Consider the following 144179-nt stretch of genomic DNA (forward strand, 5'->3'; position numbering starts at 1 on the left):
CGAGGCCGCCTTCGCTATAACTTCATACTGCTCAAAGCATGAAAACCCCAAGTCGTATTAATTTATTTTGTTTATTTTTTAACAGTGTCGACAAACATAACATAACCTAATTCTTTTTAATTTAAATTTTGAAATAAAACAACATTATAATTCTTTATTTTTTAAACGAGATCTTGAAATTAATAAATCTTTAGCTATAAAACAATTCTCACACTTGCAAGCAAATATTATCGATAGAACACATAATCATCAACTGCCCCAAATATAGAGAAGCACGAAAGAAACTCAACAATCCTCTCACACTTCACCAAGCATTCAAAGAAGAAAACACCACTGAAATCATCAAATTTTTTCACAATGTAAATATAAGCCATAAACTATAAATATCATGTTATTCTAATTCCTAAATTTATTGTACATTAACTTCTAGGCTAATAATCCTGTAATTGAAGCCTTTACCATTAATAAAAAAAAAAAAAACAATTCTCAGGCAGTTAAAAAAATGTTTCGTTTTTTATTTAGCAAGATGCCCTACACAAAATGATTTCACTTGACACATTGAAATGTCTTATTTATACAGTTAACTTTTTACTATATATAATTTTGTCTAAACTCAAATTTATATATTAAATGTATGAGGTATGTCGAGTTAAACCTTAATAGATGATTAAATTAACTAAAATTATAAACTCAGAATTAAATTTATAATATTAATCGGTAAGGAAAAGTATTATTCAGTAAAAATAGTAGTAGTTTCATCCGGACTGAGTCTTTTGTCATTTATACTTGTTTATTTGAAATAATTATCAAGCAGAAATAGTGCGATTATCATCAAAACTGCAAAAAGGGAGTTTGTAATTGTGATACATAGCAGTTCCCTTGGAATATCATTTACATATTATAATACCAATAAACGATGACGAACCATAATAACACCGAAAAGCCTGCAAGGGGTGAAATCTTTTTCGCTTTTTTAGATGTAGTATAGGGCTTTAACATGTATAGTTTCTCAAAAATCTTTTACATTTTATATTGGTATGGTCGGGTTGATTTCGTCGGAACAATTCCAACACTGCGCCGGCTATGAACGTCGGGTTGATCTATGCTGAGAGCTAGTTATTTTTAGGGTTACACTATAAAATGGAAACTTTACAGTATAGTCGTATATCAGCGCGATTTTGGGTTGCGTGACCTTTTTTTAATTACTCAGGGTCATGGGCTCAGGTGCAATAAACCGTCGGTTTATATGTGGACCGTTCGCAATGATAATATATCATTGCGGGACAACGCGAAACGAAACGGGAAAGCCAACGCTGTTTAATAGCTTGTTAAATGACTTTGCGAAATGCTAGGGTTGTCTTGAAAACAAGACCTACATGTACCTACATAATGATAATAATGTAACCTACGGCCAGCAGTGTGTGTGTACACTAAGGGAAGTGACATGGGTGGATGTTGTTGTGGTCGGTTAAACAAGTCGGAAACTTGGAAATTAACCGACCGTCCATTACATTGATATTGACTTCCAAAGTGAAACCTCTCAATTTATTTGTTGAAAACGATAATACACTTAAACGTGGATATGTTATTGGGCTGGATACAAGAAATTTCATGTCGCCATTTCCGCGATACACTTTCCCTTTCAGGTGATAAGAGGTAAGAAATACGAGTTGCCACTGAATTGTTTGATAAAAAATGACTATTGACCATAGTAGGGCCCTTCAACTATGCATTCTGCCGTTTAAACATTGACCCTCCTAGGTCTTCTTTCATTGTAAAAAAAAAATAAAAACCTTTTTTATTTATGGTACTAAAGAATAGGTCGTCACACTAAGTGCTGGTAAAAACCAAAAAAACATATTTTCAAATAGCTATAGCGTGACGTCACTTTATTGTGTACATTTTTGTTTAATTAAAGTACGATTTCTGATCTATAGGCTGTCCTATGAGCTTGATGACTTAGGTCTTAAGAGATATTGTTGGCGAAGTACCTAACCTAACATTTCTTTTTTTAATCGCATAATAATTGTTTTTTCTGACAAAACAAACATTGTGCTTAAGCAGTTGATAATATTTAAAAAATTAAAATATCGAAATGTGTTTGAAAGGCGTAGAAGATTATTATTTATTTATATTTTTGTTTAACGACCAAAATTGCGGTAGTATTGCTTTTTTGGATATATCAAAATATATTATTCCGTTTAACCGTATGTCAACGCGGAAAGACTACATAATACTATTTTTCTGCAAGTAGACAATTTAATAAATTAATTTTTCGTTTCCTTTTTTTTTGTAAATTGTATTTGTTTGTTTAAACGGTACTTATCCGGAGGACACAGTACGAATGTTGGTTTGCACTAACATTGATTACGGACAAACATTTACTTTGTAAAACGACTTTTTATGGTTTTTTTTTGTCCACCAGAAACCTCCATTGCATTTGAAAGTTTTTTTACAAGCTCTATAAATTGTTTTTTTTTTGTCAAACGGCGTAGTACCTAAAACTGATTTTCAGTTTATATATATATATATATATATATTTATATTATATTTTAAAAACCCTCGAGGAAAGTTCACGTTTGTTTACTAATAGTTATTATTCTGGACTTGAATAGATAGAGCGCAGAACAGAAAAAAAAAATTATAATTTATTGTTTTGATAGATCGACACAGCGTATTGTATTCTAAAGTATAAAATGCAAACGAATTTAGATATATTAAAGAAAAGTCATTATCATAAGTGACTCAATTGCTACTTAATGTTTTGGATTTGTTGTGTCATTTTGAAAATACTTTTACTGTTTTCATGTGTAATAATCCCAACGTTTTGAATAAAAAATATTCCTAAAATTTTCACAATTTATAAAATTTTTCTCACTATTACACTCTAAACTTAGAACAGCTACCGAAAATTACACCTGAAATCCAAGATAGTTGCACCATTTTTTTGTCGAAGGGGTGAACATATTTTCTTAATTTCACAGATTAGGAAGTAATGTTTGCAGTTGAAATTGTATTAATTTATTTAATTTAACAACAGATAAAACTGTTGTTCTGATACACTTAAAATGTGTATATGGTTTAGTTATGTTAAACATATGTAGTCAAACTGTTATTATACAAAGAAAATTCCCACCCCTCCCCTAAAAAAAATTATATGAACACAATATTGCCTTTGTAAATGGATATTATCCTAGAAACCTTATTTAGCATATTTGTTAGACACACACTCTATTTCAGAAAATGCTTCAGTAAATTGGATATCACGTTAAAATGGTTTAAAATTTGGTGAATTTTGGTTAATTTTTTTTAAAAAAAATTTTCTGACATCTTTTGAAAGTCAATCCAATCACACAATACAACTAGGAAATTTAATACGGTCTAAGTGTAACTTTTCATCATCAGTACTAAATCTGAAAAATATTCCATTTGAATTAGGAACTAACTTGACTACTATTAAAATAACCATAATCTTAAGTAGACAATTTTGTACATTTTTCGGGTTTTTTTTCAGATTTAAAAGGGAAAGGTGTGAACTTTTAAAATTTTGTTGTAATAAATTTATCTTTTATATAATATTTCTGAGCTATAGACTTGCTTCTGAAATATTTAATAAAAAAAACGGTTAATGAGTATTGGTTCATCTCGCAGTACATCATTCTGATTATATTAAGCAGTACAACTATGCACGTTGATGTTTGTCTTTAGAAAGTTTCAACTGAACACTACCCTTTGAAATAATATTTTTCTAACTTGAAATGTTGAACCCGTTTTGTCAACATTTTGTCAGGATTTTCGGTCTAAAACGTCACAAACCGACCGCTTTCGATACCTTTGAACCCTGCCCTTTTACCATGTCTAACGTTCAACAGAAGCGACGAACCACTCGATTCTTGGACCAAGGTCCGACCGCATTGTTGACCCAGGACTGAGCTGTGCTACCATAAGGTTTTAGGGCCTTTTTTTTCAAAAACACACAAAGCAAATCAAACCAACGGTGGTTTTCTGTTAATTTTAAATCAGCAAAAAAAATAAAACCCAAACCGATCAGAGTCCTTTGAACAGCTACTCACGTTATTCGTAAGCGTGCAGCACGTGGTAGAGCGCACTATATTCCCTTTTGAATTCCAATTACGGTTATTTGGAAACCCCTCGCCACGACCCTCGTCAAACGCCATTACATTACCCGTCGTTCTGTTGCATGCATTTTGCATGCAAATCACAAGTTGTCAACGAGGTTATTTCACCAAGGCGTCACAACAAACTCCTTGGACAATGGCAGTGACGTTTTTGTGTAATTGACACGAGACAGAACCTATTTAAAATATCACATATAATATTACCGTCATACTCTGGCGATTCGTCTTGACAAAAACGTTATTGACAGGGCGATTTGATTCGACGTGGGACACTCGGTGAACCTCTTAAAAATAATTGCAATTTTGTATTAGTTTGTTTTTTCGAATCGTTGGAACGCTCAGTGGGACAGGATTCAATGGTGGTCAGCAAAAACTATCACTGCTGTGCTCAATTGGACTGAACAAGATGTCTCTGGCCAATCATGTACATACATGATTGTTATATTATAAATACATTTATTATTTTTGTTTTTGGCTGAAAACTGTTGTTTGTTTTCGCAACATCATTATTTTTTTCTGTTCCTTTTACTTCATACATTTAATTTTCGTTTAATAAAAATGTATATTTTTTGTGTTATCATACTTCTGATACGTAACACGTGTATACTAATAATACCAAAAGGTAATTACGTTTAAAATATAAACCGATGTACGACATTCAGCCACACATTTCTTCGCTCTTAGGTGAGTATCATAGTAGCATTCTATGTGGCGCCAAAACCAAAAAAGCTACAAAAGGGTTCACTTTCTTTTATATAATTTTTCGCCGTCATTTATTGCATGCATCATAGTTTTGTACATAACTGGCAAAAATATGAGTTATATAGATTTAGGAAGGAATATAATATTTTCACTAGTAGAACAATTACTACAACACTTGGAAAATCAAAAGTTTATTTCGGTATGGCGAATATTTTTAATGGATTTCATGAATCAAATCTCTTTTATAAACAATCGAAGAAACAGTTTGTCTTAACAGCCCCGTCCACTGGGTTGAAGAACAAAACCCAATTTTTCATTGTTGATTTTTGCACCTTTTCACCTCAAGTATGGCTCTGGCGCCACCGGTCCATCAATACTCTAACCGGTTTATACACATGAATTGAAAAATCTCATAGTGGCTTCATGTTCGGTTACGGTCGGTATGTGTTTCGGATGGTCGAGCAGTAGTGTAAGCGTGGGACACACCGATTTCTTTATGAACGTTATGTACTTTGGCATGATCATCAGCATCCGTTCGGTCATAAAGTACGCCCCTCGGAAGGGCCTTAGAGAATTGTTGATCATAGCCGTAGGGTGCATTATCGTCGGTTCTTCAATAATAGCCTGCACGACTGAGTGTCTGGGTACTATCATCATAGGCCGCGTATTTCATGGATTTGGTGCCGGAGCTATTTTCATAATCGTTCCAAATTACACACTGGAAATCTCTAAGTTGTACATACGCAGTAAGTCACGTAACGTTTACCTTTATTAACCTTTCAATGTATAAGTACCGTGTAATTGTAGTCAACACTTAGTAGCCTAACACATTATAACCCGCCTGGTTCACCATTAGTCCATCTTGCAGTTGCTTATGGACTTAGAGAAAACTTGTGGCAGCGTTTATAAGTGTGAGTGTGTATGAGGGATTCAAGTATCAAATTTGAGTGGACACAGTATAGAATCTAAAGCTTTCGGCGGTATAACGGCACTAAGAAAATGTGATACATTATCACCTTTGCAGTTTAATATGCCTTTTGAGAAGACTGTATGAGCTATACAAGATAAATCCGGAGAAACAACCGCAACTCAACGTAGCATAAGAATATTAGGCTTTGTAGATAAACTTAATATCTTAGGGGTTTCCTTAGAACTTACAACGAGAGCAACCACGGAACTAGAACAAATAGCAAGACCAAATTAATGGAGCTATTGAACAATGGATCATCGTTTAAGGATACGGAAGCGTTAGTCTAGGAGAAACTTGAAGAGTTCGAGTACCTTGGTGTGCTACTGATAATGAGTACAAATAATGACTGGTGGTCAAGTGAAGAATAACAAAAGTGGAAAGGGCGTTCTTTACATTATCAAAGTTAAGAACAAAGATAATAAGGTCCATTCTTACGATTGGTTGTGAGACCACATGGACAAACTTAAGTGTCACACAAAATGAGATTGGGGACTTTAAAGCAGAGTTTACATGTAAAAAACCTATTAATGATTCAATGGTTTAACTAGGTCTGGCAGGTTTTTTCTGTTGGTTTTATACTTGCGGATATAAATCCTACTCGTTAAATAAGTAAAATTATTTGTAAATCTTATTTTTTTTCATATTTTTAGTATTATAAGTTATTGAAATGTATACTGCAAAAAAAAAGTCAGTAAAATGTCTGTATTTATCGATTTACTCTCCCTAATAAAAAATTGAAAACAAAATGATCGTCCGTCTTAAAATTAAAATCCCGTGCATCCATAATTAGCCTAAAATGAATGTATGGCTTACTTTAAAAAAATGGAATATAATAAACAGTGAAACAATAAAACACTAGTATATTATGTATACACAGAACAGATAGACTAAACCCCGTATCCTTAGTTGAAATGTTTTTGTACTTTTATTATAAAGGTAAACAACATATTAATATAATATTGTGACATACGTCCTGATAAATAGAATATTAACTATTATTTCAACAACTTATGTATTTTTCAACGTTATCGTTTTCAGACACACTCACATGTCTCCATTACATAGCTGTTATGACCGGTGTACTATTTTCCAATCTACTGATCTTTTTCGGTATCCCGTTGTACCTCAATACCCTTATAATGGTATCAGCTGTTCTCAACGTGGTCGCTATGGTGTTCATAGAAGATCCTGTTTATTATCAGCTGAAGTGCGATAAGTGTCTCGGAAGTGTACCGAAATTATTGTATGAAACTTCCAATGACATGCGTACTAATCGTGGCTCACAATTTAGCAGCCACGTGACTAGTCACTATTTAGCACTACAAGTGAGTGGTTAAAGCAGTTACTTTGAAAGAGTCTAATTTATCGCAGAGTTAGAAATAAAACTACAACGAAAAGAATAACTAATAAAATTGATGCCTACACATAAACCTCAACAAAGTGAAAAAGATAATTGAAAATTCCGCTGCAGAACAAAAAAAAATTCCCAGTAAGAGTAGTGTATCCTTCTTATTGGCGTTTTTAGGCCCTCATTTTTTTTCCGTGCTGATAAGTAAGTAACCTCAGGAAAGATGCACATTAGTGTCAATTTTGTGAGTATATATAAAGTGATAGATAGAGGCGTTAGGGATAAGATTGAGCCGCTCTAAAACAGAAGACATAAGAGAATTTGAGTTTACTGACAATGATATGTTCAAAGCAGTTAAATGCTTGACAGTTAGTGGTGAAGAATAAAAAAACTAAAGTTAAAAGTTATAGGAAATGTTGTAGAAGTTGAATAGAATAATGTGTGATTGGACCATTTGGAAAGGGGTGTTAAAGGTTGTGTGTCATACAAATGTTGAGTAAAAAGAAAATAGTATAAAACTAAAAAAAGGAATGCGGAATTGGCGGAAATGAGAGTCAATGGATGTTTCCAGTTGGTGAGGTTAAAATAATTAGGAAAAGGCACAGCAGGAAAAATTGACGATTAATTGAGATGTGGTTTAGGCCTAGCTTTTTTTTATTATTAATTTATAAAATATCATAATAACGTAATTTATGTCTAATACTATTTTGCGTTCTGACCATTAAGGAGTTCATCTTTGAAGGTCATAACAGTACACCGTTGTTGTCGGATTTCTGCACTAGAAAAAAGTTCAAAGACCCGATATTAGTTTTGATCGGTTTGGTGTGCTTACACAAGTTCAGCGGCATTTACTACCAAAGAATCCAATTACAAATTATAGGCAACATGTATGATTGGGACCCAAGCGCTACAGTAGGATTCATCAATATGGTCGAGGTGACTTATCCAGTAATCGTTATTTATTTGATTTCCACTCTCGAAACCTTTTCGGGGTATACGATATAACATTGTATCAAACGAATGAGCTGTAAGAGCGAAAGCACTCTAATTAGTACCATTCGTTTGCTAGATTTCGATGGCTATCGTTTGTACGTGTTTGGTCAACTACATGGAAAAGAAATACTTGTTGGTAATCTCAGGATTTGGAATGGCAGTAATGTTAGCCCTGATGAACATCACCTACATCACCTACGGATTACTACCTACCGAGAACACGTTGTTGCCTACTTTCACGTTCATTTATATAATATTTTATTCAATAGGTTATGGCCCCTTGTTGTGGGTGATAATGCCGGAGATATGTCCGAGACAAGTGAGTCAAATGGGGTTTTTTCACCTAACCTGGGAACAACCTAATGAAAACAATATATTTAACATATTTTACTTTTGTTTCGCTGCAGACAAGGCTGTGGACGTCGGGCTTCACGGTGAGCCTGTACGCATTACTGTCGCTCATTATCGATCAACCCTTCTACAACTTTATCATTGTAATGTACTACGATGTGAACTTTGTGCTCTTATATTTCACAATTGTGTGCACTACAGGAGCTGTGCTCACACATATTTATATGCCTGAAACAAAAGACTATAAATATTAACGTAATATATATTTTATACTGAATTACGTATAAAAAACTATCGTTTTATTCGTTGGTTGTGTGGCAAGACAACAGCGTTGTCAAACGGATGACCAAAACAAATCCGTTCCTTCTACTCATTTGGAGCATTGAATATAAATTACAAAAATATGTATGTATTTATATTTGTTCTGGACCTAATGTCATTCTGCCAACTTCTTTAAACGATTTAATCGGCCAGACTTGAATAATATTCTACAAAAACATAAATACAATATCTGCAAACTAAGTTCTACATAGATTTTCATTTAGATCTAATTAAATATATAAAGTGAATAGAGTATTATACCATCCTTTAATTAACTTAGAATATAACTTTTCACAAAAATGACATAGTAAATAATATTGATGTGTAATTATTAGAACGATTTAAAAAAACTTTAATCTTAAGACACAAAAATTAGAATTTTATTAATTTATCAAAACCTTGTAAGCATAAAAGTATAAATGCAAAGGGATATTTTTATGAAATATTTCAAAGTGACTTTAAAAGTTATTTGTGTACAGGCGATATTTTTTGATAGCTCACAACCAAACCACATTTTGTACATATTATAAAAAATGTTGAGACGAGGATTGAAGACTTCAAACCATTCCAAATTGGTTGGCTACTTAAAGTTAGGTACAATATGAAAAGCGGGAAAAGGTCAGTGCAAAACCGCTTCATGAAATATTCCTTCTATTGGTCGTCATATGTACTGCATTAAACCAGCAGACGTGCGTTGCATTAATAAAATGTGTCGATTGCGCAATATTAATTTAACACAGATCCGTTTGAGCCCATAACATTAATGAACAACACGAGTTCAACCTTACCTTACCTGCACCTAACTCATAATGTTTACAGGGTGATCCATTTAATGTAAAAAACTCGTTTTTTTCAAGTGCAAATTGTAGTTTTAACATGTGCAGCGGTTGATAGATAAGTGCGGGTAAAAATAATCTTACACTTCACTCTTCAACCAGTACTAAATTACAAACTAAAATACTTTAAAAAAATAATTATTCCAAAACTGGTCATTGACGAGTCGACATTTCCGACAAATCACTCTTAATTTGAAATATTTATAAAACACATATATTATGATATAAGATTCAAAAGTTTTTATTGTTCTAGGATTTACTCATAAAAAGGTAAAAATTAAAATATTGTAAATTACCATAAACTAAAACGTCTCGCATCAAATGGATCATTCTGTATAATACGAGCTGTCTAAAAAAAACCCCGACTCTTTCTATAGCAAAAAAAAATAAAAAATAATGTCCAATTAGAGCCGACAGGAGACACTTAATAAAAACAATTCAACGACGACATTTCTTGAAATGTAAGTGATGACGTCAGCGTTTGACTTTAATTATAATATATTCTTGTTGTGCAGTGACAGCACTTGACATAATCCAAAATAGGTATCTGTCGACTGCAGTTGACATGATCATAAATTATTTCAGAATTTTAATTGTTTTTTTTTTTTATTGAAGAACGCCCGTCAAGGCGAGTGGACGACACAACGGAAATGACTTTGTTTATAATTTATTTCCAGATAAAATGTAATTTGTAGCTGTTTTCAATAACAATTTTTGTTTTTTAAATACACTACCCTAAACAATAGTCGACCAGTCAAAAATAGTAAAACTATTTTCAGATTGTATACATTTGTTTTATGTTTAAAAATTAAACAAGTTTGGCACAAAAATAAAATTGAGCCGCATTGGGACAAATAAATCTAATTTAATACTGTACAATTTGAATAACAAAAGTTTAAATAAATAATAACCACAGCAACATTAATAGGTACAATAATAATAATTTAAAAAAAAAACTGGTTTTTTTTACACAAAAATAAGAACATGTAGAATAACATAATATTAATTTAATAATTTGTATCGGAGTTCTGCCCATAACAAAATAAAATCAAATATAGCTCGTGAAACTAATAGTTTAAAAATGTATTAACACAGTTATATTAACAAAATACTACTAGTTAAGTTACAAGTTAAAGTTGAATTGTTATACAATTATAAAAACATTTAATTTATCAAATGTATTTTCTAAATATTTTTAGTTTAATGTTCGGAGAAAGAAATGTCAAGTGCAATATTTGTTCAATATATTTGAAGAAAAAAATGTTTGTGTAATCATCATGATTACAATATTTAGGAAATATTGTAGGAAACGTTATGTGTGATATTAAAATAAATACAAAAAATAAAAATATCGTGAAAATAATTTTAATTTAATTTTTGTACCGTTTGAATACATTTTTTACTATACTATTAAAAATTAACTTTTTTTATGCTCTATGTGATTCTCTTTAAAAAAAATTATTTAAAATTATTTTTCAAATTATTATTAAATATCCTAATAAAATATTTAAAAATTATAATATTATTCTGTTTAGGTTTAAATTTATTTAAAAAAAAAAAAACGTTTTATTAATTACTCCAATTTTTTTAGTTTTATAATAATTAATAATTATTCTTACTTATTGTTCATTTAATATAGATTTTCAGAAGATAAATTTAGTCAAATAAATCATTAGTTATTATAAAAAACAAAATAAAAGTTACTAGGCTGAACAATTAAATTATACTTAACCTAAACTAAATTTTAACCATTTAACAAGGAATATGGTGAATTTGTTGCGAATTGAGATTCAAATAGACATATTAAATATTTCCTATCTCTGTGGATCGTTTTGAGGAGGACCAAGTTTATGTATTTACATTTTTTGTTTTTAACTAGCATAAAGCTGTGTATTGAGCTGTGCAACTCTACTGCTATAATATTATAAACACAAAGACTTCTCAGTAAACAGCGACTGGTGCCTCGAGTGGGAAAAGGGACATCAAGTAAGTATAATACAGAAATCAGTATTTATACAAGAAATGCCAATGGACGTTCTCCGAGGCTTTTGATATAGACCCTCTTTATTAGAGCGACGGTACTACACGATGTTATTGAGAGGAAAGGTCAAGGGAAAGGTATTAATAAATTATATTTTGTAAGTGGCCTCGGGTGAGTTTAGGTTTAATGGAAATGGAGCCTACACAAGTGGCAAGAGTTTGTCAAAGTAAACGTAGAATATATTTTAGCGACGGGCAAGCTCGACTTGAATTGCATAGTACTGACATTGCTCTCTCTTCCTTTTATTTTAATATAAACTCAATGAATTTCTAAATATAAACTACCTGCGTGGTAACAACGTAAGAGCGGTATTATTATTTGCATTTACTATTTCCTTGTATTATTTGTATCAAGTTACTCAACCGCACTCATCTCCTGCCCCAAGTTTTAAACTCTAGTAATTTAAAAAATAATTATTCAAAACTGGTAAACGACCAGTAAAAATGTGCAGCAAAGTATTCTTATTTTAAAAAGTCAATTAAATACATAATACGTTACCATTTAAGTTACAAAAGTTGATAGCACTCTGGAAAATACTAAGACAAGGTAAAATTTTAAACAATTTTATAACTTCTTAAAACAACATACATAAAAATTAAAAAAAAAAAAAACAAAATTAAAAAAAAAACTAGTCTTGCGTTATTTGGATCACCATTAAATGGATATCTCTAAAATTGTTAGATCTTTAGCTTAACTCTTGTATTTAATTATTAAAATGAACAATTGTAATTTTTAATTTAAAAATTCTATCTTGTAAACTAATCAACATTTTTCCAATTTTAAAATAGGCTGAAAAGTGACACTTCTTGACTCCTTCATAACAATTTAACGATTCATTTTTATCAAATTACAGCCCATCAAAATGTATTATGTCATTGATTTCATTCTCAGTTTCAACGGGAAAATAAAAAAATATGTTACCATGGAATATCAAGAGATTTTAACCTTTATTTTTTTTTTAATTTAAATAATTTTTATTATTTTTCATGTTAAAATTGTTTAAACGAAATTTTAAACATCCCATGGTAGTCAAGTGCTATAAATAGAAATCAAGTGGAAGTACTTAAAGTTAAGATAGGGTTATGAAATTTTAGATAAATTTTTTTTATTTGAATTTGGTGATTTCTTATTAGGTTACTGTTGATTGAAATGGAAACCGTAAATGTCTAGTATTTATACAAATTAATAAAATTATTATATTATTTAATAAGTTAAAGGCGAGGTCGATTACACCGGGTTATTCATTAAAGACAAGACAAGATAATTTTTTCTTAAAATAATTGCAATTTTGTAGTTAAAAATTTTCGTTTATGTTATTTTACAATACTATAAAATTACAGTTAATAAAAACTTTATCAACTTCTATTACGTAACGTGCATATTTAATTGATTTTTTTAATTTAAGATTAATTTATGCTGACAATGTTGGCTGGTCGATAACCAATTTTGGTTGTTTAAGTTTAAAATTTGGTATCTTTAAAAGTAATCTCCCAAAAGTAGTCCAAACAGTGACCAGCTAAAATATTGTCAGCAAATTATTTTTTCACTTAAAAATTGTATAAAATATATATTATAATATTATGTTAGAGATGGTTGTTTTACTTAGCCACTTATGTCAACGGGGACGGTGCACACGATTATCACTGTAGACTTGGCCGATGGTGTTGGTCAATGGTGGTTGTCGTCCAGGCCGCCACAATAGCCGCTGTCACACGCACAAGAGTTTCGTCAAGACTTTTTTTTTTAAACACAAGTCGTTTTATCAATCTTGAGCAGTGTCCAGCAGCTATGTTAGCGGCCCTTGCTCGGATGCCGTCTTGTACACGTCTTGCATTTTCACACGGTGGCCCTTTTGTGAACCGAAGAAAGTCTGAAAAAGGGGAAAACAAAATCGCCTTCCCCCACTCGCCCCCCAAGCGGACTTACAATAACATACCGAAAAAATATACACACAAAATACATATGTTTGAAATAAATTGAAAATATACTTAGCTTTTCAATGTTCCACGTCCCTCTTTCAGGTCGTGTTCGAGTTGTTGCACTGAACGATTTCCACACAAACCATAGCTTTTATTTATATACATATGTGTGTGTGTGTATTGGAGAGGTCGGTGAAACTCTAAAAGCGTCCTACCTTAGAGACTTAAACCCGTACCGCGTGGCCGAGGGATGAATGCAAAAGGGTGTAAATAATATCGTACTTAGCGCGGCCATCCGACACGGACGGGATGGGAAAAAAATGTAACATTTACGAGGACATTACAGGGTGATCCGTTAAGGCGAGACACTCTATGAATAATGTAAAATAATAAAATAAATCTGTAGTGGAAAATTGTATATTATGTTAAAAACCTAAAAAACAATTTAAATCTGAATTTAAAAGCCAATCGTTAACATTGAATTTAGGATTTGACCATTTTTATACTGTATAGGAAATAAATTCCAAACATATGTCAAATTCAAAATCAGTGACTCCAAACACAATAACATATGATTTGGAGGATTTCATATTAAATTTTAGAAAAATTCACTTTTAAAAATGTGTGATAAAGTTTAAATTCTACAATGGTGTGTTTTTTTATTCAACTTCAGCCAACTACGGAAACACCATACAACTTTTACAAGCTAAAACTACGGATTAAGTCAACATTTTTATAGAATATTAATTCAAAAATCGCCTCAAACTCAAATTTTGACACAATTTTCTGATTTAAGCGCATAAAATTAGTACAAACGTAGGTCATATATATGTATATTATATATATTTTTAAAAAATCTGATCGACCAACTCCAATCGTTTCGAAAAACAAAATTTCAAGTACATTTTTGATATTTCCGCTTTACCACAAGCTTTTTTTTTTTAAATTGAATTTTATTACAATACAATAAGACTTGACTCAACTTGAGACTAAAAAGTGAAAAAAAATGTATATGTTTAACAAAATATATTAAAGAGAAAACGTGTATACATAAAACATTATAAAATTCCTTTTAAAAAATGCCCATTAACAAAAAAAGGTTTTCTTACAACACCATAAAATAACCATAATAATGTATGTTTAAAAAAAAATTCCAGATTTTTATCAGCTTAAAGACACTCAAACGGTAACGCACATCTTTAGTAATTAACTTTTGAAATTAAGAATAATTTGCTGAAAATTTGGACTGTTCGACAACCACTTTTGAATAATGGCCTATTAAATTATAAAATTTAGTACAAGAGGTCATATAATTAGGATATAATTTCTCCTTAATTATCACGACGAATTACAACATACAAAGGTCTTTAGATATAATAATAATATTATTTAATTATTCCACCATCATAATAATTACAGATAAAAATATTACAAAATGTAGGTAGACTTTATATTATGACGAATCTCCTCGAAAGCCAATGGCTGTGCAAGAGGAGAGAGAAACTGTTCTACAACTTTTAAATAAAAACAAAACAATTAAAAAGTAATACTAAAACTAAATAAATTACATAAGCCTTTTGATACAAATCATTATCAATAAATTATTATATCAGGATTGATTCAGGCAATAATTAAAAAAAAACTCATCAATATATTTTTGTGTATATTTTTATTATTTTTGTTTTGCTTATTACTATTGTTTAAATTAGGTTATTTCAATGAAGTTTTAATTGATATTCGTTATGTTAGTATAAGTTATGCCCAACTCTGATTGCTCGTGATAAAAACAGCGTTTCAATTAAAAACAAATCTTTACCGTTGGGAAAAAAAAATGTTTTGGATGAACCATGCATTTGTATTTTATTTTGACAAATTTCATCTGATTGTAAATTTGTTGTTATTTTAAATTTCCAAAAAGGACACCGTACCTATTGAAATGTATTTAATTCTGGCTAGTCAAGGAGCACTTGACATCAGCTAACCCTTTTTCTTTTGCATTCTGCTCACCCTGTGTACTCGAACCGTTTAATCTAATTACACACATACACACACACACATTATGTAACGTACCGCAGGCCGGGATTGTGCTTACCAAACGGGAATACTTACAAGTTTACCGAACGGGTACTTGACACGCCGACCCGGTGTGTAACAAATCCGGATACCAAAATAGTTTCACCCTGTAGACCTGTGCCCCCATGTACACTTGGCCGGTAGGGGTGGCTTGGCGTAACCGGATATTTTGAAACGCACTTGACGGTGTTCGACTTAACCGCCGAGGCAATCACCTGTGCGTACATTATACGATATGATATGATATACTTATGTCTACTTACGCCTGCCGTTTTGAATGAGAGGGAGGGGAGACCAGCTAACACTCTAAACACGACCGTTTTTGTTACATAAGTACTGCCGGTAAAGGGATTACCACCGACAAGGCCGTTGCAAATTGCATAAAAAATATATACTTATAAATACATCAATACTAACACCTTTTTTTTTTTTAATTATAATTATTAGTGTAAGAAAATCTTAAACATGTATCTGAACGATTAAAACAAAAAATAAAATACTTTTAACGTTGAATATTGTAAACATATTTTTAAATCATATTTCGGCTGGAATAGTTGGAATATATAAATTTGAAATACATAAACATGTGTATTTCCTCGACATTATAAAACGATTAGTTAGATTAATTACTATCCAAACATTTGTGTCGTTGATATATTTTGTATATGATTCCCTGTTAAAAGTGTGGTTTTAAAATACATGGCCGTATCCAGCACTCATTTTGGAGGGTGGGGTTTATTTTAAGATAAAACTAGTAAATAATAATTAGGATTTTAATTAAATAGTACCATATCAGTTTTTTAGGTATATATATATATATAAACGAATGTACAACAATTTATTTAGACTTTATTGTTAAAGTAAATAAAATACAGCATACATTTGTATTTATATTTATCAATATTAAAAAAAATGAATACACCAACTTACTGAATTTACTTACTGTATAAATTATATTTTTATAAAATAAAATAAATCTAATTTACAATGGTTTAACCCTAGTGACAGGTGTTTCTGAGTTTGATTTTAAAACAACATCATTTTAAAAATAATAATAGGTACCATTTTCAATGGTATACTTGGATTTTTGTTATGACTATTTTAGCAGGTTGAAATAACAGATCTTTCCACTAAACAATTACGGTGTCCTGTCGTTGTCGTCGACGCTGATAATGACTATTATTTTTGTGTATATATATATATATAATATTTCATTATTCTGGGTACAAATCCAAAAATGTAATACAGTTTGAGTACACTATAAATTTGATTTGTATGTATATATATATAATATTTGTATTATCGACAAGACTCGTGCTTTTATTCATACACAGGGTTATATATATATGAATGTAAACCTTATTAACCAGTCATTATTGACGTCTTCCAATCAGGTACATCAACGAAATTCGAAAAAACTAAAGTTCATTGGCGTGTCCATAAGCCTAATCAGGCGATAATGATAATATCACGTATTTATAATTACTAATTCTATTTTAGGCTTTAAAAATAAAAAAAAACTTGAATTTTCTCAAAAATATTATTTATTAATGAAAACAAAAATTTAAAAAAGGGGAAATTAACTACACTTTGAATATGTTTCTGAAACATATTTTCATTATACTATTAGACGACCGACCCTTATTGTATACAACTCCTCACGTGCATTTTTACAGTATAAAAACATGAGTTGGCTTTCTTGGTACAGTTTTTCCGAAAATTGTATTACAGGATAGTTACTTATGTCATTTGAAATTTAAGAACTTTATCTGTGTAGCCTCGACGAGTTTTTTTTTATAACGCAATTAGTTTTTTATTGAACTTAAGTTATTTATTTTTAGTAGACTCATTTTGGTTTTAATTATCAAGTTGTTTTAAAAATCTTACCATGGTGTCACAGACAAAGTTTTCAGCTTTCAGACGATATAGGTAACTCTCCTGTCAGACAATTTTTGGAAGATCTATATCAAGAAAGCCGAGATAGTTTTTTATCAATTTTTTTTTTAATCTCTTTATTCATGGATTAATCATTTTCAATTATAATAATTTCTGTGACCTTTCTCTCCCCAACACGATCCGTTCTCACTATGCCCCAATTCCACTTTACAGGCTTTTTTTAATTTAATTTTGTACATTTTTATTATAAACACTTTAAACAGTATAATGTTATATAATATCGCCAGTGTCCCCAAATAATATTAAAATATATTACTATATATTTTTTAATTTCGCCAAAAGTCTAATAACTCAAAAAATGTTTTTATTCAAAACTAGTTAGCGATTAGTCGACATTTTCAGGAAATTATTTATTCGTTTACTTTTTAATTTAAAAAATTAATATAACGCATATGTAATTTATATACGTTATCGTTTAAGTTTCAAACGTCTATGGAACACTACAAGGGGTAAATATTGGGAAGTGTTATAATATTATACAGTAACATAAATAAAAAGCCAGTACAGGTTTGGGACAAAGTAGCGACGGATTGAAAGGGGGGGGGGGAGTTGTCACATATGAATAGGAATTTTTAAATCTGAAATTTATAAATGCCATTCAAATTTTAACGCAACAATGTGTTGTTTTTGTTTTCCACAAAGTTGCAGCACTTGGCAAAAATGTTTATTAAACATAGTAGTGTAAAAAAAAAAAAATTAAAGTGATATTATTCCCTGTAACGTTTTTGTGTGTAAAAAAATATGTAAATGGAAAAAGACTGTATTTCAGTGTTTATTTAAAAAATAACATCTCGGACAACAAATGGCTGGTGACAACAGTTGTTACAACCTCATTCGGTCCTAATAATGGATTGCAGACATTTTGGAAGCACCTTATTTGTGGCTGATTGGCAGTCTCAAAAAAAAAAAAAAGCTTCAACAGATCTCAACGATTGTACGAATCGAGTTGAGCCGATTGACGTTTGTAAGTATGGCTACTGTCCATGATGGACTCTGTACCCTAAACGTTGCCTGGCCAAATACACCGTTTTCATTGGCGTTCAATCAGAATCGTCATTGCTGCTGCTCCAGTCGCCGTCGTGAATGCACAACTTGGACCCTAACCAGGCACAGATGGCGCCGGGCCAGTTGTCCGCGATCAACACGAGCACCGTCCAGAAGACCAAGATAGACATCAGTACGGCGGCCATGAACAGGTTGGCATTGGCATTGGCCACAAGCTTTTCGTCACACCGCGGCGGCCATCGCTGCCCGTCCGGCTCGTTGCCGCGCAACCGCTTGTTCAGCGATTCGGCCACGTGCGACGCGGCCCACAGTGCCGGGTACCACTGGACCGGGTCGCGCAGCAGCGGCACCACTTCGGCGTTCAGCCAACTCCGCAACTCGGACTCGTACTCCAGCTGCCCGTCCGTGCCGTTCCACCGGGACTCGATGCACCGCGTCGTCGTGAGGTAGTACTCGTAGAACTGGTCGTACCGCTCGCCGTCCTGCAGATTCACCATGGGATGTTTGCCGTACGGCATGATTAGCGTTTTCGGTTTGACTGGTTTCTCGAAAAACGGCACCCGCACCATGGGATTGCCGTCCGCGTCGGTTTTGAGCGCGGCGCAAGGGTCGCCGTCGGCCGGAAAAGGCTCGGCGCCGTGGCGCATCACCGGGGTGGCCTGGCCGCAGCTGCTCACGGTGGCCTCGACGGGTGTCATCCATCCTCGACCGTCCGTGCGCAACGTGTATCTAAAATCACAAACGACGGGGGAGCTTTCAGTTTTCTGTCAGAAAAAAAAACACCTCGTTAGCCAGTTGAAGACAATGACAATGAATATGTCTTATGAGCAACACTGGTCTTTAATTTTCATTGCTTAACACTTGACCAGTTACTTAACGGAGCGTAAAACAGACTTGGCCTTGGCAAAGATACTGATGTTTTATGCCTCATCAAAAAACTGGACAAGTGTTAGCAGCAATAAAATACAAAAAAAGAAGTGTCGCTCATGAAAGTAAGAGGGGAAGTGAGTTTATGGACTAAAGAAAGAGTAGACTCGACCACAATGAGATTTAAAACTACCTTTTCTAAAATGGCACTGATTTTGAAAAAATTTCAAATTTCAGATTTTCCCTTTATTTACACTATAAGACCTAACTTTGTGCCAAATATCACGTTTCTACCTATGCGGGAAGTGCCTTATAATTTTGATGATAGTGAATGAGGCAGTAGCATAACTGCAAACCTTGAAAAGGCTTAATATTAATGGCCCCATTTTTTACAGTGTTCTAAGCTACTTAAGCTTAATCTATGATTCCAATTCTAAAAGCCCGTCTTATGAGAAAGCAGATATATGAGAGTTAGAAAAACCGGGTGAATTGGTTCATGTAATGATACACCAGCGTTGCTGGAACTTGGCCGGTGTACTGTCATGCGATCAGATGGTGCATAATCCTGCATACATAGAAACAAGACCGGTACAGGTAGGATAAGTACGTTGAATACGTCCTACTTTATCTTGTCCAAGAACTGGTGCAACTTTTTGGCCGTCGAATATGTCATCTGTCCCTCGTAGTACAGTTTCCTGGCGTTGGGTAATAGCACCCCGTGCATGTACCCTCCAATGGCGTCGGACATTACGACCAAAATGCGTTTTCTCTTGGCCAAGTTCAATGTGTTGGCGCTTTTCTTGATCACCGCCAAATATTTCAAGAAAGCCTCGCCGTCGGTGGGCACTCGGGCGGGTATCAGTAGATCGGCCAACATCCTGTACTGCAAATCCAACCGTTCGCGGTCCGTCCAGTCCGTCCTGTTGCCGGCAGACCGCGCGTAAAGAACCGTACCGACGTTCGGAGGTTGGTAGCACTGGCTGACCAAACAGTCCAGGCACAACGCGAAAAGAAAAACGAAACGAATCATGTCACGTGCACTTAACAGCTGCGTTCGAGTGTACAAAGCAAAAGAACGAACGGAACGACAACGAAAAAAATTTGCCAGATACGTTGTTTACAAACAGTTGCTTGGTTATGGTTTACAAAAAAAAAAAAACCAAATTTTTATTATCATCGCAGATTAATTGAGGCGCTCAGATGCCAAACCGATTAACTCCAATTTTTTCAAATTGCCAATAATAACACGGTTGGATTAAAAAAGTGTATAATTTTCAGTGGCCAATATAAATAACTCCACAGTTGATTTTTTCACCACTAGAGTGCGCTAAGAAAATTGTCAATTGTACTTACATAAATTGTTTCAAATAACTTTAACTGGCTGTCCTGAAAATGTTCATTTTATGGAGTCAATCGGTTTGGCATCTGAGCGCCTCAATTATCAATAATATCCAAATAGTGTACTTTGCGGTGAAAATATAGCATTTATACAACGGTTTTCGATTCGACGCTTACTACTAAATGATGATGACAAAAATATTCTCTACATTCTCTACAATAATAAAGTAAAAAAAAACTGATAAGAAATACAGATAACAACATGAATATAAGTTTTTTTGGTTGTGTTGAATTTTATACATTACTCGTGAAAAAATTATAATATATTATGTTTATAAGCTAAAAACAAGCAAAAATCGAATCATTGTCTAATTTAATATATTCTCAGCTCATCGTCAAAACTAGATTTGTTAACTGAATATTACGATAACGAGACTGCATACTTGAAAATAATTGCTAATTTGTATTTATATAAATTGCATCATTAAATAACTCTGTTCCTGCTTGGCTATAATAATATGGAGTATACTAAGTGAAGGGCATTGTGACAAACGGTATTATATTTTATAATAATAAAATCCAATAAGGAGAACAACCTTGTGTTTTCTTAACAATGTATAATTGGTTTTCAAGTGTACCTACTTGAGACAGCAAAATATTATGATTTATCAAAAAAACAAAAATGCATTAAGGGTAGCACCGACCTACTTCGTTTTGCCGTCCCTTCAGTTTAAGCACTTGTTGTCACAACGTTTATTATTATTGTTGTTGTTTTTTTACTATAAAATGTCGTATTGTATATTTAGATACAATACTTATATCCATACGTTGGCTTTGCGGTGAAGTAATTATTATTAGTAGGTATAATAGTTGTTCTTAGTAATAATAGAAATGTATTTTATTATTTTTTTTATTCATTATTAATATATTTTTCAATATTTATAACACCGTACAAAATATATTAATGGTGTTTAAAAATCAAAGCAGTGTGCCGGAAAATAACTCAGTGGCCGTAAGGAATTCAAGAGTCGTTGAACTCTCTATCTTTCTTATTTTTACAGTAAGAATATTCGAGGAAACGTTTTAAATTAAAATGTTCATAAAATATTAATAATTATGTACAGAAAAAAAATATGTATATATATATATTCATATATATTATAATTTATTATAAAACCACAGCCGGATAAATAATAGTATTATAAACGCAAAAGGAAGTTATTGTGATTCCATGTAAGTGCTCATTCGGAAAAATCACGGTTCTATTAGAAGTATAATTAAATAAGGTATTTGTTTTTAAGATAAAATCATAATTAACGTAATGTATATAAAATTATAAATATTGAACCGAATAATATTGTCATGTTGTGGTAAAAAATACAATTGATTATTTTCACTTAAAAAACATAATTAAAATTTCGCATTTAAAATAAATTATTACTATGGAATTTATTAGCAAAAAACAAAAAAAGGAAAAAATTATTAGCCTAACTAAAAGTTGATTTGAAAAAATTAACATTGATTGAGAAAAAGATCGTTTAATTAGTAGTTTCAAAATTTAATTTTGAGATCTGTTGAGTCAGAGATCAATTAACCTTCAAGTCATATTTTGTTCCTTTCTTTTTATGCTGATAAATTATATGTGAATTCTTTTTTTTTGTATAAATAGTACTTTAGATAACACCCGAAAAATAATTCAATCTCAACAAATTCTTTTGAAATTTGAAAATATTGATAAAATTAATAAAAAAAAATATATATACACTTAAAAGAAGAATAAAACCAGATTTTTTAAAAACTTGTTTTAATGCAACCCAGTCAACCACCATTTAAAAGCAAAAAAACTTGTTGTGACCCTAAAGGCAGTTCTCACCAGCTTAACTTCAAATGTATGTACATAGTTTAACAATACTAAAATAATTTAAAAGAAAAGTTTGACCACTCCATTATAGCTATATTTTCTTAAAACATAATTCCAAGCCTTATACCTCAAAAAGAAATATAAATAACTCTAATAAAATTTTTTAAGGTAATGCAGCCGTTATGTTATACTCAAACTAAATTGTTAGATTAGAAATATATTAACTTTTATAAGAAATACAAATATTTAAAAATAGGTATTTTCAGGATCGCATATAAACCGAAAAGTATTTTTCATAGACATAGTTCTAGCTGGCAGTGTCCTCTGTAATATTTTCTATTATATAACAGTAGTTTAATTGTTAGCTTAAGGATTAAAAGTGTAAGGAGAATATATCATCGAATCGCTGACCTGAGCACTCCTTATCATTCGCGAATTCACGATTTGGTGTTATCTGGCCATTCATTCTCAATCCCACAACCTTGTACAAAACTACCACCAAACAAATGTTGATTTAACCCTTTTTCACGTCGCAAATAATAAACAAATGGTTTTATAATCATAAACTACGAGTATATTACAAAATGTTTTTTTTTTCGGGACTGCCACATATTTAGAATACAACAAAAGTTGTATAACTTCGGATCACAGGAAGTGTGTACATTTTTTTTTAGTAAGTAAGAGGCACACCGCCTGTCACCGAGTCTTCGATTTCGCACTCGTTGGTGCCTCTTCGGATCTTGAACGTTCCCCAGTCACCCCAGTGGTAATTCCACGAGTTAACCATTAACCAGTAAGGAACTCCTCGTTCGACTCCCCAACCGATCAATTTCACGGAATGTCCTGCTCCCATGTAAGTAGCGTTTTCCGTCTTCACGTAGACGCCTACGGCAAGTAAAAAAATGTTTGGGTAAAGCCATTTTCCGCAAGAAAGGTTAGTAGAACTATATTATGTATCTTACCAGATTTGTAGTTAATGAAGTCGTCGTACACTTTGAATGACGCTTCGACTGGGCCGTAAGCCAACACGTCCTTTTGAATCATGGCAGGTGTAAGGTGGTACGCGTCTCGGGCTGTAACAATAAGAAAAAACCAATTAAATTTTTCGAGTTCATCGGAATAATGGTCAAAATTGGTCAGTGGTAATACTCATATTGGAATATGTTCTTACTATAGAAAATATTGTCTTTGTAACTGATGCTGGTGTCTCCGTCACACTCATGCTTGCAACTGTGTTTTTCCTCTGGTTCCTATAGTGTAAAGGACCGTTCAGTCAATATTGTCATTGAAGATTTAGGGTTTAGGTTAGATCTTGTTAATGATGTTTATGGTATTCTAATAATAACCTCAAATATATCATTTCATAGTATAAAAAAAGCAACCACGATGGTTTGGACAAGACGGTAAAATATACCTCAGCCACCATAAAAGGCTTGGATTCATTTTATTAAATTGGGGCTTTTGCTGTTGAGGAAATAACAGGAAAAAACTCCTAAGGACATTGGTTGAGTTTGATAAGGTTAGCGATTGGAGAGAAACAAACAAACGAAATTCACGTGAAATGTGCAAGTTGAATTTTTTTTAAATTTATTACTTGAGTATAAATTATCTTAGTCATTTCTAGCTCATGGATTTTTACCTGTTCTGTCGTTGTGGACAATTCTGGTGACTCCGTAACTGTGGCTGGATCAATTAGGTCCGGTTGTGTACTGACCATGATGCTTGTTCTTTTGTAATCATTAGACGGCGGTACTCTGTATGGTTTGCAACCCTATAGTGCAAAAGATCGGCCAGTCAGTACTGCCAGTGAGACTTAGGGTCTAAATTAGTTTATTTTTTTGTTTTCGATATTTGGGGTTATTATATTACTGATAACATTGTTAGGCTTAAAAAGCGAGAAACAAAAAGTATCTTAGCCATCTCTAGGTCAGGAATATGTACATGATTTTAACACTACTCCAAATGTATCGTTGCCGAACTGATTGAATCAATATCAAAGTGTAGAATACTCACCTCGTGGGTTCCGTAGTCTCCTCCGGTGACAATGCCGTGATGTTTAAAGTACCTCCAGGCTTGGATTGGCCACCCGCCTAAACATTGAAAACCGCAATAATAACAACAGAAGGTCAATTGATCAACCGAAAGCAATTGGTTGAATTTTCCGTCGGTGGCTATGCATAAGCGATCGGAAAAAGCGCTGGTGGTCGAATGTGCCTGTGTACGGTAATTGCAATTAAGATTAAAATCACAAATATATACTGCTATGTATTGCACTTGAGGTCGACAATGATGAAGTGAAACAATATTACTATATTATCAAATAAATAATTACCCAACAGCTGCCGCACTGTCCTTGATCCCGGATGTGACCGACCGTTTGACAGTTCTTCCACTTTTTTCTCGCGTCAAACGTTCGAGGAATGTACTGGATATTTTCATAATTCGGATCTGCGGTCTTTACCGGACCGTTCGACGATGATCCAACGCCTTTGGATCCCAACATGCTTTTAAAGTACTCGACGGGAGTGTCCGAATGGAAATTTTTACCGGCCTAAAATGAATTCGACACCAAATTACAGTTTCTTCCGCACAACTTGACATTCTTTGATTATTAGACATTAAGAACTTAAGTCTACACACTATTAAAATATAATCTTTATACTTTATCATGTAATACACGGTTGAAAATTTAACTTAAATATTTTGAAAATTATTTATTATGACATGATAATTTTACATTTAACAATAAAAACCAATTTTGATAATTTGATTAAATTAACATTAAATTTAAAACTTATATTTAATAATGCTCGTTTTTATTATATAGTTATGCAAGTAAAGTAGATGCATTTTTAATTACACGTTTTAAATATACTTACTTAACGTTAAAAATGTAGTGTACATAAAACAATAAAAGTTTTGATTGACAAAATAATTGTGGCTAATAGTTCAATTCTTGGGGTAAAAATTTAATTTTATCACAGGTTAATAAATTAATTAATAATAGAATTAAATAAAATTGTACTCAAATCATTTTTAACTCTAATGATCGGACGAGAAAATTGGAAATAGGAAATATGATCTTCGCTGCCTTTTTTAAAATCTTAAACACAATGCCGTAAATCATTTACAAGGTGATCACTTTTTTCATAATGTTTTCAAACAATATTTTCTCAATTTTTCATACTACTTTTTTTGTTTTTATCCCCCCCCCCTTGTTTTATTGATAGCAACTTTTTTAACTTAAATAGAATCACACGTATTTCAATAACTTTTTTTACTGAAAATGACTTACTAAAAATATTGACTGGTCGATAACCAGTATTGGATAACTATTTTAAAGTTATTAAAGTTTCAAGTTAAGGGCAGGATAAAAATATAATGCTCATTATTCTCAATTTGAAAGCTAATAAAACATATATCATTTAATAATTTAATATTTCTGTCCTAAGACTAAGATAAATATGGGTTAAAAACAACTTAAATTTTGAAAAACTGAGATCACATTGTATAAAAACATTATGAAAAATATTGTCTTATTTAACTCTATGAGAAATTGAGTGCTTTACAAATAAAATGACCACTCTGTAGACATTTGATTAAATAAAATTGAGGGTCATTTCACTAAAATGTCATGATTTAAAAAAAAAAAAAAAATCCTTCCAAAATGAATTTAGTAATCTACTCACCAATTATTAGGTACTTTACTAAGACTAAAAAGTAAAATATTAAATTAATTGATTAAAATTTTTTTTTTTAAAAAACAAGCTTTTCAAAAAAAGTGAACGTAAAAGTAAAACATAATTTTACTACAAGAACGATTTACCAATCAATTGTAGAACGTTTTATTTAAAATGTCAATTTTTTTAAAAACAACCGAAAATTAACTACAGCTTAAAATTATGTTAAACATCTTACATTTTTTAATAAAAATAAAACCATAGGCCTTTTTTAAATAAATCCCTAATAAATTAATAACATTAGATGAAATGTTTTTTGATAAATTTATTAAGGACTTTGTTGAATAGGGCCCACGCCTTTCTTTTTAGTCAAAAATTAAAGATATTTAACATTATTTGAAATTGTAGTTCATAATCGGTTGTTTTTTAAGTTATTGACATTTTAAATAAAATGTGATACAATTTATTGGTAAATTGTCTTTGTAGTAAAATTATTTTTTACTTTTTAGTTTTACTGTTTTTTAAAAAAGCTTATTTTTAAAAAAAGTTTTTTTTTATATTTTATACTTTAAAACCTTAAGCACAATGCCGTCAATCATATATACAAAACATTGGATGGAAGTTGTAACCAAATTAACGAGTCATTATAACTATAAGCTATGGATTAATGTACACATTAATTAATATAAAATATTATAATAACTTACCTTCCATGTTGTTGCTTCGTTATTGATTTGATTAATGTAATCGTCGGTGAGAAAATGTGCTTGTTCAGTTTGATAAATACTGACCAAAACGATGGACAGCAAAATAAAAACTCTCGACATGGTTAAGATGAATAATTGTATTTAAATAATAACAACTACACAACTTTTGTTCTTATTGATCAGAAGGCATGTGAATAGTTTTAAATTAAAATAATAGGCTTATATATCCATCATGGACTACTTCAAGATTAAGTAATAAAGATTGTTCCAAGAACAAGCTCTCGAGCTGATTGTAAAATGAATTTGGATTTATTTGTCATCTTTACCTTTTCAAATTAATATCTAAGTAATATTTGTATGATAATGATTGGGAACAAAAAATTAGATAAAAAGTTTTTGACATTTACTTTGATTGTCAACGTAGGTTTGTATCATATTGCGTAAAAAATTACCCATACACAAATTTTGGTTCCAAGGACAAACTCTCGAGCACATAATACAATTTATTTTATTATTTTATCTATACCTTTTTAATTAATTTCTAAGTACTGTGATTATCATTGCGATAGGGAATAGAAGATAACTTTTAAACGTGTGACCCATGTGTTTCATTAAAAGCTTGGTGTTACGATTTTTCATTTTGTATTTTTTATATATTATGTTATATTATTTTGCTGCATAAAATTTAATTCACACAATTTAATGAAATAGCCCTACCATATAATATGGTTGACAAATATAAAAAGTTTTAAAAATATATTTATATCATATTGTGGTTTTAACAAGTATAGGTACCTAAAATGTACTACAGTTAACCTTTAATTGATAATACATGAATCTAATTTTTTTTTTTTACTTTTTAATTCAACATTTGATTTTTATGTTAGTATTCATTGAACTCTGCATTTAGTATTATGGACTTTTCTACCAATCTAGTCTATGGATTGTTTGTTTTAAATTATCATAAAAAAATATTAGAAACCTACATTATTGAAAAAATTATACATATTATAGTGAGCTGTGGTTCACCCCGTGACCTCAAACCCTGATTTTGAGTTGGGTTTTTTTATATTTATTTTGTTTTCCAACGTAGAGAAGAACTCATACTTAAATTTTTAACTAATTTGACTAAAACGTGAAGTCGCTGTTTGAAGTGTCTACCGAATCGATTTCAAAATGTTTTATTACATTGAGGTCACCACTTTAGTGTTTTAGTTATAAAAAAATGTAGTTATATCACTGAATTAAAAAGAATCGGAAATAAAATATAATAACACTTAAATGACATTTTTTAGCAAATATTATTCATTATTCTGAGAAAAAAAAACTTTAAACGTTTTATAATAAAAAAAACTTAACTTCAGTTAATATTTTTAACTTTAAAACTAGTTGGCATATTTAAAACGGTTACTAGATCTTTATCTGTCAAATATTGCTTATACTTTTCATTTTGAGGGAGTCATCCTTGATTAAATACAAGTTTGAGTACAGATTTCTAAGAAAATTGCAGAAAATTTTCTTTGGATAAAATGTTGTCGATGTACTTTGAAAAATAAAAAAACATTTTATTTTAGTTATTCAACTTTTTGTGTTATGTTTACTCCCGGTTTCCCAAAGTTTATTGTATTAGTATTTATAATCAATAAATAGGAAATAAATTAATAAATATTAATACGAAACCGCGAAGATCTTTGCATGTTATTCGATATAACAAATATAAACGTCGACTTTGTTATTACAAGTGAAGAGAAATATATCACATTTTTACTCACTTACAACTAACAATCAACTCTACCTTTTAATTACACATACTTATTTTTTTATTCAAATTCACATTAAAATATCTTATACATATTATAAATATGTAGATAGGTATGTAGTATAATAAAATATGATTTATATTGTCCAATGGTGTTAGTCAATATTTTAGAATATAACTTAATAAATTTGATATTATAACTTTTTAATTAGAATAAAATAAAAATATGACTATATGACATAACACATAAAAATATATATATATATTCTTAACGTCTTATCAAGTCGATATTGAGTAAATTGTGGATGGATAAAAAAAAACTCTTTAAGCATAATAGTGTAATATTTAATACAGAGTGTCCAACAAAAATAAGACAAATGAAATAACTTTTGTTTTAGTGAATATTTTTAACAATGATATATTTTAACATATTTTTTTTTCTGTAATATTACTCCTATAAATTACATATAGTTAATAATGTTACAAATGTATTAGAAACAACGTTCTAAAATTCTATATTGTTGACATTAAACTGTACATATTTTATTTTTATTAAGAGAAATATTGAACCTACAAAAAAATACTATTAGTTAATTCTTAATGTATACAAAAAAGAATCAAATTCTACATTTTAAGAAATCCATTTTTTTTTACAATTTATTGTCTTTAATACGATTTAAAAAGTACAAGTTAAGCTTGTACACACTATTTTTCCCGTTTTAACTAAAAAGATTATAGTGTAACGGCACCAGTGACTGGCACTATAATCCAGCCTTTGACTATGCAATGTTTTTTATAACAGTTAGTTGAATTTCAAGTTCACCTACTTGAGACCGAAAACCTTATGATTTACCAAAAAAAAAATTAAATAAAGGTAGCTTCGACCATTTTTGTTTTATGTACTTTTCAGTTTAAGCACTTGTAGCCACAACATTTATTATTATTGTTGTTTCGTTTTTACTATAAAATGGCATAGTATATATTATTTAGAGACATTAATTATATCCATACGTTGGCTATCAATATATTGTTAGGTATAATTATTGTTCTTAGTAATAATAGAAATATATATATATATTTTATACATTATTAATATATTTTTTAAACATTTATAACCACCGGACAAAATATTTAAATTGGGTTTAAAAATCAAAGTTTTGTGCCGGAAAATAACTCAGTGGCCGTAAGGAATTCACGAGTCTTTGAACTCTGTTTCTTTCTTCTTTCTTAAAAAATTAATATTAGAGGAAACGCTTTATATTAAAATGTTCACAAAATATTAATAATAATCTACCAAAAAAAAATAATATTATAAAACAACAGCCGGATAAATAGTAATATTATAAACGTAAAATGAAGTTTTTGTGATTTAATGTAAGAGCTTATTAGGGAAAACCGCGGTTTTATTATAATTATAATTAAAAAATGTATTTTTTTTTTTAATACAAAATCATAATATATATAAATATTGACCCGAATAATATTGTGGAGAAAAATACAATGGTTTTTTCCACTTGAAAAATCTAATTCAAATTTGGTATTTAAAATATATTATGACTATAGAATTTACTATCATAGAAAAAAAAGAAACAAAATATGATCTTAACGAAAAGTTGATTTGAAAAAATTAAAGTTATTATAGAAAAGGGTAGTTAAATTAGGATTTTCGAAAATTTCTTTTTTGAGACCTGTACCTCCGTCAATATTTATTTTTATGATTCAAGTCATACTTTGTTACTTTCATTTTGTAGCTTAACGATTGAGAGAGTTAGGTGAATAATTTTTCGACTCGCTGACATGAACATTCTTTATCCTTTGCGAATTCATGGCTTATCTGCTGCTTTAGCCTTTTTCACGAGGCAAATAATAAACTAGAGTTATATTATTATAAACTATATTACAATAACGTTTTTTTTTCGAGATTGCCACATATTTAGAATAAAACAAAAGTTGTTTTTTTTTACTAAGTAAGAGGCACACCGCCTGTCACCGAATCTTCGATTCTGCACTCGTTCGTGCCTCTTCGGATCTTAAACGTTCCCCAATCACCCCACTCGTAATTCCATGAGTTGACCATCAACCAATAAGGTACTCCTTGTTCGACTCCCCAACCGATCAATTTCACGGAATGTCCTCCCATGTAGGTAGCGTTCTCCGTCCTCGCGTAGACGCCTGTGGGTAGTTAAATCATGATTGGGTAAAGCTGCATTCAGGTAGAAAGGCTAGTTAAACTACTTTTTGTACCTTACCATATTTGTAGTTCATGAAGTCTTCGTACACGTCAAAAGACGCTTCGACTGGGCCGTAAACCATCACGTCCTTTTGAATCATGGCATCTGTAAGGTGGTACGCGTCTCGGGCTGTAATAATAAGGAAAAAGCCATTTAAATGTTTCCAGTTAGTCGGAATAATGATCGAGATCAGTGGTAATCTTTCAATTTAAATAATATGTTCTTACTATAGAAAAGATCGTCGGTGTAACTGAGGCTGGTGTCTCCATCACATTCTCGCTTGCAGCTGTGTTTATCCTGTGGTTCCTATAGTGCAAAAAACCGGTCGGTCAATATTGTCATTAAAGATTTAAGGTCTAGGTTGTATCATGTTAAGTTAATGATGTATAGGATATTCTAAAATCAACAGCAATCATATAATTGTGTAGTGTAAAAAAGTAACCACGTTGGTTTGGACAGATCGGTAAAATGTACCTTCACCACCAAAAAAGGCATATATTATTAAATTGTGGCGTTTGTTTTGCTGAGGAAACAACAGGAAAATACTCCTAAGGACATGATGATTGGTTGAGTATGATAAAGTTAACGATTGGAAAAGAACGAACAAATAAAACTCACGTGGAACGGCAAGTTCAAGTTTTTTTTAAAGATGTTTGCTTTTTAGCACTGATAGAGGTTATTTGGCTTAAGACATTCGAGGATCATAAAGTATCTCAGTAATTTCTAGTAGTTCATGGATTTTTACCTGTTCTAACGTTGTGGACAATTCTGGTGACTCCGTAACTGTGGTTGTTCCATTTAGATCCGATTGTGCACGGCCCATGATGTTTGCTCTATTGTCATCTTCAGACGGTGGCACTCTGTATGGTTTGCAACCCTATAGTGCAATTGATCGGCCATTTAGTACTGCCAGTGAGACTTTAGGGTCTAAATTAGGTATTTATGTGTTTTCGATGTTTGGGGGTTTTCTATTACTGATAGCATTGTTAGGCTTAAAAAAGCGAGGAACACAAAGTATCTTAGCCAGCTCTAGGCCAGGGATATGTACATGATTTTAACACTACTTCAAATGTATCGTTGCCGAACTGATTGAATCAATATCAAAGTGTAGAATACTCACCTCGTTAGTTCCGTAGTCTCCTCCGGTGACAATGCCGTGATGTTTAAAGTATCTCCAGGCTTGGATTGGCCACCCGCCTAAACATTGAAAACCGCAATAATAACAACAGAAGGTCAATTGTTCAGCCGAAAGCGATAGGTTGAATTTTCCATCGGTTGCTATGCATAAGCGGTCGGAAAAAGCGCTCGTAGTCGACATTGCCTATACACGGTAAATGCAACAAAATTATAAACTCATCCTCCTACGTACGGTACTCGAGATCGACAATGTGGAAGTGCAATTTCGCACATAGGTGAACACAACTGTATCTTTTTTATCAAATAAATTATTACCCAACAGCTGCCGCACTGTCCTTGATCTCGGACGTGACCGACCGGACAGTTCTTCCACTTTTTCCTCGCGTCGAACGTTCGGGGGATGTAACGGATATTGCCATAATTAGGATCTACGGTTTTGACCGGACCGTTCGACGATGATCCAACGCCTTTGGATCCCAACATGCTTTTAAAGTACTCGACAGGAGTGTCCAAAGGGAAATTTTTACCGGCCTAAAATCAATTCGACAACAAATTACAGTTTCTACAGCTATGTTATTTTATACCAAACCCTCTATTCTTTCGCACAACGTCACATCCTTTGATTCTTAGTCATTAAGAACTAAAAACTACATATTATTAAATAATCTGTGTCATTATTAAGGCAATTCACGATTGAAAATGTAACCTTTATTTATTGTAAACTCACTAGTTTCACAAATGTCTACTAATACTTTGCCATAGAACCCACCCCGCAGACTAAAGTGAAAGTGGAATAGAGATATATTAACCGACTAGAGGTGTGGTCAACGGATCGCTCCCTCATCAAGACATTCAAGTATACGTCTTTATTATACTAACCATATTGTATAGATTGTAAATATTATCTAAATAAATAAAAAATTAAAAATGAATGCTTCAATTCTTGGTGTATAAATGTAATTTAATCACGGATTAATAAATTAATATATAATGGGATTTCCGGTAAACATTTTATTTTAAAATTTAATTAAATAGAATTGTACTTAAATCATTTTTTACTTTAATCCTCAGTGGACGAAAAAATAGTAAACAGCAAATATGCTGCCTTTTTTAAAATCTTACACACAATGCCGTCAATCATTTACAATGTGATCACTTTTTTCATACATTATGTTCTTAACTTTTATCCCCTCCCCAACATAGTTATTTTGATAACAACTTTTAAAACTTAAATAGAAAGCCACGAATTTCATTAACTTTTTAAATAGAAAATAATGTTCTAAAAATGTTGACTGGTCAATAACCAGTATTGGACAACTATTTTTAAAGTTATTGAAGTTTAGGGCAGGATAAAAAGTGGAATGTACATTATTCTCAATTTAAAAAGCTAATGGAACGCTACCATTTAATAATTACAAATTAAAAATCGCTATCAAAAAACTAAGTTGGATGTGGGTTAAAAACAAATAAAATTGTGAAAAATTAAGATCACGAGACCATGAGATATTGAGTGGTTCACAGTAAAATGATCACCTTGTAGACATTTGATTAAATAAATTTGGGGGTCTTATCACTAAAATTTCATGTGTTTTCAAATCTTTCAAAATTAATTTAGTAATATATTCACCAATTATTAAGTACCTTTAATAGGACTCAAAAGTAAAAAATAAAAACCAACTATTTAAAAAACAGAGTTTTCTAAAAAATAACTAAAAAGTAAAAAAAAAACAATAATTTTACTATAAGTACAATTTATCAATCAATTATTGTAGCACATTTTATTTAAAATGTCAATTATTTTAAAAACAACCGAAAATTAACAATAGTTTTAAATAATGTTAAACATCTTTAATTTTGACAAAAAAAAAGCGTGGGCCCTAGCAAAGAACAAATTTATTGAGTTAAGTGTTATTAAATGTATGTGTGCCACACTAAAAATTTCAAATTAAAATTATAGGCTTATATATCCGTTATGGACCACTTCACAGGAGAACAATCTCTCGAGCTGATTGTAAAACTACTTTGAATTTGTTTGTCCTCTTTACCGTTTCAAATTAATTTCTAAGTAATATTTGTATTATAGTGATAGGGAACGAAAAATTAGATATAAAGTTTTTGACATTTATTTTGTTTGTCAACGTAGGTAAATAATACACAAATTTTGGTTCCAAGTACAAGCTCTCGAGTAGATAGTAAAATTAAATTTATTTCGTTATCTTTACCTTTTCAAATTTATTTCTAAGTACTGTGATTATCATTGTGATTAGAAATAGAAGATAATTTTTAAACGTGCGACCCATGTGTTTCATTAAAAGCGTATCAACAAAAGTCCCTAATAAGTGTATGAAATAACATTTCAGATAATGTTTTAATTGTAAGTTTTTTTTAAATTTAAATTTGGTTCAATTTAAGTGTGTGACACATACACTTAATAAATACTTAACTCAATAAATTTGTTGAATAGAGCCCACGCTTTTCTTTTTTGTCAAAATCCCTACTTAGCCAATAACTCACACCTCTCTCAAGGTTTTCTTGTTGGTCCAACGAGTTAGACATTTATTCAAGGTGTGCTAGATGCCTCGGACTACATCCTAGCGTACTTAGTCAATTTTAACCAAAATTCGACTTACACACTTATTCACAGTTGTTACGTTATATTCAGAATTGACCACTTGAAGATTGAGTAATAACGATGGTTCCAAGGACGAGCTCTCGAGCGAATAGTAGACAATATTTAATATTATAATTTATTTTGTTATCTTTACCTTTTCAAATTAACTTTTAAGTACTATGAATATCATAGTGATAGGTAATAGAAGATAATGCGACCTATGTGATTCATGAAAAGCGTGGTGTAAGAAAATCATAAAGGAGTTTTGATATTTATTTGGTTTATCAACGGTTTTTGATAATACTTTACATAATTAACCCATTCATACATTTCTAACTAATTTGACTAGAACATAAAATTACTTTTTGAAGTGTTTACCAAACTGATTTCAAAATGCTTTATCACGTATAGGTTACCACATTAGTGTTTTAGATATTAAATAATTTAGTTAAAACATTTAATTAATACCCAACGAAAATGAAATTTTAACACTTAAACGACATTTTTTTCAAATATTAGTCATTATTCGGAGAAAAAAAACTTAAAACGTTATAAATATAGAAACTTAATATTTTTTACTTTGAAATAAGTTGGCATATTTAAAATAATTGCTAGATTTTTTTCGGCCAAATATTGCTTTTCCTCTAGATAAATAGCGCATTAAATGTTTTTCAGATTACTTTTTATTACAGCTTTAGTATAAGGGTTGTTTATAGCTGTCGAGTGGACACATTACTTATACAGCTAAGGGGTATGTACCACGTTAAAGTTACATATTAATGTGTCTTATATATGATGTGTTCTTAAATAATAAGGGTATTTTATACATGACTGAATTAGTTCTAAGCTTATAATAAATATTACACGATTTAAATCCAACAATCAATAACTGTGGTACAAGTAGGTCAAAAACAGCTGCCATTATGTTAATGCATAGTCTTTAATCTAGTTAGTTAATTTTTTCTATATTCTACTAACGTAAGAACACAGTACAGATAAAATGCTGTAAGTTTCATGGTTAAATCACTATTAGTTTTTTAGTTATGTTCAATTTATTCAAATAATGTTGCTCTGTGCTTAAATAATTGTTTTAAATAATTTACACTAAATAAAAAAATGTTGATTAATTTTTTTCGCGCAGATTAAGAAATACAATTGAAGCATATTACTCACAAATTATACAAATTATTAGTTTATGTGTGAAACCATGTCGTTTTGGCCAGAAACTATGAATAAATATGATCAGCTGTCAACCGTCCATACGTACACGTAGCGCGTAGATACATCTATTGGAATAAACTTTCACTCAATATTTAAATTTTCCAATTTTCCGGGAACCTTTTCTAATTTTTCCTATCTAACCTGTCTTATCTCTAAAGTTGCACCAAATTACACAAAGTGTAAAACATTTAATCAAGGTCAGTTAAGTGGTTTCGGAGTTTATCGCTACCAAACATCGTGACTTGAGATTTATATATATATATAACGATATAAACAATTTTATAAATAAAATCATGTAATAAAGCGGACTGCTCAAATGATTGAGTGGCCTAAAGACTTAACATATTTTTAAACTGTCAATTTTCCTCGTAAATTTGAATACAAATTTAAAAAAATAATATACTAAAAAAAAAAAATACTATTTGTAATATTTCAAATGATTAAAATAATTTTAAACTTTGAATATTTATTATTTTTATTCAAATAAATTTTTGATCGTTGTTATTATAGAGTATGGCTTTAGATATTCAGAAAAATTTCATATATTATTGTATGGAATTTTATTAATACAAATAAGAGTTTTGTTAATGTTACTGTTAAAAAAAATCAAGTGCAACCATTTTTTTCATATTATAAGATTTGATGATACAAATGTGTACCTCAACGTATAAGAAAACTATTTTATTTTAATATTTATATCTTCCAAGAATATGAGTGTCTTACTAAAAATGAGTCATTCGGTATATGTAAATATTTTTTCAAACACTTTTTTCTTTGTTATAGAATACTGTACATTCCGTCGCGCGCTCGAGGTGCCCGGCTGGCCAATCCAGCGGGCAGTAAATATTTTGTTACAGTAAAGAATAGAGATAAGACAATGTCGAATTTGTTTCAGTTAGCCAGGCGTTGGAAAATTGGAAAAGGGGGGAGGGTTATCGTTGCAGTAACCGTCATCAACAGTTATCGACATTGTTTCATCAGATTTGGGAAACTAAACTATGTATCGTGGTTTGTTTCATAATAATCAAAGGTTTGTTTAATTCTGTTATGTTATTTATTTATTTAAAAGACCTTTCAAGTTCTTACCATAATTAAATTAAATAAAAGAATAAATAATGTAATAGTGTAATTGAACAGTAGTAAAAGCGCTAGCTTAACGATTAAGAGGGTATAGAGGATATTTTTTCGACTAGCGGACCTGAGCACTCTGTGCTCTCAAGTTCATGCTTCGGGCTTATCTGGCCATGCACAATATGAATTCCCTAAGTACATACTTCCTGGTAAATTTGATCCCCTCTCTTGTTCTCGCTCTTCAATTTAAACAAATCCACTCCCATACCAGTCCTTGTAATTCTTTCTCAATGCTACGACCTCGCTTCAATCGCCACCATAAAACTCCGAGGTTATACGCCTATTTCGCGTCGCACACAATACACCAATAGTTGTATAATAATTATAAACTATATTACTATAGTGTTTATATTTTGGTATTATCACATATTTAGACTACAATGCAATTAACTTTTGATGAGAATAACATAAGATTTCGGAATACATGATGTGTATATATATATATATATATATATATATTTATTTATTTTAAATGTGTTTAGTATAAAACGGGCACACCGGCTGTTATGGAGTTCTCGATTCCGCACTCGTTGGTGTCTTTTTTGATCTTGAAAGTTCCCTCATCACCCCATGTGGAGTTCCACGAGTTCACCATCAACCAGTATGGTACTTCTTCTTCGACTCCCCAACCGATCAATTTCACGGAGTGTCTCCCCAAGTAAGTAGCGGTTTCCGTCTTCATGTAGACACCTGGGGATGGTTAAATAATGTTCGGGTAAAGCCGCACTACCCCAAATTTGGCTAGTATGATCACATTTTGTATCTTACCAGATTTGTAGTGTATGAAGTCGTCGTATACGTCGAATGACGCTTCGACTGGGCCGTAAGCCACCACGTCATTTTCAATATATTCCGGCATAAGATAGTAAGCGTCTTTGGCTGTAATTATAACAAAAAGTCATAACATTTCTCGGGTTAGTTGGAAAAATGGTCGAGATCAGGAAAATCCTATAAACAATTTTTTTTACTGTATGTGTTGAAGAAAGAGCCCTTGACATGTCCGTAACAATTTCGGTTGCAAGAGTGTCTTTTCACGATCGGGTTTCCGGTACATGAGCTATTTCCTCTTTCGTCAAATGTACAGGGCGGTACTCTGTATGGTTGGCAACCCTATAGTGCGAAATACCGGTCAATCAGTATTGTCAGAGAGCCATAAGGGTCTAGTTTAATCCTAGGTTTCGTTTAATAGTTATTGATGTATTCTACCGCAAACGTATAGAGTAATGTTAATCAGCAACCACGATGGTTTGGACAGAGTGGTATGCTCTACCTTTACCTCCAAAAAAGGCATACATTCAATTATGTCCCAATTGAGTAGTTATAACGATAAAGCATATGCATCTATACCACTCCTATATGAAGTTATCGATTGTATTTGGATTTTTGTTACAGTGGCATCAACGGTATAAGACTCCCGAGGACATGAGACTTGGTTGGGTTCGATTAAGTTAACGGTTGGAGTGGTACGATCAAACGAAATTCGTTGAAGGATTTAGTATAGATCACTACTCCAAAAGTCACATTGCCGCACCGATTGATTCAGTGTCCAAAACGTCGATTACTTACCTCATTTGTGCCGTAGTCTCCTCCGGTGACAATGCTCTTATCATTGAAGTATAACCAGGCCTTAATTGGTCGCCCACCATTACATCCATCGCCACATGAACGACAACAGAATGTCACATGTTCGGCTGAAAGACTTTCGTTGAATTTCCCATTGGTGGCTATGCATAAGCGGTCGGATAAAGCGCTTGAGGTAGACAATGCCTATGTACAGTATACGCAACAAATATATCCTTATGAGTACTGTACTACAAAAATGTACACCAATATAGTTTTTATCAACTAAATTATTACCCAACTGCTGTCGCAGTATCCTTGATCGCGGACGTGACCGATTGTTTGACATTGATTCCAATGGTTTCTCGCGTCGAACGATTGATAAACGTCAGGAAAGTTGTTATAATTCGGATCTTTCCTTTTGTACGGACCGTCCGACCATTTTCCATTGTTTTTGGATCCCAAAATACTCTTAAAGTACTCTGCGGGAGTGTTTGAAGGGAAATTTTTACCAGCCTAAAATTAATACGATACAAATTACGACCATGTATTACACAAGTGTTAAAATATCCTAACCCACTCCTATCCTCGTTCACATAACTTGACATCCTTGGATTAAAAAAAATTGACGTGTAATGGTTTTTGTTAATATGTAACAAAGTACATTTTTGTTTATAAATATTTTAACTTTTATTTTATAATAAAATTATACACGATAGAAAATGATAAAACTTTTATTTATTTAAAAATAGTTTTTATGACGTGTTCATTTTAGACACAACAGTAAAATTTAATTTTGAAAATAGTATTCTAATTTGAAATGTATTTTTTAAAAATATAAACTAATTATTAGTCACAAATTTTAAACGTACCTACTTAAAGGAGACGGAAGAAGCTATTTCTGAATAGTTGGCAAAAATTGATCTGGTAGCCATTTTTAATATAACGACTAATCTTAAGGTTAAAAAATATTATGTTTTTCTAGTTATAAAACTTTTAAAGTTATTTTTATTTGAGTTATGATGAAAGTGTGATAAAAAATTACTTTCGTAGAAGTCATTTTCTGGCGTGTCTGTTGGAAGGATTTCAATCTTTTGTTTTTTTTATGTGAAGCCTATCTTTTTTATAGAGGCTTAAAGACCGATTTTTGATTTAGCAATTAAAAAATTACTTAAGAGTTATTAGAAAAAACTACGATAAAGAAAAAATATGAATATGTATAATATTTGTTGAAAACAAAAATAACTAATCACTAATCAGCTTCTTAGCCCCCATAGGGAAGATGTTAAACTATATAACAAAAACAAACTGTTGAGATCAATAATATTTAGTAGTGTATTTATTAAATAATTTACTAGTATACTACAAATCTTCAGAAAATGACTTCTCGTATTAGTCTTTATTAGTAAAACATTTGACGTTTTTTGTTCCCCTTTAGGAGATTACACGTGGTTGGTTTTTTTTACATTTTAGACCAAAAGACCAGTCAGAGTTTTGACAACTTCGGATGGTCCGATTTCAATTCAGTATAGATATACTAGTGCTTTGGCAATTTTACTAGGTTATGTAGGAAACAGATTTTTGATTTTTTCCTTTTTTTTATTAAAAAAATTGAATTTAAATAATTAAAAAAAATTTAAATGTTTAAAAGAAAATAGGCTTTCTGGAGAACATAGTAAAGAAGCCGAAAATTTTCAAATCTCATTAAGAAATTGAAATTGGACCACCGAAATTTTGTCTGGCTTTTTGGTCTAAAATAAACTAAAATGGCTTAGACAAAATAAACCGGTAAATTAATTGACATGTTTAAAATTTATTAAAACTACTTTTTCCTTAAATATTGCTTATATAAAGCTCATTAAAAACAGACCGCATGTAATCCCCTTAACGATAAGAATTATGTATACATAAAAAAAAGTAGATTAATTTATGCTTGACAAAATAAATATGGTCAATGGTTCAATTCATGATTAAGAAATGTAATTTAATCACGGTTAAATGAATAAATATTGTAATTTCGGTTCACGATAAAATTATCACTTTATATAAAATACATTGGACAAAAGCCTTAACCGAATTAACGATTCAACGAAACTAAAAGCTATGGAACAATGTACAGATAAATTTATATAGAACAATATACTAACTTACATTCCATGTTGTTGCTTGATTGTTTACTTGATCAATGTAATCGTCGGTGAGAAAATGTGCTTGCTCAGTTTGATAAATACTGAGAAAAACGACGGACAGCAAAATGAAAACTCTGGACATCGCGAAGATAAAAAAATGTATTAATATATTAATAACAACACAACCTTTGCTCTTATGGATCAAAAGGCATATGAATAATTTCAGATTAAAATTATATGTTTATATAGCCATCATGGACCACTTAAAAATGGAATGTTAAGGATGGGTCGAAGAACGAGCTCTCGAGCCAATAGTAAAATGTAATTTATTTCGTTATCTTTACCTTTTAAAATTCCTTTCTAATGACTGCGAGTACTATAGTGATTGGAAATAGAATATATTATTCACAATGGTTAACTCTAATTGGAATAATATTCATGTACGATATTTGTACTTGAAGCATATTATTTTGCTTCTCAAAAAGATAAGATTTTATCACGCAGAGGACACCACTTTAACGTTTTGAGTATTCATATCAAACGCTTAATTAAAATTATGCGAATATCGAACATAATATAAACATTTCTAAATTAAAATTGTTTACATTCCACAAAATTCGCCAAAACGCGGAGTAAAATAAATTTAAAAGTTGTAATACAACAAAATGTTTTCTTTTTGAACACAAAATGTTTACTCTTTAAAATTAGTCTGCATATTTAAAATGGTTACTAGATAAATTTTTGTCAAATAATGCCTAACCTTTGTTCCTTGATAAATAGCGCGTTTAATACGGGTTGAACAGATTCGTACAGATTGTAGTTTGTTGTGTGGTTCATCCTTGATGAAACACAAGTTTATGTATAGATTTTTAAGAAAATTGTACATGGCCACACTTTAGATCTTCTTTCAGCCTTCTTCGTCGAAAAAAAAATTAATTAAATAACTAGAACCTGTATTTTTTTTTTTAGAAATAATAGCGTTTATTTGGAAAATTTACAATCTATACAAAAATAATGTACAATAAGTAATTATGATGATGGAATAATATATAAGGCGTGAACAAAGATCGTTTCAAGCGTCGAGGTGGGTTGTTTGGTAGGGTCCGAGTGCCGAGCTGGGTGATAAGATTATTTGGATTGTTGGCTAGTTTACTGTGGTACCTGGAGTAGTATAAAGAGGCAACTTCTTTAACAGTTTATTGGTGACAAACCAAGACGCCTTAGTAACAATGTTCAGGCATGTCAACTGAAATGCCTGTATTGTTCCCGGGTGAGATGGCTTAGCTGTACTCCAGAAGAGAACTCCGTAAGACCATATGGGTTGGAGTAGACTTTTATAAAGAGTTAGAAGTGTTGAGTTGAGTAATATACCTTAAAATATTTGGAAATGTTGTTTTCGAATAGCAATTGTTAAATTTCTCTTAATTTAATCACTTAACAAAAGAACAACTTTTTATAGGGGATTTTATGAATAAAACCATTAATACTATAAATATACTTACCTACTGTATATAAAATTGTATACTTGATTTATGAACTATTATTATCTATGTATATAATATCTTATATGTGCTAATTAGCATTTTTTTTTTGTACATATACTTTTGCTTTTTATTTTTATGACCCTTTAAATAACTAGTCAATACAGGGTGATTATTTTAGCGTGAACCACTCAATATATTTAAGGGTTTAATAGGAAAATTAATTTTTTTTTAATAATGTGTTTATAAAATATGATTTAAATTTTTCACCATTTTTTTTTTGTTTTTACCTGACTGCCAACTTAGTATTTTTGATAGCGACTTTTACAAACATGGTAACGCATACAATTCATTCATTTTTTAAATTGAGAATAATTAATAAAAACTTTAGACTGGCCTATAACCAGTTTTGGATGATTATTTTTTAAAGTAATTGAAGTTTAGATGCAGGAGGAAAGAAGAAGTGTAGTATTATTTTTATCTGCGCACACTAATTAATAGTTACCCTAATAAAACAGTGTGGCCAACTTAATTTAGCCAACAAATGAGGGAGTACGAGGTGTGCATTTTGAGTGACGATATAGATTATAAAAAAAAGTAAAAAAATTGTGGACTGATAATATTAGGATTAATATGACAATTGCTAAACAAATCTTGGTACTCTTTTATAAAAAAAAAAATCTAGACCCACTCCTGCCAATCCTGACATGATCAAGAGTATATTTATTGTGAGCAGTACAGTAGTCAGGTAGGTCGCTAGAGTCGTGTAACCTCCCCCCCTCCGTTCTCGATATACTTAATTTGTTTTAAAATTGTTTTATGTATATTGTGTATTGTCAATAGGAAGGTAATTCTCAAAGCTATTTATAAATTATTATATTTTAATCAAATTAACACATCGCCGCCTCAGTAGAACAACGACACAACTGCAAAATTTGGTAAAATGGACTAAATGCTTCAATGTGTTTAGATATAGCGAACGCATAAGATAGAAAACGACGTAACTGTAGTTGTAATATTTTCTAAGCATTCCTATTTCATTAAAATTACATCACATAACATTTTAGTGAAAATAATTTGGTTTTTTGGTTCTCCTGTAAAATTTCAGTTATTGCAGTTGTGTAATACAACATGTGTACATGTACATGACATGCAATTTATAAGTATGGAAAATACTAAATACTATAATTATTAGAAAGAACTGACATTTTCTGATTTTTCTACAGTTTTTCTGTTTTCTCCCTTTTCTTTTCTCTTCTTTTCACCTAAAACCAAAAAAATTGGTTTTTAGATATTAAACGTTACGTACAATTATGATAGTACAACCCAATTTGTGTATTAGATTAGTTTAGGTAATGTTGAGTTTAAATTTAAACAAAGTCTTACCCCAGACTTGATTTTGAATGAAGACACCGGCAAATAAAGATCCAGCGAAGACGAACTGAAAACATAGAATTATGGCTATTGCTACTGGTAAGCTGAACTTTTCCAAGAGCGGGTACAACCAACGGTCATTTTTCAAGTAGGTTACCAGAAGACTACATATTTAAAAAAAACACACTTTAAAAATGTTCGGTAGTAAACTATTAAAAACAATGCTCTTACATGGTTGAGTAAAAAAACATGAAGGAATTAAAGATCGTTATTAGAACTTTCACGGGTAAGAATCTGTGTTTGGTAGTCATTAGTTCAGCGAAAACCAGCGGTAAGATCACAGTGTGCATTCCATGGTTATGCCAAATTGGTATGTAGTTGTCTAATATTTTTGGATAAACGACCTCTCGGTCAATGCCGTAAAAGATCCAAAACGTCACCGATACTAACTGAAATTATATAATATTATTTATAATTTATAAATTTTACAAATATTTAGTTGGACAATTACGAAACATTTGATTTATTTGTTAAGACAAGCTTGTTCTACGGGAAAAAATACTTAGTAAAATAGTAAAACTAATTTAGTTTTGAATAATTATTTTTCTAATTAAAAGCATTTAAAGAAATATACATTAGAAGTATAATATGTCTCAATCTATCTAAATATTTGTTGGTTTTAAATTGGATATTGGGATCGTCTCCGCGATACTGCGAACCTAACCTTCAACGCCTACAATACTTATTTAAGGAAACATAAAAAACAGAATTGAATATTCGTAGAATATATCTCATGAATATATTCATAGAATTAGAAGCATATGATATATATGAAGTTTACGTACAAATGTACAATGAATACTAGATTTGTATTTTGCATAGAAAATATTAAAAAAGTAATATATTATACTTACTATTCCAGTAGGTAGTATAAGAGAGGCAAAGCTAGCAGATAGTAAATTTTGAAATTTGGTTCCCAAGTTAAGCCAATTCGGCCCATTGAGAATTTTCATGATATCGTGAAGTAAACAGCCGCTGAAGTATAACGTTTGCATAATCTAAAGTTTTAAAAAAAATTAATATATTTAAGCAGAACTTTCTTAGTTCCATAAACTTGTATACTGCTGCTATACAAGATCAATTTTTTTCACGATTAATTTAAAAAGTGTTTTTATTTACACGTTTAGGAGTCTAACTCATAATACTTCCAATAATTGATATTGGTCATTTTAGACCTAAGGTACAAACAATATAACAAATAATTTAAATCGGGATGATTTGTTAAAATAATATTTTCAAAAGTGCTTATGCATACCAAATTCCAGTTTGTGAAGAATCTAAATCTGAATTCAACTAAATTTTGGTACATGGGATGCCATTCTCCTTTGTCTTTTGTAGTTGTCAAAAATGAATCTAGTATTTGATTCCAAAAAAATACATACCATCCACATGCTACTGTATGCAGCAAAATCGGGTACACTGACATTTTAATACCTTATAAGCAAATGCAAATAATTATTTGAGGCTGAATTCATCAAATATAAATATTACAAATTCTCTATTATACTACTTTACTATTCCTCAATTATTAACAATAATTTCTATATTTTTATTTTCCGTGTATTTTTGCTAATTCTCATAAACTAATTTTAGTACAATTATTGTACAAATAATTTTGAAATTATAACGTGTTACTTCAAAAATATAGTTTTCATTCGGATCTAAAATAATATTTGTGTTATTAAAATTTATTACCTATTATTTCTAAATTCGAGTAAAGTTTTTGAAATCCTAAAACAATTATGTCTACTAGGAATGGTTCGATTTATTTTCTAGGTTATTGTAAGAACCAATATTTTAGTTATTGTATTTAAAATTTTTTTTAAATCCGATTTAAATTGCTCAAACTTCCCAAATGTTTAGTGTTCATTTTTTTTAAGTAAATGGGTTGTTCGAAAATCGACAGAAACAATAGTTTTTCCAGGGTGGCCGTGAATTTTGTGAAAAACTATACGAGTAATGTAAAAAAGAAAAAATGAAAGGGTGGACAATTATTGTATGAATGAATCAATAATTGCTGAAATTCAATGAATTACAGCAAATAGACAGTATAATGTACAATGTACAAACAAAATAGACACCATAACTTACGATACCGAGTACTTAGATTTTGCGATGAGATTGGAATGTGTTGACACTATGAAGGTAAACGGACTAATGCCATAGGCGATGTTGGTAACAAAAAGTTTATAGTAGGCTCAGTATAGTAGTATAGTATTTGTGAATATGCAAGACAAATGATTTGAAATAAATATGTGAAAATTATTTATATTTTACATAACATAAACAATAGTTTTTTTCCATTTCATTTTTTGCGGAGAGGAGTCTTGATGAAACACAAGTTTGGGTGCAGATTTTTATGATAATTACACATGGTATGGCCCTCTATTTCTCTAGAACGGTATAATTTAAACTCTATTTCCGGTATAATTTAAAGATCTGAAGCCTTAAAACTTCACCTAAAATAAATTCACATATTATCATTGAAAAACCAATAGTCTAACTGTTCCGCACGTACGGTTAATTAAGGTTTTTTTTTATGTTAAACAGGTAAAATAGCGTTGGTAAATATTTTTTTCATATTTATTATGCGATACAGTTGTATGAACATTGTGTTTTTAGTTTAAAATTTAAATGTATTGCGCGGCCGACATTTTAACTACGTCCATAAAATGCAAAAGCACGTCGTATCCGAACGGAAAGCAGACGCCTTTTAGTTCCAACAAATAGTCTTCGTATTTCTGCACGATCCTCATTAGATAATCGTCGGTGGACAGTTGGGCTTCGTCAACGTTGAAACTGAACCGATCGATTGTGTTCGCTCTAACGCCGTTCAAGTCGTTTAGGATCTCGTTGGCCTTGGTCTTGACCCTGGCCGACATGTCTTTAATGTCGTCGATTTCGCGTATGTCCACATAATTGAACTCCGACACAATGGCCACGAGAAATTCGTCTTTGAACGCCGTCAACTCCAACGTGTAATGCATAACGGTGTATATAAAATCTCTGATGTCTGTCAGCGTCTGTTCGTCGATTAGGGCTAATTGTATTCCGTAAATATGCAGCACGACCGAAATGTAGCAATAAAATCTGGCATCTAGAATTTTCACCAACAAGTGTTGGTGGTCCAGGCGACCGTACGGTTCGTGCATCCAAGTGCGACTGTCCAGGAATTCTCTGGTCTTGGCCACCTCGACCTGGTGTCGTTGTTTCGGCCGGCTCCAGTCGACGTTGACTTCGGTTATTTGCCCGAACAACACTTGATATTCGTCGTGCCAAAATCGTTTTAGATACAAAAATTCTACAGTGACCATGGGTGCACGTCTGCTCAACACACGAGTGTTTATAAATGTTCTGGAATTGCGTAGAACGCAAAACATGTCGTTGTACACATTGGGCTTTTTCGAGACCAAATCGTATTCCTTTGCAGCGATGGGAAGGTATTTGTCTTCAATACAACCGTCGATGAATTTCGAAACGTCCGTCTGCAGTTGAACGTCTCCGAACGGGTTTTCCCGGATAAAAGTGTCCATGTCGTCGTATCGGCCGATGGCCAAGATTTTCAAGTAATAACTCCAAAGCCATTTGCCCGTTTCTAAATTTGCCAACAGTAACAAGTGAAGTACGAGTTCGGCTTCCTCTTTAAGATCCGTTAAAGGTTCCTCGTCGTTAACAAAAGGCTCTTGACTTTTCAACTTTTCAACCAAGTGCAATATATTTGATTTTGCAATCACACAAAAACTGCATTTGATGTCTTTAGCTTTTTTCTCTAATTTATCGCGGCTTTTTAATTTTAACTTGTAATCTTCATAAGTTTCCCAAGCGGCTGTTGACAGAATGGTTTGTTCAGCGGGTTTCATACTTATTGGATTTTTGCTGAACGTTATCAAGCTATTTACGGTACGTACATAGTCTGCATTAGACGTTTGAGCGAAAAATCGTACAGGAACAGTCTAAAGAAAGAAAAAAAATTATGTTATTATAAAAAAGTGACTAAAAAAATAATCCAAGTTGGATTTTTCGTTTAGTAACTGATAATAATAATAATTATAAAACTATTGAAAAAAAATGTAGCCTCGAAAAAAATCTATGCATTATCTAATGATTAATTTGTTTTAAAATATCAGAAACTTAATTTTGGTATGATGCAGCTGATAAATATAGTTTATTTTGATTATGCTGTCTGGAAATATATTATTCTAACTTCATATTAGTAGAAACATTTCATTTGTACATATAAACACTCTAAATCGTATGTGTTTTTTCAAAAAAAAAAAACAACATAGTATGTGTATATTATTTATGTATTATGAGGAAGCTTTTCATAATTGCAAAACATTTTAACGTAAAACATAGTTTGTATTTTATCAGTAATTGTATAACCGCTATCTACTGCAATACATAAAATCAGAAAATTCAAACGGAAAAAATATAGTTAAGTATAAATGTGTACCTTGCAACCTCCTGCTGATTCTATTGTTTTTATATTTGACGTTATAGCAAAACAACATGACAAAAAGGCACAAATGTTGCTTATCATTGTTATTTTTTTATATAAGGCTATAATAAGTATTTTGTATAATAATAAGGTATAGTTAATACTAACCTATTATAATCACAAGACGGTAAACGGTAGTTAAAGGTTTTCATAAAAATAGTAAAATAGCAAAAGTAAATAATTTCTATTTTTAACTTTATTCGACAACACTTGTTCATACAAATTTCAATGGTATTCGATATTATATTTTACTATTATTACACTACTTGATTTATGAACTTTGTGTTATTAATTTATAATTGAAATAGCAACGGACGATATAGTGTATTCTTAAAAACTCTAAAATCATATTTTTAGTATATATGTATTCTAATAGTGTATGTTTTCAAAATTATGCACAGCACTTTAAATCTATTGATTGGTGCGAAAAGTCACGAAGGTCCGCTTCAAGACAAATATTTTGAAACTAAGATCTTTTTTACTGTTTTATGAAATATAAAATGTGTATAATTGTGCAGTTGTAACATTTGTATCTTTATAAGATATTTCAAGTAATTATTATTATTTATAATATATGTATTATTATTAAGTATAATCACTATTCAATAGTAGTATAAAATATATAATGAAAATTAATTGCGAAGGAATTGATTTGTTATCCTGGTATTTTATTTTACTTATTTGTTTATAATTTTTTGTATATTAATATTGTATAAATGGTTAATATAAAAGCATTAACCATCTGTTCAATATAAATAGAATACATTAGTTCTTGATATTATTCTGGTTGGTCAACGTGATTTCTTATTTTATATATATTTTCTTAATACATTTGTAGTAATTAGGAACACTCAAGTTTAAAAAGTAACAAATTAGTTGGCTTTACACTTTTATAAATATCGACCTTTTCACTTACATAAAACTCATCATATATTATTTAATATAATAGTTTGGCCAGAAAAGGTAAACCAGAAAAAGTAACTATAGTTTTATAATATTTAAATGTGAATAAAACGCAGTGTAATATGTTATCGTACATATTAATTAAAATATAGCAAATCAAATTATTTTAAAATAGAATTAGATAATTAGAAAGACTGGTGGTAGTATAATACAGAATTTAAAGATTGTAGGTTAGGTGCGGAACAGCTATGCTATTGGTTTTACAATGATGTGAGCTATTTTGTGTTCACTGTAACTTTTTAAATACTGGACCAATCCTTCCGAGTAGCAACTCTATACGTCACAAATATTTTCTCTTTGATATTCTGGGGTAAAGGAGGGAGAGGTAAAAGTTAAAAAAGATCACAGTGATCATTGAAAAACTATAAATAAATGGCTCAATAAAATTGTTTTTAATTATCAATACTCAATAATATATATATAATATATATATATGTGTGTGTAAATTATGGAAAACATATATAGTACAATTTTGGGAAATATTTCCTACATTTAATACTTCTTTATTTAGTGCAATGGAACTTTATTTAAAAATTTTTAGCTGCGTTAAATCTATTCGAATTATCTAAAAAGATATTTTTTATTGAATACAATATTAAAAGAAATGTAATTAACTCAAAATACACAACACAGTTTGTACAAAATATATCACAATTTATATTCATTGTGATGAATATTTTTACACTAAGTTATTAGGTTGATGCCTAATAGACGTATAGTGTTTTTAATTTTATAGCTATAATACTTATTTTAATAGTAAAACACAGACACAGTATATAAATGTATTAAAACAAATGTTTGATACATTTTTACTAGCCCTCATAAAAAAGTCAAGTAAGCGTTTGTTAAGGGTAAACTGTAGGGCATTTCATGAATTTATTAAAACTCTTTGAAATATTGATTTAGAAAACCAATTTAATATATTTTGACTAATTTTAAAATGAAAACATTTCCTAGTTTTAGAACTTATAAATTTATTTTACTCCGCGTTATGGCAAATGTGAAATATTGTATTAATTATTAAGTGTTAATATATTCCATTTTCGTATCGTTTCAATTAATTGTTTTAGCTATACTACTTAATAATTAAACAAAGTGGTGACCTCGATTATATAGTCTTATTTTTTTTAAGTAGCAAACTAATATACTTGAAATACAAACTACAAAATCGTACAAGAATGTAATTACGACTAAAGTTAAGGGTTAACTGTAGTGCATTTCAAGTATTTTGGTCATACTTTTGAAAAATATCTTCTATTACCTATTACTGTGATACTCACAGTCATTAGAAAGGAATTTAAAAAGGTAAAGATAACTAACAATCTTTAATTTTACTCTCAGCTCGAGAGCTCGCCCTTCGACCCATCCTTAACGTTCCATTTTTAAGTGGTCTATGATGGATATATAAGCCTATAATTTAATTTGAAATTATTCATATAGCCTTTTAATCCATAAGAGCAAAGGTTGAGTTGTTATTATTATTTTAATACATTTTTTCATCTTAACTATGTCGAGAGTTTTCATTTTGCTGTCCGTCGTTTGGTTCAGTATTTATCAAACTGAGCAAGCAAATTTTCTGACCGACGATTACATTGATCAAATTAACAATCAAGCAACAACATGGAAGGTAAGTTAGTATATTATTCTAAATTAATTAATCTGTATATTATTCTGTAGCCTTTAGTTTCATTGATTCGGTTAAAACTTTAACTTCGGTTTTAAAAAAAAAACAGCTCAGATCGCATTGGCTGTTCCCTCTTTTTACGTCGGCAGAGTTAAGAATTATTTTTTATTTAAATAAATTAATGATTAAACATTTACTGGACATTTCATTGCTTATTCATTCATTTAACCGTGATTCAATTACATTTTGACATTTAAATTAATTTCTTAACCATGAATTGAGCTATGGTTGGGATTATAATCATAATTATATTGACATCATGCCTGAATCTATTATTTTCTAAGGTATACATAATTCGTATCGTATAATAGGTACAACGTGTGGCACAAATTAATTTATCGTCATTGCATAACTGTACAATACAAATGAGCCATATACATATGTTTCAAATTTAATATTCATTTAGTAAAATAATTCTGATTTTAAGGAGTTTTGTATAGGAAATTTTTTAAATAAAAGTAGTTTTAATAAATTAGGACCATTGAAATGAATTTACCGGTTAATTTGTATAAGCTTCAAAGTATTGTTTTAAATTTATTAACATTTTTTTATGAGTAAAAGTAATTCTGGTTTTTTTAGACCAAAAAGCACAACAAATTTTCGACTACAAGGGTCTCAACATAGAGATTTTGGCTTCTTTACTATGTTATGTGGGAAGCCGATTTTCATTTAAAAATGTTTTTTTAAATAATTGAATTCAATTTGCAATTTTATCACTATTAAGAGCTACCCAGGCCATTTCTAAGGAGTAAAATATAGGCAATTTTTCGAAAAGTCTTAAATTAGAGATTCAAATATAATGTATACTTATTAATACAGTAATGAGGATACTTTGTTGATTGTCATTATTTTTGTCAGACTATCATAAATTGACATTTTTTCCCATCAAAACTGCTTTGCGCGGGAAAAGTATGTGTGGCCAGTATTAACTGTAAATTTACCAAATTGTAGAAAAGAACATTATCCATGGGGTAGTGTTTTAATTTTTTCGTTATCTATACTTAATAATTTTTTATAAGCAAATTAAAAAAAAGAAAAAATATGAATGTTTATTTTTGAATAATTTTGACTGTGCTTAGTTATCAAAAAGCTAAAAACGCTACCCTGTAGATGAAGTTCTTTTCTATCCATTGTGAAAATTGTAGACAGCTATTCTAAGTACCGCCCTCACATTCTTGTCCCCTGTTAAACCATTTTTCGTGGATTTTTGTAGAAATTGGTTGTATTTTGTTGTCAAATTAATTTTAGGCCGGTAAAAATTTGCCTTCGGACACTCCCGCAGAGTACTTTAAGAGCATTTTGGGATTCAGAAACAATGGAAAATGGTCGGACGGTCCATCTAAAGGGAAAGATCCGATTTATGTCAACTTTCCTTATGTTTATCGAGAGTTCGACGCGAGAAACCATTGAAATCAATGTAAAACCATCGGTGAAGTCCGAGACCAAGGACACTGTGACAGCAGTTGGGTAATAATTTGGTTGATAAAAACGACGTAGTAAATATTACCTATTTGTCAAGTTATACTTCAATAGTGTCGTATAATACTTAGTAGGATATATTTGTGATTTTTAACTTTTGTTGAATTTACCGTATATAGGCATTGTCGACAACTAGCTCTTTTTCCGACCGCTTATGCATAGCCACCGATGAGTATTTCAACCAAAGTCTTTCGGCCGAAAAATTGACTTTCTGTTGTAGTTCATGTGGTGATGGATTTAAAGGGGGGGAGCCAATTGAGGCCTGGTTAAGCTTCTATGAAAAGGGCGTTGTCACCGGAGGAGACTACGGCACAAACGAAGTGAGTATTGGACGCTTTTACACTAAATATTGATTTAGTGACACAACTTGACCTTTGAAGTAGAGTTGATGTGTTTGAAATTTTCAAAAAATACTCAAACACCTCCAACGAATTTCGTTTATCGTTCCACTCCAACCGTTAACTAAATTGAACCCAGCAAAAATCTTAATACAATGGAAAACTTTTTTGAAAAAAGTGATAAGATAATAGATGCATAAACTTCGTTTGTTGTTAACAAACTTGTGGGGCACAATTTTTTGAAACATTAATTCGAATTTTTGTAGGTATAGGTAGATTTTACCGCTCTATCCAAACTACTTTGGTTGCTGTTTTACTTCACTCTACAATCATTAGGTTTAGAATACCCCAAAAAATCAATAACTTATAAAAGAAACTTAGACTTTAACTAGACCCTTAAGCTTCTATGACAATACTGACTGATCGGTATTTTCCACTATAGGGTTGCCAACCGTACAGAGTACCACCGTGTACATTTGACGAGAGAGGAAACAACTCGTGCAGCTCACAACGGGTCGAAAAAAATCACTTTTGCTCTCGACAATGTTATGGAGACACCAAGATCAATTACTTCAGGGACTTCGTCCACAGTAATAAAATAATTTAATTGAATTTGTCTGACCTCGACCATTTTTCCAGCTAATCTGAGATATTTTATGACTTTTTCTTAAATTTACAGCCAGAGACTGGTACTACGTAAGGCCCAAATACATTGAAAAAGACGTGGTGGCTTATGGCCCAGTAGAAGCGTCATTCAACGTGTACGACGACTTCATAAACTACAAATCTGGTAAGATATAAAAAGTGATTCTACTAGCCAGTTTGGCGTAGTGCGGCTTTACTTACTTGGGGAGACACTCCGTGAAATTGATCGGTTGGGGAGTCGAAGAAGTATGGTACTTCACCATACTGGTTGATGGTGAACTCGTGAAATTCCACATGGGGTGATAAGGGAATTTTCAAGATCAAAAAAGACACCAACGAGTGCGGAATCGAGAACTCCATGACAGCCGGTGTGCCCGATATTTACTAAACAAATTAAAAATATATATATACATCATTTAATTTAAATACTTTAGTTGAAATATGCGACAATCCTAAAATAAAAACATTATAGTATAATAGTTTATAATTAAAATACTATTGGTGAATTATTTGCGACGCGGTAAAGATGTAAATCAGCAGAGTTTTTTAGTGGTGATTTTAACAAGGTTAGGTCTGACTGGTATGATACTTTTAAATTCAAGTGCGAGAACAAGACAGAGAATGCATATCACCAGGTATGAGGTATATAGAAAAATTTTAGCGTACATGACCAAATAATAGCAAAAGCATAAAACCTAACCTAACCTAACAGAGTGATCATGTCCGTGAGTCGAAGAAATGTTCTCTAAACTTTCTCAAACGATCACTAACAAATATAATGAAACGTCTACAAATTAGTAAGTGTTGAAGTAGTCTAAAAACAGGGATTTGTTTGTGGATAATGCATACTTATAATTAGAATTAGAATTCTAATTGGAATTATGATTCCGATGGTTGAAATAATCAGAATTAAGAAGTGTTCACTAATGATTTTTTTTTATACAGTACGTTATACATCTGTCAATTTTGTTCACCTGTAAAATTGCATAAAAATCTATAATCTAATAAAACTTGTGTATTGAAAGTACCATAACATTTAGGAGATTCGTGGCGGTATTTCTTTTTGATTTCGTCATAATAGTCTTATCGATGTTGGTGTATTATAAAGATTTAATGTCCAATTTATATTCAGAGGCATTTAAACACAATTTAGTTGCCTGTTATTGGTCCATTAAAATTTAATAAACCTTAATGGTTTATCACTTTAATAGTGATTAACTTTTTATGCAACTTAGCATCCTACTTTTAAATTGTAAAACATATAAATAATTGCTCTGTAATTATTAGTAAAAGGATTCTCAAGAACTCTTGAGTAACCATATGGTGTATAGCGTTTACCAATTGGCAGCTCCTTTTTCATACATAATACAATAATGAGGTAATTGTTACTATACTTAAGATACAACATCTCTGTAGCTATGACAGGTGAAAATTTAATATTTGGTTCTGATTCAGAATCTTATAAAATTATTATTATTGTCTCTTTTTTATGAATTTATTTTATACACATTGATAAAGTAAACTGTTATAATTTTACTCTTGTTGGTTTTTTAAATTCTGATATAAACATTCAATTAATATTCAAAAAACGTTAAGCGACTTATGGCTGTATATATATTATATACACATTTTATTAACATTTTTTAGTTTTTATCATTTAGTAGGATGAATTTTTGGTTAGCCATCTAAAAAAATTATCAATATATGGATTTATACCTTTCATGGTTTAGTGGTTAACCTAGATTAACTCTAGACATTTCATTCATGTTTTGGACTCTTGAGTTCCTAAATAACCGTCACAGGGCACACAAACCTATTTTTCTTCCACACTTTTAAACTTCCAATAACCAACAGACGTCAGAACTTAAGTATCAAACAAGTATCAAAGTAACTTTAATGCTCCATACCGCGTATACCTCTGATGGTTAAATTCTAAACGTAGAGTACGTCATTACCGAATACTGCCATAGACGGTGATTTCTGAATAAATAAGAATTTTAATTCAACCAATATCTAGACATATAATAATCATTTATACTACTTTTAAACGAATTTTATTTCACATAGGTACACTATAACAGACATTTAGTTTTAATATATATTATTTACATGTTTTAACTGCATTCTACAAAACTTGATGTACTATGCACAAAAAATTCAATATTCAAACAAATTATTATTATAAATTTAGCATGTAATACACTTTTAAACTTTTTGATATGCTAAATGTTTTAAGTACACTCAGCAACTAAATGGCTTCTCGCCAGTGTGTTTACGTTTGTGCATTTTAAGAGTTCCAGATTGTGTAAAGGTCACCAAGCAATCTTCGCATTGAAAAGGCCTTTCACCAGGGTGGGTTCTTTTGTGTTTTTTAAGATTACCAAGAAGAGCAAATGTTTTTAGTCACATTTCGCACTGAAAAGGCTTCTCTCCAGTGTGTGTCCTTTTGTGTGTTTAAGACTTCCAGATTCTGAAAAAGTCACCAAGCATACTTCACACTGAAAAGGCTTCTCATCAGTACGGGTCCTTTTGTGCCTTATAAGACTATAAGATTCTGAAAATGTTTTCAAGCATTCTTCGCATTGAAAAGTCCTTTCATCAGTGTGTGTCCTTTTGTGTGTTTTGAGATTACCAGATTGTGCAAATACCTTAAAGCGCATATCACACTGAAAAGGTTTATTTCAAATATGTACAGCAAACATTTTTTTACTATAAACGTTTACAAAACAAAAATACACATTCTATACAAGTACAGAACACAGTTATTAGTCGTCTTGGATAGTTTGTCCAGTTTATAGTTTATACTAGATATAAGTTAAACCCGTTTTATTTTGCTATTTAAAAGCCAGTTATTACTTATTTTCGATATTCACAAAACCATTAAATTAGTTTTTGTTTTCAAATAAAAACTATTTTGATTGAAGTTTGATAAGGATAAAAATCTTTTATTTGATAATATCACTGTTGTAGTACTTGGTTATTTTATTTATTGGGTAGATCGATTACAGTATTCTTCTAGCAATTTAAGATTTTTATAGTGGACGTCTATGTATCGCGATAACGCATAATACTCAATATTAGGTAATATCGTCATCAATTATTTTAGAGGGAAATATAACCTCATATTATGAAAAGTTAAAAAAAAAATAATAACCACTAATTAGTTAACACTGAGACAACAACTAAAATACACCAATGATAATATATAGTTTTTATTATATTTTTGTTAAATATTATGGCTATGGCATTAGCCTCTAATACAATATCACCATGCAAAGTGTTAATGCAGTGTAACATCATTTACTAAGAGTACACACCGACTGATCCGTTTAACGTGAGACAACTAATATCTCTTATAATACTTAAATGCTCCTATTTATATATATATATATATATAATATATAAATATATATATATTAATATATTTATTTATTAATTGCTGTACATATTAAAATGACTTGTTTAGCAAAGTGTCCAAGTGGTATTATAAGTAGTAGTAGGAATTTCATTTACTGTCAATTCTAGCAATAGCCGGCACAGCATCCATATAATACACGTGACGTGGCCATAATTAGGTAAGCTATTAAAGTACATCATGTCTCAAACTTCAATTATTTCCGGGCATGTCAAGTTGAGTCATAATTAAACCTACAATTGAGAATTTAATTAAAAACCAAAAGTTGTATACTTGTCTGGTATAATGACAAAGATGTGTTTTTGACTAGCCCGCAATACGACTGAATGTCAAGAAAGAAGTTGATCATTAAATATAATTTGGATATATTGTCTTGAAAAACTTCATCAACTCTTAAAACTCGAAATAATAAAAATTTAAACTGTTTACGGCCATGTTATAAGTTATTATTAAATTTAAATTTGAGCATAAAAGCTCGAATATTTTTGGCTTTTATGCTCAAATTTAGATTTCTTTACTTAAACATTTTTTTCAGAAATTAAAATTCTATCTAAAAAATAGCTATCTATAATTTAACTAAAATGCGAACATTATGTTGTTATCAAACTAAGTTGCCACAGCCATAAAATTCCCACATTCGCAAATATTAAACCAACAGTTTTCTAATATTAAAATATATTACTATAAGGTTTTTATTTCGAGGTTGTCATATATTAGGAATACAAAACAAATTATGTGAATACAGAGTTCTGGCAACATGATTAAAATTTTTTTTTTTTTTAATGAGTAAGGGGCACACCGCCTGTCACCGAGTCTTCGATTCCACACTCGTTGGTGCCTCTTCGGATCTTGAACGTCCCCTTATCACCCCAGTGGGAATTCCACGAGTTGACCATCAACCAATAAGGTACTCCTCCTTCTTCTCCCCAACCGATCAATTTAACGGAATGGCCTCCTCCCATGTAAATAGCGTGTTCCGTCTTCACGTAGACGCCTACGGGTAGTAAATAAGATGTTTGGGTAAAGCCGTTTTCCGCCAGAAAGGCGAGTAGATCTACATTATGTATTTTACCTGATTTGTAGTTCAAAAAGTCATCGTATACCAAAAATGATGCTTCGACTGGACCGTAAGCCAACACGTCCTTTTGAATCATTTCAGCTGTAAGGTGGTACGCGTTTCGGGCTGTAATAATAAGAAAAAGCCAAATAATAGTTAGATGGAAAAAGAGTAGAGATCAGGCAAGTCCTCCAATTAAAATGTTTTATTACTGTAGACGTGGTCGTTGCGGTAATCAATGGTGGTGTTCCCGTAACACTGTCGTTTGCAGCTGTGTCGTTTTTCAATCTGGCGTCCTCTGCAAGAGTTGTGTCCTTCGTCGTCTACTACACATGGCTCTACTCTGTATGGTTGGCAACCCTATTATACAAAAGACCGTTCATTTAGTATTGTCAGTGAGGTTTTAGGGTCTAGGTTCCGTTTACAAGCGTAGTGAAAGATTCCCAAGTTCATGCGCGGATTGGTTGCGTTCGATTAGGCTCAAAACAAGTTGATTGATTAATGCAATGTCGAAACAACGAATACTTACTTCGTTGCTGTCGTAGTCCCCTCCGGTGACAATGCCAAAATATTTGAAGTATCTCCAGGCCATGATTGGATACCCGCCATAACATCCGAAACCGCACAAGTAACAACAGAAAGTCAATTTTTCCGCGGAAATCAGTTGGTTGAATTTCCCATCGGTGGCTATGCATAGGCGGTCGGAAAAAGCGCTGGTGGTCGACAATGCCTATAAATTGTAATTGCAATAAAGATTGATTCCACAAATATATACTGCTATGTACTGTACTTGAGATAGGCTATGTTGAAGTGAGCTTGGTACATAAAACGATATTATTGCATTATAAAATAAATTATTACCCAACAGCTGCCGCACATTCCTTGGTCTCGGACGTGACCGATCGTTTTACATTGACTCCACTTATTTCTCGCGTCGAACGTTTCAGGAATGGTGAAGTTGTTATAATTCGGATCTTCGGTTTTCAACGGACCATTTGACGATTTTTCTACTCCTTTGGATCCCAACATGCTCTTAAAGTACTCGACGGAAATGTTTGAAGGAAAATTTTTACCGGCCTAAAATTAAAACGATACTAATGACGATCATGTACTACACAAGTGTTCAAATATTCTAGTTCCAAGTTTCCACAGAAGTGTTATATTATTACAAACTTTAACTGAACTGGAAATTTTTTTAATTAAATTCTAAATCGGTAAAACTTAAATTACATATCAGTTTCCCAAAAGTTTGAGTTCAATTTGATTTTCGCTAATTTGATGGATATTAATTATTATTAAATCATAAACTCTATCAATTCTAGTGAACGCAAAAATACGCAAAGATCCTACATTAGTCGATGCAAATAAATGTCGGCATACTCATTAAAAAACTGCCTGCCCATCAAAATATTTTTAAAAAAAACCATTTCCTACATAAAAGAGTTTTTTTAAAACCTCAAACACGTTGCCGTCCATCATTTATAAAATACATTAGAGGAAAGTTTTAACCGAATTACGAATCAACGAAACTAAAAGCTACGGAATAATTTACAGATTAAATAATTTAGAATATTATAATAACTTACCTTCCATGTCGTTGCTTCATTATTTATTTGATTGATGTAATCGTCGGTCAGAAAATATGCTTGTTCAGTTTGATAAATACTGACCAAAACGATGGACAGCAAAATAAAAACTCTGGACATGGTTAAGATGAATAAATGTGTTAAAATAATAATAACAATACTACCTTTGCTCTTATTGATCAGAAGGCATATGGATAATTTAAAATTATATGCTTATATACCCATCATGGACCACTTGAAAATTAAGTGCTTACGATTTTTCGAAGAACGAGCTTGACAGCTGATAGTGAAATTATTTTGAATTTATTTGTCATCTTTACCTTTTCAAATTTATTTCTAAGTAGAGTATGTATCATATTGATAGGAATAGAAGATTAGGTAATAGGTTTTGATATTTTTATTATTTGTCAACTTAGATATTAATAACACATTGTATAAAGAAAATCTCGTACTTAAATTTCAAGTTAATTTGATTAAAATGTAACGTCACTTTCTGAAGTGTCTATCAAACCTATTACAATATGCTTTATCACGTCGAAGTCACCAATTTAGAATTTTGGATATTCAAAAAATACGGTTATTTAAAACAATACAAAAAAGCCATTTTGGTGACAAAAAAACACTTTCTATGTGACAATTATAGGAAAGTATAGGTAATTTGGCTGATTCGATTTCAACTACATGTATTAATTTTTCATATTTTTGCTTTTTTAATGTAAAATATCTGTGTTTTATTATTGCCAAAAATTTAGACTAGTTCTATTTTAATCCAAACACTGAATTGTTTATGTGAAAATCGGTTCCCAAAAAATAGAATCCAATAATTTCTTACTTTTTTTATAGAATTGAAATCGGACCAGCCAAATTCTTTAACTTTGTCACAGCGAAAGCGTTTTTTGGTCACCAAAATTACTTTAACTGATCGAAAAAAGTTAAAAGTAATCACTGAAAATAATGAAAATTAACCTGAAATTAAACTGACATGGTCGAAGTTTATCAAAACCACTTTTTTCTTTGATATTGCTTATGTAGAGCATAATATACATTTTTCTCAAAAAAAAAAAATAAATAAATTGACAAGTCTAAAGGTCAAAAACACATCCTCGTCATAATGTCAAACAAGTATACACCTTTTTAATTAAATTTACTTTACAGAAGTAAAACGAGCAAATCCAATGGCAATAATTGCCAGTTAAATGTGACGCCGTTATTTCATCTACAAAATATAAACTTACCAAAATTATTTATTTGTTTCATTTAATTTAAGTGTTTTAACTATATTTTTTAGTATCCAAAATACTAAAGTGGTGACCTAGAAGTGAGAATGCCTTTTGAAATCGCTTCAGGAGACACTTCAGAATGTGACTTCACGTTTCAATCAAATTAGGTCAAAGTTTATGGGTTATTCTTTACACATAGTATTATCAATATACATTGACAAACAATATAAATATCAAAAACCTTTTACCCCTCAAGGGGTGGAAACTTTTTCTTAATTTCTCTTATTCGAGCAGGGTTTGAGGTAACTGTAGTGCATTTCAGGTATGTTTGTTAAAACAATAATATGATGTATCGAAAAAAAAGTTGTATTTGTATTACTATTTTATTAAATTTCAATTTCGTGTATTTAATTTTATGTAGCAAAAGAATACATATATTATAATTAAAGACATAATTTCAACAAGCTTTTTATGAAACACATAGGTCGCAAGTTTAAAAATGATATTCTATTCCCTATCACTATGACACATACATTACTTAGAAATTAATTTGAAAAGGTAAAGATGACAAATAAATTCAAAATAATTTTATTATCAGCGGTCGACCTCGTTCTTCGTAAAAACGTTAACACTCAATTTTTGAGTGGTTTACGATGGATATATAAACCTATAGTTTTAATTTGAAATTATTCATATGCCTTCTGATCAATGAGAGCAAAGGTTGAGTTGTTATTATTATCTTAATATATTATTCAATCTTAACCATGTCGAGAGTTTTTATTTTGCTGTCCGTCGTTTTGTTCAGTATTTATCAAACTGAACAAGCACATTTTCTGACCGACGATTACATTAATCAAATCAACAATGAAGCAACAACATGGAAGGTAAGTAATTAAAATATTCTATATTAATTAATCTGTACATTATTCTGTACCTTCTAGTTTCATTCACTCGGTGAAAACTTTCCTCCAATGTATTTTATATATGATAGACGGCAATGTGTTTGAGGTTTTGAAAAAGCAGCTCAGATCGTATTGGCTGTTTTCTTTTTTCACGTCGATTAGGCAGCAGAGTTAAAAACTATTCGAATACAGTTTAATAAAATTAAATTCATGAATAAAATGTTTACTGGAAATTTCATTATTTGTTCGTTCATTTAACCATAATTAAATTACATTTTTTAATCATAAATTGAAACCATTAATCATAATTATTTTGTCAATCATCAATAAATCTATTATTTGTATTAAGTGTGAATAATTTTTTTCGTTAAGGGGAATTCATGCGGTCTGTTTTTAAAGAGCTCTCTATAGTTTATTTTTTTATAGATTTTTCTGAAACTTTAACAAATTTTTTATTGCTAAAAAGTGAGTATGAGGAATATTTATGCAGTATATTTTTAAAAAGTTTTGATAGGCAATATTTAAGAAAAAAGAGGTTTTAATAAATTAAGTAAATTTACCACATGCAATACCCTTAATGAACAACTAAATTAGTTTTTACTGTCAATATAAAATTATCACGTCATAATAACTAGTATTTAATAAATATGTTACATTTTAAATCGTAAATAATTTTAGCTAAAATAAATGCTACAATATATTTTATCAAAAATGTATTTATTTTAGGCCGGTAAAAATTTCCCTTCGGATACTTCCGTCGAGTACTTAAAAAGCATGTTGGGATCCAAAGCAGTAGAAAAATCGTCAAACGGTCCGTTAAAAACCGAAGATCCGAATTATGACAATTTGCACATTCCTGAAACGTTCGATGCGAGAAAAAGGTGGAGACGCTGTCAAACGATCGGCCACGTCCGAGATCAAGGAATGTGCGGCAGCTGTTGGGTAATAATTTGTTTTATAAAAACCATATGGGAACATTGTTTTATGTATCAAGTGGCACTTCAACATTGTCGAGCTCAAGTGCAATACATAGCAGCATATATTTGTGATTTTAATGTTTATTGCAATTACCGTACATAGGCACACTCGACCACCAGCGCTTTTTCCGATCGCCTATGCATAGCCACCGATGGGAAATTCAACCAACTGATTTCCGCTGAAAAATTGACTTTCTGTTGTTACTTGTGCGGTTTTGGATGTTTTGGCGGGTGGCCAATCATGGCCTGGAGATACTTCAAATATTTTGGCATTGTCACCGGAGGAGACTACGGCAGCAACGAAGTAAGTATTCGACGTTTCGGCATTGAATCAATCAATGAGGCAACGAGACCTTTGGAGTAGGGTCTTAATCAGATATAGTTACTAAATACTAAATGTCCCTCACTTATTTTGAATCTAACAGCCGCCATTAATATTAAAAAGCACAAGGTCAAAGGTGTGTGATAAGTCCTTAAAAAATAACTTGAACTCCTTCAACGTATTTCATGTGAGATTCGTTTCGCTCCTCTCCGATCATTAACCTTATCAAATCTAACCTATCCACCTGTCCTTGGGAATCTTTCACTATTCTTGCTAATACTTATAAACGAAACCTAGACCCTACAGCCTCACTGACAATACTGTCTGACCGGTCTTTTTCACTATAGGGCTGCCAACCATACGGTGTACAGCCATGTATAGTTGACGAGACAGGAAACAACACGTGCAGTGAACGACCGTTTGAAAAACGACACAAATGCAAACGAGAGTGTTACGGAAATACCACCATTGATTACCACAAAGACCACGTCTACAGTAATAAAATTTTTTAATTTGAAGATTTTCCTCATCTCTAATCTTTTTCCATTTAACCCGAGAAATTGTTTGGTTTTTTTTTAATATAATTACAGCCCAAAACGCGTACCACCTTAAAGCTGATATTATTCAAAAGGACGTGTTGGTTTACGGCCCAATCGAAACGTCTTTTTTGGTGTTCGACGACTTCATGAACTACAAATCTGGTAAGATACATAATGTAATTCTACTAACCTTTCTGGCGGAAAACGGCTTTACCTAACATTTTTTAACTACCCGCAGGCGTCTACGTGGTGACAGAAAACGCTACTTACTTGGGAGCAGGACATTCCGTGAAATTGATCGGTTGGGGAGAAGAAGGAGGAGTACCTTATTGGTTGATGGTCAACTCGTGGAATACTAACTGGGGTGATATGGGAACGTTCAAGATCCGGAGAGGCACCAACGAGTGCGGAATCGAAGATCATGCGACAGCCGGTGTGCCCTTTATTAAATAAAAAAAAAATTATAAATTATGTAGTCCGAAATCTGTAGTTACCTATATAACTTTATTGTATTCTTCTTATTGTATTACTGTGACAATCTCGAAATAAACACATTGTAGTAATATAGTTTAAAATTAGAAAGCTATTGGTTTATTTATTGCGACGCAAAAAAGGTGTTAATCAGCTCATTTATTGTTTTGTATTTTTATTAAAATACCAAACTTCCACTCAAACAACTTTTATACTATATTAGTGTACACTGTACAGTATTACAACAGATTCTTGTTCATACAAATTGCAATGGGTTTCGATATTTTATTTTACTATTATTATAGTACAACTTTATTTATGAACTTTGTGTTATTAATTACAAATTGAAATAGCAGCGGACGATGTAGCCTATTTTTTAGAACTCTGAAATCATATTATGTTTAGTATGTATATATATAAATACTCTAAAAGTTGTTTTCAAAATTATTCGCAGCATTTTAAAAGTTATTAAATGGTGCGATAAGTCAGGAAAATCCGCTTTAAGGCAACTATTTAATAATATATTTGTGTAAGACAGATATTATTTTTAAACTAAGTTCTTTTTTAATTCAGATATTAAATTGACTGGTAAAATATACAATATAATTAATTAGATACAAGCTGTCTCGACCTACCTGGGATTTAGTTTGCCAGGGCTGAGTAAAATAATTACAAATAAGATAAATAAAAGTCAGTTCTCCAGGCTGTATATTGTAAAGCTTTAGCATACCCCGTCTCGGCTTTTTTTTGGATTTACATATGTACTGCCCTCCTAAGCAAAAATGCCGTAATTCAAAAACATTTTTTTTGCCTGTTCCTTTAATCATCACCTACCGTTCTCTCGAGTCCAGTGGTTACCATGGTTACAAACCAAGTGTTTATTTTGGGTTAGCAATGGACATTTTTTCGTATTTAAAGTACAAAATTCGTGTTTGAGGGCACCCTTAGGGGTAGAATTTTCGAAAAGTACTATGCTTAATACCTTTGAGGGAGTGTACTCAACAACTTCCTAAAGTTTCATGGCGATCGGATGAATGGTGTAGTAATGCATAAAGGACAGACAAACAGACAGACATACATTTTTATATATGTAGATTTAAAAAAATTATTATTATTTACTATATAAGTAATATTATTAAGTATAACCTATATTCAATGGTAAAATAAAATATTTAATGAAAATTCATTGTGTTGCTATTGATATGTTATCCTGGTATTTTGTTTTTTTTTATTTGTATATGATTTCTTATATTTGAATTGAACAAATGGTTAATATATAAGCATTAAACATCTGGTCAATATACCTAATTAGAACATATTGGATTTTTAAATTTTTCTGGCTTGACAACGTGATCTCTTATTTTATTTATTTTGCCTTAATACGCTGGTAGTAATTAGCAACACTTCTATAAATTAACGAATTATTTTAGTATACGCTTTTATCGATTTCGACCATTTTACTAATTTTAACATACATACATTTCATCATATACAAAATAGTCAAATGACCAGAATAGACAAACCAGAAAAAGTAAATTTAGTTGTATAATATTTTAAAACCATCGCCATCACCAGACGGTAATGATATAGTAATGCTTGACTGGCAACCTTCGACATACAATGATGATGACGAACCGATGGACTGGGAGCCATTGCCAGTCGGTGATGATGTAGTAATGATTGACTGGCAACCTTCGACGTACAATGATGATGACGAACCGATGGACTGGCAGCCATTGTCAGTCGATAATGATGTAGTAATGATTGACTGGCAACCTTCGACGTACAATGATGATGACGAACCGATGGACTGGGAGCCATTGTCAGTCTGTAATGATATAGTAATAATTGACTGGCTACCTTCCCGTCGCCACCGGAAGCGACTTTATCACTCTCTCTGCTCATCACCAGCAACAATGGGGCGCGTATGCTAGTTGTAGGCTGCGCATGGGACCGTGATCTGATCGTCAAAGCTTTGCTACCACGTTGGATAAATATTGTTTTCTATCGAATTGCTATGTTACCAGAATAGATAATAATTTATACTCAAATAAAAAAAATTATTTTTCGATACATTAGTGCAGTGATGAATAAAAAAAAATATATATACATGTATATATATTTAGATTAAATAAGAGAACATTATAAAATGCTAATATGCTCAGTTAAACAATTAAGGATCATACAGTAACAGAAGTATGAAATTAAATAAATTAAGATAGCATTTCCCGCTGAACTACACCTATAAAATCCAAAAACATATTGAAGTCGAACGTTGTGATGCCTTTAAATTCGTATAGTCTTCAAAATCCTTTAATGATTCTTGTTATCAAAACGTTGGTACACAGTGAACGTTATCTTTTTAACTGAGCCAATCGATTCCGCTTTTACTAGCACCGTTCAAATCGTGGCACCCTCTTAAGCAGGGCAATATGAAAGGAGATCAAATACAAAGAACCTTTAATGGACCAAATACCTAAAAAAGTCATGTCTCAAAAAGACTAGAACAGGCCGGGCATATATATATCAAGATAAAGATAGTTTAATAAGATAAGTACTATTTTCTAAGCTAAATAAAACATGCCCCCGAAGAAGACCACATCAGGGATGGCTAGATCTAGTAAAGAGAGATTGAACTCAGTTAGGAGAAACGGAAACAATTGAGGATGCAGTTAACAGGGAGATGAGGAGGAATTTGGTAGAAGCAGCAAAAGACCATAATGACCTGCAAAAACTTGTAAAAAAAGCTGGTGGACGTAAATAATTAACACATTGAGGTTATATTCAGTTCCCTCTCCCTCTCACATTTTTTTATATTAATTTATGTGAATACTTGTATAGTATCGTAATGTACAAGTTGTATTATTATTTTCATCGATTATCAGATTTAGTTTCTAGTCACGGACTAATAGAATTCTCAAAACACCACCAAATACCTCTGCATTTTTAGTCTTTTTTCAGTTCGCAAATAACAAGTTTACTAATTAAAAATTATTTTACTATATTTTACTTCGGGATTGTCGCGTGTTAAGAATACAATACAGGTTATATAACTAAAGATTTATAGACAGCACGATTTTTAATTTTTGTTTTTATTAAGTAAACGGCACACCACCTGTCACCGAGTCTTCGATTCTGCACTCGTTGGTATTCCTTCGGATCTTGAAAATTCCCTTATCACCCCAGTCAAGATTCCACGAGTTCACCATCAACCAGTAAGGTACATCCCAATCGTAACCCCAACCGATCAATTTCACGGAGTGTCCTCCCAAATAAGTAGCGTTTTCCGTCTTCACGTAGACGCCTGCGGGTAGTTAATGATGTATGGGTAGAGTCGCAATTCTACAAATTGGTTAGTTGAATCACATTTTATAGCTTACCAGATTCGTAGCTCATGAAGTCGTCGTACACGTCGATAGACGCTACGACTGGGCCGTAAGCCATCACGTCCTTTTGAATCATCGCAGCCGTAAGGTGGTACGCGTCTCTGGCTGTAATAATAAAACAAAAATATAAAATTGTTTGGTTTAGCTGAAAAAAGATTAGAGATGAGGCAAATTCTCCAATTAAAATATTTTATTACTGTAGAAGTGGTCGTTGTGGTAATCAATGGTGGTGTTACCGTAACATTTTCGTCTGCACCTGTGTGGTTTTTCAATATGTGCAGCACTGCACGTGTTATTTCCAGTCTCGTCAACTGAACATGGCTGTACTTTGTATGGTTGGCAACCCTAGTGCAAAATACCGGTCTGTCAGTATTATCAGTAATGGTTCCGTTTATAAGAACTAGCAAAATTAGTGAAATATTCCTAAGGACATGCGGTTTGGTTGGGTTCGATTAGGTGAATGATTGGAAATGAACGACCAAACGAATCTCACATGAAATACGTTAAAGGAGTTTAAGTTATTTTTTAAGGACTTATCACACACCTTTGACGTTGTGCTTTTTAATACTAATGGCGGCTGTTAGATTCAAAATAAGTGAGGAACATTATTTAGTATTTAGTAACTATATCTGATTAAGACCCTACTCCAAAGGTCTCGTTGCCTCATTGATTGATTCAATGCCGAAACGTCGAATACTTACTTCGTTGCTGCCGTAGTCTCCTCCGGTGACAATGCCAAAATATTTGAAGTATCTCCAGGCCATGATTGGCCACCCGCCAAAACATCCAAAACCGCAAAAATAACAACAAAAAGTCAATTTTTCAGCAGAAATCAGTTGGTTGAATTTCCTGTCGGTGGCTATGCATAGGCGGTCGGAAAAAGCGCTCGTGGTCGCTATTGCCTATGTACGATAAATACAATAAAGATTAAAATCACAAATATATGTTGCCATATGTACTGCAATTGAAATCGACAATGTTGAAGTGCAACTTGGTACATAAAACAATATTACTTTATAGTTTTTATAAAATCAAATATTACCCAACTACTGCCGCACATTCCTTGATCTCGGACGTGGCCGATCGTTTGACAGTGCCTCCAGTATTTTCTTGCGTCGAATTCATAAACGGAACCGAAGTTTATATAATTCGAATCTTCAGTTTTTAACGGACCATTTGACAACTTTCCCACGCCTTTGGATCCCAACATGCTCTTAATGTACTCGACGGGAGTGTCCGAAGGGAAATTTTTACCGGCCTAAAATTAATACGATAACAAATTACGAACAGTTTCTATAGAATTATTTTAATACTACTATATTATTCCCTTCTCTTCCAAAGAACTGGACATTTTTTTACTTAAACTCAAAGATGTAAGGGCTAAAAATAACATAAATTACATATTACATTTTTATAAGTATAATTATAAAAATGTTAGATAACAAACTCATTTAATATTCTAGGAAACAGAAAATGCGATCACAGCTGTCTTATTTTTAAACCTCAAAAACAACGCCGTCAATCATATATAAAATACATTGGAGGAATGTTATAACAGAATTAACGAGTCAACGAAACTAAAAGCTACTACAGAATAATGTACAGATTAATTATTATCAAAATAAACAGCATCATAATAACTTACCTTCCATGTTGTTGCTTCATTGTTTATTTGATCAATGTAATCGTCAGCTAGAAAATGTGTTTGGTCACTTTGACGAGTAGTAAATAAAATGACAGAGAGCAAAATAAAAACTTTCGACATGGTTAAGATTAAACAAGTATATTAAAATATTAACAACAACACAACATTTGCTCTTATGCATCTAAAGGCATATGAATAATTTCAAATTAAAATTATAGGTTTATATATCCATCATGGACCACTTTAGAATGGAGTGTTAAGGATGGGTTGAAGAACTTCTGTACGCTTTTATAGTTTGTTTTCAGGTATATGTTATTATTTTGCTACTTAAATAGATAATAATTTATCACGTTGTGGTCACAACTATATTGTTATAAATATTTAATAATATAACACTTAATGACACTTTATTAAAACGATAGGAAAATTGAATATAATAACACTTATTAAACAACATTTTTACATTTGCCTATAATTCCAAGTAAATTCAATTAAAAAGTTTAATAACAACAAAATGTTTTTTTATTAAAATTAGTCGGCATATAAAAATTGTGCTGTAAAATATTCAAAGAATCAATTTGTGACAAATATTGCCTATTCTTTGCGCCTTGATAAATAGCACATTAAATATTTTTGAAAATCCTGTTTACTACATTTACAGTTACACCTGGGCTAAACCTACATCTAAATTTTAAATTCTAAAATAAAATGCGCATATCATTGTAATACCAATAGTCTTTCAGTAACGCATCAAACCTAAAACATTTGTCGAAATTCTTGTGTAAAAGACCCTTAAAGTTGGTCAAACTATAATATGTTTTTTGGTTTGTTGATTTTGAAGTTCATATCAGTTGAAAATAATGAATTAAAAACTAAAGACGGTTTTTCTCGTAATTAAGTAATAAAAACTTACTACTGTAAGATCTTTACTGTAGGATCATTCTCAATAGGTTTCCATAAAAACATTGACATAACTTGATATTTTTTTTTGGAAATTTTAATGTGTTCATGGGAAAATATACAAACACTGGAAAACACAGTATTTAGGCAATTAAAAAAAAAATACTGTAGTCCCCGATATTTTTCCCTGTTCAATCTATTATTATAAATACATAAGAGACCAACCTCCTGACAAATTTTCAACTAAAATTACAGCTAAAAAACACAAACAACAAAACAAAAACTTGTACTTGCTTTGTTTGTTTAAAATTTCACAATATTGATCATACATAATAATGGTGAAGTAAAAAAATGTATTTTTTGACTGTCAAAAAAAATAAAAATACTTTTATATTTAACAACAATTACTACTAATTTTTAAACGATATATATTATATATTTTTTCCAACTAGTCTGCGATGATTAAAATACATAGATCCATACAAAATGAGCCTGTGACATTCCCCTATCCTGTGAAGCCCTATCTCTAGAGACATAAGTTTAAATATATTTTATTTTTTAAATAAACTAAATACTTAATAATACATTTTGCATTAACATTTCGTTCAAAACGCTTGTACACTAACGACAAAAAAAACAACAGTACTACTTTACTGACGTTTAAATCGAATTTATTTTTAGATACTATGAATGTATTAAAGAATGTTCTATTTAGCTTCGATGCGGAGCTGAGAAGGTATTGTTTTTATTTAAAATTTTTATTTTTGTGTCTTGACCCACGATATTTTGTAAACCGCTGAACCGTGTAGCAACTCTATAGATCAGAAATCATACCTGGAAGGTACTTTATTAGGCCAAAAATTAAATCTGTAGACCTGTGACCTCTCCGTCCCCACTATGCCCCGACCGCACTATATTTTTTTTTTAAGTATTTATTTATTTAAATAATATATCAAACACTAGTAATACAATATCTGGTACATTTTTTTATATTTACACTTGCAGAAAGCCATTTTTTTTACAATAGGAACTTGCACGTAAATTGTACAATAAATTAAGTTATCAAACTATGCCATCATTATGTCATTTCTTTACAATTATACGCAAAATATTCACATGCATAGAATAATTTAATCAACTTCTTCTACAGTTGGCCCTCGAGACTGAGATCCTGGGAAACCACCTGCTTCTGGCATATGAGCTCCGCCTGCTTGTCCGCCGTGCATTTTCATCATTAACGCGGAACACTTTCCTTGCAGTTCCTTCAGTTTGTACTCATACTCCTTTTTATCAGCCAACTGATTGTTGTCCAGCCACTGTATCACGGAGTCACATTCCTGCCGGACAGTGTTCTTTTCAGACTCACCGAGTTTATCTCCGGCGTCATCCAAAGCTTGTTTAACGCCAAAAACGTAGCTTTCCAATTGGCTCTTAGCGGCGATCTTCACCCTTTGTCTTTCATCTTCTTCTTTGTACCGCTCGGCCTCATTGAGCATACGATCGATTTCCGCTCGAGACAACCGGCCCTTGTCATTCTTGATGACGATGTTCTTCGAACGTCCGGAGCTATTGTCTTTGGCCGAAACGTTCAGAATACCATTAGCGTCCAAATCGAAAGCCACATCGATTTTTGGCACCCCTCTGGGCGCCGGTGGTATCCCGGTCAGGTCGAACGTTCCTAATAGGTTGTTGTCTCTGGTCATTGCTCTCTCGCCTTCAAACACTTGAATGGTCACTGCCGGTTGGTTGTCCGCGTAAGTAGTGAACGTCTGAGTCTGCTTACACGGAATGGTACTGTTCCTCTCCACGAGTTTGGTCATAACGCCACCAGCCGTTTCAATTCCTAACGACAGCGGAGTGACGTCGACCAGCAAAACGCCTTGGATCGCAGAGCTGGTGTCCCCACTGAGAATGGCGGCCTGGACGGCGGCGCCGTACGCTACTGCTTCGTCGGGATTGATGGACAGGTTAAGGGACTTACCGCAGAAGTAGTTTTGTAACAGGTTCTGGATCTTGGGTATTCTGGTGGATCCACCGACCAACACCACGTCGTGTATGGCTCCCTTGTCTAGTTTAGCGTCGGCCAACGCTTTCTCGACGGGCTGAAGAGTAGACCTGAACAGATCCGCACACAGTTCTTCGAACCTGGCCCGAGACACTCTCGTGTAGAAATCGATGCCCTCCACGAGGGCGTCGATTTCGATTGTCGCTTCCGAACTGGTCGACAGAGTACGCTTGGCTCTTTCGGCAGCTGTTCTCAGGCGCCGCAGTGCTCTCGGATTACTCTTGACGTCCTTCTTGAATTTTCTCTTGAACTCTTCGGCCAAATTCGAAACCAATCTGTTGTCAAAATCTTCGCCTCCCAGATGAGTGTCCCCGGCGGTGGATTTCACTTCGAATATCGAGCCCTCGTCGATTTGCAGCACAGACACGTCGAACGTGCCGCCGCCCAAGTCGAAAATCAGCACGTTCCGTTCTCCCTTCAAGTTCTTGTCTAGACCGTAAGCCAGAGCGGCCGCCGTCGGCTCGTTGACTATCCTCAAGACGTTCAGTCCGGCGATGATGCCGGCGTCCTTTGTGGCTTGCCGCTGGGAGTCGTTGAAATAAGCGGGCACCGTGATCACCGCGTCCGTAACCCTCTTGCCCAAGTAAGCTTCGGAGGTCTGTTTAATGTTGGTCAACACCATGGAACTGATCTCCTCCGGGGCGAACACCTTGCGTTCGCCTTTGAACTGCACTTGGATTTTCGGTTTGCCGCAATCGTTGATCACCTTGAAAGGCCAATGCTTCATGTCCGCCTGGGTTTTCTCGTCGTCGAAACGCCGGCCGATCAGTCGCTTGGCGTCGAACACCGTGTTGTTGGGGTTCATGGCCACTTGGTTTTTGGCACTGTCGCCGATCAATCGTTCGGTGTCCGTGAACGCCACATAACTGGGTGTGGTCCTGTTGCCTTGTTCGTTGGCGATGATCTCCACTTTGCCGTTTTGCCACACTCCCACGCAAGAGTAGGTCGTTCCCAGATCAATGCCGATTGCAGTTTTTCCGACCATATTCGCGTTTGTCACACTAGGTACAGACGAAAAAGTCGTTGAATCTAATTGAAAAAGGTTAACACGTAGATATCGCACGGATAGCTCGTTGAAAATCGAACAGAAAAATTCGCGGTATATATGTGTGTTACTATGGTTATGTGTAATAGCGTGGAAGTAAATCATTGGGGATTAAACTATAGAACTATAGTACTAGCCAATCAATTAGTTATAATAGTACTTTAAATTCTTAATGAATCTTATTGTCAAATCGTCGGTAGAAAGTTTTTTAGGTTTATTTGAACCTAAAATATAAATATATTTACATAATTCTAAAAAATTAACCGAGTTATATTTGTTTAGCTTCGACGCGGAGCTGAAAAGGTATTGTATTTACAATGATGTGTTTTTTAAGTTTGTGTGTCTATACCCACGATATTTTCTAAGCCGCGTAACCGATTTCTTCGTGGAGCAACTCGATAGATCCGAAAGCGAACCCGCTGTACTATGTTTTTTTTTTAACTATAATAATAATAACTATTCACTCGTTAAAACAAAATTGAGTGTTGTACAGCTGTGCAAATGCCTGATTTTGATTGGATTGTCTGAAATGAATTATAATGACTACAAATACAGATGCTCATTGTCATAAGTTGACTGTAAATATATATATTTTTTTTTTAATTCCATATTGTGCGGTTCGATTTGGACTGTACTTGGTAAGCAAATTAAAAATATCACAATTTCGAGAAGTAGTTATCTATCACATCAAACAAATTGATTGAGTACCTGATTTATAATTTAATATCTAACTTGTCCTGCCTGAAATCGGTGAACGACCAATAGAGTAAATTAAGTCTATCACCGTGTTAAAAGTTGAAACCGTTTTCAAATAAAAATTATCATGAAATCGATTTCAGTAGTGTCCAAAGACATTTTAATTACAGTTATATCTAAAATTAAATTTTAATCTACTTGCTAATGAAAACACGTTATAAGTACTAGTTAATTTTTAAAAGTTAAAACTATTAACTATAGAGGTACAGTATACACTAGTCACTAAACATATATTATCGAGTATTTTAACTTTCAAGGTCGACCGTTAACGACAATGCTAGTTGTGTTATCATTTATTGATTTATCATAATATTGTATACAATGAATAAAATAGTAGAATGTGTTAACTAATCATTGTATGTGAAATGGGAAGAGATACTACTAAACGGATCATCCAAAAAAAACATATCGTCCCATTTGAAAACCAAATTAGTTATAAAAAAAAAACTAATTTGGTTAGGAACATATAAATTTGTGGAAAATTGAGTTCATATTATTATATAAAAACACATTGGAAAAAAAATTCAATTATTAATTAAATCCAGTGAGATATTAAGTGGCCCATGATAAAAGAATCACCCTCTATAGAACTATAACTAGATCATATATAAATATATATATATGTATATCAATATAATATAAATAATTGTTTGAATGTCAAGGAAAAGATTGACAAAAATAAAGTTGTTTTTGTAAACACTCGTGTAGATCTGCATGCGTGTAATCTTGTAAGATAATAATAAATAACATTTTAGCTATGCGCTCTGGGCCTCATTCTATCTGTTCAGTTTATGCGTTATACTAGTGTTTATGTCACTCTGTTATTATACTCTGTGTAATAATATAATCTGTTATTGTAGTTACTATATGACGTGTTACCAATATTAGTGTGTTAATCAGTTTATTTATTATTTTATGTTTTTATTAAAATACCAAACTTCCACTCGAACAACTCTTATACTATAATAGTGTACAATATTATAACGGATATTTGTTCATACAAATTGCAATGGTTTTCGAATATATATTTTACTTTTATTAAAGTACAACTTGATTTATAAACTTTGTATTATTAATTAAAAATGTAAATAATGTACAAGTAATATTATTATTTTCATGCACTTTCATATTTAGTTGATAGACCGTGCGGCAACAACAGAATACATGCCACGTGGCCATAGATAAGAAGCCATTACCTATCCAAACTCATGAATTTAAATTGTTTACGGTCCGACTTATTAACCTGACATGGTTAATTCATAACTAAATCTTAATTTGAGCATTAAAGTCAAAAACCCTTACAGGTAAAACGGATCCTCAACCTTGTTTTCGCTCTTAAATCTACAATACCCCATTCTCCTACCAGTTCTTTTGATTCTGCATTTTTAGTCTTTTTTCAGTTCACAAGTAATAAACCAAAAGTTTTTTAATTTTAAACTATATTACTCTAATAATTTCATTTTGGGATTGTCGCATATTAAAAATATACAATACAAGTTATATAACTAACGAGTTTAGACTACATGCTTTTTTATTATTTTTTTGGTTTTTAGTAAGTAACGGGCACGCCACCTGTCACCAAATCTTCGATTCCACACTCGTTAGTGCCCCTTCGGATCTTGAACATTCCCTTATCACCCCAGTTGGGATTCCACGAGTTCACCATCAACCAGTAAGGTACATCCCAATCGACTCCCCAACCGATTAATTTTACGGAGTGTCTTCCTAAATAAGTAGCGTTTTCCGTCTTCACGTAGACGCCTGTGAATAGTTAATGATGTATGGGTAGAGTCGCAATTCTACAAATTGGTTAGTTGAATCACATTTTATAGCTTACCAGATTCGTAGCTAAAGAAGTCGTCGTACACGTCGAAAGACGCTTCGACTGGGCCGTAAGCCATCACGTCCTTTCGAATCATCGCAGCCGTAAGGTGGTACGCGTCTCTGGCTGTAATAATAAGACAAAAATATAAAATTGTTCGGTTTAGCTGAAAAAAGATGAGGCAAATTCTCCAATTAAAATATTTTATTACTGTAGAAGTGGTCGTTGTGGTAATCAATGGTGGTGTTACCGTAACATTTTCGTCTGCACCTGTGTGGTTTTTCAATATGTGCAGCACTGCACGTGTTATTTCCTGTCTCGTCAACTGAACATGGCTGTACTCTGTATGGTTGGCAACCCTAGTGCAAAATACCGGTCTGTCAGTATTATCAGTAATGGTTCCGTTTATAAGAACTAGCAAAATTAGTGAAATATTCCTAAGGACATGCGGTTTGGTTGGGTTCGATTAGGTGAATGATTGGAAATGAACGACCAAACGAATCTCACATGAAATACGTTAAAGGAGTTTAAGTTATTTTTTAAGGACTTATCTCACACCTTTGACCTTGTGCTTTTTAATACTAATGGCGGCTGTTAGATTCAAAATAAGTGAGGAATATTTAGTATTTAGTAACTATATCTGATTAAGACCCTACTCCAAAGGTCTCGTTGCCTCATTGATTGATTCAATGCCGAAACGTCGAATACTTACTTCGTTGCTGCCGTAGTCTCCTCCGGTGACAATGCCAAAATATTTGAAGTATCTCCAGGCCATGATTGGCCACCCGCCAAAACATCCAAAACCGCAAAAATAACAACAAAAAGTCAATTTTTCAGCAGAAATCAGTTGGTTGAATTTCCTGTCGGTGGCTATGCATAGGCGGTCGGAAAAAGCGCTCGTGGTCGCTATTGCCTATGTACGATAAATACAATAAAGATTAAAATCACAAATATATGTTGCCATATGTACTGCAATTGAAATCGACAATGTTGAAGTGCTACTTGGTACAGAAAACAATATTACAATATGGTTTTTACAAAACAAATTATTACCCAACAGCTGCCGCACATTCCTTGATCTCGGACGTGGCCGATCGTTTGACAGTGTCTCCACCTTATTCTCGCGTCGAATATAGGAGGAATGTAATGGAAGTTAATATAATTCGAATCATCAGTTTTTAACGGACCTTTTGACGATTTTCTTACGCCTTTGGACCCCAACATGCTCTTAAAGTACTCGACGGGAGTGTCCGAAGCGAAATTTTTACCGGCCTAAAATGAACAAATTACGACTAGTTTCTAAAGAAGTATTTTAAATCTATTTTTTTATTCCCTTCTATTTCACAGAACTGGACAGATTTTTCCCTTAAAATCTTAGTCTTAACGATTAAAAACAACGTAAATTCTATATGACATTAAATGTGTTACAAATGCTTATAAGTATAAGGGAAATGTTAAATCATAAACTACTTTAATTCTAGGAAACCACAAACACAATGCAGCCAATCAAAGGTATAAAATACATTGGTGGAATGTTTTAACGAAAATAACAAGTTAACGAAACTAACAGCTACAGATTAATTAACATAGAACAACATTATAATAACTTACCTTCCATGTTGTTGCTTCATTATTTATTTGATTAATGTAATCGTCGGTTAGAAAATGTGCTTGCTCAGTTTGACAAATACTAAACAAAACGACAGACAGCAAAATAAAAACTCTCGACATGGTTTAGATTAAAAAAATGTATTAAAATATTAACAACAACACAACGTTTGCTCTTATGCATCTTAAGGCTTATGAATAATTTCAAATTAAATTATAGGTTTATATATCCATCGTGGACCACTTTAAAATTGAGTGTTAAGGATGGGTGGAAGAAAAAGCTCTCGAGCGGTTTGTACAATTATTTTGTATGGATTAGTTATCTTAACCATTTTAATTTCATATCTAAGTAGGTACTCTGTTTATTACAGGTTTAGGAAATAGAACATATTTTTTAAATGAACGTCTTATGTGTTTTACGAAAAGCGTGTTGTAACGATTCTAATATGTTATTCTTTTGCTACTTAAAATGAAATACCCACAATTTAAATTATTTGAAATAGTAGTACTATAGTGTTATTAACAAATACAAATAGTCTTATAAATATATCATATTATTATTGTTTTGTACATAAATACATAAAATGCACTACAGTTAATCCATAACTTTATTTGGTATTACATTTTTATATCTAAATATTTTTAAATTCTTAAATTCACTATTTGATTTTGATAATAGTTTTCATTGAACTCTCTATTTACAAGTTTAAACGTTTTTACCGATTCTCTGAATCATAAAAGGCCAGCAAGCCAGATTTTAGATAAATTCGTTTATATTGTATTCTAATTCTCATCTTGTGACCTCAAACCCTGCTCGAAAAAGAGAAATTAAAAAAAGTTTAAGAATATATTACAACTTAATTAAAAACATTTTTTACATTTGTCAACATTCGACATAACGCGGTGTAATTGTATAAAATAACTTATATCTAGAAAATGTTTTCTCTTTAATATTGGTCGGCATATTTAAATTGTTTACTAGATCAGTTATTACAGTAGCTATGTTTAATGTTATTTTTAACTTGCAAGTTTAAAATTTTATTAGAAATCTTTCATATACTACAATTTTAAATTTATTTTTACTCAGATTATATCATACAAAAAATCTTGGTCAGCCCATATAGTTAAGTGTGTCAATTCTTGTTGACAATATATAGGGTCTTCGAATTTTATTGCAATTTTTATATTAATTTTTAATATATGCAGTTGATATTGAATAAGATGACTATTCCGCTTTGGGTGAACTACTTGCAATGAACAAATATGTCACTACAGCATGTATACCGTCGTTTAGTTATTTTATCTTCATTACTATTTACAACCACATCCTGTAAGAGGTCATCTTTAATGCTCAGACGCTAGAAATCATGTGAGAAGTACAACAAGTGAATATCGACTTAACGGATTATCATTCATGAATTTTCACCGGTGACATAGAATTATCTGTTAAAGAAATTATAAAAGATAATAATATGACATAAAAGGGTCTCTGTATTAGATTGATATAAATATTCTTATAATTTTGTATATCTATACTATTATTATTAACTATTATACAGTAAAATAACAAACCAATAGTTTTCTTATCATAAACTATATTGTAGATTAAAATGCTTTTATTTCAGGATTGTCATATATTAAGAATACAATACAAGTTATAAAATTTCATAGTTCGGACTACATTATATATATTATTTTTTTTGTTTTTATGTGTTTAATAAGTAATGGGCACACCGCCTGTCACCGAGTCCTCGATTCCACACTCGTTTGTGCCCCTTCGGATCTTGAACGTTCCCTTGACACCCCAGTCGGAATCCCACGAGTTCACCATCAACCAGTAAGGTACATCCCAATCGACTCCCCAACCGATCAATTTCACGGAGTGTCCTCCTAAGTAAGTAGCGTTTTCCGTCTTCACGTAGACGCCTGCAGATAGTAAATGATGTATGGATAAAGTCGCATTCCGCCAAATTGGTTAGTAGTATCAAATTATGTATCTTACCAGATTCGTAGCTAATGAAGTCGTCGTACACGTCGAAAGACGCTTCGACTGGGCCGTAAGCCATCACGTCCTTTTGAATCATCGCAGCCGTAAGCTGGTACGCGTCTCGGGCTGTAATTATAAGAAAAAGCCATAAAATTGTTCGGGTTAAATGAAAAAATGGTCGAGATCAGGCAAATACAATTAAAATATGTTATTACTGTAGACGTGGTCTTCGTTGTAATCGATGTCGGAGTCTCCGTAACACTCTCGGTAGCAGCTGTGGTTGTCTTCGACCGGTTGTGCACTGCACGAGTTGTTTCCTCTCTCGTCAAATGTACAGGGTGCTACTCTGTATGGTTGGCAACCCTATAGTGCAAAAAACCGGTCAGTTAGTATTGTCAGCGAGGCTTTGTGGTCTAGTTTATGTCTTGGTTTCGTTTATAAGTTATTGATATTTGGGGTACTCTAATCTTAACCGTGAATATATAACTGTATAGAGATGTGAAAAAACAACTACGGTGGACAGAGCGATAAATTCTACCTTCAACTCCAAAAAGGGCATAGATTCAAATTAATGTTTTAATGTCTAACTAGTGTATTGATAACAAAAAAAAGTTTATGATCTTACCACTATTACAAGAAGTTATCCATTATATTTTGGCTTTTGCTACATGAGTTGGATAAGGTTTAGAGAGAAACGACCAACCTGAAGTCACGTGAAAGGCATTGCAGGAGTTTACAACACATCTTAACGTTGGCATTTTTGTAATGATAGCGGTTATTAAGCTTAAGAAAAATAAAGAATATGAAGTACCTTAGCCATCTCTAGTCAAGGGATTTGTACATAATTGCAAACCTAATTCAAAAGTCTCGGTGCATAACGGATTGATTCAATGCCGAAACGTCGAATACTTACTTCGTTGCTGCCGTAGTCTCCTCCGGTGACAATGCCGTGATATTTGAAGTACATCCAGGCTATGATTGGCCACCCGCCATAACATCCAAAACCGCACAAATGACAACAGAAGGTCAGTTGTTCAGCCGAAAGCAATTGGTTGAATTTTCCGTCGGTGGCTATGCACAAGCGGTCGGAAAACGCGCTAGTGGTCGACAATGCCTATAAACGGTAAATGCAACAAAAGTTAATATCACAAATAAATTTTACTGCGCATTGTACACGAGGTCGACATTGTTGAAGTGCAACTTGGCACGTAGTACAATATTTCTATATCTTTTTTATCAATTTAATTATTACCCAATCGCTGCCGCAATTTCCTTGATTTCGGACTTGACCGATCGTATGACAGTGCCTCCACTTTTTCCTAGCGTCGAATTTTCGAGGAATGTGATGGAAGTTGTCATAATTCGGATCTTCGGTCTTCATTGGACCGTTTGACGATTTTCCTACGCCTTTTGATCCCAACATGCTTTTAAAGTACTCGACGGAAGTGTTCGAAGGAAAACTTTTACTGGCCTAAAATTAATACGACGCCAAATTAGGACCATATACTATACGAGTCTTAAAATATCCTAACCCACTCCTTCTCTCCTTCATATATATTTTGACTTAAATTCATAGACATTAAAGATTAAGAAATAAGTCATTTATGTACTACAACAAATGCCACACAATTACTAAAAATATGAGTTCAATTTGTTTTCCGCTAAATTGTTGAATTTTATCATTAAATCTTTAACGCCTTTATTTCTATCGAAGGTACACATATATCCAAAGAGTCTACATCGTTCGATGCAAGTAAATCTCAGCATACTCATTCCGAACCTAGATGCACAGCATTATTACACAATTTGTATTGAAGTTGAAAGCTAAAATTTAATATTACGGTTAACGATTTTATTCACATGTAAGAAATTATGTTTTTATTAAAAAAATATTATAACTTTTAGTGTCAGAAAAATTAATATGCTATTAAAAATGTATTTTATTTACAATTAGTTATTATAACGTGATTGTTTAAATAGAAGAAACTAAATTTAATAAAATATAATTTAATAACCTTTTAATTAAAAAAATATATAATATAATAAAGGCTTACTTTAGCATAGATATGCAAAAAAAGTAGATGCAAGTTTATTGGCACGTTTAAAATATTTTAATGTGTACAGAGTGTATCACAAAATATTCTAGTGAATATTTTTTTAGATTTTTTTTTTTTTTAATTAACTCATAATTTTTTGCACTATAAACGACACGGGTTTTATTGCTTTTAACTGTTTTCCTTTTTTTTTTTTTTAAATTAAGATAGCTATTTTATTAAGAATAATTTTCTAAAAATGTTGACTGTTCGACAACCAGTTTTGAATAATTACTTAAAAGTTATTTAAATTTAATAATTAGGCCGGTAGGTGTAGAGCGGTAGAGTAATGCCCGAAGATTAAAATAACTACTTGCCTACTCTACCGCACTCCACAACCTGTCTTTTAAATTTTAACCTTTAACAACAAAATGTATTCAAAACTGGTTATCGATCAGTCAATATTCCTAGCAAATTATTGTGAATATCTTGAATATTTAAAAAAAAACCTTACAACATAAATTAAAAAATAATTTAAAAAAGAGAAATATTAAAGAGTAACAAAAACTGTTGTTTTAATAAAAAAATTCTTAAATTATTCTATAGAATGAAAGTTATTTCATTGGTTGCATCATGGAAAAATAGTAGATTTTAGTTTTATTTTTTACTAGTTAATTATGGATAAATTGTTGATTTAATCATTATTGAAAATTAAATCAATGGTTAAAATTAAATTTTATGATTAAAAATCAATTAGAAAAGTAAAAATATAAAATACATTGCAGGGAAGTTTTAACCGAATTAACCAGTCAACCAAACTAAAAGCTATGGAACAGTGTACAGATTAGTTATAAAGAATGTTTTAATAACTTACCTTCCACGTTGTTGCTTCATCGTTTATTTTATTAATGTAATCGTCGGTCAGAAAATGTGCTTGTTCAGTTTGATAAATACTGAACAAAACGACGGACAGCAATATAATAACTGTCGACATGGTCAAGATGTAGAAATGTATTAAAATAATGTTAAAAACACAATCTTTGCTCTTATTGATCAGAAGGTGTATGAATGAATTAAAATTAAAATTATAGGCCTTTATATACATCATGGGACACCCTTAGAGGAAATGTTGACAATGGTTCGAAGAACGAGCTCTCGAGCTGATTGTAAGATTACTATGAATTAATTTCCTTATCTAATCTCATTATAATACTCACCTTTTAATATTCATTACTAGGTACTGTGTGTGTCATGATGATATGGAAAGTGATTCGGGAAAATATAGAATATTTACTTTCAATGTATGACTATATAGGCATAAACAAAAACATTGACACATTTTTTAATGTATTTGTGAAATTGCATTATAAATATCTAATGGGAGTTCGTTTCAAACAATCCATTATTTAAATGTGTTTAACTACTAAATATATACTAATTATTAAAACGCATCATGCCCAAAATGAAACTGATAAATTTTCCAAGTTTTGAATTTAAATGCAATCCAAAGTTGTTGGAGCAAAATGAAGCGTTAACAAAAAGCTGATTAACTTAATTCGTGAGCAGTCTTAATGCAATGATTATTTTATATTCTAACATAATTTCATAATATAATACCGTCTTGGTCTAAAGTAGGGAAATAACTAATTTTATCAATAACCTGTATTACACCTAATAATATACGTCGTATACCTAGTTTATATTGCATGTTTAACCTGTTGTTGGTTATTATCGTATACAATTTTTTAATTCTATTTTGAAACTTAGGAATTTCGAAATGACAATGTCACCTATCGATACAAATAATCAGATACATTGTCACTGTAATAAAGGGTGAACATTTTATCGTGAACCACTCAATATCTCAAAAAGTTTTTCAATTAGGGTAAATTTTTCACAATTTTTTGTTTTTACCCCTCCCCATCCCAACTCACGTTTTTTGATAGCAACTATTGTACGTTATTTACAGTTTTAAAAAAATAATGAAATGTATGCTTAACCATTTAAGTTTCAATTGAGATCACATTGTATAAAAGCAATATGAAAAAAAAAATTACATTTCTTATTAAACCCAATGAGATGTCGAGTGCTCCGCAATAAAATGATTACATGTATGTAGATAAATTACACAAATTTCACAATGGATTCCAGAAAACCTACACCACTTTATTTCGCTTGGATTAAAGAATTAACATAAGCTCATGCTTAGTCTAGATAAACTGAGGTGCCATGGACTGTTTAATTTGTATTACTTCTCGGTACCGGATCCAATGCGATAACAACAATGATGACTTCACCGATTATGTTGGTCGTGGCTCGTACGTTGTGGCGGATAATAAGTGCTCATTATATAATTTTATTACACACATTACACATTGGCGTACAATCCGTGTTTGTATTTGATAATTAGTGAAAAATAGGTATAGTTTAAATTTGAAATGTTTACTGTAAAAGGGCACACAGAATAAACATAACTTATAAATTTAATTCGATTCGACCATTTTTCTCGAAATTATAGCTAGTAAAGTGTATATGAAAACTCATTTTACAGTGTGGGCAGAATAAAGAGGGTATTAGAAAAGGCTGTAAAAGAAAATGACATCGTTTTTTTCCAAATTACATTTTTACCACCTTAAAGTACACAACAAATAAACATTAAAGAAAAATAAACTTAGTTTTACTAAGACAAAATTTCGCACTAAGAAATGTAACCAATGTTAAAAATAACGCCAGTAAGATGGCGGCTGTTCAGGCGTAGACTTTTGACTGGTAAGCATGTCGCTTCACGGTTTAAAAATTCAAACTAATACATAGTACATTCTGATCAGCAGTAGGGAAAACTCCCTTTGGTCCGTTGGTTAAGACACTCGAAGCTGGAATATGACACTTAAAAATTACTCTATCGATTTCACTTATGTACGAACTTGATAAAAATTGTTTTTATGACGTTATAGGTTGTCCATTGAAACTGATAACAATATAAAAACTTGAGCACGAATTATCAAGAGTAGAATTATTTTCAATTGTTATATTTCAGCTTTAAACATCATCTCTTTTCTTTTAATTTAAACAAATTTGATTAGTAGTCAAGTTAGAATTTGTTATATCAAAAATTAAAACTACTCATGTTAGTAAAATGCAAAAAAAAAAATGAAGCCACAAGGATGTATTTAAGAGTCGAACTAGGTTATCTGAAATCTTAAGGTAAAATGGTAAGCCATTCTATATTCTATCACTATTTTTTTTTTGTTTGTTGAAATGATTATAAAGGGATTTGTTGCTACAGTAGTGGAAGATTTTTTTCCTAAGGATTAGTTATTTTAATGGGGGTGACTAAGGTAACTTCAGAGGTTTTAATTGTGTTGCTATGTAGCAAGTGTCTTATTAATTTTACAACGTTCCAGATATTACACACCAGTCATGGTAGAATTGTAGTTTTTCCAAAATGATTTTTAACTATTATAATTTAAGTCTTTTTATCTTTCATAATGACTACTTAACAATTATTCTTGTTTTACCATGGTACCAAATGTTTATTTCCCCCAAAAGGTGGTTTTACCTGCTACTAGTGTTGTCGTTGAGGTGTTAATGTTGGTTTTTGATATTTTCTACTATATAGTTAACTTATGTCGGAATTTTATATGTTAATGATATGAATGGGCTAGTAGTTAACTTTAAGGTATCCACCTGAAATTAGCAAAGTAAAAATAATAGTTTTTATTTCGTTGGCCGGTTTAATGACCCGAATGTGTCAACAGCTACGTTGAAGGATAACGCTTTGAGCTCCTTTAAAAGTTCCTCGCTTCGAGTTGTTTCAGACTTAGCGTGGCGGAGTTGGCTTGTCATACTTATAAAACTTGAACGTCAATCTGCCAACTTCTGCCTAACGTTGTATAATATAGTTTGGTTATTTTGCTCGCGAACAAACCGTGATGATATTAACTGTCAAACAGTGTACTTACATGCAAATGGGGCTAAACGTTACGGTACAGTTTGTGAGAACTTCCGCGCTTTTCTTATGATCAGAGTTCATTAGGTTATCGGACAGGCAAGGCGGTGCACGCACTCGAAAGTTTCTATACTTAATCAATTTTCCAAATACGCATAATAATAATAAGTCAGTATATTATATTTAAAACGCCAAAGGCAGGTATTAACTTTTCGCTCGGTTACTTCTGCGTTTCCGACGGCATTCAACAGTGATTTATGTCACACAAAGTTAGTGTTTTAATATATATTGTATTCAACAGGTTTCCACTTTTCGCATTAGATAATTTGTTTGCATACACCGGGTGACGGATTATTGTAACGTCCTACACTAGTTTACTCCTAAATCAATGGCAATTTTCTAGTAAAAATATTTTTATTTATGTTACAAATACAACGATATTAGACAATATTCAAATACCCTCCACCCTTCCAGCTTCCTCCCGTCCTAAATTTTAAACTAATAACTTTAAAACTATAATTTAATCCAAACTGTTCATAGTGCGGTCAACATTTTCAGCAAAAAATATTATCTCATATAGTAGTACAGCATATGAAACACAAATGTTTTCAAAAAGAAACACAACAAAATTAAAATTATTTTTTTGACAGGTCACAGGTCTAATATCACATATTTATAAGCGTTTTATACTTTTAACAAGGTTCAAAGTTTTTAAAATTACTTTTTAATTTCTTAGATCTCGCCCGTCAGTAAACTAATAAACTATTTAAAAAAATATTTAAGTCCTTAACAACACTATGAAGTTTATTATTTTTATAATGATTTTGGACATTTCCCGCCCTTATAGTTTCTACTGTAAACATAATATTTAATTTTGTACGTTTTAATAATTATTTTTTATTAATTATTTTTTGTATTCCCGAGTTCTTAAAAGAAAATTAATAGTGTTTTTAAAACAAAGACCCGCGACGGTTGTGTATAGTTTTGAAAGCGAAAGAGAGCTTTTGGGATTATTGAAAAGGTAGGCGGGTAATTGAATTGCGGTTTAGGCGATGTTATGTACTAATTACAATTTCATGTTCATAAGCTTGTATCTTATTTCCGTGGAAAAAGACAGTAATCGAACAACGATCGATCCGCGGACTTAGTCATAATATCTTAGAGCTTTGCTACAAGCTAGTAGAAGTGTTTTCATAACTGACAATTTATTTTGGAAACATGAAGATCAATACGGCCGCAGCTCGGTGTCATTTTTAAAGCGTAAGTTTTTTTTTTTAATAATGTTCAACAAGTTAATGGATTGTGTCAACAAAAATTTGAAAACGCTTAAGCACAAGTTCTAATCAATTTACTGTAAACAAATAGTATTTTCACAACAATTCCAAAACACTTAGGTTTTGATAATTTATTATTTAAAAGTTATAAAAGAAATATTATATTTCAATTAAAATATTATTATTTAAACACTTTTATTAAAAAAATTGATTTTAAATATTATTAAATATAACTGTTGAACTATAAAAAAAAATACAACCTAATAATTAAATGAAAAAAGAAGTAATATCAACAAAAATTACAATCTCTTTTAAGTAAACGCTTTGATGCGAATCTAGGTGTAATAATAGAATACAAAAATCGATAAAAACATTGTATTCAATGACAATAGTGTGCTTAGAAATGTATTTTAGTATAAGGGTGGAAACGATTAGGGTTGGTCGTCTGTCTATAATAGTTTAGAGCGGGCCATAATTTTAAGTCGTAAAATTTGTAAAGATTTTGGATGTTTTCCTCGACTTTGAAACTTAAAATATCTGACTTTAGTGTTTGAACAATAAAAATTAAATGTGTGTTTTTACACACAATACATACTTCAAGGTCTTTTATAATAATACAAAAAATCAGGTCACACAGACTGTTTTAAGTATTCTTATGTGTATTACTCATGTGTTTTTTCATATCGAAGCGAATTTGTGGTAAATAAGACACAGCAACAATATTACTAACCGTGTGTTGTTAACACAGTTTGTCATTTAATACAGCGCACATTAAAAAAATGAAACCTAAAACATTATCATTTGGAAACCCAATTTTGGGCCTCTGCTAAAAGAGCTCTGAGTACACGTTAAAAAATAATCGTTCTACTCGGTGACATTGTTTTATATACAAAAAAAAAAAAGTACAGTGGGGTCGGGGCATAGTGGGGACGGAGAATAGTTGGGTCGGGGCATAATGGTGACGGGGAGGTCACAGGTTTACAGGAATTTTTAATCTGAAAGTGATCAAATCACTTTCGATAAAAAGCTTCTATGCAAATCGGTAGTTAGTATTTTCAAGCCAGTACAGTCCAAACCAAGCACAGTATAAACAAGCAAAGTTAGAAAGTATTAAATTGAGGTTCTGTATTTACAAATAAGCATCAAATCGTTAATTTGAAAGTGATTTTATCCGAGAGGACTAGTACAGTAGAGTATATGCATAATGGAATCAAGTCTACAGGAATTATTATAAATAAAAGTGATAAAATTGAATACAATCACTTTCAAATAAACACTTTGATACTTATTTGTAAGTACAGCACCTCAATTTAATACTTTCTAACTTTGCTGGTTTATACTGTGCTTGTTTTGGACTGTACTGGCTTGAAAATACTAACTACCGATTTGCATCCCTTTAAAATTTAAAAATTCCTGTAAACCTGTGATCTCCCCGTCACCACTATGCCCCGACCCCACTGTACTAGTTTTTTTTTTTTTTTGCAAAAACATAGTGGACCAAATAACACATAATCAATGTCTTGTTAAATTTAGTTGGAATGGTCGATAATTCATGTTTCAATCGTTAGTAATCCATAGTTTAAATTATAAACGCTTATTCTCAATATAATTAATATGTATGTATTATATACTTCCATTAGAGCAAACTCACACTAACTATTTATACTTATAGATTTTATTCTTTCAAAGCTCTATTCTACTTCTGTTTTACTAGACAACCATGTACAAAACAAAATGCAACTAAGAAAACCTAAATACATTGGAAAATCGCCCGTTTTACTGCCCCACCCTGTATATTAATTCCTTGTTGTGTTCTAAAGAAAAATTGAGTTTCTAACATTCAAATTAAAATTAAATCTTATACTGGTACTGTGATGGAGAAGACAATACATTTTACTTACATATAATATATATTATTTATTAGTTATTAGTTTAATATTACTAACGTTTTATAGCCACTAGCTGTCAACTGTTGCCTGTTACATTTACATATATTTTAACAATAACCTTTTATGGAGATTTTAAAAGTTGTGTTTTTTTAATGAAAGTATAGGAGCAGTATCACAAAGTTAAATGTTCAGAAGATTTGATCTAGTCATAAAATAAAGTATTATCATTCATGCCTATTAATTATTAACTGTAGTGCTGAATTTTTTTCCGTTTAATATGTTATGGATACATATGAGTTCTAACTACTGACAAATTTTCAACTTAAAGGTCCTAAAATGACGGCTAAAAAACTAAAAAACTTATACCCCCCCTAGGGGGTGGGAAATGGTGGGAAAAAATCAATAATAAAAGAAAATGTTTAAAACATTTATCCTGCGCTGATTCGCCTATATTGTGGGTCATGTTTTTAGAAGTTTATAAATTTTTTTATTATGTTATGTTGGTGATTTTTCTCGTATTACCGAATATATTTCAAGAGTTTCAGAAAATCCATAAGCATTGATGATCTTTTAGAACCGCGATTGTGATGAGAAGGTATTATTCAGAGTGATTGCTTTAAAGATGCTATTAAAGAATGCAAAAGTTGCCAATTTATATAAAAAAATATCATAAATTATTTAGTCGCCGTAAAAATGAAAAACAATATATAATAATTATTATATGGCTTGTTGGAATTAAAAAAAATATATTTTACGATGTACATCTTCGGTTTTGTTTTATATTTTAGATAAATAATTTTATAATTAAGTAAAAAAAAATTAGTTTTAAGCAATTATTAAAAACGAAGCTTACGAAAAATCGACGTTCAACCAAAACCTATTAATTCAACAGTGGATATTCATATAAAAATTATAATAACCCAATTTATCTAACTAATTGATTTAAAGTCTTTCAAATGCTTTACGGTTATTTTAGAAATCTCATTTTTTTTTTAATATTTCAAAAGGCTACGAATCTTTTGATAGACGTTATAAACTTCAAAATTCAGCCAAGTATAACAAGCAAAACTAAATTAAGAAAGAGGCTGCTATAAGAGATTCCAAAATCACCCCTCCCTAAATCCTGTTACCGAAGGGCAGAAAAATCACAATGACCATGAAATATCATTGTGTGGTAAAAATAAAAAATGATTAACATGGTTGGTTTTTTCAAGCCAGTACAGTCCAAACCAAGCACAGTCATAAACCAGCAAAGTTAGAAAGTTTTAAATGAAGATTCTGTATTTACAAATGAGCATCAAAGCGTTTATTTGAAAGCGATTTTATTCAATTTTATCACTTTTATTTATAATAATTCTTGTAGACCTGTGACCACTCCGTTTCCTCATTGCTTTGATTACATTATGCCAATACTCTACTGTACTAGTCCTCTCGGATAAAATCGCTTTGAAATAAACGCTTTGATGCTCATTTGTAAATACAGAATCTTCATTTAAAACTTTCTAACTTTGCTGGTTTATACTGTGCTTGGTTTGGACTGTACTGGCTTGAAAATACTAACTACCGATTTGCATCGAAGCGTTTTTTCGAAAGTGATTTTATCACTTTCAGATTTAAAATTCCTGTAAACCTGTGACCTCCCGTTCCCAATATGCCCCGACCCAACTATGCTCCGTCCCCACTATGCCCCGACCCCACTGTACTGGTTTTTTTTTTTTTGAAAACATGTTTTTACACAAACTCAAGTGTCTCCGGTTACTAAAACTACAAAAAGTGTGTGTCTTATTATTTGTTTAATCTATTTTAATATTTGAATTACAGGTTTTAGAAGCAATTTTTAAGATACTCGTATAATATTGTAAGGTGTATGTTTTACAACGATATATTATTTTGTCTTCATCATCGATGAGCAAAAAGTAGTCAAAGTAAACAATTGCAGCCAAATAATGGCTGAAAACCCTTAGTATTTTTTCTAGGGGCCTAAAAAAGGTGGAATTTTTAAACTTAAATGATAACTTATACGCTTGATTTTCTTTTTAAATAAATAATATTTTGGCGAAAATACAGAGCAATCTTTAGCAATTTGAAATTTATATTATTTTTTTATGCTAACTACTAAAAGTAACGATAATTATGTAAAGTATTGAAATTTTTCATAAACAGTCGAACAAACGGTAGCCTTAGTTGACAGCTGTTGTTAAACTATACTTATAAAGTCAGGCTTCTTTTGCGATACAGCTGCTACGGCAGACGATACACAAATACAAATTTATACGTCTTGGGACAAAATATATATAACAGGCAAATTGTGCGATGTAGTAACTACATTTTTTTATGTAACTTACTAAAAGTTGTAACAGCAAATCATTAAAAAACTCTTTATTGTAATTTAATACATAAAAAAAAAGGTAAAATAAATAAGTAAAAATATTCAAAATTATGGAAAAACGCAAAAAAACTTAAAATAGTCATTAGCGGTTACATTTTATTAAATATAAATTTGATCATCTCCAGAAAATATTTATGTCAACTGATTGTATAACGATATGAACGCATAATATTGTTGTGTCACTTTAACAAGATTTAAATATATCTAGTATGGATACCTATTGACTTCGAATAATAATTTCTGAAATACTCATAGAGATTAAACTATCTTTATTATCGTCATACTGGTTAAATTTGATTTGCTAATTTTCTATAACATCCTCACTCGCTACAATTATTTATTTAGTTATAATATAAATTTTATGATAACTAGTACCGTCATTTGGGTAAAGGTGTAGTGGGTATAAATAGGCATGACCTATAATTCTGGTGTCTGGCTGAGATTTAACTAAGTAGCTTAAAATTAAAACAACAAGCGACTGGTTACAAAAATAATTGCAAATTATAAAAATTATATCTTTAAAAGTTAAAATTAACCATTTGGGAGCTGGTTTAATATTTAAATTGAATTTCTTCAAACACGTGATTTATACTAATTATATGCAATAATTATAGGCTAATTTTAAGTACTTTATTGTCTTTACAGTGCTTTTATCAATACCTATTTCATATCTCTACTAAATAAAATATACTATCGGCGACAATGTCACATCATAAACTTTATGCATTTTTTATGAAAATGATTTTATCAACCAGCAATTGTTTTCGCCTTAATTTCTACCATTATTATTTCCTCTAATACTAATTATTTTTATTACAATTTTCGCTATTGAAATACTTTTTTAAAACACTATCAACATTTTAAAATTAACAGTATTTGCTTCGTTTGAATGTCAAACCGCAAAAAACTTCATCACTCATCCTGATTCAAGACACAGACCTAACCTAACCAGTGATAGTGTTTGTAAATTGTTTTTCCTACTTCCAAAATTTTAAATTAAATTCCTTATGCTTTTCCAGAAACTCACAGAAAATAATTACAGTAATAAATATCAAGTAATTGCTCGACACATATGAATATATTTTTTAGACTGGTTCAAAGATGTATTTTCTTTTTCGCCTCCAGAAGAAAAATTGATACATCTCGGTAGAAAAAGTGTCTTTTGGCTAGTCGCAATACTATGCTTCATTATCCATTTAAATAACACTACAATGTGTACTGTTTTTTTTATTTAATTATTATAACTCGGCACATTTTTAAGACACGCGGCTCTAACTACTGGCGTACTACTCGCGAAATCAGTAGCGAATTAGAAATATTTTAACATCAATCAAAAATAAGTTATGATTTTATTTAAATAACAATAGATTTCCAAAATTAAAATATAAAATATATTATTATTACAATTTCTGTCGTATATGGATAGATTTATAAGCACACTGGGATACGAACAATTCAAGAACTGATAGGCTAGTTGTATTTGGTCGACCACATTTCCGTTAGTCACCGTTGCCGCCAGCAAATCGTTTACAGTCAATTCGACTTCAGTGTATACAGATAAAAAAAAAGCCCACATCATGGTGGAACCAATACCTTTGCTTTGCACCGAAGCTAAAATATTTGTCTGGATTTTTGTGTAAAAGACTTCAAAAGTGGTCAAATTATATGTTTTTGGGGTCGGTGATTGCGAATCTAATATCAGTTTTTAATTTTACTCAGCCAAAAAAAACTTAGGTAACAAAAAAAAAAAATTAAAATTAAAACCCAAAAATTGTACTCGAGTATCAAAACTTAATAGTATCTTTCTGCATGGATCTACATACAATTGTTGTAATGATTTGATAAAAAAAATTTAAGATTTTAGGTGATTTTGTAAAAATAATATGAGATCTGTGAAAAACATAGTTTTTCGACAGTTAAAGAAATCTGTAGTGACGATTTTTTTTCCGTTTAATACATTACGGATACTTATGAGTTCTAACTACTGACAAAATTTCAACTTAAATGTCTTAAAATTATGGCTAAAAACCCCAAAAGACAAAAAACTTGTACCCCGTCTAGGGGGGGTGGAAAAGGGGTATAATTTAAATTTGATACAACTGACGTGTGCAGGCATACCAAATAAACATTCCTTGTAAATTTCAACTCGACCCGACTCTTTTTCTCGAAATTTAAATCGGATCCAATAGACGGTTTTTACCCAAGCTTGTATAGAATATATACCTAATACATAATTCACAATAGGTACACGGTTATTGTGTATTATTAATTAAAGCTATATTTTATTTTATAGTTTATTATTTCTTCAATTTGTTTAATTATTCCCGTTTATTTCTAGTGTATAATTATTATTGTTATTTTAATAAATAAAAGATCAGGGTATGCTATATTATTATTCTTGTACATTAATTTGTCCAAAACATTATTGCCTTTTTTTTAAGCTATTTTTTTTTTTTGTTACATCGAGATGCAAAAGTCTAACTACGGTAGCATATTACATGTGTTTTGCGTATATTTGATTAAGCCAAGCTTAGACGAAAAAAGGTGTTAACACCTACAGTACAAAAAAAATATAGTCGATAGTAAACCTATGTAAAAAAATGTTTAACAGAAAAATACTCCAAATATTATAATATTTGTAAAACATTAATGATGCTCATCTTATTTCATTTTACTTCCATTTAAAGTATTAATCATGTTTTCTCGAAAAATAAAATGCACCATTATAACAATTTATTGAAACTGATTTCCTTCATAGCAATAGTATAAGTGACTTTTTAATTAAATAAGCCGTTGTCCAACTATACTGATTTAATAGTGTACCTAAATATACAGAGAGACTGGTTAATTATCTGGTTAAATACCCAATCAATATTATAAAAAATGAAATACATTTTTTAATTATTCTTTTTCATACTGTCATAGTTAATACTGTTCACTGTACAGAAGTACGGCGATAACCTAAGAAAATACCATAGACCGTTTCCGTTTTCCGTCTCTAGACTAAACAAGATTTTTAGATTCTGTTTTACTAATTAAACTATCAGTTTAATTATAGTTATATATATTTTATGTCAAATATTACAAACACGATTTAGCCCTTCCGTGACTTGGAGTAGTTAACAAAACTACTATTTAGTCAAAAACAGTTTAAACCAGTATAATAAAAAATAGCTTATTAATTCAAGATGGTTATATTTAATTTAAAAATGATTAAATCACTGTCGAACGCTTCCAGTACGGATCCTTTATTTTATACATGTAATTGATATAAAATTGACCTCTATCTTCTGTCTAATTTTCCGCTTTTAAATATTAAAGGAATTTACTTTTTTGGCTTTTAATACCTTTCTCAGGTCCTCGTGAAGCTTTTGTGTATATTTTTATATCATTATTATAAGCTAAGCCAAGTCGGCTAAGGTTAATTTATATTTGTATATACTTATATCATCAGAAAACGAGTTATTTAACATTTTTATAAAGTTTTATTGATTTGAATATAACATTTACAATTACACAAATAATACAGTAATCGATTAAAACAACAAAAATAACCCACACACCCATTAAAATTTTTAAAATAAATACATAAAAACTTAAAAATAAGATATCAACATAGTAATGTGATTTTTTTTTAAGAGATAAAGCAAACACTTTAGTTTTTCCTTTGGAATATAGTGAACGATGATTGGATGTTGTAGTAAATTTGTAGCCCTGAAATATTGATATAATAATTAATTTATAATGCGATAATAATACAGTATATAAAATTATATCTACAACGTTGTAATATTCTTCGTTCGGGGAAGTCACTGGAGAAGTAATGTGCCAAAAATCATATTTACTCTTTTTAACTACTCTAACAAAACAACATACAAATTTACCACGGTCAAAGGGTAATTTGTGCCCTTTTCTCTTTGGATTTTATTACTCCACTCTAGACCTATCTTCAGTCAATTTTTCAGATCTCAGTCACAAAACTATAAAAGTTAAATGAAAAATAAAAAAGATGACTATTTTTGGCGAATTCAGAAGTCATAACACGTCATTATTTTAAGTTGAAACATATGTAATGTTTTGAGGTGTTTTTTTGGATTTAAATGAAAAATGGTGAACTTTTAAAATTGTTGATCTCTTATGGTCCGACAAGATTTTGTATGCGATTTTTGTACCCGAAGATTAGTAGATAAAGTCTTATAATGATCTTTGAAATTGTATTTTTATTTAGTACATGAACTGTAGTTTTTGTTAAATATCCATAGGCTGACTTTTTTTTTAAAATTAGTTCTTAATTTGTATGGTATATTCTTTAAATATTGTACTAGCAATAAACATTGACAAACCAATAAATAATCAAAAACCGTTTACCATCAGAAATGGTGAAAACATTACCTTTATTTCTGTTTTTGGATGTAGAAATAAAGTGATTTCATTAATTATGGTTTATATTGATTCCTTAACAACTGTGACCTCCCCTGCCTTAACAATATGCTCCGTCTTCATTATGTCCAATCCCGCCGTACTGTTTTTTATTTTTATGTTTACTATTTATTTAACTAATAATTAACTCAAAAAACCTAAAATATGTGGCGATTTTTATTTCTATTTATCATATTAGAAATAAAAACCACTAAAACTAAAATATGTTGTAAAGAAATGCAACATTTATTGGTAAAATAAAAATAGTGAAAAATATTACTTGCTTAGAGGCAGCCAATTTATAAATCGCTTATATCTCTATTCATAACAGCTGTAAACATCTCGAATGGGGTATTAATATTATCTAGAAATCATAATAAAATTATTTAATTACTCATACTAAAATTTACCAAATTCTATTATTATGTTGTAACGAGTTGACTGGTTGCATTTACTATTATTACGATTGCCTCTTTATGTAGAATATTTGGCCATAACGGGTATAATCAAAAGTCACCAAACTATTTTTACAGACGACTTTTGCTTAATATTAATTATAAGTACACTTCAGATAACACACTACCTTTCGATATTAACTTATACACAACATCAAAGTGATTATTAGTTATTAACATTTCACATATTATATATTTTACAATATCTATTACTGAATCATTATTTAACGTACCCTGTATCAATGGTTCTGTTATTTTATCCATTTGTTCAAGTGTAAGATTGAATGCAGCGAATTTTGAGTCTTCAAAAAAGTAATTTCTTACGTGATGCCTGTTAACTAGTCCCTCTTTTAAATGTTCAGGAATCTTCATTTTTAGCTGTTCCATATTACTTAAACTAAGCTCTTTGGTGTCTTCATAAATTGTTTGCAGTTGCTAAAATTCATTACATTTTTATTGTTAATATACAATTTGAACACTATTATTACAGAAATAATAATTTTTTCTAGTAAATTATTCACTAGGTTTATAGAGTATTTGGTTATTATTGTTATTATTATTTTAATTAATTATACATTTAGATATGAGATCATTTAATTACCTCTTTAGTAAATCTTGCTGCGTTTGATACTTGATAAAAACAAAACAAGAATAATAAGATATTAGCGTATTTCAAATACATGATGATTTTTTTTTTCACGTAAGAGACTTGATATTTTGTAGGAATTTAAAACTTTAATGCTTCTTATTATTTTGCAATAGCTTCTGTTATAGCTTCTGTTTTATAGCAAAACTTGCTAAAATATAAATATGGGTTATTTGTTCAATATACATTGATGATACACGTATAATAGTCAACAAAAAAGTTACCTGCTACTTGTTTACACTACTTGTGTAAACAAACTTGTTCATAGAATAAATTGATTTCCATAATAATATTGTTTCGGACATTTTATTGTATTATTTTTTTAGGTTTCTTCGAAACAAAAACTCCGGTAAACTTACCAAAGTTAAGCTAAGAATGCTTGATTTTATTCACTCTGTAGTTTTATAATCCGAATAAAGCAAGGCTTAAACGTAATACCGTAGTATATAGTAGTTTGACGTTTAAGCATTAATTCAGTATTTTAACTTCGATGCGGAGCTGAAAAGATTACAATGACGTTTTAATTTTTTTACTCACGATATCTTTTAAACCACTAAACTGATTTATTCGTGTAGCAACACTAGAAATCAGTAATTGGATCTGAAAGGTTCATTACTGGGCCGAAAGTTAAAAATATGTCACTCCTTCCTCTTAAAAATCGAAAAAACACCCAAAAAATATACATGTTTTTCAACTTAAAATTACGACGTTTTATAACTTTAAAAAAAAAGTCGAAGTAGTTCCAAATTTGTACGAAATATTGGTTAAACATAGGACTACCGATAAACGTTGACGAGCCAAAAAAATACCATACACCCTTTCCCCTGGAAGTGATAGAAAATGTTTACTTTATTTCACTTTTTCAAGCAACGTTATTCGGATTTAGTCCAGTGACAAAAATAAAAACAATATCTTTGTAAATACAATACCTACTTAGCTCCGCATCGAAGCTAAAAAATGTAGTGTGAAAGCACTGAACTCAATGTATGGAACACATATTGCCTATATTGGGTTGCTTATGAAATTATTCACTAGTCAGTGGCTGCCATTTTGTGAACAGTTATTGTTTTGTCTATGATATTTGTTGTTTTTTCTATGATTTATCAAATATCATATGACGAAGTTATAATATCACTGTTTTTTCATGATATTCTATAATCTTGCCCTCGAGGCGTATGAGTTTATATAAATAGATTATACTAATAATTTGATTCATACAAGTGGTGGCATACAAGATTATAATATCTTCTAGACTTAACATGATTTTTAAATTTTGTTTTTACTAATTAAACTTTTAGGTTATTTATAGTTGTATAAATTGTATGTAAAATATTTCAAACAATTTAGCAATTCCGTGACTTGGACTAGGAAACAAAACTACTATTTAATCAAAAACAGTTTAAACCAGTACACTATAAACTAGCATACAAAAAAAAAACAGCTTATCAATTCAAGGTAGTTAAATAAATTAAAAAAAAATTAAATCACTGTTCGAACGCTTCCAATATACAGGGCGATCCACTTATCGTTTAATTAATAATCGAATTTTGTTTTCCAAAAATGTATTTATATAATATGATCTCAATTGTACACAATTTGTTTTTGCTTTTACCCCCCTCTCAAATTAGTTTTTTCGATAGCAACTTTTGATTGTCAAATGGGATGATAGGTTAAAAATAAAAAATAAAATATTTGGTCTAAAAAAATGTTAATTAGCTTAACGCATTGGTAAGTTATCAATATATAAAGATTTTAATATGGATAGTCGGCACTCGACGTATAGCTAGACGTCCGAAAGTAGGAGATAAGGGGAATGGTACGTTATGTAGCTGTACCTCTCTTATTTAACATATTACAATGATTAATGATTAGTAAACATTCTACTATTTTATTCACTGTAGGTACACAATATTATGATAATACATGAATTGTCGTTAACGGTTTTCCTTAAAAGTTAAAATACTCAATAATATCTGCTTCATAAGCGAATACAGCAACTATAGTCTTTAACTTTTACACAGATTACGACTTTACAAGTACGTTACAATGTGTTTTATTGGCAAGTCGGATTAAGATTAAACTGTAATCAAAATGTTATTCGACACTACTGAAATCGATTTCTTGATTTTATTTGAAAACTGTTTCAATTTTGAACACCGTGAGTACTCTTAATTTACTCTATTAGTCGTTGACCGATTTTAGGTAAGATTTAACACATTTGGTTGTTAAACCATAAAATTGGTACTCAATCACCGTTTGTTTTGTTTTGTTTTAGATACCTACTCGAAATGGTGAAATATTTTATTTGCTTACCGAGTACAGTTCAAATTAAACCGCACAATATGGAATTTCAAAAAAAATATTTAGTATTCACAGTCAACTTATGACAATGATCTGTGCATCGTACTAATTCTGTATTGATATATTTATGTTTTATTATTTGAAAGACATCTAAAGAGAACCCATACACAATAGTAAATCATTTAATTTATTTTACTTTTGCGGTATGATTACCATTACCAAAAAAAATATAGCAAGTAGCAACCTATTTTGTAACCAATTAATTATAATGTATTGATCATTCATTAGTACCTACCTAAGTATTAACTTTATTTATAAGCGTTGCATAGGTATTTTAAGTTGTGTTGCAAATTTTTATTTTATATTATAATTACTCATTCAAAAATATTTGTACCTAACATTTCAAATTTGTCTTTTTCTTCAATAATGTATTTTGAATATATTATGATTTATATTGTTCACATTGGCGGCTCGTGGTGATTTGACACGGGAGTGCGATAAAAAATTAGAAAACCATAACCCAAAATGATATTCATAATCTATTTATTTGAGGAAAATACGTATAAATATGAAGTACCTTTTAAAACAATAGACTTATGAAAATGTGTCGTAAACTTGGGTCTAAATCAGAACCGTCGAATAATGTGCATGTGTGCTACGATATCAACGCACATTACAGTTTATACCGCCGCGATAATCTGATATTATATTTATATATACTACGAAAACCTGTTTTTCTGTGCGCTATTCAACAATAAAGCACACGCCACATATAACGACCGCCAAAAGTATTAATACGCTTTTGCCCGAATTGTGGGCACGAAAATTATCTCTCGCAATAGTCATAACATGGCTTACACGGCCTCCGACGTTGATAATATGTTATTATATTTATTGATAATTACAATGTTATTAGTAGTTATATCGACCGTGCGCCGCAGGTACCCCGCACTATCACATTTTTATATATAAATATTTATATATACAGGGTGATCCAACTAACGTAAGACACTCATTTTCTCGGAAAATATGAATATTTTGTGAATTTTTTTTTTCTTAACTTCTAGGTACATATTTTACCACATTTTTCAATAATTAGAATTTTTTTATCTTCAACCCTTATACGCTATAGAACTACGAAACTCGTTTTTTCAAATGGAAACATTGTTAAGGACCCACCCTTTTCAGGGCTAATAGATACATATATATATATATTTATCAGGACTAACATATACATATATCTGTATATTATATTATATAACTTCTCATTGTTAAATATTGCTGAATATGAACGTACCACACGTGCCGATTTCACATCAGACCCAAAAGGTCATTACAGCATCTTGCGAAAGCAGACAACTTGTAATTCTGTTCACAGTGGACCTCAACAACGAGGCCAACCACTAAAAGGAACTTAACGTTTTTGGCAACTACCGTGCGAATCTCACATCGAAGCTAGCCAATTTCGACCATGCGAAGGCTGCACTCTCATGCCTCTACCCTTCCTCCACCGTTGACATAAGCAGATGTCATGGACGAGCGAGGTCATCCACGCGCGGACTTTCGATAATTGCGAGGATTCCACGGCCATTCAACGAGCGGACCAGCATATAAGGGAGAACTTCAGGCATAGCAGGGCAGATGTGCTGGGACCACCATACACTACACATGAAGTTTCTACCTATCATCTTCTTTTGAAGTCTTAAGCGGCTTATAATTGTCTTAATCATCATATTTTTGAAGCATACTGAACTTATGCTATTAACTGGTTGTCGTTGTACATGTTTTATAAGTATATTAAATTAAATGTTTGTGATTTACTCTGAAGTTATTCTATTAAATATCTATCACCACGATTGTGACAAGACTCAAACAGCCTGCAATACATACGTACAGGGCTACAGGGTTGTTACAACATATGTTTTTAATTCCATAAGTATGCAGACAATTTTTTTAAAAAAATGTTAGCGTTTGAATTTTCAATTTTCAACCATCTGTTCGTTTTCTGTGACTTGGTAAAGATTTGAAATTAAAATCAATATTTGTTCGTTTTTCAGCAGTAGCATTTTTATTTGCCAGTAAATAATGATAATATTGGACCCCATCGATAATACTGTCGCCGATAATGAGACATAAATAACTCGAGCTCTAATTTTTTTATTATTGTGGCGGATGCAGGCAAAAGGTCGCCCGGCCGGTGTCCGAAGACGTTGGTCGGTAGTTGTCGTGTGCGTATTTATATGTGCGCTCTGGGTGACTTTGATCACATGCGAGAAGTTCGCTACGGTTCGTCACAACCACCGAGATCTGGCGATCTGACCATGTGTTGAGGCGGTATCGATGCCGACAGCTAGGTTGCGCTAGCTGTGTCGGCTCGTGGCCATACATCCGCTACAGTGCTGTATGTGGGGCCGCCACATTATTATATGGACAATCGATTCTTAATCTACCTGTTTGGAAACAAATTTACCTTACATAACCGTCATCCGTTCACATGTATTATCAGTAGACTGCGATGTGGACGATTTTGCCTTACAGGATGATTTTTTTTATCACGAGCCAGTCAATATTTCACTAAGTTTATACAATTATTTATTTTCATAGTGTTTTTATATGATGTGATCTCAATTTTCCACAAACTATTACGTTTCTACCTCCCTCACAAACTAGATTTTTTTATAGCAATTTTTGAAACGTAAATGGTAACGTATATATTTTTTAAACTTTTTAAATTAAGAATATTCTACTAAAAATGTTGACTGGTCGATAACCAGTTTTGGATAATTATTTTTGAAGTTATTGAAGTTTCAAGTTTAGGGCAGGAGGAAAGGTGCAGTGTAGTATTATTTTTATCAGCGCGCATTTCCCAACCTCACTTCTCCCGTCCTAACATTTAAACTCTTATAACTTTAAAAAAAATTATCCAAAACTGGTTATCAACCAGTCAACATTTTTAGTGAAATATTCTTAATTTAAAAAGTTTAAAAAATATATACGTTACCATTTCATATTTTATTAGGTATATCAGTTTGTTGTTGAACAGTTTGTACAGTTGATTAATGGAATAATTTGTTGGTATAACAAAAATAGATTTCTAATAACTTACTTTACATTTGACAATTTTTAGCATTTTCTTGGTTGTATTTAGAGGTAATATTTAGTTTAGTTTAATATAAATTGGATCTTACCCGACACTACAGTTTTTATGCCGGAAAACTACCATTCTTGTCTTTTAATTTATTATACAAGTGAATGAAGAGTATCACCGTCTTAAAAGTTGAAACTGTTTTCAAATAAAAGTTATCATGAAATCGATTTCAGCAGCGTCGTATAACATTTTAATTTAGTTCAGATCATATATTTATATATCATTATAATATAAATAAGTGTTTGAATTTAAAAGAAAAGATTAAAAAAAATCAAGTTGTTTTTTAAAAAAAATTTGTAGATCCGCATGCATGTAATCATACAAGGTTAATATAAATAACATTTTATCTAAGAGCTCAGGGTCGCTTTCTATCTGTTCCTGATACCTTTTTCAGCTCTACGTGAAAGCTTATATAGCCGCGTCAGTTAATTTATATTTTTAATCATCAGAAAACGAGTTATTTAACATTTTTAAAATGTTTTAATAATTTGAATACAACATTTACAAATTACACAAATAATACAGTAATCGATTAAAACAACAAAAATAACCCACACACCCATTACAATTTTTAAAATAAATACATAGAAACTAAAAAATAGGATATCAACATAGTAAAATGATTTTTATTAAGAGAGAAATTAAACACTTTAGTTTTTCTTTTGGAATACACTGAACGACGGTTGGATGTTGTAGTAAATTTGTAACCCTGAAATATTGACATAATAATTAATTTACAATACGATAATAATACAGTATATAAAATTATATCTACAACGTTGTAATATCCTTCGTTCGGGGAAGTCACTGATCTAGATGAATAATTGTTACAACTAAGAGTGATGAAATTACTTTCTAAAAAAACGCCTCAGAAGACAGTAATGTGCAAAAAATTGTATTATTGGTGAACATTGACAAACCAAAAAATAATCAAAAGCCGTTTATCACCAGAAAGGGTGAAAACAGTATCTTTATTTCTGTTTCTGGAGGTAAAAATAAATTGATTATTCACTGTTATATTCATTTCTTAAGACCCGTGATTTCCCCTGTCTTAACAATATGCTCCGTCTTCATTATGTCCGATCCCGCTGTACTGGATTTTTATTTTTATATTTACTATTTGTTTAACTAATAGTTAACTCAAACAACCCTAAAATATGTGACAATTTTTATTTCTATTTATCATATTAAAAAAAAACAATTAAAACTAAAATATGTTGTAAAGAAACGCAACATTTATTGGTAAAAGAGTGAAAAATATTACTTGCTTAGAGACGGCCAATTTATAAATCCTCTATAACTCTATTCATAATAACTTTAAAGTAATCGAATGAGACATCTGCATAAACTAGAAATCATAATAAAATTATTCATATATAAAATTTACCAGACTATATGTTTTTTTTGTAACGACTTGACTGGTTGCAATTACTAATATTATTATTATTTCGTTTATATGTAAATATTTGGCCATACACACTACCTATCGATACTAATTTATGTACAACATTAAAGTGATTATTAGTTATAAGCATTTTACATATTATATATTTTACAATATCTATTACTGAATCATTATTTAACGTACTCCACCCCAATTCTTCCGTTATCTTCAGCATATTTTCATGTGTTAGTTGATATTTTTCATATTTTTTGTCTTCAGATAAGTAATCTTGTACTTGCATCACTGTTAACTCTCCAATTACTTGAATCTTCTTTGTACTGTTCCTTTTAAACTAAGCTCTTTGGTGCCATCATAAATTTCTTGCAGTTGCTAAAATCATTACATTTTTATTGTTAGTATACAATTTGAACACTATTATTACAGAAATAATATTTTTTCTAGTAAATTATTCACTAGGTTTATAGAGTATTTGGTTATTATTATTATTATTTTAATTAATCATACATTTAGGTATGAGATCATTTAATTACCTCATCAGTAAATCTTGGCTCTGCTTCGTTTGCTACTTGATAAAAACAAAACAAGAATAAAATGATATTAACATATTTGAAATACATGATGATTTTTTTTTTCACGTAAGAGACTTGATATTTTGTAGGAATTTAAAACTTTAATGCTTCTTATTATTTTGCAATAGCTTCTGTTATAGCTTCTGTTTTATAGCAAAACTTGCTAAAATATAAATATGGGTTATTTGTTCAATATACATTGATGATACACGTATAATAGTCAACAAAAAAGTTACCTGCTACTTGTTTACACTACTTGTGTAAACAAACTTGTTCATAGAATAAATTGATTTCCATAATAATATTGTTTCGGACATTTTATTGTATTATTTTTTTAGGTTTCTTCGAAACAAAAACTCCGGTAAACTTACCAAAGTTAAGCTAAGAATGCTTGATTTTATTCACTCTGTAGTTTTATAATCCGAATAAAGCAAGGCTTAAACGTAATACCGTAGTATATAGTAGTTTGACGTTTAAGCATTAATTCAGTATTTTAACTTCGATGCGGAGCTGAAAAGATTACAATGACGTTTTAATTTTTTTACTCACGATATCTTTTAAACCACTAAACTGATTTATTCGTGTAGCAACACTAGAAATCAGTAATTGGATCTGAAAGGTTCATTACTGGGCCGAAAGTTAAAAATATGTCACTCCTTCCTCTTAAAAATCGAAAAAACACCCAAAAAATATACATGTTTTTCAACTTAAAATTACGACGTTTTATAACTTTAAAAAAAAAGTCGAAGTAGTTCCAAATTTGTACGAAATATTGGTTAAACATAGGACTACCGATAAACGTTGACGAGCCAAAAAAATACCATACACCCTTTCCCCTGGAAGTGATAGAAAATGTTTACTTTATTTCACTTTTTCAAGCAACGTTATTCGGATTTAGTCCAGTGACAAAAATAAAAACAATATCTTTGTAAATACAATACCTACTTAGCTCCGCATCGAAGCTAAAAAATGTAGTGTGAAAGCACTGAACTCAATGTATGGAACACATATTGCCTATATTGGGTTGCTTATGAAATTATTCACTAGTCGGTGGCTGCCATTTTGTGAACAGTTATTGTTTTGTCTATGATATTTGTTGTTTTTTCTATGATTTATCAAATATCATATGACGAAGTTATAATATCACTGTTTTTTCATGATATTCTATAATCTTGCCCTCGAGGCGTATGAGTTTATATAAATAGATTATACTAATAATTTGATTCATACAAGTGGTGGCATACAAGATTATAATATCTTCTAGCTTAACAAGATTTTTAAATTTTGTTTTTACTAATTAAACTTTTAGGTTATTTATAGTTGTATAAATTTTATGTAAAATATTTCAAACAATTTAGCAATTCCGTGACTTGGACTAGGAAACAAAACTACTATTTAATCAAAAACAGTTTAAACCAGTACACTATAAACTAGCATACAAAAAAAAAACAGCTTATCAATTCAAGGTAGTTAAATAAATTAAAAAAAAATTAAATCACTGTTCGAACGCTTCCAATATACAGGGCGATCCACTTATCGTTTAATTAATAATCGAATTTTGTTTTCCAAAAATGTTTTTATATAATATGATCTCAATTTTTCACAATTTGTTTTTGCTTTTACCCCCCTCTCAAATTAGTTTTTTCGATAGCAACTTTTGATTGTCAAATGGGATGATAGGTTAAAAATAAAAAATAAACTATTTGGTCTAAAAAAATGTTAATTAGCTTAACGCATTGGTAAGTTATTAATATATAAAGATTTTAATATGGATAGTCGGCACTCGACGTACAGCTAGACGTCCGAAAGTAGGAGATAAGGGGAATGGTACGTTATGTAGCTGTACCTCTCTTATTTAACATATTACAATGATTAATGATTAGTAAACATTCTACTATTTTATTCACTGTAGGTACACAATATTATGATAATACATGAATTGTCGTTAACGGTTTCCCTTAAAAGTTAAAATACTCAATAATATCTGCTTACATTAGCGACTAGTGTATACTGTAGTCTGGACCTATTTACTACTTAGTAATAGTTTTAACTTTTAACAATTACGATTTACAAGTTTTTATTGGCAAGTCGATTGAATTAAATTTTAGATTAAACTGTAATCAAAATGTTATTCGACACTACTGAAATCGATTTCTTAATTTTATTTGAAAACTGTTTCAATTTTGAACACCGTGATTATTCTTAATTTACTCTATTAGTCGTTGACCGATCTTAGGAAAGATTTAACACATTTGGTTGTTAAACCATAAAATGGGTACTCAATCACTTCGTTTGTTTTGTTTTATTTTAGATACCTACTCGAAATGGTGAAATATTTTATTTGCTTACCGAGTACAGTTCAAATTAAACCGCACAATATGGAATTTCAAAAAAAATATTTAGTATTCACAGTCAACTTATGACAATGATCTGTGCATCGTACTAATTCTGTATTGATATATTTATGTTTTATTATTTGAAAGACATCTAAAGAGAACCCATACACAATAGTAAATCATTTAATTTATTTTACTTTTGCGGTATGATTACCATTACCAAAAAAAATATAGCAAGTAGCAACCTATTTTGTAACCAATTAATTATAATGTATTGATCATTCATTAGTACCTACCTAAGTATTAACTTTATTTATAAGCGTTGCATAGGTATTTTAAGTTGTGTTGCAAATTTTTATTTTATATTATAATTACTCATTCAAAAATATTTGTACCTAACATTTCAAATTTGTCTTTTTCTTCAATAATGTATTTTGAATATATTATGATTTATATTGTTCACATTGGCGGCTCGTGGTGATTTGACACGGGAGTGCGATAAAAAATTAGAAAACCATAACCCAAAATGATATTCATAATCTATTTATTTGAGGAAAATACGTATAAATATGAAGTACCTTTTAAAACAATAGACTTATGAAAATGTGTCGTAAACTTGGGTCTGAATCTGAACCGTCGAATAATGTGCATGTGTGCTACGATATCAACGCACATTACAGTTTATACCGCCGCGATAATCTGATATTATATTTATATATACTACGAAAACCTGTTTTTCTGTGCGCTATTCAACAATAAAGCACACACCACATATAACGACCGCCAAAAGTATTAATAGGCTTTTGCCCGAATTGTGGGCACGAAAATTATCTCTCGCAATAGTCATAACATGGCTTACACGGCCTCCGACGTTGATAATATGTTATTATATTTATTGATAATTACAATGTTATTAGTAGTTATATCGACCGTGCGCCGCAGGTACCCCGCACTATCACATTTTTATATATAAATATTTATATATACAGGGTGATCCAACTAACGTAAGACACTCATTTTCTCGGAAAATATGAATATTTTGTGAATTTTTTTTTTCTTAACTTCTAGGTACATATTTTACTACATTTTTCAATAATTAGAATTTTTTTATCTTCAACCCTTATACGCTATAGAACTACGAAACTCGTTTTTTCAAATGGAAACATTGTTAAGGACCCACCCTTTTCAGGGCTAATAGATACATATATATATATATTTATCAGGACTAACATATACATATATCTGTATATTATATTATATAACTTCTCATTGTTAAATATTGCTGAATATGAACGTACCACACGTGCCGATTTCACATCAGACCCAAAAGGTCATTACAGCATCTTGCGAAAGCAGACAACTTGTAATTCTGTTCACAGTGGACCTCAACAACGAGGCCAACCACTAAAAGGAACTTAACGTTTTTGGCAACTACCGTGCGAATCTCACATCGAAGCTAGCCAATTTCGACCATGCGAAGGCTGCACTCTCATGCCTCTACCCTTCCTCCACCGTTGACATAAGCAGATGTCATGGACGAGCGAGGTCATCCACGCGCGGACTTTCGATAATTGCGAGGATTCCACGGCCATTCAACGAGCGGACCAGCATATAAGGGAGAACTTCAGGCATAGCAGGGCAGATGTGCTGGGACCACCATACACTACACATGAAGTTTCTACCTATCATCTTCTTTTGAAGTCTTAAGCGGCTTATAATTGTCTTAATCATCATATTTTTGAAGCATACTGAACTTATGCTATTAACTGGTTGTCGTTGTACATGTTTTATAAGTATATTAAATTAAATGTTTGTGATTTACTCTGAAGTTATTCTATTAAATATCTATCACCACGATTGTGACAAGACTCAAACAGCCTGCAATACATACGTACAGGGCTACAGGGTTGTTACAACATATGTTTTTAATTCCATAAGTATGCAGACAATTTTTTTAAAAAAATGTTAGCGTTTGAATTTTCAATTTTCAACCATCTGTTCGTTTTCTGTGACTTGGTAAAGATTTGAAATTAAAATCAATATTTGTTCGTTTTTCAGCAGTAGCACTTTTATTTGCCAGTAAATAATGATAATATTGGACCCCATCGATAATACTGTCGCCGATAATGAGACATAAATAACTCGAGCTCTAATTTTTTATTATTGTGGCGGATGCAGGCAAAAGGTCGCCCGGCCGGTGTCCGAAGACGTTGGTCGGTAGTTGTCGTGTGCGTATTTATATGTGCGCTCTGGGTGACTTTGATCACATGCGAGAAGTTCGCTACGGTTCGTCACAACCACCGAGATCTGGCGATCTGACCATGTGTTGAGGCGGTATCGATGCCGACAGCTAGGTTGCGCTAGCTGTGTCGGCTCGTGGCCATACATCCGCTACAGTGCTGTATGTGGGGCCGCCACATTATTATATGGACAATCGATTCTTAATCTACCTGTTTGGAAACAAATTTACCTTACATAACCGTCATCCGTTCACATGTATTATCAGTAGACTGCGATGTGGACGATTTTGCCTTACAGGATGATTTTTTTTATCACGAGCCAGTCAATATTTCACTAAGTTTATACAATTATTTATTTTCATAGTGTTTTTATATGATGTGATCTCAATTTTCCACAAACTATTACGTTTCTACCTCCCTCACAAACTAGATTTTTTTATAGCAATTTTTGAAACGTAAATGGTAACGTATACATTTTTTAAACTTTTTAAATTAAGAATATTCTACTAAAAATGTTGACTGGTCGATAACCAGTTTTGGATAATTATTTTTGAAGTTATTGAAGTTTCAAGTTTAGGGCAGGAGGAAAGGTGCAGTGTAGTATTATTTTTATCAGCGCGCATTTCCCAACCTCACTTCTCCCGTCCTAACATTTAAACTCTTATAACTTTAAAAAAAATTATCCAAAACTGGTTATCAACCAGTCAACATTTTTAGTGAAATATTCTTAATTTAAAAAGTTTAAAAAATATATACGTTACCATTTCATATTTTATTAGGTATATCAGTTTGTTGTTGAACAGTTTGTACAGTTGATTAATGGAATAATTTGTTGGTATAACAAAAATAGATTTCTAATAACTTACTTTACATTTGACAATTTTTAGCATTTTCTTGGTTGTATTTAGAGGTAATATTTAGTTTAGTTTAATATAAATTGGATCTTACCCGACACTACAGTTTTTATGCCGGAAAACTACCATTCTTGTCTTTTAATTTATTATACAAGTGAATGAAGAGTATCACCGTCTTAAAAGTTGAAACTGTTTTCAAATAAAAGTTATCATGAAATCGATTTCAGCAGCGTCGTATAACATTTTAATTTAGTTCAGATCATATATTTATATATCATTATAATATAAATAAGTGTTTGAATTTAAAAGAAAAGATTAAAAAAATCAAGTTGTTTTTTAAAAAAAATTTGTAGATCCGCATGCATGTAATCATACAAGGTTAATATAAATAACATTTTATCTAAGAGCTCAGGGTCGCTTTCTATCTGTTCCTGATACCTTTTTCAGCTCTACGTGAAAGCTTATATAGCCGCGTCAGTTAATTTATATTTTTAATCATCAGAAAACGAGTTATTTAACATTTTTAAAATGTTTTAATAATTTGAATACAACATTTACAAATTACACAAATAATACAGTAATCGATTAAAACAACAAAAATAACCCACACACCCATTACAATTTTAAAAATAAATACATAGAAACTAAAAAATAGGATATCAACATAGTAAAATGATTTTTATTAAGAGAGAAATTAAACACTTTAGTTTTTCTTTTGGAATACACTGAACGACGGTTGGATGTTGTAGTAAATTTGTAACCCTGAAATATTGACATAATAATTAATTTACAATACGATAATAATACAGACTTCCCCTGTCTTAACAATATGCTCCGTCTCCATTATGTTCGATCCCGCTGTACTGGATTTTTATTTTTAAATTTACTATTTCTTTAACTAATAGTTAACTCAAACAACCCTAAAATATGTGACAATTTTTGTTTCTCTTTATCATATTAAAAAAAAACCATTAAAACTAAAATATGTTGTAAAGAAACGCAACATTTATTGGTAAAAGAGTGAAAAATATTACTTGCTTAGAGACGGCCAATTTATAAATCCACTATAACTCTATTCATAATAACTTTAAAGTACTCGAATGGGACATTTGCATAAACTAGAATACATAATAAAATTATTCATATTAAAATTTACCAGACTATATGTTTTTTTTGTAACGACTGACTGGTTGCAATTACTAATATTATTATTATTTCGTTTATATGTAAATATTAGGTCATACACACTACCTATCGATAATAATTTATGTGCAACATTAAAGTGATTATTAGTTATAAGCATTTTACATATTATATATTTTACAATATCTATTACTGAATCATTATTTAACGTACTCCACCCCAATTCATCCGTTATCTTCAGCATATTTTCATATGTTAGTTGATATTTTTCATATTTTTTGTCTTCAGATAAGTAATCTTGTACTTCAAAACTGTTAACTCTCCAATCTACTGAACTTGTTTGTACTAAGTACCGTTTTAAACTATGCAATTGGGTGCCTTTATAAATTTCTTGCAGTTGCTAAAATTTATTACATTTTTAATGTTAATATACAATTTCAACACTATTATTACAGAAATAATATTTTTTCTAGTAAATTATTTACTAGGCTTATGAAGTATTTGGTTATTATTATTATTATTTTAATTGATCATACATTTAAGTATGAGATCATTTAATTACCTCATCAGTAAATCTTGGCTCTGCTTCGTTTGCTACTTGATAAAAACAAAACAAGAATAAAATGATATTAACATATTTGAAATACATGATGATTTTTTTTTTCACGTAAGAGACTTGATATTTTGTAGGAATTTAAAACTTTAATGCTTCTTATTATTTTGCAATAGCTTCTGTTATAGCTTCTGTTTTATAGCAAAACTTGCTAAAATATAAATATGGGTTATTTGTTCAATATACATTGATGATACACGTATAATAGTCAACAAAAAAGTTACCTGCTACTTGTTTACACTACTTGTGTAAACAAACTTGTTCATAGAATAAATTGATTTCCATAATAATATTGTTTCGGACATTTTATTGTATTATTTTTTTAGGTTTCTTCGAAACAAAAACTCCGGTAAACTTACCAAAGTTAAGCTAAGAATGCTTGATTTTATTCACTCTGTAGTTTTATAATCCGAATAAAGCAAGGCTTAAACGTAATACCGTAGTATATAGTAGTTTGACGTTTAAGCATTAATTCAGTATTTTAACTTCGATGCGGAGCTGAAAAGATTACAATGACGTTTTAATTTTTTTACTCACGATATCTTTTAAACCACTAAACTGATTTATTCGTGTAGCAACACTAGAAATCAGTAATTGGATCTGAAAGGTTCATTACTGGGCCGAAAGTTAAAAATATGTCACTCCTTCCTCTTAAAAATCGAAAAAACACCCAAAAAATATACATGTTTTTCAACTTAAAATTACGACGTTTTATAACTTTAAAAAAAAGTCGAAGTAGTTCCAAATTTGTACGAAATATTGGTTAAACATAGGACTACCGATAAACGTTGACGAGCCAAAAAAATACCATACACCCTTTCCCCTGGAAGTGATAGAAAATGTTTACTTTATTTCACTTTTTCAAGCAACGTTATTCGGATTTAGTCCAGTGACAAAAATAAAAACAATATCTTTGTAAATACAATACCTACTTAGCTCCGCATCGAAGCTAAAAAATGTAGTGTGAAAGCACTGAACTCAATGTATGGAACACATATTGCCTATATTGGGTTGCTTATGAAATTATTCACTAGTCGGTGGCTGCCATTTTGTGAACAGTTATTGTTTTGTCTATGATATTTGTTGTTTTTTCTATGATTTATCAAATATCATATGACGAAGTTATAATATCACTGTTTTTTCATGATATTCTATAATCTTGCCCTCGAGGCGTATGAGTTTATATAAATAGATTATACTAATAATTTGATTCATACAAGTGGTGGCATACAAGATTATAATATCTTCTAGCTTAACAAGATTTTTAAATTTTGTTTTTACTAATTAAACTTTTAGGTTATTTATAGTTGTATAAATTTTATGTAAAATATTTCAAACAATTTAGCAATTCCGTGACTTGGACTAGGAAACAAAACTACTATTTAATCAAAAACAGTTTAAACCAGTACACTATAAACTAGCATACAAAAAAAAAACAGCTTATCAATTCAAGGTAGTTAAATAAATTAAAAAAAAATTAAATCACTGTTCGAACGCTTCCAATATACAGGGCGATCCACTTATCGTTTAATTAATAATCGAATTTTGTTTTCCAAAAATGTTTTTATATAATATGATCTCAATTTTTCACAATTTGTTTTTGCTTTTACCCCCCTCTCAAATTAGTTTTTTCGATAGCAACTTTTGATTGTCAAATGGGATGATAGGTTAAAAATAAAAAATAAACTATTTGGTCTAAAAAAATGTTAATTAGCTTAACGCATTGGTAAGTTATTAATATATAAAGATTTTAATATGGATAGTCGGCACTCGACGTACAGCTAGACGTCCGAAAGTAGGAGATAAGGGGAATGGTACGTTATGTAGCTGTACCTCTCTTATTTAACATATTACAATGATTAATGATTAGTAAACATTCTACTATTTTATTCACTGTAGGTACACAATATTATGATAATACATGAATTGTCGTTAACGGTTTCCCTTAAAAGTTAAAATACTCAATAATATCTGCTTACATTAGCGACTAGTGTATACTGTAGTCTGGACCTATTTACTACTTAGTAATAGTTTTAACTTTTAACAATTACGATTTACAAGTTTTTATTGGCAAGTCGATTGAATTAAATTTTAGATTAAACTGTAATCAAAATGTTATTCGACACTACTGAAATCGATTTCTTAATTTTATTTGAAAACTGTTTCAATTTTGAACACCGTGATTATTCTTAATTTACTCTATTAGTCGTTGACCGATCTTAGGAAAGATTTAACACATTTGGTTGTTAAACCATAAAATGGGTACTCAATCACTTCGTTTGTTTTGTTTTATTTTAGATACCTACTCGAAATGGTGAAATATTTTATTTGCTTACCGAGTACAGTTCAAATTAAACCGCACAATATGGAATTTCAAAAAAAATATTTAGTATTCACAGTCAACTTATGACAATGATCTGTGCATCGTACTAATTCTGTATTGATATATTTATGTTTTATTATTTGAAAGACATCTAAAGAGAACCCATACACAATAGTAAATCATTTAATTTATTTTACTTTTGCGGTATGATTACCATTACCAAAAAAAATATAGCAAGTAGCAACCTATTTTGTAACCAATTAATTATAATGTATTGATCATTCATTAGTACCTACCTAAGTATTAACTTTATTTATAAGCGTTGCATAGGTATTTTAAGTTGTGTTGCAAATTTTTATTTTATATTATAATTACTCATTCAAAAATATTTGTACCTAACATTTCAAATTTGTCTTTTTCTTCAATAATGTATTTTGAATATATTATGATTTATATTGTTCACATTGGCGGCTCGTGGTGATTTGACACGGGAGTGCGATAAAAAATTAGAAAACCATAACCCAAAATGATATTCATAATCTATTTATTTGAGGAAAATACGTATAAATATGAAGTACCTTTTAAAACAATAGACTTATGAAAATGTGTCGTAAACTTGGGTCTGAATCTGAACCGTCGAATAATGTGCATGTGTGCTACGATATCAACGCACATTACAGTTTATACCGCCGCGATAATCTGATATTATATTTATATATACTACGAAAACCTGTTTTTCTGTGCGCTATTCAACAATAAAGCACACACCACATATAACGACCGCCAAAAGTATTAATAGGCTTTTGCCCGAATTGTGGGCACGAAAATTATCTCTCGCAATAGTCATAACATGGCTTACACGGCCTCCGACGTTGATAATATGTTATTATATTTATTGATAATTACAATGTTATTAGTAGTTATATCGACCGTGCGCCGCAGGTACCCCGCACTATCACATTTTTATATATAAATATTTATATATACAGGGTGATCCAACTAACGTAAGACACTCATTTTCTCGGAAAATATGAATATTTTGTGAATTTTTTTTTTCTTAACTTCTAGGTACATATTTTACTACATTTTTCAATAATTAGAATTTTTTTATCTTCAACCCTTATACGCTATAGAACTACGAAACTCGTTTTTTCAAATGGAAACATTGTTAAGGACCCACCCTTTTCAGGGCTAATAGATACATATATATATATATTTATCAGGACTAACATATACATATATCTGTATATTATATTATATAACTTCTCATTGTTAAATATTGCTGAATATGAACGTACCACACGTGCCGATTTCACATCAGACCCAAAAGGTCATTACAGCATCTTGCGAAAGCAGACAACTTGTAATTCTGTTCACAGTGGACCTCAACAACGAGGCCAACCACTAAAAGGAACTTAACGTTTTTGGCAACTACCGTGCGAATCTCACATCGAAGCTAGCCAATTTCGACCATGCGAAGGCTGCACTCTCATGCCTCTACCCTTCCTCCACCGTTGACATAAGCAGATGTCATGGACGAGCGAGGTCATCCACGCGCGGACTTTCGATAATTGCGAGGATTCCACGGCCATTCAACGAGCGGACCAGCATATAAGGGAGAACTTCAGGCATAGCAGGGCAGATGTGCTGGGACCACCATACACTACACATGAAGTTTCTACCTATCATCTTCTTTTGAAGTCTTAAGCGGCTTATAATTGTCTTAATCATCATATTTTTGAAGCATACTGAACTTATGCTATTAACTGGTTGTCGTTGTACATGTTTTATAAGTATATTAAATTAAATGTTTGTGATTTACTCTGAAGTTATTCTATTAAATATCTATCACCACGATTGTGACAAGACTCAAACAGCCTGCAATACATACGTACAGGGCTACAGGGTTGTTACAACATATGTTTTTAATTCCATAAGTATGCAGACAATTTTTTTAAAAAAATGTTAGCGTTTGAATTTTCAATTTTCAACCATCTGTTCGTTTTCTGTGACTTGGTAAAGATTTGAAATTAAAATCAATATTTGTTCGTTTTTCAGCAGTAGCACTTTTATTTGCCAGTAAATAATGATAATATTGGACCCCATCGATAATACTGTCGCCGATAATGAGACATAAATAACTCGAGCTCTAATTTTTTATTATTGTGGCGGATGCAGGCAAAAGGTCGCCCGGCCGGTGTCCGAAGACGTTGGTCGGTAGTTGTCGTGTGCGTATTTATATGTGCGCTCTGGGTGACTTTGATCACATGCGAGAAGTTCGCTACGGTTCGTCACAACCACCGAGATCTGGCGATCTGACCATGTGTTGAGGCGGTATCGATGCCGACAGCTAGGTTGCGCTAGCTGTGTCGGCTCGTGGCCATACATCCGCTACAGTGCTGTATGTGGGGCCGCCACATTATTATATGGACAATCGATTCTTAATCTACCTGTTTGGAAACAAATTTACCTTACATAACCGTCATCCGTTCACATGTATTATCAGTAGACTGCGATGTGGACGATTTTGCCTTACAGGATGATTTTTTTTATCACGAGCCAGTCAATATTTCACTAAGTTTATACAATTATTTATTTTCATAGTGTTTTTATATGATGTGATCTCAATTTTCCACAAACTATTACGTTTCTACCTCCCTCACAAACTAGATTTTTTTATAGCAATTTTTGAAACGTAAATGGTAACGTATACATTTTTTAAACTTTTTAAATTAAGAATATTCTACTAAAAATGTTGACTGGTCGATAACCAGTTTTGGATAATTATTTTTGAAGTTATTGAAGTTTCAAGTTTAGGGCAGGAGGAAAGGTGCAGTGTAGTATTATTTTTATCAGCGCGCATTTCCCAACCTCACTTCTCCCGTCCTAACATTTAAACTCTTATAACTTTAAAAAAAATTATCCAAAACTGGTTATCAACCAGTCAACATTTTTAGTGAAATATTCTTAATTTAAAAAGTTTAAAAAATATATACGTTACCATTTCATATTTTATTAGGTATATCAGTTTGTTGTTGAACAGTTTGTACAGTTGATTAATGGAATAATTTGTTGGTATAACAAAAATAGATTTCTAATAACTTACTTTACATTTGACAATTTTTAGCATTTTCTTGGTTGTATTTAGAGGTAATATTTAGTTTAGTTTAATATAAATTGGATCTTACCCGACACTACAGTTTTTATGCCGGAAAACTACCATTCTTGTCTTTTAATTTATTATACAAGTGAATGAAGAGTATCACCGTCTTAAAAGTTGAAACTGTTTTCAAATAAAAGTTATCATGAAATCGATTTCAGCAGCGTCGTATAACATTTTAATTTAGTTCAGATCATATATTTATATATCATTATAATATAAATAAGTGTTTGAATTTAAAAGAAAAGATTAAAAAAAATCAAGTTGTTTTTTAAAAAAAATTTGTAGATCCGCATGCATGTAATCATACAAGGTTAATATAAATAACATTTTATCTAAGAGCTCAGGGTCGCTTTCTATCTGTTCCTGATACCTTTTTCAGCTCTACGTGAAAGCTTATATAGCCGCGTCAGTTAATTTATATTTTTAATCATCAGAAAACGAGTTATTTAACATTTTTAAAATGTTTTAATAATTTGAATACAACATTTACAAATTACACAAATAATACAGTAATCGATTAAAACAACAAAAATAACCCACACACCCATTACAATTTTAAAAATAAATACATAGAAACTAAAAAATAGGATATCAACATAGTAAAATGATTTTTATTAAGAGAGAAATTAAACACTTTAGTTTTTCTTTTGGAATACACTGAACGACGGTTGGATGTTGTAGTAAATTTGTAACCCTGAAATATTGACATAATAATTAATTTACAATACGATAATAATACAGACTTCCCCTGTCTTAACAATATGCTCCGTCTCCATTATGTTCGATCCCGCTGTACTGGATTTTTATTTTTAAATTTACTATTTCTTTAACTAATAGTTAACTCAAACAACCCTAAAATATGTGACAATTTTTGTTTCTCTTTATCATATTAAAAAAAAACCATTAAAACTAAAATATGTTGTAAAGAAACGCAACATTTATTGGTAAAAGAGTGAAAAATATTACTTGCTTAGAGACGGCCAATTTATAAATCCACTATAACTCTATTCATAATAACTTTAAAGTACTCGAATGGGACATTTGCATAAACTAGAATACATAATAAAATTATTCATATTAAAATTTACCAGACTATATGTTTTTTTTGTAACGACTGACTGGTTGCAATTACTAATATTATTATTATTTCGTTTATATGTAAATATTAGGTCATACACACTACCTATCGATAATAATTTATGTGCAACATTAAAGTGATTATTAGTTATAAGCATTTTACATATTATATATTTTACAATATCTATTACTGAATCATTATTTAACGTACTCCACCCCAATTCATCCGTTATCTTCAGCATATTTTCATATGTTAGTTGATATTTTTCATATTTTTTGTCTTCAGATAAGTAATCTTGTACTTCAAAACTGTTAACTCTCCAATCTACTGAACTTGTTTGTACTAAGTACCGTTTTAAACTATGCAATTGGGTGCCTTTATAAATTTCTTGCAGTTGCTAAAATTTATTACATTTTTAATGTTAATATACAATTTCAACACTATTATTACAGAAATAATATTTTTTCTAGTAAATTATTTACTAGGCTTATGAAGTATTTGGTTATTATTATTATTATTTTAATTGATCATACATTTAAGTATGAGATCATTTAATTACCTCATCAGTAAATCTTGGCTCTGCTTCGTTTGCTACTTGATAAAAACAAAACAAGAATAAAATGATATTAACATATTTGAAATACATGATGATTTTTTTTTTCACGTAAGAGACTTGATATTTTGTAGGAATTTAAAACTTTAATGCTTCTTATTATTTTGCAATAGCTTCTGTTATAGCTTCTGTTTTATAGCAAAACTTGCTAAAATATAAATATGGGTTATTTGTTCAATATACATTGATGATACACGTATAATAGTCAACAAAAAAGTTACCTGCTACTTGTTTACACTACTTGTGTAAACAAACTTGTTCATAGAATAAATTGATTTCCATAATAATATTGTTTCGGACATTTTATTGTATTATTTTTTTAGGTTTCTTCGAAACAAAAACTCCGGTAAACTTACCAAAGTTAAGCTAAGAATGCTTGATTTTATTCACTCTGTAGTTTTATAATCCGAATAAAGCAAGGCTTAAACGTAATACCGTAGTATATAGTAGTTTGACGTTTAAGCATTAATTCAGTATTTTAACTTCGATGCGGAGCTGAAAAGATTACAATGACGTTTTAATTTTTTTACTCACGATATCTTTTAAACCACTAAACTGATTTATTCGTGTAGCAACACTAGAAATCAGTAATTGGATCTGAAAGGTTCATTACTGGGCCGAAAGTTAAAAATATGTCACTCCTTCCTCTTAAAAATCGAAAAAACACCCAAAAAATATACATGTTTTTCAACTTAAAATTACGACGTTTTATAACTTTAAAAAAAAAGTCGAAGTAGTTCCAAATTTGTACGAAATATTGGTTAAACATAGGACTACCGATAAACGTTGACGAGCCAAAAAAATACCATACACCCTTTCCCCTGGAAGTGATAGAAAATGTTTACTTTATTTCACTTTTTCAAGCAACGTTATTCGGATTTAGTCCAGTGACAAAAATAAAAACAATATCTTTGTAAATACAATACCTACTTAGCTCCGCATCGAAGCTAAAAAATGTAGTGTGAAAGCACTGAACTCAATGTATGGAACACATATTGCCTATATTGGGTTGCTTATGAAATTATTCACTAGTCGGTGGCTGCCATTTTGTGAACAGTTATTGTTTTGTCTATGATATTTGTTGTTTTTTCTATGATTTATCAAATATCATATGACGAAGTTATAATATCACTGTTTTTTCATGATATTCTATAATCTTGCCCTCGAGGCGTATGAGTTTATATAAATAGATTATACTAATAATTTGATTCATACAAGTGGTGGCATACAAGATTATAATATCTTCTAGCTTAACAAGATTTTTAAATTTTGTTTTTACTAATTAAACTTTTAGGTTATTTATAGTTGTATAAATTTTATGTAAAATATTTCAAACAATTTAGCAATTCCGTGACTTGGACTAGGAAACAAAACTACTATTTAATCAAAAACAGTTTAAACCAGTACACTATAAACTAGCATACAAAAAAAAAACAGCTTATCAATTCAAGGTAGTTAAATAAATTAAAAAAAAATTAAATCACTGTTCGAACGCTTCCAATATACAGGGCGATCCACTTATCGTTTAATTAATAATCGAATTTTGTTTTCCAAAAATGTTTTTATATAATATGATCTCAATTTTTCACAATTTGTTTTTGCTTTTACCCCCCTCTCAAATTAGTTTTTTCGATAGCAACTTTTGATTGTCAAATGGGATGATAGGTTAAAAATAAAAAATAAACTATTTGGTCTAAAAAAATGTTAATTAGCTTAACGCATTGGTAAGTTATTAATATATAAAGATTTTAATATGGATAGTCGGCACTCGACGTACAGCTAGACGTCCGAAAGTAGGAGATAAGGGGAATGGTACGTTATGTAGCTGTACCTCTCTTATTTAACATATTACAATGATTAATGATTAGTAAACATTCTACTATTTTATTCACTGTAGGTACACAATATTATGATAATACATGAATTGTCGTTAACGGTTTCCCTTAAAAGTTAAAATACTCAATAATATCTGCTTACATTAGCGACTAGTGTATACTGTAGTCTGGACCTATTTACTACTTAGTAATAGTTTTAACTTTTAACAATTACGATTTACAAGTTTTTATTGGCAAGTCGATTGAATTAAATTTTAGATTAAACTGTAATCAAAATGTTATTCGACACTACTGAAATCGATTTCTTAATTTTATTTGAAAACTGTTTCAATTTTGAACACCGTGATTATTCTTAATTTACTCTATTAGTCGTTGACCGATCTTAGGAAAGATTTAACACATTTGGTTGTTAAACCATAAAATGGGTACTCAATCACTTCGTTTGTTTTGTTTTATTTTAGATACCTACTCGAAATGGTGAAATATTTTATTTGCTTACCGAGTACAGTTCAAATTAAACCGCACAATATGGAATTTCAAAAAAAATATTTAGTATTCACAGTCAACTTATGACAATGATCTGTGCATCGTACTAATTCTGTATTGATATATTTATGTTTTATTATTTGAAAGACATCTAAAGAGAACCCATACACAATAGTAAATCATTTAATTTATTTTACTTTTGCGGTATGATTACCATTACCAAAAAAATATAGCAAGTAGCAACCTATTTTGTAACCAATTAATTATAATGTATTGATCATTCATTAGTACCTACCTAAGTATTAACTTTATTTATAAGCGTTGCATAGGTATTTTAAGTTGTGTTGCAAATTTTTATTTTATATTATAATTACTCATTCAAAAATATTTGTACCTAACATTTCAAATTTGTCTTTTTCTTCAATAATGTATTTTGAATATATTATGATTTATATTGTTCACATTGGCGGCTCGTGGTGATTTGACACGGGAGTGCGATAAAAAATTAGAAAACCATAACCCAAAATGATATTCATAATCTATTTATTTGAGGAAAATACGTATAAATATGAAGTACCTTTTAAAACAATAGACTTATGAAAATGTGTCGTAAACTTGGGTCTGAATCTGAACCGTCGAATAATGTGCATGTGTGCTACGATATCAACGCACATTACAGTTTATACCGCCGCGATAATCTGATATTATATTTATATATACTACGAAAACCTGTTTTTCTGTGCGCTATTCAACAATAAAGCACACACCACATATAACGACCGCCAAAAGTATTAATAGGCTTTTGCCCGAATTGTGGGCACGAAAATTATCTCTCGCAATAGTCATAACATGGCTTACACGGCCTCCGACGTTGATAATATGTTATTATATTTATTGATAATTACAATGTTATTAGTAGTTATATCGACCGTGCGCCGCAGGTACCCCGCACTATCACATTTTTATATATAAATATTTATATATACAGGGTGATCCAACTAACGTAAGACACTCATTTTCTCGGAAAATATGAATATTTTGTGAATTTTTTTTTTCTTAACTTCTAGGTACATATTTTACTACATTTTTCAATAATTAGAATTTTTTTATCTTCAACCCTTATACGCTATAGAACTACGAAACTCGTTTTTTCAAATGGAAACATTGTTAAGGACCCACCCTTTTCAGGGCTAATAGATACATATATATATATATTTATCAGGACTAACATATACATATATCTGTATATTATATTATATAACTTCTCATTGTTAAATATTGCTGAATATGAACGTACCACACGTGCCGATTTCACATCAGACCCAAAAGGTCATTACAGCATCTTGCGAAAGCAGACAACTTGTAATTCTGTTCACAGTGGACCTCAACAACGAGGCCAACCACTAAAAGGAACTTAACGTTTTTGGCAACTACCGTGCGAATCTCACATCGAAGCTAGCCAATTTCGACCATGCGAAGGCTGCACTCTCATGCCTCTACCCTTCCTCCACCGTTGACATAAGCAGATGTCATGGACGAGCGAGGTCATCCACGCGCGGACTTTCGATAATTGCGAGGATTCCACGGCCATTCAACGAGCGGACCAGCATATAAGGGAGAACTTCAGGCATAGCAGGGCAGATGTGCTGGGACCACCATACACTACACATGAAGTTTCTACCTATCATCTTCTTTTGAAGTCTTAAGCGGCTTATAATTGTCTTAATCATCATATTTTTGAAGCATACTGAACTTATGCTATTAACTGGTTGTCGTTGTACATGTTTTATAAGTATATTAAATTAAATGTTTGTGATTTACTCTGAAGTTATTCTATTAAATATCTATCACCACGATTGTGACAAGACTCAAACAGCCTGCAATACATACGTACAGGGCTACAGGGTTGTTACAACATATGTTTTTAATTCCATAAGTATGCAGACAATTTTTTTAAAAAAATGTTAGCGTTTGAATTTTCAATTTTCAACCATCTGTTCGTTTTCTGTGACTTGGTAAAGATTTGAAATTAAAATCAATATTTGTTCGTTTTTCAGCAGTAGCACTTTTATTTGCCAGTAAATAATGATAATATTGGACCCCATCGATAATACTGTCGCCGATAATGAGACATAAATAACTCGAGCTCTAATTTTTTATTATTGTGGCGGATGCAGGCAAAAGGTCGCCCGGCCGGTGTCCGAAGACGTTGGTCGGTAGTTGTCGTGTGCGTATTTATATGTGCGCTCTGGGTGACTTTGATCACATGCGAGAAGTTCGCTACGGTTCGTCACAACCACCGAGATCTGGCGATCTGACCATGTGTTGAGGCGGTATCGATGCCGACAGCTAGGTTGCGCTAGCTGTGTCGGCTCGTGGCCATACATCCGCTACAGTGCTGTATGTGGGGCCGCCACATTATTATATGGACAATCGATTCTTAATCTACCTGTTTGGAAACAAATTTACCTTACATAACCGTCATCCGTTCACATGTATTATCAGTAGACTGCGATGTGGACGATTTTGCCTTACAGGATGATTTTTTTTATCACGAGCCAGTCAATATTTCACTAAGTTTATACAATTATTTATTTTCATAGTGTTTTTATATGATGTGATCTCAATTTTCCACAAACTATTACGTTTCTACCTCCCTCACAAACTAGATTTTTTTATAGCAATTTTTGAAACGTAAATGGTAACGTATATATTTTTTAAACTTTTTAAATTAAGAATATTCTACTAAAAATGTTGACTGGTCGATAACCAGTTTTGGATAATTATTTTTGAAGTTATTGAAGTTTCAAGTTTAGGGCAGGAGGAAAGGTGCAGTGTAGTATTATTTTTATCAGCGCGCATTTCCCAACCTCACTTCTCCCGTCCTAACATTTAAACTCTTATAACTTTAAAAAAAATTATCCAAAACTGGTTATCAACCAGTCAACATTTTTAGTGAAATATTCTTAATTTAAAAAGTTTAAAAAATATATACGTTACCATTTCATATTTTATTAGGTATATCAGTTTGTTGTTGAACAGTTTGTACAGTTGATTAATGGAATAATTTGTTGGTATAACAAAAATAGATTTCTAATAACTTACTTTACATTTGACAATTTTTAGCATTTTCTTGGTTGTATTTAGAGGTAATATTTAGTTTAGTTTAATATAAATTGGATCTTACCCGACACTACAGTTTTTATGCCGGAAAACTACCATTCTTGTCTTTTAATTTATTATACAAGTGAATGAAGAGTATCACCGTCTTAAAAGTTGAAACTGTTTTCAAATAAAAGTTATCATGAAATCGATTTCAGCAGCGTCGTATAACATTTTAATTTAGTTCAGATCATATATTTATATATCATTATAATATAAATAAGTGTTTGAATTTAAAAGAAAAGATTAAAAATAATCAAGTTGTTTTTTAAAAAAAATTGTAGATCCGCATGCATGTAATCATACAAGGTTAATATAAATAACATTTTATCTAAGAGCTCAGGGTCGCTTTCTATCTGTTCCTGATACCTTTCTCAGCTCTACGTGAAAGCTTATATAGCCGCGTCGGTTAATTTATATTTTTAATCATCAGAAAACGAGTTATTTAACATTTTTTAAATGTTTTAATAATTTGAATAAAACATTTACAAATTACACAAATAATACAGTAATCGATTAAAACAACAAAAATAACCCACACACCCATTAAAATTTTTAAAATAAATACATAGAAACTAAAACATAGGATATCAACATAGTAAAATGATTTTTATTAAGAGAGAAATTAAACACTTTAGTTTTTCTTTTGGAATACACTGAACGACGGTTGGATGTTGTAGTAAATTTGTAACCCTGAAATATTGACATAATAATTAATTTACAATAACGATGATAATACAGTATATAAAATTATATCTACAACGTTGTAATATCCTTCGTTCGGGGAAGTCACTGATCTAGATGAATAATTGTTACAACTAAGAGTGATGAAATTACTTTCTAAAAAAACGCCTCAGAAGACAGTAATGTGCAAAAAATTGTATTATTGGTGAACATTGACAAACCAAAAAATAATCAAAAGCCGTTTATCACCAGAAAGGGTGAAAACAGTATCTTTATTTCTGTTTCTGGAGGTAAAAATAAATTGATTATTCACTGTTATATTCATTTCTTAAGACCCGTGATTTCCCCTGTCTTAACAATATGCTCCGTCTTTATTATGTCCGATCCCGCTGTACTGGATTTTTATTTTTATATTTATTTGTTTAACTAATAGTTAAATCAAACAACCCTAAAATATGTGACAATATTTATTTCTATTTATCGTATAAAAAAAAACAATTAAAACTAAAATATGTTATGAAGAAACGCAAAAGGTTATTTTTATTGGTAAAAGGGTGAAAAATATTACTTGCTTAGAGACGGCCAATTAATAAATCCTCTATAACTCTATTCATAATAACTTTAAAGTAATCGAATGAGACATCTGCATAAACTAGAAATCATAATAAAATTATTCATAATCAAATTTACCAGGCTATATGTTTTTTTTGTAGCGACTTGACTGGTTGCAATTACTAATATTATTATTATTTCGTTTATATGTAAATATTTGGCCATACACACTATCTATCGATACTAATTTATGTACAACATTAAAGTGATTAATAGTTATAAGCATTTTACATATTATATATTTTACAATATCTATTACTGAATCATTATTTAACGTACTCCACCCCAATTCTTCCGTTATCTTCAGCATATTTGCATGTGTTAGTTGATATTTTTCATATTTTTTGTCTTCAGATAAGTATTCTTGTACTTGCCTCATGTTAACTCTCCAATTACTTGAATGCCTTGGGTACTTTCTTAAATTATACTCTTTTGTGCCATCATAAATTTCTTGCAGTTGCTAAAATCATTACATTTTTTTGTTCGTATAAATTTGAACATTATTATTACAGAAATAATATTTTTTCTAGTAAATTATTCAATAAGTTTATAGAGTATTTGATTATTATTATTATTTTAATTAATCATACATTTAGGTATGAGATAATTTAATTACCTCATCAGTAAATCTTGGCTCTGCTTCGTTTGCTACTTGATAAAAACAAAACAAGAATAAAATGATATTAACATATTTGAAATACATGATGCAATGCTTAAAAGTAATACCTTTGAACAGTAGTTTTACTTTATAGTATTAATTCAATATTCATATTCTGAACTCAATAATATATGGAACGCGTATTGCCTATATTGGGTTGCTTATCAAAATGTCAACTAGTTAGAGGCTGCCCTTTTGTGAACAGTTTAGTTTTGCCCATGATAATGTTATTGACATTTTCATGACATATCTCTGGCACATAACCAAAAAACTTTGCCCCCAACCCCACCCCCTTTCCATTTATAATATATTACTGTTATCTCCTACAACCCCTATACCCTACCCCTATACCCTACCCCTATCTCAATTGATATCCCTAACCCAACCCCATTCCAAACCCCAATCCTAACCTCATTCCCACACCACCCACCAACAGCGTTACAAAAGCGTTACGCTTTGTAACATAACTCTTTTCTATATAATGATCTTAATTTCAGTTACATTTTTATGTACATAAGATCTTTATGTTTATACACGGATCTTAACACACGTATTTCAGATTGACCGCTAGCCCAAAAAGAGTCATGTAACACGTCAGTACCGCGTACTGGCGGTTCCATAGGGCGTTAGCCCGCCTCTCTGAGCAAGTAGAAGTTAGACAGGCGCTCCACAGATGGCGCGGCCTCCCGAATGGATCACATCTGTGTTACTATATAGTTTGGGCCTAGTAAATGGGCATAAATACCCATGAGTCATGCCGTTGATCACCTTCAGTTAGGCCAATAGTATTTATACTATCATAGCGAACCTGAGCACCCCCTCCCCGGCTTTAAGCCCTTCCCTTACACTCCTTGCCGAGTCTTACGATGGTCACTGCACTCGCCAAGCAGTCGATCAGTCTAGCCGTTCACCATTACTATATTAATTGATATTATACATTTATTCTAAAAGAATTATTTATTGGAATGAAAAACGAACATTTGTTACTTCTTTATATTTAAACCAATATTCCTTTTATTCTTACCCCTAATAGTTAGGGATGGTAAACGTTGACGCATAAATAAGCGAAACGTTACAGTCTACTGGTTATCAGAACCCTACGGGGTGAGGTGTAGTATAAGGATATGGAGAATGTTTGCAAGGCTCTATTAAAGGTTTTCACAAAGGTATTACATATTATATTTTAAAAGCTTGCGTACGTGTCTGCAACACCACGGGATATATTTTTATGTATCTAAGGTGGCTAGTAAACATATCAAGTTTCTGGCTAATATTTCAGTAGCAGCTCTATAAATCTCAAATTTCATCTAGTTGGTACTTTGGGGGGGGAGGGGGGTTAGAAGTTGAAAAAGTTTACTGCTTCACAGTCAGTGATTTTATCCGAGAGGACTAGTACAGTAGATTATAGGCATAATGGAATCAAAGCAACGAGGGGACGGAGAGGTCACAGGTCAAAAGTAATCATTATAAATAAAAGTGATAAAATAGAATAAAATCACCTTCAATTAAACGCTTTGATGCTTATTTGTAAATAAAACACCTCAATTTAATATTTTCTAACTTTGCTGGCTTACACTGTGATTGGTTTGGACTGTACTAGCTTGAAAATACTAACTACTGATTTGCATCGAAGTGTTTTTTCGAAAGTGATTTTATCACTTTCCGATTTCGAAATTCCTGTAAACCTGTAAGTACACCGTCCCCACTATGCCCCGACCCTACTATACTGTTTTTTTTTTTAAATTATGTACCTACACATTTTTAAGAAATAAAAATTAGTAGTTTGTCGTATTTTGCTTTTTAGCACTACCTTAATAACTTTTCCTTATTGACGAATAGTTTTTTTATTATATAATGTTATAATGATTTTTTGAATCATTTAAAAGAGTTATTTGTGACCACTTCGTACTAATAACATTTATTTAAATACTTAAGTATTAATTTATTTTGTGATGTACGGCTTATTTGTATACATATAGGTCCTTGTGTGAGACTAGACCGTTAAGGATGGGATAGGATATGGACCTGATGTGATGGAAAATCGTATAAATATAAAGATCATACTTTACTTTTATAATGGCTGTAAAGTAAATATAGGTTATAACAAAAAATAAAGCAAATGCTAAGTTTCAACAATATCATATAGCGCAGAGAACAAAATAATTCGATTCTCATGACTAAGTTTTGACTTAATATAATATGAAAAGGTTTATATCGATACAAGAAAACACAATTTGTCGAGAGTTGCTATTCATTTTGTAATTTTTACATATTTTTAAACATAGTAGGAGTTTTATTTTGTATCACAATTATTGTAAAAGATAAAGTACCATTTAATTATTTTTAAAAAGAAATACTTTTATTTCAAAACATAGCATTGCACATGAATTACATATAACAACTCTGTTATCAAGTACAGCTTTTATTGATAGGCTAATCTTGAACAGAGTTACCACATATCACAGTAGGTACTGCCGATAAACATTGACAAACAAAAAAAATATCTTAAGCCCTTTCCCCTAGAAGGGATGACATTATTTTCTATATTTCCAAGCAATGTTTTAGGGATTGAAGTTTTAAAAATTTTACCGAAGATAGATCTAATATTAGGCTCTAGCATATTCAATTTTCTCAACAAACTGTAGTCAAACTTTATTTTTTTTTTAAAAACCTGTCAAAGAGAGAGACAAATTGCACTTTGGCTAAAGTCAATTTCTAGGTTGCTTTGTGTGAGCGAGTCAACAGTAAACAGGCATTGAAAATATTTTCATTATATTGTTAACAACGATTTATGGGTTACTGTAGCAATACATTTATATAGACAGACCATCAACCCTATTCGTATTCATCTAACGTCTAAAGATTTCTTTATCCGGAGGCCCAAATTTGGGTTTTTAATTGATAATGTTTTAGGTTTTATTTTATACTATGAATTGTCGTTTTATGAAGTGCGCTAGTATATTTTAAAAAATAGTTGTGTCTAAACAACACTCGGTTAGTAATATTTTTTTTTGTGTATTTACCTTAAATTCGTATAGGTATGAAAAAACATATGAATAAACAATATGTATAAAAACATAATAACACTCAATAATATTGCAAATAGAAAAAGTCAAACCGAACGACTCCTAGCTGACTTTTTCCTAGAAGTTGTTAATGCCTTTATCGTTGAAAAATACTTTTATATAAAAAAAAGATTTTTGTATATTGCGTGCACGGGAATCATTAAAAATGTCTTATATTTTGTTTTTCCAAATATTCAAATTTTAAAGCAGTTGAAAACAACATAGTATTATGACATTTGTGGATACAAATTCTTAAGTAAATCTAATTCAAATGTACTTTCAACGTTGGGCATATTTCTAGGATGATCTTCGATTTTCTAAGCTATTATAACAAGCCCTCGCAAAAACACAAAAACAAAAAATAAGTTTGACCGAAATATTGTTAGAAGTTGAAAATAATTTAAAAACAGTTATTTAAAAAGTTAACAGATATGCATACATTGTGTATCTGTCGTTTAATTGGCTAATATCAATTACCTAACTACAATTATATTTAAGTAGTTATTTGTTAATTCTATTATCTCAATATTTTGAAGCATATACAAATCATAATTATATTATTTGAATATTTATTAGTATTAAATTATTATATATCTGAGCACTATAATACGACGAGTCGACAAGGTATTAAGAGAAAAAAAATGGAATAATATAACTTTCAGCAAAATTATGTCATATAGTGTAGAAATATTGTCGAGGTAACAATATGCTCCCGTGTTTTCTTCTTTTTTCCCGTGTAATTGCTGTTGTTTTTTTTTCATTTTATTGTAATAATCTACTAAAAAGTGCGCGAACAGATTGGTGTCGCTTTTGAGTCAGTCTGTCTAACCCTTTTCTTTTTAAGCAAGTTTTTAGCAATTTTTAATTGCCTCATAAGCTTTGCACGGCCACCGCAAACGTAAGCTGCTATATTTATCTTTCTGCTTCTTATCGCACCGGATTTTACAATACCTGTCCATCTGCCCGTCTTATTGCCTACGAGCTGCGTCTTTCATTGTTTTGCCATTCAAATAAAAAAGCTTCGCATAATATTATATTAAGCGTTATACTCGTATATACAGAGTGTACCTAGTGCAGTGGTCTGAGTCATACTTTTTTATACCCCCCATCTATCATGCAAAAACAGGATACTCCAATAAAACCTATAAATTTCGCATCCGGCCACAGCAAAAAAGCTGTTTCTATTTCAAATGAAGATCTGATGGCCGCTCTAAAGACTTTCAAAGGAGAAATTTTATCCTCCCATAAGTCTCTATCTGACCTCCAGGCATCCCAATATAACGACCTAAAAGCCGACCTCTCTCATGTGTCACTTCAAATGTCTGAATTGAAAGCTGAGAACTCTACCCTTCGTGCGGAAATTGACGTTCTCAAAGGAAAAGTCGCATCTTTTGAAGGTTTCAATTCGGTCGAACAATCGCAATCCATTACTAACCTAGTTTTTCAAGAAACATTCGAGCGTGAAAGATGTCAGACGAATTTGATTACCTATAGGGTCCCTGAGTCTTCTTCTTTGGATATTTCCTTGCGTATAGAGCATGACAAAAAAAACATTATGCAATATTCTCTCATCCCTTGGTAATGCTGTCCCTTCAAACTTCAAACTAGTCCGAATTGGAAAGTCAAGTACTTCTTCTTCCCGTCCACTAAAAGTTATATTCGATTCCAAAGAGGTGGCAGCTCACCTATTATCCACTTTCAATGCAGCTAAACGCTCTGGTACTGTATTCATGGAAAATTTCCGTATGACTAGTGACAAAACACTTTTACAACGAAAACTACTTCGTTCATGTCATGCCGAACTCGAGCAGAGAACCAAAGGCGGTGAAACCGACCTACGAATTGTTTTTGAAAATGGATTACCTATAGTAGGAGTCGCCAATCCAAAAAACGGAGGAGTTCGTCGTCACCATTCAAGCAAACATCCTTAGCTGATTCTACTAATTTCGCTCCGCTAACCAGTTTTTACCAAAAATGTCGTGGCCTTAATACTAAATTAACTAATTTTAAATGTAACACAACATCTGTCAATTATATTTTTATTGTTTTATCTGAAACCTGGTTACAAGATAACATTTGTGATCACGAGCTTGGTCTTGTTAATTATAATATTTTTAGTTATGACAGATGTATCTCTAATAGTAATTGTAGTCGTGGAGGAGCAGTCCTAATTAGCATTCGTAAAGACTTTCCTTCGTCCCCCATTTTTGTCACTCAACTAAATGTTGAACATATTTTTGTTCGTTTTACTATTGATTCACTCTGTTTCATTGTTGGTGGTGTATATATCCCCCCTCACTCTTCTCCATTAATTTATGAATCACACATTTCTTCGATTGAATACCTCATTACAAAATATCCTAATGACATTATTATAATTTGCGGTGATTATAATATTCCTGAAGTAATCTGGAATAATGATAATAATGACATTGTATATTCCTATACCTCTCCTGCTCGACTTTTAAAATAATATAAAATATGAAAAATATGAAAATTATTTGTAGGTATATGATATGCCTTATAACCATTGAACAAAATAAAAAAAATTAGAAATTAAATGCATTATACTCGGTTAAAGAAAATAATACTGCTAGGTGTTTTTAGTAAGGTAACTTTCAACATCATGCGAAACACCTGAGTATACCATGAGTATTTTTCCTGGTTTTCATACATTGGTAATTGGTACACAAATGAAATTGTTTTTAAATATTCATACTGAATTTTAGTTGCAAGTTGGAAAACTATATAAAAATAACTAGCAGCGGGCGGGTAACAGAGTGCAAAGTATTTTCAAGGCGGTCACAGGTTCCAATTGTATTTATGGCTAGCTATGCCATAAATACAATTGAATATAAAATCAGAAATTAGCAAGAGCCATAAAAATTTGTTAATGATATTATCCATGTTCAAAGAAAAGCTGTTATTTTCTATTCGTATTCGTTTTATCGATTTCAGTCATTATTATATCCATTATAATCTATGTGAACTATTACATCAGACAACTTTTGACTTACATAAGTCGTGCAATAATACGAATAAATTAAAAAGGTTCGATCTGAATTTGTAACAATTACAGTAATTTTTTTTTTATATAAAACAATAGTAATAACCATAATAGCCATAATATATTATAATGCAACTAAAAGAAAAAAAAACGTTACTTTTTTGTTAGAATTGTTTTTTGGTCACGTCAAATATGAGGGCAGGAAAATGTTTAAGTATACCGGAAAAATGTTTTTCAAATTAACTTGCTGTTTACCGAGTACAATGTATATTAAAATATCTGAGCAGGGTAGTGCGTCAGGTCATGTTTCGGCAATGCCAGTGTAAGGGGTAGGATCTTTTTCTATAGGATCTTTTGCTTTTAATTTTTTCGTATTAAAACTAAAATATGTTATAAAAAAACGCAAAATTTTATTAATTTAAGTGTGAAAAATATTACTTACTTAGAGGCGACCAATTATCAACTCTATTCATAAATTCTTTAAATTCCTCGAATGAGATATCATAATAATCTAGAAATCATAATAAAATTATTCATATTACAATTTACCAAACTATATTATTATGTTGTAACGATTTGATTGGTTGAAATTACTAATATTATTGTTATTTCGTTTATATGTAAATATTTGGCCATAACGGATATAATCAAAAGTCATCAAGGAACAATAATTTTGTTTGTTAACTTCTTCAGTTATTAAATAATCAAAAATCCTGTCTATACAAAATTTCACGGGGAATGTCATAAGATGTATATCACAATATTAATTATAATGAGTCTAATTTTTATGAAATTGTTTTATAGCATATTTGGTAGAACAGGAAGATACCATTAGTTTTACATTGCTATACCTAACTTGTTTCTCACAACTATGTTTACAGATGACTTCTGCATAATATTATAAGTACCCCTCAGATAACAAACTACCTATCAATACTAATTTATGTACATCACAGTGATTATTAGTTATTAACATTTCACATATTATATATTTTAAAATATCTATTACTGAATCATATTTAACGTACTCGGCGGAAATTCTTCTGTTATCTTCAGCATGCTTTCAGGTGTTAGTTGATACTTTTCATACTTTTTGTCCTTAGATAAGTAATTTCTTACTTCAAACCTGTGAACTATTCCATTCTTATAATATTCACCAACAAACAAATTGAGCGCTTTGAACTGTCTTAAACTAAACGCTTTGGTGCCATAATATATTTCTCGCAGTTGCTAAAATCATTACAATTTTATTGTTTATTTTAAATTTGAACACTATTATTACAGAAATAATATTTATTTTTACTATAATATTCACTAGGGTTTTAAAGTATTTAGTTATTATTATTATTATTATTTTAATTAATCATACATTTAGGTATGATATTATTTAATTACCTCATCAGTAAATCTTGCTGCGTTTGCTACTTGATAAAAACAAAACAAGAATAAAAAGATATTAGCGTATTTGAAATACATGACGATTTTTTTTTCACGTAAGAGACTTGATATTTTGTAGGAATTTAAAACTTGAATGGTTCTTATTATTTTGCAATGGCTTTGGTTATAGCGAGTTTAGTGTAAAACTCACGAACATATATATATATATATATATATATATATATATATATATATATATATATATATATATATATATATATATATGTGTATATGTTATTTGTTCAATATACATTGACGTATGAGTATAATAGTCGTGGCTGTCAATCGTAAAAAAACAGTTTTTTTGCAGTTTTAACAAAAACAATAAATTGACCTACTACTTATTATGTTTAATTAATACTTAAACACAATTTTATGTCCACACCTAGCTATAGTGTTCATGAATCATTTTTGGTTCAAACAAAGCTCAACTAGACGGAAGTTGTGCCGAAAATAGAATAAAGTGTGGTCAATATGAGAAGGGGAAAAAATTGTGATATTTTGTTGATATTTTATTTTATTTTTCTTATATTAACAGTTTTTGTTCCAAAAAGTTCTTAACAACATTATAAACTTTAATATTTTTTATAATGATATTGGACATTTCCCGCCCTTATAGTTTCTACTGTAAACATAATTAATTTTGTACGTTTTAATAATTATTTTTAATTGATTATTTTTTGTACTCCTAATTTCTTAAAAGAAAAATAATAGTGTTTTAAAACAAAGACCCGCGACGGTTGTGTATAGTTTTGAAAGCGAAAGAGAGCTTTTGGGATTACCGAAAAGGTAGGCGGGTAATTGAATTTCGGTTCAGGTGATGTTATGTACTAATTACAATTTCATGTTCTCAAGCTTGTAGCTTATTTCCGTGGAAAAAATCGGTAATCGAACAACGATCGAACCGCGGACTTAGTCATAATATCTTAGAGCTTTGCTACAGCTGTATTTAGGAGAAGTGTTTTCATAACCGACAATTTATTTTGAACACACAACGATCAATACGGCCGCAGCACGGTTTCATTTTTAAGGTGATATTTTTTTTTTTTTTAGTAATTTTCAACAATTCAATGGATTGAGTCATCGAAAATTTGAAAACGCTTAAGCACAATTTCTTATCTATTTACTGTGAAAATTTGGTGTTCTCACAACAATTCCAAAACACTTTAGTTTTGATAATTTATTATTTAAAAGTTATAAAAGAAATGTATTCTAATTAAAATATTATTATTTAAAAAAATTCATTTTAAATATTATTAAACATAATTGTTGTACTTTTTAAAAAAATACAACCAAATAGTTAAATAAAAAAAGAAGTAATATTAACAAAAAATACAATCTCTTTTAAATAAACGCTTTGATGCGAATCTAGGTGTAATGATAGAATACACAAATCGATAAAAACATTGTACTTAATGTAAATAATATTCTTAGAAATGTATTTTTAGTATTAGGGTGGACTCCATTAGGGTTAGTCGTCTGTCTATAATAGTTTGGAGCGGGCCATAATTTTAAGTCGAAAAATTTGTAAAGATGTTGGGTGTTTTTCTCGATTTTGAAACTTAAAATATGTGACTTTAGTGTTTGAACAATAAAAAATAAATGTGTGTTTTACACACAATACATACTTTAAGGTCTTTTATATAGCATTGCATTTAAAAGTATGATAAATTGGGGCACACGGACCGTTATTTAGTATTGTTATATGTATTATCGTTACTCATATGTTATTGCATATCGATGCGAATTTCTGGTAAATAAGACACAGCAACAATATTACTAACCGTGTGGTGTTTACACATTTTGCCGTTTAATACAGCGCGTTTCATGAAACGAAAATTCAGAGTACAAAAATGAAACCTAAAGCATTATAATTTGGAAACCCTAATTTGGGCCTCTGCTTAAAGAGCTCTGTACACGTTAGAAAATATTCGTTTTACTCGTTGACATTTTTCTATATACAAAAAATATAAATAGATTGATGAAAATTAGAAATTCAAACGCTAAAACTTTTTTTAAAAATGTTGTCTACAGATTTATGAAATAATTAAAAACATACGTTCCCATTAAAAAAACCAAATGCGGTACTTGTTTTACGTATAAGGGTTGAAGATAAAATTATTCTAAATATTGAAAAATGTAGAAAAAATATGTACCTACAAGTATGGGAAAAAAAACAATTTCAATAATAAAAGTAACTGTTTAAAACTGTTATACCAATATTTCAAGGTAGGTATGTCCGAAACATTTATCCTGCGCTGTTTCGCCTATGTTGTGGGTCATGTTTTTAGAAGTTTATATATTTTTTTTCATAACATATGTTATGTTGGTGGTTTTTCTCGTATTACCGAATATATTTCATTCGTTTCTGAAAAGCCCATAAGCATTGATGATCTTTTAGAACCGCGGTTGTGATGAAAAGGTCATGAAGAAATCATTGCCAAAATTTGTCTTAACTTCTTCCGCTTATCTTTTCTCTAATCATAATTATTTTTATTACAATTTTGGCTATTTAAATACTTTTTAAAACACTATCGACATTTTAAAATTAACAGTAATTGCTTCGTTTGGTTGTCAAACCGCAAAAAACTTCAGCACACATCCTGATTCAAGACACAGTGATAGTACTTATAAATTGTTTTTCCAATATGTACTGTTTTTTTTTTAATTAGTATAACTCATTACCTTTTTAAGACACGCGGTTCTAACTACTGGCGTTTAGAAGAATATGAAAAGAATTTCGAAATTAATTAAAGCTATAGTAAAGTTTTTACTTATTAAAAAAAAAGTTGCGTTTACTTTGTATACCAAAAGATTTTTTTAGAATGGGGCACATAAAACTTACGAAAAAATCAGTAGTGAAGCTTTGTTTTATTAGGGAAAAACCAAACTAAAGGGGGAATTACCATGTTACGGTAGTAGATTTGTAGGTTGCAATGAGAAAGAGATTCACCCTTTCTCAACAGGCAACAGCTGGTATCTGAAATATATTTGCATTATGGTGTCGGTTTTTTATTGTCTGTATAGACTGCTACTTTTTTAGGGGTGCAAAGTTTTTTGTGTTTTTAGCCGTAATTATAAGACCTATTAGTTGAAAACTTTTTTTCAGGAGTCAGAACTCATAGTATATTATGTATCCATAACATATTAGACGAATAAAAAAAATCCGGGAGTACATTTTTTTTTTGAATTGCCAGAAAACTGTTTTTCGCAGATGTTAAATCTTTTAAAAAAAATTACCAAATCATGCCAATATTTTAACGGATACTATTTAGAGTGGTCCCGGTAAGTTTTGAGTGCCCAAGCATAAGTTTTAGGTTTAAACGAAATTTTTTTGAAGTTATTTTTATCACATTCAGTCAGTTCGGTCCAACTTAAGTCCCGACCCCAATTTTAATGGCTTTTTCCCTTGTGAATATCCGTCGATAGCCATACTTAAGGTTAGGTTACTATTTGTTTTACGGACTATTACAGACAGAAGTCGTACAATAATACAATATATATGTGTGCGAATGGTATGTAAATAGTGTATCCGATTCGATAAAGTTTTCAAGTTTCGACGATTTGCTATGACCTTCGGATTTTCAACGTGTAAAAAGTAACACTAAGAAGTGCAAAAGAAAAAAAAATTGGAAATTCAAACATTGACAATTTTATAAATTGTTTTTGTCGTTAGATCGACGTTGTTTTCTGCCTAAAATTTATGAACATTTATCGATGGCAAAAAAAAATGTACTCAGACCATTCTCATGTGTGCACAAGTGCCGAAATTTTATGTTTTTCGAAAATATTTTCGATTTATTATAACCTTAGCGTTTTCAACATAAAATGTGTTATCAAGAAAATCGCACATGGAAACACCGAAATTTTGATAACTCCCCACCCCCCCCCCTGCGAGAATGGTTGACATATTTTTGGCGAATTTTTAAGATTTTAGAGCTGATAATTAGTCTGAAGATAGGTCTAACAAACAACATAAAACAGCAGTGTACTGTATTTTTGAATAGGACGTTTACGTTTTTGTTTTTTTAATTCTGTAATTCTATTTAAAGTTTTTTTTTGTAGATCAAAGTAGGACGACGAATGATACAAATTTTGGGTATATATTATATTAAATCACTTGTCCATCTTAAGTAAGAGGAGTCCAATCATAGTCATCGTGTTGATGATAAAGAATATTGTCAGTCGTATGGTGTCAAAATAATATTTATCGAAAAATATAATAAAAACAGTAAACTCAGACTCACACTTTGGTCATACAATTGTAATTATTACGGCTATACGTTTTTGGGAAAAATTTTCAAAACGTTTCCTCTTTTTTGTTATTATACCATCTAGTACGTCAGTAATGTTTCTAACGTTTTTTTTCTCTTTTAATATTATTTGTATAGCAATCGGGTTTGAAAATTGTGCAAAAAAATTGTGTTTTCGTGTAAACGCTTAGGCGAGAATTCGATAAACAACACTTCAAATCATATTTTTAAATATTCTTTTACTTTTGAACTCGATGTCACTTTTAAATCACGTTCGCCGATTTGCGAAAGTATACAAAAACTTTTCTAACAATGAATTGAAATAATTTATACATCGCATTGACCTAAAATGTAACCCCTGATTTGTTGTAAATTTACCTTGTAAACTTACATTGTAACATTTTAATACTAGACCAATTCTTTTGAGTGGCAATTACCTACTAGGTATTAAGCCGGATCGATTTGAAATTAAAGTTTCATCATTTACTGGCTCTAATTTTTATTTTTATTTACTAAATAAAAGATCAGGGTATGGTGTATTATTCTTGAAAACTAATTTGTCCGAAACATTATTGCATTTTTTTATATATTCTACGGCTGTTTTTTTTTGGTTACATCGAGATGCAAAAGTCAAATTACGGTAGCATATCGCATGTGTTTTGCGTATATTTGAATAAGCCAAGGTTAGACGACAAAAGGTGTTAACACCAACAGTAAAAATAAAATATAGTAGATAGTAAACCTAATGTAAAAAAATGTTTTACAGAAAAATACTTCAAATATTATAACATTTGCAAAACATCCATTATGTTCAACATATTTCGTCCTACTTCCATTTAAAGCATTAACCACGTTTTCTCGAAAAATAAAATTTACATTAACCATTATAACAATTTATTGAAACTGATTTTCTTCATAGCAACAGTATAAGTGATTTATTAATTATTAAATAAGCCGTTGTCCAATTATACTGATTTAATAGTGTACCTATATATACAGGGTGACTGGTTAATTATGATCCAATCAATATTATAAGAAATGAAATACTTTTTTTAAATTATTCTTTTTCATACTTTCATCGTTAGTACTGTTCACTGTACGGTTAGATTAGGTTAGGTTCGGTGAAAACCTAAAAAATACCATAGACCGTTTCCGTTTTCCGCTTCTAGGCTAAACATTATTTTTAGATTCTGTTTTTACTAATTGAAATATTGGGTTACTTATAGTTGTATATATTTTATGTCAAATATTACAAACACAATTTAGCAATTCCGTGATTTGGAGTAGTTTTCAAAACTACTATTTAGTCAAAAACAGTTTAAACCAGTATAGTAAAAAATAGCTTATTCATTCAATTTCATTAAATTAAAATATAATTAAATCACTGTCGATTGTCGAACGCTTCCCAGGAATTTACCTTTTTGGCTTTTAATACCTTTCTCAGGTCCTCGTGAAGCTTATGTGTATATTTTTCTATTATTATTATAAGCTAAGCCAAGTCGGCTAAGGTTAATTTATCTAATAATCAGAAAACGAGTTATTTCACATTTTTATAAAGTTTTAATGATTTGAATATAACGTTTACAAATTACACAAATAATACAGTAATCGATTAAAACAAAAATAACCCACACACCCATTTAAAAATAAATACATAGCAACTAAAAAATAAGATATCAGCATAGTAAAGTGATTTTTTTTAAGAGACAAATTATACACTTAAGTTTTTCTTTTGGAATATAGTGAACGACGGTTGGATGTTGTAGTAAATTTTTAGCCCTGAAATATTGATTTAAAAATTAATTTACAATGCCAAAATAATAAATTATATACAGGGTGGTTCTTTTATCATGAACCACTCAATATCTCATAGGGTTTAAATAGAAATTAAATTATTTTTGTTTCATATTGCTGTTATACAATGTGATCTCAATTTTTCACAATTTGTTTTGTTTTTACCCTCCTCCCAACTTAGTTTTTTGATAGCAACATTTGAAACTTAAATAGTAACGTTTTCATTGAGGTTTCAAGTTTAAGGCAGAAGGAGAAGGAGAGGTGGAGTGTATTTTTATTTTTATCTGCGTGCATTTCCCAACCGCACTTCCCCTCTCATCTAACTTTTAAACTATTATAACTTAAAAAATAGTTGCCCGAAACTGGTTGTCGACCAGTTAAAATTTTTAGTACATTTTTCTCAATATAAAAAGTTAATAAAATATATACATTACTATTTAAGTTTCAAGAGTTGCTAAAAAAAAAACTAAAGTTGGAAGGGGCGTAAAAACGATCAATATTGTGAAAAATTGAGATCACATTGTATAACAACAATATAAAAAAAATTATTTTAATTTCTAAAGATAGATTAAAGCCTATCAGATATTGAGTGGTTTATGATAAAAGAATCACCCTGTATACAACGTTGTAATATCGTTCGTTCAGGGAAGTCACTGGCTAGATGCAAAATTGTTACAACTAAGAGTGATAAAATTACTCTATAAAAAACGCCTTAGAAGACAGTAATGTGCAAAATAATGTATTTATCGATGATCATTGACAAACCAATAAATAATCAAAAGCCGCTTACCACCAGAAGGGTGCAATCAGTATATATATTTCTGTTTCTGAAGGTAGAATAAAGTGATTTTATTTTTTACGGTTATATTAATTCCTTGAGACCCGTGACCTCCCCTATCTTAACAATATGCTCCGTCTCCATTATGTCCGATCCCGCTGTACTGGCTTTATATTATTATATTTACTATTTGTTTAACTAATTATTAACTCAAACAAGCCTAAAATATGTGGACATTTTTATTTATATTTATGATATTAAAAAAAACAAATTAAACTAAAATATGTTATAAAGAAACTCAAAATGTAATAGTAATAGAGTGAAAAATATTACTTGCTTAGAGGCGGCTAATTTATAAATCCACTTTATTCATAATATAGCTTTAGAGTCGTAGAATGAGATATCTTCACCAACTAGAAATCATAATAAAATTATTCATATTAAAATTTACCAAACTATATTTTTTCGTTGTAACTTTTCGTTGTAAATTAGAGTTGACTGGTTGCAATTACTATTATTATTCTTTCGTTTTTATGTAACAGGAAGATACGATTGGTTTTACATTGTTATACCTAACTTGTTTATCCCAACTGTTTTTACAGACAATTTCGGCATAATACTATAAGTACCCCTCAGTTAACACACTACCTATCGATACTAATTAGTTATTAACATTTCACATATTTTACAATATATACTACTAAATCATTATTTAACGTACTCGGCGGTAGTTTTTCTATTTATCAAATTAAAATAAAACAACTAAAACTAAAATATACTATAGGGAAACGCAAGATTTATTGGTAAAAAGGTGAAAATATTACTACATACTACTACTCACGTTCTACTCTATTCATAATTTTTTCATATTCCTCGAATGTGATATCGGCATCAACTAGAAATCATAGGTAACAAAATTAATCATATTAAAAAAAAACTAAACTATATTATTATGTTAAAACGAGTTGACTGGTTGCAATAGTTATTGGTATTGCGTTTTTATGTACAATATTTGGCATTAAAAGGTGTTATAAAATGTCATCAAACAATAATTTTTTTGGTCAATCTTTCAGTTTTTTAATAATCTAAAACGGTGTCAATTTCATGAAAAAAATTTTCATGGAAAATGTCGTAAAATTAATATTCCAATATCATTTAAAATGAGTCTAATTGCTATAAAATTGTTTTAAAACATATTTGGTAGAACAGGATGATACCATTCGTTTTTTATTGTTATACCTAACTTGTTTCTCCCAACTATTTTTACAGACGACTTCTGAATAATATTATAAGTATCCCTCAAATACACACTATCTATCGATACTAATTTATGTACAACATCAAAGTGATTATTAATTATTAACATTTCACATATTTTACAATATATACTACTGAATCATTATTTAACGTACTCTGCGGTAATTTTTCTGTTATCTTTTGCATGCTTTCAAGTGTTAGTTGATATTTTTCATATTTTTCGTCTTCATATAAGTAATATCTTACTTCATACCTGTTAACTCTTCCCTTAAAATTTTTAGAAACATCCAATTTTAGCAATTGGGACCGTCTTAAGCTAAGCGCTTTGGCGCCATCATAAATTTCTCGCAGTTGCTAAAATTCATTAAATTTTTGTTGTTAATATACATTTTGAACACTATTATGACAGAAATAATACTTTTTTCTAGTGTATTATTCACTAGGTTTATAGAGTATTTTGTTGTTATTATTATTATATTAATTAATCATACATTTAGGTATGATATTATTTAATTACCTCATCAGTAAATCTTGCTGCGTTTGCTACTTGTAAAAAACAAATCAAGAATAAAAAGATATTAACATATTTGAAATACATGATAATTTTTTCTTTGACACGTAATAGACTTGATGCTTTGTAGGAATTTAAAACTTGAATAGTTCTTATTATTTTGCAATGGATTTCATTTTAGCGAATTTAGTGTAAAACTCACTAACATATTTTCATATTTACAAATTATTATAACATATTTATGTTCTTATTATTATATATATAATAAGAATGAGAATGAGGATGTAGACACAAATGTATTGTATACCTTTGGGTAGAATTTACAAAGACGAGAATATTGTAAATATATTTATAATATATTATCATTTATGTAGTATTAAAAAACCTATAAATTATCATGAATACATACATTTTTTGTATTGTATTTTATTTTTATCCATATTCCTACAATTGGTCTTAGAACACCTAAAATTGTCCACATCTGGCCAACAATAAACAATAAAACTATAATTATTTTTACATTCAAAATTTAAAACCTTTATCATTACGTTTCTAAATAATTGTATATTCACTTTGTTAAACGGGAAAACGTATTGAAAACACGTTTTAAGATGTATTATTTATTTAAAATAAGAAGACTACTTGTTTTGATTTGTTGTTTTGTATGCTTGTTCAAACAGTTACAGTCACCTATGTCCTAAATAAGAAAATATTCGAAAACAAAAACAACATCTTTTATCATCGACCTAGTTGTATTATTTGAAGTCTCCAACGTTAAAACGGTTTTGTTTATTATTATATTTTGGGTCCATGCATTTTTTACTTGAGTTATTGAAATTGTAGAGCAATTGTCAGTATTCCGAATTTAGTTTTATAAATGTATAGAAAAAAATTATATTTTAATACTTACAGAATACATTCCATCTCTTATGGAATATTTATAAATGAATATAAATGTTTGGATAATAATGTGGATTATACAAATATTGTGATATAACATACATGCTAAATTAGGCATTTTATACAAATTAGGAAATATCATTTGCTCAACGACTAACTTGAAGGTATTGAATGCATGAATGCATGTTATATTATGGAAGTCGATTGTTGAATAACTGTTTCATTTACATCACAAAGACAAATTTGAGCAAATAAAATAGGATTTAAACACAATATTAAATGAAATATCATTAGTCGATTTCTACATTAACCTAGAAAAGTGGTCGATTAATTCAAATATTTTTTTAGAATTTAAATCTAACCATCCTGAGTTGGTGTAATTATATCAGGCTTTTAGGCCTAAAATGTCCAACAAACAGGTCACTTCAACCCCCATAAGATGGGTCAAAACCTATTCACTGGAATCAAACTTATAATTTTTACAACAGTTTTTGGCTACCATAAATTCTGACTTCTGAGTTATTGTAGAAATCTCATTTTTTTAAAAATATTTTAAAAGGCTACGGATCTTTTGATTTGACGTTATAAACTTCAAAGTTCAGTCAAGTATAACAAGGAAAACTAAATTAATATACAGATTGCTATAAGAGCTTCCAAAATCACCCCTCCCTAAATCTTGTTACCGAAGGGCGGAAAAATCATAATGACCTTGAAATATCATTGTATGGTAACAATAAAAAATGATTCACATAGGTGGTTTTATCATAACTTTAAAAAAATCGTCAATAAGTCATGTTGGCCTTGAAATTCTAAAGACCCTGAGTATTTGTCGTACACCGTTATTAAAATGCAAGTTTAACATGGGTATCTAAAAAATAGATACAGTTTTTTGGCTTTGTATAATATTTTTAACACAAACGAGCACTGTATTTCATTTATGCAAACAGTGCAAAATTTAAACGCACATCGAATCACACAGGTGTTTTTCTAAAGTAAAATAATTGTGTTTTCGAGTAAACGCTTAGGCAAGAATTCAGTAAACAATAATTTAACAAAAAAACCAGTACACTCGGATGAAGTGATACTTCTTTCAGAGTCATTCAACTGATACATTAAATTAGCGATATCATATTATTGGCCAGACTATAATTTTTAATCACATATAATGAATTCCAATAAGAGTTTCCAAAAATGATTTAAATAAATTTAAAAAATGCAATTGATCACCAATTATTTGAATAAGAATCCACCGTCAGTAGTTCTCACACGTTAGCCGAACTCAATAAACACAAAATTACAATCGAAAACGCGATATCTATATATATAATCTTATGTGTATATACTCTGTAACGTTCAGCGTTTACACAGATTTTCCAATTGACCCCCAGACCCAATGACATATCCATGTTAAAAAAATTAGCAGCCTCATTTTAGGCCAAGGCGAACCAATAAGTCCACAGATCAACGGAATTTCACAGAAGCCTGTTAGATATATATTATGTATATATACAGAGTGATACATTAATGATAACATGCTTATTTTTCCTTAGAATATAGCAATTTTGTACTATTTTTTTTTTTTTTGAAGACATTATTTTACACAAACTCAAGTGTCCCCAATTACCAAAAATACAAAAAGTGTGTGTCTTATCGTTTGTTTAATCTACTTTAATATTTGAATTACAGGTTTTAGTAGCAAATTTTAGGGTACTCGTATATTAATGTAAGGTGTATGTTTTACAACGATATATTATTTGGTTTTCATCATCGACGAGCAAAAAGTAGTCAA

General features: G+C 30.8%; 13 protein-coding genes and 1 long non-coding RNA gene across 29 annotated transcripts; 2 read left to right on the plus strand and 12 right to left on the minus strand.

The window, feature by feature from the left end:
- Positions 1 to 7948: 7948 nt before the first annotated feature.
- Positions 7949 to 8757, plus strand: LOC126836953 (probable metabolite transport protein CsbC; the record flags this gene model as incomplete). Its single annotated transcript, XM_050570673.1, has 3 exons — positions 7949 to 8095; positions 8229 to 8471; positions 8560 to 8757. Coding segments are annotated over 3 exons (588 nt in total), but the record flags the coding sequence as incomplete, so codon positions are not given.
- Positions 8758 to 23321: 14564 nt separating this feature from the next.
- LOC126837070 (cathepsin B-like) lies at positions 23322 to 27317 on the minus strand. The gene is made up of 7 exons (XM_050570811.1): positions 27108 to 27317; positions 25053 to 25271; positions 24734 to 24934; positions 24360 to 24491; positions 23892 to 23970; positions 23683 to 23793; positions 23322 to 23605 (listed from the first exon to the last, which is right to left on the minus strand). The coding sequence occupies exons 1-7, from the start codon at positions 27225 to 27227 to the stop codon at positions 23391 to 23393; spliced, it is 1077 nt and encodes a 358-aa protein (XP_050426768.1). The 5' UTR covers positions 27228 to 27317; the 3' UTR covers positions 23322 to 23390.
- Positions 27318 to 30829: 3512 nt separating this feature from the next.
- LOC126836954 (uncharacterized) lies at positions 30830 to 41110 on the minus strand. The gene is made up of 12 exons (XM_050570674.1): positions 40909 to 41110; positions 39055 to 39273; positions 38764 to 38964; positions 38166 to 38307; positions 37966 to 38076; positions 37685 to 37887; positions 32550 to 32765; positions 32218 to 32418; positions 31843 to 31974; positions 31325 to 31403; positions 31116 to 31226; positions 30830 to 31038 (listed from the first exon to the last, which is right to left on the minus strand). The coding sequence occupies exons 1-12, from the start codon at positions 41026 to 41028 to the stop codon at positions 30830 to 30832; spliced, it is 1944 nt and encodes a 647-aa protein (XP_050426631.1). The 5' UTR covers positions 41029 to 41110.
- A 2448-nt stretch (positions 41111 to 43558) lies between these two features.
- On the minus strand, positions 43559 to 45227 carry LOC126836955 (androgen-dependent TFPI-regulating protein-like). Its single transcript, XM_050570676.1, has 5 exons — positions 45057 to 45227; positions 44656 to 44799; positions 43973 to 44190; positions 43754 to 43905; positions 43559 to 43632 (listed from the first exon to the last, which is right to left on the minus strand). The coding sequence occupies exons 1-5, from the start codon at positions 45225 to 45227 to the stop codon at positions 43559 to 43561; spliced, it is 759 nt and encodes a 252-aa protein (XP_050426633.1).
- A 952-nt stretch (positions 45228 to 46179) lies between these two features.
- On the minus strand, positions 46180 to 48419 carry LOC126837069 (uncharacterized). The gene is made up of 2 exons (XM_050570810.1): positions 48255 to 48419; positions 46180 to 47754 (listed from the first exon to the last, which is right to left on the minus strand). Exons 1-2 carry the CDS (start codon positions 48339 to 48341, stop codon positions 46432 to 46434), a joined length of 1410 nt encoding a protein of 469 aa, XP_050426767.1. The 5' UTR covers positions 48342 to 48419; the 3' UTR covers positions 46180 to 46431.
- Positions 48420 to 50754: 2335 nt separating this feature from the next.
- On the plus strand, positions 50755 to 64027 carry LOC126837071 (cathepsin B-like). Of its 2 annotated transcripts, none has more exons than XM_050570814.1 (6): positions 50755 to 50889; positions 62315 to 62530; positions 62669 to 62869; positions 63235 to 63382; positions 63478 to 63588; positions 63665 to 64027. In XM_050570814.1, exons 1-6 carry the CDS (start codon positions 50770 to 50772, stop codon positions 63877 to 63879), a joined length of 1011 nt encoding a protein of 336 aa, XP_050426771.1. In that variant the 5' UTR covers positions 50755 to 50769; the 3' UTR covers positions 63880 to 64027. The 2 variants fall into 2 exon arrangements, with proteins under 2 accessions (XP_050426771.1, XP_050426770.1); XM_050570813.1 differs by lacking the exon at positions 50755 to 50889 and adding an exon at positions 61393 to 61570 and having other exon boundaries at positions 63665 to 64014.
- On the minus strand, positions 57443 to 59638 carry LOC126837073 (cathepsin B-like). Its single transcript, XM_050570815.1, has 6 exons — positions 59467 to 59638; positions 58742 to 58957; positions 58410 to 58610; positions 58093 to 58240; positions 57896 to 58006; positions 57443 to 57817 (listed from the first exon to the last, which is right to left on the minus strand). The coding sequence occupies exons 1-6, from the start codon at positions 59584 to 59586 to the stop codon at positions 57603 to 57605; spliced, it is 1011 nt and encodes a 336-aa protein (XP_050426772.1). The 5' UTR covers positions 59587 to 59638; the 3' UTR covers positions 57443 to 57602.
- A 2965-nt stretch (positions 64028 to 66992) lies between the features above and the next one.
- LOC126837076 (cathepsin B-like cysteine proteinase 3) lies at positions 66993 to 69065 on the minus strand. The gene is made up of 6 exons (XM_050570818.1): positions 68929 to 69065; positions 68326 to 68541; positions 67985 to 68185; positions 67481 to 67628; positions 67278 to 67388; positions 66993 to 67201 (listed from the first exon to the last, which is right to left on the minus strand). The coding sequence occupies exons 1-6, from the start codon at positions 69046 to 69048 to the stop codon at positions 66993 to 66995; spliced, it is 1005 nt and encodes a 334-aa protein (XP_050426775.1). The 5' UTR covers positions 69049 to 69065.
- A 1854-nt stretch (positions 69066 to 70919) lies between these two features.
- Positions 70920 to 73228, minus strand: LOC126837068 (heat shock protein 68-like). Its single transcript, XM_050570809.1, has one exon. It carries the CDS (start codon positions 73041 to 73043, stop codon positions 70959 to 70961), a length of 2085 nt encoding a protein of 694 aa, XP_050426766.1. The 5' UTR covers positions 73044 to 73228; the 3' UTR covers positions 70920 to 70958.
- Positions 73229 to 74816: 1588 nt separating this feature from the next.
- Positions 74817 to 77304, minus strand: LOC126837074 (cathepsin B-like). Its single transcript, XM_050570816.1, has 6 exons — positions 77128 to 77304; positions 76570 to 76788; positions 76229 to 76429; positions 75728 to 75875; positions 75532 to 75642; positions 74817 to 75455 (listed from the first exon to the last, which is right to left on the minus strand). Exons 1-6 carry the CDS (start codon positions 77245 to 77247, stop codon positions 75244 to 75246), a joined length of 1011 nt encoding a protein of 336 aa, XP_050426773.1. The 5' UTR covers positions 77248 to 77304; the 3' UTR covers positions 74817 to 75243.
- Positions 77305 to 78743: 1439 nt separating this feature from the next.
- On the minus strand, positions 78744 to 82194 carry LOC126837075 (cathepsin B-like). Its single transcript, XM_050570817.1, has 6 exons — positions 82019 to 82194; positions 80364 to 80582; positions 80025 to 80225; positions 79327 to 79474; positions 79127 to 79237; positions 78744 to 79050 (listed from the first exon to the last, which is right to left on the minus strand). Exons 1-6 carry the CDS (start codon positions 82136 to 82138, stop codon positions 78839 to 78841), a joined length of 1011 nt encoding a protein of 336 aa, XP_050426774.1. The 5' UTR covers positions 82139 to 82194; the 3' UTR covers positions 78744 to 78838.
- Positions 82195 to 94165: 11971 nt separating this feature from the next.
- LOC126837080 (uncharacterized) lies at positions 94166 to 96285 on the minus strand. The gene is made up of 4 exons (XR_007685440.1): positions 96121 to 96285; positions 95753 to 95954; positions 95345 to 95428; positions 94166 to 94359 (listed from the first exon to the last, which is right to left on the minus strand). It is a non-coding gene; the product is annotated as an uncharacterized LOC126837080 (long non-coding RNA).
- Positions 96286 to 102142: 5857 nt separating this feature from the next.
- Positions 102143 to 133022, minus strand: LOC126837077 (uncharacterized). Of its 14 annotated transcripts, none has more exons than XM_050570825.1 (7): positions 132856 to 133022; positions 132489 to 132690; positions 131903 to 131971; positions 125347 to 125381; positions 125010 to 125190; positions 102883 to 102962; positions 102143 to 102323 (listed from the first exon to the last, which is right to left on the minus strand). In XM_050570825.1, the coding sequence occupies exons 1-6, from the start codon at positions 132934 to 132936 to the stop codon at positions 102898 to 102900; spliced, it is 633 nt and encodes a 210-aa protein (XP_050426782.1). In that variant the 5' UTR covers positions 132937 to 133022; the 3' UTR covers positions 102143 to 102323; positions 102883 to 102897. The 14 variants fall into 14 exon arrangements, with proteins under 14 accessions (XP_050426782.1, XP_050426780.1, XP_050426786.1 ...); XM_050570823.1 differs by having other exon boundaries at positions 102879 to 102962; XM_050570829.1 differs by lacking the exon at positions 102883 to 102962 and adding an exon at positions 110053 to 110136.
- Positions 133023 to 138720: 5698 nt separating this feature from the next.
- Positions 138721 to 141699, minus strand: LOC126837079 (uncharacterized). Of its 2 annotated transcripts, none has more exons than XM_050570836.1 (5): positions 141497 to 141699; positions 141135 to 141333; positions 140564 to 140617; positions 140060 to 140135; positions 138721 to 138929 (listed from the first exon to the last, which is right to left on the minus strand). In XM_050570836.1, the coding sequence occupies exons 1-4, from the start codon at positions 141575 to 141577 to the stop codon at positions 140092 to 140094; spliced, it is 378 nt and encodes a 125-aa protein (XP_050426793.1). In that variant the 5' UTR covers positions 141578 to 141699; the 3' UTR covers positions 138721 to 138929; positions 140060 to 140091. The 2 variants fall into 2 exon arrangements, with proteins under 2 accessions (XP_050426793.1, XP_050426791.1); XM_050570834.1 differs by having other exon boundaries at positions 138734 to 138929; positions 140056 to 140135.
- Positions 141700 to 144179: the final 2480 nt, after the last annotated feature.

This window comes from Adelges cooleyi, unplaced genomic scaffold (genome assembly GCF_023614345.1).
Source record: "Adelges cooleyi isolate 19-005CV unplaced genomic scaffold, UGA_ACOO_1.1 ACOO_flye_CR_arks_rails_tigmint_CR_PRNA_247, whole genome shotgun sequence".
In the NCBI taxonomy this organism is placed as follows: domain Eukaryota; kingdom Metazoa; phylum Arthropoda; class Insecta; order Hemiptera; family Adelgidae; genus Adelges; species Adelges cooleyi.

Excerpts from the sequence above, each read along its gene's own strand:
- LOC126837075 (XM_050570817.1), bottom strand. The coding sequence starts at position 82,138 with ATGTCGACAGTTATTATATTGCTGTCCGTCGTTTTGTTCAGTATTTAT. Across the intron at positions 80,583-82,018 it reads ATGAAGCAACAACGTGGAAG|GCCAGTAAAAGTTTTCCTTC; the intron begins GTAAGTTATTAA and ends TATTAATTTTAG. Across the intron at positions 80,226-80,363 it reads GAAATTGCGGCAGCGATTGG|GCATTGTCGACCACTAGCGC; the intron begins GTAATAATTAAA and ends TACCGTTTATAG.
- LOC126837070 (XM_050570811.1), bottom strand. The coding sequence starts at position 27,227 with ATGTCGAGAGTTTTTATTTTGCTGTCCATCGTTTTGGTCAGTATTTAT. Across the intron at positions 24,492-24,733 it reads GAGACTACGGAACCCACGAG|GGTTGCAAACCATACAGAGT; the intron begins GTGAGTATTCTA and ends TTTGCACTATAG. Across the intron at positions 23,794-23,891 it reads CAAAGACAATATTTTCTATA|CCCGAGACGCGTACCACCTT; the intron begins GTAAGAACATAT and ends TTATTGTTACAG.
- LOC126837079 (XM_050570836.1), bottom strand. The coding sequence starts at position 141,577 with ATGTATTTCAAATATGTTAATATCTTTTTATTCTTGATTTGTTTTTTA. Across the intron at positions 141,334-141,496 it reads CAGCAAGATTTACTGATGAG|CAACTGCGAGAAATTTATGA; the intron begins GTAATTAAATAA and ends AATGAATTTTAG. Across the intron at positions 140,618-141,134 it reads AACAGAAAAATTACCGCAGA|TTGATGCCGATATCACATTC; the intron begins GTACGTTAAATA and ends TATGATTTCTAG.
- LOC126836955 (XM_050570676.1), bottom strand. The coding sequence starts at position 45,227 with ATGTCAGTGTACCCGATTTTGCTGCATACAGTAGCATGTGGATGGTAT. Across the intron at positions 44,800-45,056 it reads TCTTCACAAACTGGAATTTG|ATTATGCAAACGTTATACTT; the intron begins GTATGCATAAGC and ends TTAAAACTTTAG. Across the intron at positions 44,191-44,655 it reads TTATACTACCTACTGGAATA|TTAGTATCGGTGACGTTTTG; the intron begins GTAAGTATAATA and ends ATATAATTTCAG.
- LOC126837074 (XM_050570816.1), bottom strand. The coding sequence starts at position 77,247 with ATGTCGAGAGTTTTTATTTTGCTGTCTGTCGTTTTGTTTAGTATTTGT. Across the intron at positions 75,876-76,228 it reads GAGACTACGGCAGCAACGAA|GGTTGCCAACCATACAGAGT; the intron begins GTAAGTATTCGA and ends ATTTTGCACTAG. Across the intron at positions 75,456-75,531 it reads CTTCTTTAGCTACGAATCTG|GCGTCTACGTGAAGACGGAA; the intron begins GTAAGCTATAAA and ends AACTATTCACAG.
- LOC126837073 (XM_050570815.1), bottom strand. The coding sequence starts at position 59,586 with ATGTCCAGAGTTTTTATTTTGCTGTCCATCGTTTTGGTCAGTATTTAT. Across the intron at positions 58,241-58,409 it reads GGGACTACGACAGCAACGAA|GGTTGCCAACCATACAGAGT; the intron begins GTAAGTATTCGT and ends TTTGTATAATAG. Across the intron at positions 58,007-58,092 it reads CCGCAACGACCACGTCTACA|CCCGAAACGCGTACCACCTT; the intron begins GTAATAAAACAT and ends TTATTATTACAG.
- LOC126837071 (XM_050570814.1), top strand. The coding sequence starts at position 50,770 with ATGTCGAGAGTTTTCATTTTGCTGTCCGTCGTTTGGTTCAGTATTTAT. Across the intron at positions 63,383-63,477 it reads CCACAAAGACCACGTCTACA|CCCAAAACGCGTACCACCTT; the intron begins GTAATAAAATTT and ends ATATAATTACAG. Across the intron at positions 63,589-63,664 it reads CTTCATGAACTACAAATCTG|GCGTCTACGTGGTGACAGAA; the intron begins GTAAGATACATA and ends AACTACCCGCAG.
- LOC126837077 (XM_050570821.1), bottom strand. The coding sequence starts at position 132,936 with ATGTATTTCAAATACGCTAATATCTTTTTATTCTTGTTTTGTTTTTAT. Across the intron at positions 132,691-132,855 it reads CAGCAAGATTTACTGATGAG|CAACTGCGAGAAATATATTA; the intron begins GTAATTAAATAA and ends TAATGATTTTAG. Across the intron at positions 125,382-131,902 it reads TGATAATTGGTCGCCTCTAA|TAGCAAACGAAGCAGAGCCA; the intron begins GTAAGTAATATT and ends GTTTTTATCAAG.
- LOC126837069 (XM_050570810.1), bottom strand. The coding sequence starts at position 48,341 with ATGATAAGCAACATTTGTGCCTTTTTGTCATGTTGTTTTGCTATAACG. Across the intron at positions 47,755-48,254 it reads AATCAGCAGGAGGTTGCAAG|ACTGTTCCTGTACGATTTTT; the intron begins GTACACATTTAT and ends TTCTTTCTTTAG.
- LOC126837068 (XM_050570809.1), bottom strand. The coding sequence starts at position 73,043 with ATGATTTACTTCCACGCTATTACACATAACCATAGTAACACACATATA.
- LOC126836954 (XM_050570674.1), bottom strand. The coding sequence starts at position 41,028 with ATGTCCAGAGTTTTCATTTTGCTGTCCGTCGTTTTTCTCAGTATTTAT. Across the intron at positions 31,975-32,217 it reads GAGACTACGGAACTAACGAG|GGTTGCAAACCATACAGAGT; the intron begins GTGAGTATTCTA and ends ATTGCACTATAG. Across the intron at positions 31,039-31,115 it reads CTTCATGAACTACAAATATG|GCGTCTACGCGAGGACGGAG; the intron begins GTAAGGTACAAA and ends AACTACCCACAG.
- LOC126837076 (XM_050570818.1), bottom strand. The coding sequence starts at position 69,048 with ATGTCGAAAGTTTTTATTTTGCTCTCTGTCATTTTATTTACTACTCGT. Across the intron at positions 68,542-68,928 it reads ATGAAGCAACAACATGGAAG|GCCGGTAAAAATTTCCCTTC; the intron begins GTAAGTTATTAT and ends TATTAATTTTAG. Across the intron at positions 67,202-67,277 it reads CTTCATGAGCTACGAATCTG|GCGTCTACGTGAAGACGGAA; the intron begins GTAAGCTATAAA and ends AACTACCCGCAG.